Here is a 101,573-nt window from a genome sequence, read left to right on the forward strand (position 1 = left end):
GCTCTGTCCGGCGCATCTCTCATTGCCCTTCCTCTGGGATTCCCGCACTGCCACGTTGAATTTGCCCTTGTTTTCACCGCCTGCTCCTTGCTGCGTTTTAACCTCTCCTCCTCCCCCCTTCTCCGCATTTGTTTTCCTCTGCGTGCCGTTCTCTTGCGATATAAACCTCGGCAATTCCAAGTTGCGGGCCAAACTTCCCTGCCCCGCCGGCAGGCCGGGGGATTCGGCCAGGCCTTGCAGCGAGGAGGCAGGTTGGCAGGAGCTGGGGCGCAGCGCACCCCTTGGGTTGCTGGCCACCTCCTTGCAGAGCACCAGCGCCTTGGGGAGCTCCCCCCTTCAACAGGTAGACGTTGGGAGCAGCCAGCCTTGCTCTGCTCATCCTCCTGCGCTGGAAGGATGGCGGGGGCTGCCGCGGTGCTGCGAGGCCGGGGTTTGGCGGAGGGCCCCGGGGCATCGCATCGCGTCGCATCGCATCGCTTGGGGTGGCGGCCCCAACCCGGGGCAGGGAGGGCGGCAGCGACCCGTCCCCGCCGCCCGCGCCGCGGGGAGGGCTGCTCCGCACAAAGCGGGTGGGTAAACCCTCCTCCGGGGCGCGGGGAGGAGGAGGAGGAGGAAGGCGGGGGGATGCTGCTTCCCTCCCTCCCTCTCTCTCTCGCTCTCTCCCCTCCCTCCCTCCCTCGCCGCGGCCGGAGGAGCGCGCAGGCGGCGGCTGGCAGCCCCGGCCGGGCGGCACGGCGGGCTCGGGGGCGCGCAGCCCCGCGGAGCGCTGCGGAGCGGAGCGGGCTCCGGCCGCCCCCCGCTGGGGCAGCCGGCGCGGCGGTGAGTGCGTGCGGGGCGCGGCGGCGGTTCGCGTCCCTGCTCCCCCGGGGTCTCCGCTCTCCGCTCCGCGCCTCCCCGGCAGCTGCGCCGAGCGGCAAATAACCGCCCCGCCGGGGGCTGGGGCTGGGGCTGGGGGGGGGCGCGGGGGGGCAGTGCGGACCCCCCCGGCCGGGGATGGGGCTCCCGGGTGCTGCGCCGCCCCCCGGCTATTGTCCACGGGCCGGTGAACAATAGGGGGAGCAGCGGCCCCGCGGGGGAAGGGGGGGTCTGCTCTGCTCGCTTCCCCCGGGCAGGGGGGCTCGGGAGGGCGGCCGCGGCGTCGGAGCATCTCCGCTCCCGCAGCAACTCCGGAGCGTGTTGCTCCGGAGCAGAGCGGCCGCCCGAGCCGTGCCGGGGTCCCCCCCCCCCCGCTGGGGACCCCCGGGGCTGCAGCCCGCCCGCCTGGCAGTGCTGGCTGGAGAGCGGGGAGAGGTGTAAGCGGCTGCGATGGAAGATGTCTGGAGGAGGACAATAGTGAGCCCCGTTCCTAGGGCCGGACGGTGAATGCAGCGGAAGGGCTGAGCAGGGAGAACGGTGTAGTAAAGCAAAGTCAAATTTCCCCCTGAATCCTGCAGCCAGGCCTAATGGGCACTGATGCTGTGTCGGGGTGGGGAGGAAAGGGGGGAGGGGAAAAGGAGTTTTGGGGGCTGCAGTCTCTGAGGCTGGCATGGGAGGAAAGGGAAAAGAGCTCCAGATCTTTCCTCCTCCCCCCCCAGAGTTACTAGGACTGAGATATGGATCATTAAAAAGAAGTAGCGTAATGCAATTAAGCGTTAGACAGTCCCCACTGCAACACTTATCCATTGTTCCTCGCTCAGCCTTCCGCCACAACAATTCTCGTCTGGACAAGAGAAGTATAATTGAACAAATAGTTCATTTCCCTGGCCAATTGCATCCGTATTCTCTCCCCTGAATCTGCTGCTGACTGGCTGCAGACGCAGCAGCGTCCTCAGACAGAAACGGAGAACCGGGATCCTCCGTGAGACTCCCGCTGTTGTGGGCTAGCCGGCCAGAGCAGCTCTGAGCAGCTGCTCACCTGAGTTGTTCTGACGGCAGCAGCAGAGCAGGTTTGCTCCCTCACCTCTTGGTCCTCTTAGCTTCCTTGTGGGGAGTGTGAAGAAGAAAAATAACAGGTGGTGATGCAGGTCCAGCCTACAACTAGAAGACGCTACATGTGGTTCAGGCAAGTCCTCTCCTTTCTGTAGTCCATCGCTTAACTTTCTCTTTACCCTGGAGGATAAAGGATTTCGGGCGGTTTTGAGGTGATGCTGATTTGGTGGAGTTTGCCAGCCTGCCCTTCAGCCTGTGCCTGTGGTGGACGGGTGCCCTGCAGCACGCACACACGCATGCACAGAGGCAGGAGTGCGCGAGCCTGACGTTCCTGCTCTTTTCCGAGAGACCTCTGAGCAGCTGGAGGGGTTGCGGCTGCACCTGGCCCCCTTGGCACATGCTTGGCTGGAGGCTTCGTCCTTTCACCTGGAATCTCCTCCAGGTTCACAGCGTGCAGCAGAGCTCAGCGCGTGGGTATGCACAGATGCATTGTCTGCACTGCTGCGAGACATGCTCAGCACTGGGAGGCTGCTGCTTCTCCTCGCTTCTGGAGCTTCTTATCACAAGTCTGCATCATGCAGCTTTCCTCCTGTTCTTTCTCCTTTCCTCTTTCTTCGTTGTCTGTAGACTGCTGCCTGTCCCACTTCATTCTCAGCTTCTCCTTCATCTTTTCCTGCTTAATCCATTCTTTCACCTCAGTTTCTTTTTCTCGAAGTAAACCTTGCCCTCTTCAGCCTGCTCCTCTCAACACTGGAGAAGCAGCCCAGCCCGTCATCTCAGTAGGAGTATTCCTGCCAACTGTTTACAAAAAGTAGCACAATACCCAGGCTGAACGCTGACATAATTACATACCCAGCCAGAGAGTGTAGTAAATAATCCTGCCTTTCAAGCTTTTGCCCAGTGGTGAGTCTTTTGCCATCTCCTTTGCCCGTGGGCTAAATGTATTATACTTGGCTTGCATTTACTTATATTCTAGAAACACTAAGTCAGCACAGTCAGTGCACAGATATATGGTATCAAAGTGGATGTACGTTGATGTCTTGCACCATATACACTTACTGTGCCTGTATGCATCGTGTGTCTGAATATGCATCATATGGCTCTGCTCCTGGGTTCAGGCTTTGACAGTTGTGCTTGGCAAGTGCGAGGGCTGTCAGGGAAGGAACAACTGCTGAGGCGTGGATATTGTTCCATCGGTGAAGGAAAGATGGCTGGGGGGTGAAGGTCAAGAGTGCCAGCAAAAAGCGCAGGGCTTGGCTAACCATATTTGCATTGGTTAGGGTGCTAGCTAGTTTTCCAAGGATTTGTGTGTACATATGATTGCAGACTGTGGGTATTGTCAGCACGGTTGTATTTCCAGTTGTGCTTGTGAGCCTGAGTCTGTCTGCAGTTGCTTTGATTGTGAGTCAGTCTGTCTGCAGTTGCAGTAGCTGTGAATCAGTGTCTGCCTGTAATTATGTGGGTGAATCAGTGTTGGCTTGTTACACTTTGAGTGCAAACGGTTTCCCATAGCGGTTGTGGGTGTGAATCACTCTACAGTCCCTCTGGATGTGTTTTTGAGTAGAGAGATGCAATACTGGGATTAATTTTGTTTTGATGAGGAAAAACTGTCAAGCAGCTTCTCATTTTGAAAAATTAAAGCTGGGTTGGGAGTTGGGTACAGAGCTTGTTTCTCTGTTACCAGCTTTCTCCAGAAGAGATCCACTTTAAGGCTTGCTCCCAAGATTTCCATGTTGGTCTGAACGTTTAATTTCTTTGCCTTGTTCCTCTGGTTCTGAGCGTTCTTTTCTGCTGGCATCTCTTGCAGAGCTGCAGACAACACATTTGGTAACCCTCACGTGTGCCTCATACCTTATGTGTGTGGCAGATTCATGGGAAGGTTGTTCACGGCTTGTGCAGTGTGTGTGTTTGTGGGGACGAGCCAATGTGTGCCTCTCGGGTAGGTAAGCACAAACATTTTCATGCTTGTGAGTTGAAGACTCTGTGGTTCCTCTGCCATGTGCCTCTTGCTGTGAGCCAGTGCTCTAAGTCGATGGTAAACACTAAGTTTGATTCAGGTAGGCGGAGGTAGTGCTGCCTGTTTCTTGTTCTCCGATGCCTATAAAACACTGTAGTACCTTCTGGCCTTCACCAGCATCTGTACGGCACAAAGCATCGCTAAACTGAGAGGCAAGTCGGAGAAATCCGGAAGCAGAGCACTCCCCTTGGTCCAGGCTGACAAACCCAGCCTTCCCCTGTGCTGGCTGGTGCAGGTAGAGCGTGATGCTGGCAGGGCTGGACGGCTTCCAGTATGCGCCGGCTTGGGTGTCTCTGCCTGCGTTGTGCAGTGTATGCGTGTATCCCAGTTAGCTCATTTCAGAACAAAGGGAAGCAAACAACCAGTAGGACAAGGGTCTTGTGAAACACCACGGTGTCTTATTCCATCATTTCCAGGCTTCCAGATAAACCATGTCTGCTCATCGCTGCCCCTGCCCTCAAAGAAAAAGATAGTTTTATTCCAGGGGACCCTCCTTTTTAGCTGAAGTGATTGAGAACTGAAGCAAAACCTCCCCACAGAGCAGCATGTGCATCGCCTGCATTTATTGCTCCTGCTGCTGCTGCACTGAGCGCTTGCTGGCTGCCCGTCTCTGCAGAGAGAGCTTGGAGCTTTACCTGAAGAAGCACTAGAAGAGGCATAGCAGTGACCACCACAAGGCTGGTGTGCTCACACAGAATTGGGGACGGTTGGGCAGAGCACAGCCCATGCAGTCTGGATGATTTTGGAATTCTTGAGAGGTGGCAGAGGACCTCTCCTGATGCCTGGGACCTGTTTTGCAGAGGCTCCAGTGCAATGAGGAAGGGCTTTAAGGAGCTTCTTGTGCTGTGCAAGTGCACCTGACTTTGGGGGTAAATATGCAGGTGTTGTGAGGTCACCTATAGTGCTGTGCTTGGCTGTGCTACTGTGCAGGTGAGTGGATGTGCTTGGCACCCACCGGGTCTAGATCACCCTCTGCTCCTTGCATGGAAGTGCTCGTATCTGGGCTTTTGTACTGAGGCTGCCTCTACTTTCCAGTCTGTTTTCCAGCTGGCTTCCCAGCATCAGCTCCTCATTGCACAACTCTCCCTGAGATACCTGACTTGGCAAAGATGAGGAGCAGCTGCAGGTCCTGGGGGCTGTGGGCTGAGCGGGAGCTGTAAGTGCTCAGCACTCCTTCAGCTCACACCACTGGTGTAGGTGCATGGCGTGTGGGTGTGCTGACCTAATGACACTGCAGTTACACAGCATCTCTGGGTGCAGTGATGGGACAAACACGTCCTTTGGGCTGCTTCATGAATGCCGCCTGCATCGTGAAACTATTGCTAAGTGAATCAGATTGTTCCCTTGGCTGTGCAGGTTCCAAGGAGGCAGTAATTTGGGAGAGATACTGATGTGACTCTTACAAATGTACCCAGGTGGGTTTATGGGTCTCTTCTGTCTTTACTCCCCCCTTTCTGATGCTTGCAGTCTCCCCCTCTCTGGGCTGCTCTCCCAGATTTTTTTGCAAGCTTTACCTTTCAGTTTCCACCTCCGGAGCTCTATCTGTCTTTCCCTTGTCAGCAGTAAGCCTGTGCTAATCACTCTTTCCTAGGAAGGCATTTCAGAATATTTAATGGTTTCTAGAATAAGGATTTCTGAAAAGATCAGGCTCAGTATGCCAAGTCAGGAGATGCCCAATAACATAGTTACTAGAGTACCTTGCTGATCTGGAAGGTACCAGCACTTTTTTGGTTCCTAAACCCACCTCGGTAGGAGCAGGGACTGGAGCATGTTGCTGTCTTGGGGAGAAAGAAGCTTTTCCAATTCCTCGTTCTAAAACTGCACATCCAACAGGAATGCTGTATTTCTCAGGAGTGTTGTTATGCTACGATGCTCTGGAGATTGGAGGAGTCTGTATGTTTATGATGCCTTTAGGTCTGTGGTTATAAAGAGACCTGCCAAAATCCAGAGTCCCCAGAATTGTAAACTTCAAGTATTGCTGGATTCCAGCTGCAAAGTGTTAGCAGGGCTTCTTAGAAAATCTGCATTTGATTCAGCTGTGGAGGTTACCAGCAACTGCAGAATTAGTGATGAATGCATTTGCTAACTGTGCCATTAAGAAATAAGCAATGGACAGATGGAGGAAGGAAGTGCAGAGCTGCTTTGAACACACACCACCCTTATAGGCTCCATCTTGCATAGGCATAGATGAGAACCAGAAGCTATAGGGTGATGTTCTTTAACTTGTGTGCAAGAGGGGTCAGTCTAAGGAGTTGTACCACTCTTTTCTGAGCTTAGAAATCTTTGCATTCTGCTTTTTTCTTCATGGATACCGTGCAGTTTCCTTTGAGCAAGACCCAGTAAGAGATTTTGGGGTTTTTTTTCTTCTTTGAGACTATTACCATTCAATTAACATTCCTGAACCCTCACTCGGTTACATGCAGTTAAATGCATGTTGCCTGCATCCTCCCTCCCCTTCCCAGAGGATCAGGGATCCCTGCAAGTATTCAGATCAAGACGTAGACTGTTTCAGAGCCTTCCTGAGTGGGAAGTGACAGCTGAATAGCATTTTGTTTAAGCGCCTTCTGCAAGGACAGCACCAGTTCGGGCTGGAGGAGCCCCAGTGTTACTTTTCCTGAGGCACACTCGTGGGTGTTTCCATTGCTTTCCTTTGCTCAAGATGGTGCTGCGCACCGAGGGACCCCTTCCTGCCTGGCCTGCCGCGAGCAGTAACTGCTATGGGACAGGTAGTCCTCTCCACGAGCAACTCTTTTGTGCTAAAATCTGAGGAGCTGTTACTGCGCTGTTGAAACCAGGACTGGTTTTACAAGCCTGCCAGGCCAGAAACCTTGTTATTAGAGAGACTTTGTGGCCAGTAGCTATTGGGCTTATAAAGCACTTGCACTGGCTGAGATTTTGTGCATCCCTGTGGTTGGTGCTGAGCCTGGACTAGGAAGAGCCCCAGGAAAGGGGAGAGGTGATGCTGAGTGCTGTTGTACCATGAGGACCACACTAGGCTCTGGCTACGGGGAGCTTTGGAAGATCCTTTAAACTGTATGAAGGGTAAAACCTCCTCCTCTGCAAAAGCGACCTTGCATCCTCCAGAGACATGTTTCCTGCCCGGCAATAGGGTGATGAGCACCAGTGCTGGAAGGGGTTGTTCCTTCTGCTGCTCCCCTAGCACTGCCTGGCCAGCCCTGGCTCAATGTCACAAGGCTACCAGGGTTCATCACCAACAGTTAAAGCCCCTGTGTTAATCAGGAATGTCAACCACAATCCTCAGGACCAGGTCTGCTTCTGAATTCATCTGTAAGTGTAAAGGAGCCAAAGAACAAGGAAAATGCCGCGCAGCCTCTTCTATCCAGCTCCCCAGGAAAAATATGATACAAGAACCAAAGGAAAGTGGTAGAAAACAGTGCCAAGCTATTTTCCATGCTGTGTTGTCCTTCATGAGTCTGCAAGTGCAGCCACAGCAAACCAGCTATCCATGTTCTCTCACACCCCATTTTGAGGGCATTCTCTGTGCCAGCAAACTGAGCCATGGCTGACAAAGTAATCACCTGGGCAAGTAGTGAGAACAGATTTTTCTCCCAGTGCAGGTATACAGAACTGGTTCTGATGCTTGAGATGAGACTTCAGCACAAATTTAACTTTATTCAAGCAGCCCTGTTGTCCTTGGCTAGCACCTTCCTCGACAGAACTACCCAAAGTAGAAAATTAGACCTTCATCTCCACATGATATTGAAGGAAAACTGTATGAACAAGGTTTGGTGGAAATGCGGTTGTTAAGAGCTTCTTGGCACAGACAGGCGTGTCTTACATACACCTACCATGGATGGTCTATGTGCTTCTGGCTTTTGTCACTGTTCTTGACCCTAACTCTTTCTGAATTACCTTGCTGCCCCATTTTCTGGTCCTCTTTTCTTTAGCTGCTCTGTCCTACCTTTGGTGTGTAATCTCCCCAGCCCATGGTCTCACCAAATCTAACAGAGATGGTCCAAAATGATCTAGAGGAGTCAACAGTTCCTGCAGAGCCAGGAGGCACCTGCTGCAAAACCAAAGGGTCCTCGTTTGTGTGGATATCCCTGGTCAAAAACCGCTGGCAGTGCAAATTCTGCCAAAACAAACCATTTATTGAAATCAGCAGCTGAATGGGAAAATGTTGATTTCAATGAAATTTTTCAATGGTGGTGTGGGGAGGGGAAAGGGAAGCCAGCAATGTTTTTTTTGCTTTTGGCCAGTGTTTGAAATTGCCTTAGGAAAAAAAATATCAATTAAATCCTATTGTATAATATGCAAGTTTAAGTGAAATGAAAGGGAAAAGTTGAAAAGAAATCTGTTGAGGAGCTGCTAATTGAAGGAGTTTGGGATTTGTCTTGTAAGAAACAAACATTTTAGCTGTCCTTATTGTGATTTGGAATGAGTCTCCCTTAACTGTTGGAATTTCCCACAGAACAGATGTTCAGCCTCTTAATTTGTGCTTCATCAGCAAATACTTGAATTTCCAAGACTGCGTGTCCCTTCTCAGCTGGAGGGTAGCAGGCGCCAGAGGAGCCATCCCAAATCAGGGCTTGTCTCACCAGAGGTGTAGGTGTGCCTACGCCAGAAGGCTCCTGCAGCCTGCTGTAAGCCTGTGCTCCTTTGGTGTGATGGCTGCGCTTCCCTAGGTAACATCCTGATTAAATAAGGCCCGAGCACACTGGCAAGTGCTCGCATGCACAAAATTAATCCATGCATTGATATTTGCAAGGGTTTTAAATGAGTGATGGGAAAGAAGATAAAGGTAACATGTCTGAAGTATGCTCTATGCAAGGCAATGCTAGGGCCCAACACTGGGTTTTTTTCCCCTGTGCCTGCCATGAGTGAGTATCTTGCCAGAACAAAAGCTGAGGTGAGTGGATAAGGACTTGTAGTGTCTGACTCTTACCTTCTGCCTGTATGGCAGCTCATGTCCTCCTAGAGCTGTACTGAGCTAAAAAGCAAGGATTAGGCACAGCATCCAGAAGACTGTAGGGCTGAAGTGTTGTGAGGCAACCAAGGGTAGCTAAATGCAGAATTGTGGCATAACACACGACCCAGCCTGGCCTTGTGCCCCTTCTCCTCTTCCAGTCATCTGTGGCAGGGGTAGCCAGATACACCTCGCTGCACATACATGATATACATGATCTCCATGTGTTTCCATCCTGCTTGGCTGAGCTCCCTGCTCTCTCTGCATGGGATTTCTGTTGGCAGTTCCCGTCTCCCATGTCCATGTGCAGAAACCCCTGCTCCTTAGTAGCACTTGCATAGCTCACCCTTCCCCTTCATCCTGGGGCACCCTCCGCTAGCTGAGAAATGCCATTCAGGTGTTGGGGTTTGGCTTTCAACGCAGCATCTCCTTCCGTGCTAGAAGAAGCTGCCTGAGGCTCTGCAATGTCGGTGCTTGAGCAGGGAAATCCAGAGGCCAGATGAGGCTGGCAACAACATCTTGCCCTGGTTTCTGCAGGCTGTGATTGAAGTGAGCCTTCATGTACGGCTTTGGGGGCTCACACTGGCCGGTTGTGTCTGGCTGCTGTGGTGCTGAGCCTCTGCTAAGTTGATTCCCATGTGTGCCAGACATGAGGTGTCGTGTTGGGGAGACATCACGACAAGCTGTATTTATACAGGCTGTTGCTTGGCAGTGCTGTTCCAAGGTGCATCAACATAATGAGATACATAAAAGGGGAAGGCAGTTAAATGTGCAATAACATCACAATAAAGGTAAAACTGAGCATTAATGAAAAATCTGAACACACTAAGTGCAGTACAGTTGAACACTCCCACTACCTTGGGCCTCAGTGCCCAAACTTAATAATAATTTCTGGCAGTGTCATTACCAGAATTAAATGAGGGCCTAACTGTCCAGAAAAAGATGTTTGGAAAAAATGGGTCTTGAGACTTTGCAAGTGGTTCTGCTGTGTGGGTGTCCCCAGGGCAGCACAGGTAGCAGGGGAGCTGGAAACCACTGCAAGGGGAGGGCGGTGGCTGAGAGTACAGGGTGAGGAGGAGGAGGAAGCGATGAGTGGAAGAAGAACCAGTGTGGTCATTTTGGGAGTGGAGCTATGCACTTGCTGCCAGCTGCTGAAGCACCTGGGGAGCTGCTGGATGTGCTGTGAAGATGGGGTGAGGGTTTGTATGTGTATGTACACGCTTGGCTCTGACCCCATGCTGCAACTTCCCCAGGGCCAGCAGTGCTGCAGGGGATGCTGCTGCCTTTGGTCCCTGGGGGGGTCTCTGGACTTCAAATACAGGACCCCAGAAATACTGACTGCTGGGAAAAACTGAACTAAGTGGATTGCTTTCCTCCTGGTAAATAAAATCTCTTTTCTCTTCTCTCCTTCCCCTCTGTGCCCACCCTGGCAGGTTTTGGAGGCTTGCTTGCCGGTCGCCACGTGCTGACGCCATGGCGCTGAGGCTCCCAGGAACGGGGTCACTCTCTCTCATTAGCCTTGGAGTCCTAGTCCTGGTTTTGGCTCTCCCTGCTGATGCTGGGTAAGGTGGTGAGCGCTGAGGCTGTTGGCCAAGGCTGCAGTCCTCTTGCTGTGCTTAAATATCCCAGGGCCAGTACCTGTGTGAAGTAGTCCAGGGCAAAGCACTAAAAAGTGTCTCTGCTGTGTTTGACCCTCCCCTTGTCCCCGTCCCCATGCCCTTCACCCGGGGACTGTTCAGTCCCTCGTGGCTGAACTGACTTATTACATTAGCATTATTTGAGGTGCTCTCACTAAGGACAGTTGTCAGCATTTTTGCAACAAAACCAATTTTCAGATTTGGCTTCTGCACAATTCACTCTGGGCAAGGACTTGGCTTGGATGAGTTTTAACCTGGAAGAGAGACTCCCCCCCCTTTAATTTTTTAATACTCTTTTAAAGAAAAGAAAATGAAACTGCTTCGGCTGTTTGGCTGTTTATGGTGCAACGACCCATGAGCAGCACACCTGATCTGCTGCAGCGTGGGGAGGGGGGGCTCTGGCCAGCCCTGGCTGGGCACGCTGCTTGCCCTCTGCCTGGGTTGGTGTCCCTGGGCGTGCAGGCTCCGGCTGTCCTGGCACAGAGAGCGCTGCCAGCAGCCTCGCCTTCCCAGCCTCTGGGAGCCGTCGGGAGAAGACGAAAGCCTGTTAGTCCGTGACAGGCTCTGCATCGCTCCTCTGCATCCCACCGGAGCCTCTGCTGAGGCTTGGTGCGCTCAGAGAGCCCTTCGAGGAAAGGAGGCAGAGACTCCCCCAGCACAGCCTGCCAGCCGTGGGGAGGGAGGAGCTCTGTGCAGAGGGAGAGAAATGCAAATAATACATGACTTCTATAAAAAATTTAGAAAAGCCTTTAGAGTGCCAGGTACGGACGCTGAAATGCTGTCTGCTGAGTTACAAGTCCAGCAGCGATCAAGGATTTTCATGCATGAAGAAATGTCAATGCTGCCACTCCTACTTCACCCACGCACCCCTCTATGTGCAGCCGTTCGCCCAGCTGCACGCTCCTACCCTGTCCTGCCCAGGCCGCTTCACCTGCTTGGACCTAACTTTGCATAAGCAAATGCGTCCTGAGCATGCCCTGACGTATAGGTGTTGACCCTCGTATCGATGTACGGCTGCCTGCCTGCCTAGGCACAGGCAGCCCCGGGGCACTGGCCTCTCGCCTTCCCCTCCAGCCCGCTGGGGCTGGGTCCCTGTCCCCAGGCCGGCTGCGGGGGGGGTATCAGCAGCCCCTGTGCCCGCAGCCCTGCCTCTGCCTTCCCCACCGCTGCCCTTCTGCTTCCCATCACATATTCACTGATGCTGCTGCCGCTGCTCCCTCACCGCCTGCCGTGCGGATATTGCTCTGGTCCACGGGAGGATTTGTTTCCTAAACTGCGTACGAGGGGACCCTTGTTCGCAGCTTAGTGAGCCGATGTGGCAGCCAGCTCTCCAGAGAGCATGTGCACAGGGGTGGGTGGCGAGGTAATGACTTTTCCTCCAGCCTATCCTAATTAAATTTGCTGTAAACCTCTGTCTTCCCTGCCTAAAGCTTTTAATTATTTTAAAACGATGATCCCCATACCTCTTTGCAGTTCCTTAGAGTTGTTCACTGGGGCTTTGAGAGAGATAAATGAGACCTGGTTTTACACCTTGCTAAAGGGGAGCTTTAGCTTTATGTTAAGGTTAGGTGAGCCAGCCCAGACCTTGGCTGGACTGGGGAATTAGCCCAAATCAGGTGCCAGGCAGAGGTGCTACTGGCTGTCCCTTGCCCGCACCTTTCCCTCTCCCTGCCTGTGCCGCTCTTTGCCCGGCGCCTCCTGAGTGACTCCCACACTGCTCACATTGAAGTCGAAACCTCAAATGTCAGGCTAAGTAAAATGGCTTTGAAATTTGTAAACTCATTTTTCCCATCACTGCTGAGCCTCCGCCAGGAGTTCCTTCACAAAAATCGGTCCTCTTGCTCTTTATATTATGGGTAATTTTTAAAGATAGCTTATAAAACATTAATGAATGAGCTTTCATGAGCATGCTAGCTATTCATAAGTTATAGATGGTTATATACCCATCAGCAGACACTGGTACAGATTGCTTTTAACCATGACATCTATTGAAAGCTGGTACAATTGAAACCTCACTAATTACAGTAGGCATTTGTTAAATTCCTCAAAATTCTACTTACCTGCAGGGAGTTCAGCTATTCCAAATATTTCAAGTCCAGCTGAAAAGCCAAACCCACTGTTTTGATTCGAATGGGAAGTCTTGAAGGCTGTGTGATGCAGTTTGTAATATCAGCGGTGTTTTGATGTTTCACATCTGACAGGTTGCATTACAGCTGGAACGGGTGTTTTCTCGACCATGCCTCACCCCCCCATACCCTATGGGAACTGCAGTTTAAGCACTTTATTACCTTTGTTGGGCTCTTATCGGCTGAGCTTCCTGGCTTGACCACTTCTCCCATGATAGCAGGTATTGGTTTGCTAAAAACCAGAGGCCAAGTGGCCTTGTGAGAGGTGGGTACGATCCCTGGAGAGGCAAACCTCAAGCACTTGAAATGCAATTTCCCGGAGTGTTTGGTCATTGATGCCGACGCAAATTAATGTCAAAATTGCCCAAAATGGAATATTTCAATTAGCTGCAGCACACTGAATAGTATTGATTCAGCCTGACTCTAAAAATACCCATACCCTGCTCTCAATTTTTCCTCTTTTGCTAGAAAATACTTTTTGCTCTTCTTTTATCTTACAGAAGCTGGGTTTTCTGTTGGGAGAACATTTTGATAGAAAACTCCAAGCCAGTTCTGCTACTTGCCACCCTACTGACCCTTCACAGAATATTTACAAATGGACCAGTTATGTCAGGGGCAACTAGTCTAACCAAATGGGATGCAGCAGGATTAAGCTTTGAACTCCTTAAATTATATTCCCCTTTCTGGTTTTTTTTTTTTCTTCCCCAGTTACTTCCTGATGCATGCTTAAACCATTGGCTGCACACATCAACTGCAGCAAGAGAAAATGAGGCTGGGGAGGCAAAGGAAAGGGGAGGAAATGTTAGAAAACAACAATTTAGGGGCTTCTCTTCCCCCAGCTGCGGGGAGTGGGACCCTGCTTCAGAGTGTCATAGGTGCCCTTCCTGGTAATTGAACCCATCTCTTGCAGCACCAGTGTCTCTCTAGTTTGCTGCATTTGTGGTCTTCATCTGGGCAGTGCTCCCCAGGCACTTATCTCTCTGGTTAGGGGCTGATTTGCCCGTGGGGACTGCCCCACTCCCGAGGGGCTCCTGGATGAGGATCCCTCCGCTCCAGCAGCCTTTTCTCCCCTTGCCTGGCTGGGCTTCCTCAGCCATCCCACTGCCTGTCTGTGCCTCTTAATCTTTTTTTGGCCTCATTGGTGTCTCTCTTATTTCCTCTTCCATCTTCCTTGCAATCTCTGCATCTCTATAGATTTTTCTTTTGGTTTTCTGTTACTTAATCTTCTGTCTTTCCATTTGTTTTGGTCCTAACAGCTATTTCTGCTGGGGAAAGCTGTGCTTGGAGCCACAGCACCAGAGTACTCTGTGTTGTCTGAAATCTCTTTTAGAGACAGCCAGTGTAAGAAGGATTCACAGGCTCCTTTTCTGTTGATTGAAAGGGAGACTGTCATGGTTGCAAAATGCAAATGTATTATTTGAGCCCCTTGGGCTTGCAAAGCTGCATTGAAGATTTTGTTTGGTGAAATGAGCTTTGTTTGAGAAATTTACTACTTATTTTATTCCACCTGGGGCAGAAAATGCCCCGAGGAAATAATCTTATTTGGGGGCTTCCAGGCTTCTTGCGTTGAGCAGAGATAGGAACGTGAAAACTCATTTGGTTTTATAAACAGGGAAAGTTCAACAAACCGTAGAAATGGTTCATGAAGAGTTTTAATGATGGACTCAGGCTTCAAGCCTGCTTTACTGAATTCCTACTTTTCTTCCTTCCCTCTTCCCAGGAGCAGATAACTTGGAAATGGCTCAATATGGTAAATAACTGGCATCACTTCTTCAATGCTGCCTAAAAGGAGATACTGGCACTTGAGTAACGGAGGTTCCCACAGCCTCTGTTCATAAAATGCCCTTTCTTAGGGGCAGGCAAGGCATGCTGGGGCAAGCGAAGGCTTCCTGAAAAAACAAGGCTCCTAAACCGCTACCCATGGTGCCACTGGCCCTGAGCATGGAAAAGTGGGGAGGGGACAGCGGGGATGCCTCAGCTTCCATGGTGAGGGCTGCGGTGGCAGAGGCCAGAGGAGAGTTGATCGAGATGCCCTGTGGGGAGTCGGGCAAGCACATCACCTTACCAACAGGCGTGCCCCATCCTGCAATTCAGGGCCCACTGCAGCACAGGCTGGAGCATGAACCAACATCCCTTCATTTCCAGTAACTGTTCAGGGCATGTAAAGAGTAGGTTTCTCTTCTGATGATGTTTTTTCCTCTTTCTTCCCATGCGCCAGGCTTTCTCAGAAGCATGTTTCAGATGTCGTCGATGACAGCAAAGATAACATCACCATTTTCACCCGCATCCTGGACAGGCTGTTGGATGGATACGACAACCGCCTGAGGCCCGGACTTGGAGGTTAGTTGGGTGGAGAGGTGATGTTTTCCACAGCTGTGTAGTTTTAGAAATGAGAGGCTGCACAGATGACTTTTTAATAATTGTGGTGCTGTTGGAAGGAGAAGCTGGTTCAGTACCAGAGACAGTCTGCTGCTGGTTTCCCCATTCTGAGTCTGTGCTATCTTGTTGTTTGATATTTTGTGAGATGAGAGGTGCAAGTCTCTGACTGCTGTTGTCTTCTATGACATTACACTGATAGGCCTGTAGATGGAGCAAATATGATTAAACTTATTTCTGCTACTTTTATAGGAATTACCATTTCAGAAATGATGATACTACCAGTTTGCAAGACCTTCAACTTGTGTTGGTGTTGCTTTTTAGTCCATGGGCTTTCCTATAGAGCCTCTATCTTGACATCTCAGTTATTTCCTATGTAGCTGTCACCTGGCAAGCTCTTCTCTGTGTGCCGGTCTGGGCACCAGGCAGTCAGCCAGGCTCTGCTGTCTCCTGAGCTGCTTTTAACACCACTGCCATTACAGCTACTGCTGCTGAGTTTCTCTCCAAGCACCTACAGATGTTTAAGGTGCTTTAGAAAGCAAAACCATGGTAGTCACCTTCCCTCCCAATGCTTATGGCATACATTTAGCATGATGTAAGGAGGCAGAAGCAACGGGGACATGTGTGGGGAAGACAGACGTGAGGTTTCTTGGTGAGACGAGGGAGACATGAGCCTGCGTGGTTTCTTGGTGCGTTGTTGCCAAGGGGCATTGCTGTGGCAGAGAAAATGACCCCTCTCAGGTGCCAGCGACTGTGTGCCACAGGGGCCACCAAGGGTCACTCCTGCTCGGCTGCAAAGCTGTGCTGCTGGACCATGATTCCCACCCAAAGCTGGAGTCACCGTATGTTGCCCCATTCCCTGAAGGTCCTGCTGCCAAAGGAGGTTGGGAACAAGCTTTCTGAGCTCTCGCGTGCTGATGGGGGCTCCAGTGATACAGTGCTAGCCTGGAATTGCACCCTCTGTTCCTCAGAGCAGCCTTGTCGTCTCTTCCCAGCTCCATGTCCACCTCTGTGCCATGGCCCTCTGCCCTGCACCTGTCCAGGAGTATTTTGATCCCAAGCAGAGATCATGCAAAATCTGGGGAAGAAGGGTTTCTCCAGTGAGCATCCTCACCTCCAATGGGCTGCCATGCTGCAGGACCCAGGCAGGAAAGGGTTACTGTGTCTGCATAAGCCATCCATCAGTTTTATTGCTTTTGTTGCTTGTTTCTTTCCCCCAGAATTAACTGCGTTCCCACTAATAGCTTTGCTTCCTCAAGTCTCCCCGATGGCTGTATTGATTTAACTGAAACGAGCTCTGAAAGGGGACTGAGGGGGCATTTATGTTCACCGTAGGCTCGGTTGCAGACAACCCCGTGCAAAGTATTAACAAGAGGACTCCCAGGAGCCCCTTGCTGGGGAAGTTAAAACCTTTCTTGGAACATCTCTGCTCTTTTGCTTTAGATCCTTTAATAACGTGCTTAACATAATAAATTGCCTTTGCCTGAACCAGACATTGCATGTTTAAAGACTGCTTTCACCTCTGATTTCCCCTCATGGAGCACTCTTGCAGACCCAGATGGGAGGTTTTGAAAAGGGCTACAGGTTTTGGGGGCTCCTGGCTGCCAATGAGTTGTCCTCAGTGTGTGTGTGTATAGTGCAGCCTGGTGAGCCAGGTTCTCTCCACTTTTAGAGGGACTTGTTTTCCCCAAGTCTAGGCTTTTATTCCTTGGAGTTGTATCAGGGCTGCTATCAGGAAGAGCATGAGAAGGAAAGACCTTTCCCACTGCTGCTGGTGGCCAGAGAAGCAGAAATGGTCCTGCTGCAGACTCCAGACTTAGGGGTTAATCAAATGGCCTGGGGTGATAATCAGCAAGAGATGGGCTCCTGCTGTCCAATGTTATGTGAGATCTGTGAAAGGGATTGCTTTGCTTCACATTAGCAGCTGTGCTGCTGGGTGATTCAGTGACTTACAAGGTACATTGGTTTTCCTGTGAGACAGCACTGAACAGTCCCTGTAGACCCAGCATTGTCTCTCTCCGTTTCCCTCGGGAATATCTTGCACTTGCTTTTCTGAAGATGTCAGGCAAAAGCATCTATTAGCACCATGTGGTCCTGCTTTAGTGTCCATGGAAAGGGAAGACGTGGTGGTATTGTGCCCACGCACAGGCTAATGGAACGATGGACCGGCCTAAATTGTGGGTAACCAGGAAGCAGGACACACAGGTTCCCTTCCTGGCCTTGGTTTCCCTGCTCTGTATGAGGCAGATCCCCCTGAAAACACTGGGTTGGGATACGAAGGGCTGAGCGGGGTGCAGGGCTGCAGCACTCCCGGGGCTGCACGGTGCTGCATGTGCCCGAGTGTCTGTCCCCCATGTTTGGCAGAGCCGTTTCCTTGTGCGCCGGGAACCGAGCAATGTTTGTTTAGGCTTTGGGAAAAGACACTGTGTAATCAACAGAGTGTTGATGTGGCGACTTCTCCCCTCAAGATAGCCTCTTTGTATTTATTTTCTTATCCCCTCTGTTTTCACCATCTGCTGCCACCCACTCTAATAGCTCCCATGCCAGAGCTCCTCTTCCTACCAGGATGCTGCAGACACAAACTGAAGCAAACCAGTGCTGAGGCTGCTCGGCAGTGCCCGGTACTGCAGAGCCAGGCTCCGGGCGAGGGTGGTCCTGTGCCTTGCTGCTGCTCCCGTGCCCAGGAGGCAGCTCAGGACATCCTCTCTGGCGAGGGGTCCTTGCAGTCGTGATGGCAAGTAGAGGTTTGCGAGCATGCTCTAGGCTAGCTTAGAAGAGGAAAGCTGTGGGAGGAAGGTGGCTGTCAGACCCCTCCTTCTGCAGCAATGCCCCGTAGCACTGGGGACACGGCCGTTGGTGTCACAGAGAAGTCTTCTGTGGCTGGCAGGAGGTTACTCCCTCTTTCTGCCAGGTGAGCTGAGGCTGGCTTGCTCTTAGGGACAGAGCTGAGTCTTTTGTTTGGCCCCATGACCACTGAAATACAGTCTGGGCTTGAGGAAGGGGTAGCTGTATAAACAGATCATGTTTTAGGACTCAGAGTGGTTGAGGAGAGGAAAGAACTGTCAGCAGATAACCTGTGTTTCCCCTGAGAAAACACAGGGCAGATTGGTTATCAAGTCAGAAGAGGAACAGAAATGGACCCTGAAGGGATGGAGACATCTGTTGTCATGGCCAACCTTGTAGGCTAAGAAAATCTCCCACCGAGAGAGTTCCTGTGGACAGTACTGGTCTCCACTCCTGGTCTGGAGCTGTGCAATCATGCAGATCCTCTGCCCAGCCCTGCAAGGGCTGTGATGAGGGGCATCTATTTATAGTTCTCAAATTCTCTTTGCTGCGGCTCCCTGCAGACCTGGCATGCAGAGAGGCCTGTTTTGAACCCGGAGCTTGCCTTGCTTGCAAGAGTCAGAGAGAGGAGATGTGGCCAGGAGAAAGAGGTAGAAGTGGCTGACAAAGGGAGAGACATCATGTACCCAAAAAGAAGGGATGCTCAAGGAGTGGGATGTGAGCAATGGGACCATCAGTGATCCTCCAAGAATGACTGATGCACAAAATACCCTGTATATCCTTGTGCTGCTTACTGTGAAGAATGATTGAAGTTCTGCAATCCTTACATGGACAGTGTGATGCCCAGCACAGTTACCATGTTGTTTGAGTTTCAGTGATGGTCCCTGTGCAGCTGTACCTCCTGCAGCCTTATTTCCTAACTGATGAAGTTTGGGTCCGTTGTGCTGCAACCAAAACACAACCATCTTGTGAATCCCTGGGGAGGTGCAGGAGGGGAGGTTTCCAGACTTGCCCCAGCCTTTTACTGCCTTACAGCCTCGAGAATCCTTTTAACATGCTTTGGCAATACAATGCTATCAGGGAACACTTGCTGCTCAGGGAGGAGGTGCATGGGGCCTTTCCGTAGCTGTTTGCAAAACAGGGTAAGGATTTCTTCCAGCTCAGCCAGAGACTGCTTCATGGGGGCCAGGGGTGTGTCTGAGGTGCTATTTGGTGTGAGGATGAGGAACCCAGAGGGCATCTGGAGCAGTGGTGGACAAAGTCTCTGTATTGGGTGGTCAGGGGAAGCCTGCGCTCCAGAAGAATGTTGGCCTTTTCCACGGGATGCCAAGGAGGAAAAGATTCTGCCTCAAGGAAGAGAAGGAGAGAGCAGCCTGTTCAATTTTCTAAAAGATGGGCTGTAAACTTTCTAGATAAGCCAGTTTCTCCAACTGCAATTAAAAAGTAATTTGTACCATGTTAAGCAGCTAGGCTAGGATCAATCGGTGTTATCCCTCCCGGATGCAGCATCGCTTACAAGGTAACTCACAATCTTTCCTTAAAGCTTCTACCACGTGTCTCTGGAGTCCCTAAATGGCTGACTCAGCCCCACTGAGGGAGCAGTGGCTGGCAAGCACCCTGCCGGTCTGTGTCTGCACGACGTGTTTCTGGACAGTTGAGGGTTAGGAGCCTACTGAAGTTTTCAGAGCAGGGGGTTTACTGGGACCAGCAAATGCAGGCAACTCGATTAAAGTAATGCAATTCCCTAGGCAGAACAAGTGACTTGGCCCCTTTGGTTTCTTCTTCCTTGGGGACAGGCCATGGCCGCCCAATCCTTGTCCTCAGGGTTTGCAGCAAGTGGGTCCCATCCAGGCAGAGGGGAAGCCCCAGTTTGTACCTTCACAACTGGGTATGTCTGCAGAGTGAAAGCAACCCAGGGTTGTGGCTGCCTCCTCTTCCTCATCTCCACTGGGTAGCTCTTTGTGGCTTGGTGTTAGCATCTCCCTGCCTGTGTTGGGCTCAGTGCAGACGCCCTTGGGCTCAAGCACGTTTTGGTGAGGTCAGGCTCTGCTGCTCGCAATAGGACTCAAATCAGGGATGCCCAACATGGGCCTACGGTGCCTTTTATCTGGCCTTACTATGTCAGCTCTGCCCTGCTAACAGTTTTGATCTATAGTCACCTGTTAATATTTATCCTGCTGATGTATTCCCTTTATTCTTTTGTAAGTGAAGCATACTTCTGCTGGAGTTTTTGTTGTCTCTTCTTTCTGCGGTGCAGTGTTTCTTCCTGCTTTTTTAATGATGGTGTAGTTGGCAGGAAGGCTTCTGTGCAAGCGAGAAACATCTGTATCCCTGTCTCGCCACCTGTATTTCACTGATGCAAATGCTGATGGCCAAGAGGATTTGGACTTAGGTTCAGAGCAGCTCCTTTTAGGTTGAGACGTTCCTGTGAGATGCTTGGTGTGTTACACCTCAGTGCATCTGTCATTTTGTCCTGACCTCCTGCAGGTAAGGGCTTGTCTGTCATTATGTGAGCATTAAGGCAGAGGGGCTGAAATAGTCAGAATAATTAAATTATAGAATTACCTTCTCTCAAAAGTACAGTGCTCTTCAAGCTGAAACAGTGAGGGCTTATCTACCTGGCAAGATCCAAGAAGAAATCTGTTTGCAGTGAGAGTAACTTATAATAGTAGTAGAAATTGTTAAATTGTCCAGGTTGAAGTTTAGAGAACCTTTATTTCCTAAAATCTGGATGAAATGTTGAAATTGTCCTTTTTTTCTGCGGATAGGTTGCAAAACCCTGGGGAAGGGACCCTTGCAAGCTCTTGGGGTGCCTGTAAAGTCCCAGCATGCAGCAGCCCAACTTTCAGGTGCTCGGTGGTGGACAGAGCGGTGGAGGCAAGTCTGTTCTTGGTCCCTTGGCAGGAGCATTGGGTACTGCCTGTTGCTGTGGGGACACCTGCGTGCTGGTGGCAGAGTCCTGCTGCAGTATGTCCCACTCCCCATTGCAGCAGAGCTGGTCCTCAGGTGCCCAGGGAGGCCAGACTCAGTCTGGCCTTGAGCTCTTCTGCAGGTTTTCTCACCTGTGCGTGCTGAAGCTGCCTGCAGCTTGTCGTAAACATTATCTAGATCTACTGTTTGTGCAAGAGAAACATTAGATGACAAACTCAGTGGTCCTTTGTGGTTTGTTATGATTTCCAGGGTTTCAGGACTGTGTTTAATCTGTATTTCTGTCTTAATGTTCCACCTCTCCCAACTTCTCATCTCTTCTCTCTGATCTGACTTCATGCTTTGTATTGATTACTCCAGGGAGGAATTTGATCCTTTCTTAGAAAAAATCCATGTCTTATCTCAGATTTTTGTCTTTGTCTGAGATTCCTTGATGAGTTTTAATTTGAAGCTGAGGCATTGCCTGAACAGCGTTTTCTCCTATTTACCTTTCTGGGCAACAGGGACCCTGCTCTGTCTCATCAAACTTCTGAAGTTAAGATCTATGAACAAATTAAAAAAAGGTTGTCTTCCCTTTGGGTGCAGCTCTCCAAAGGCAGCTTTGCCATGGATTTGCACAGCCCCGATGCTCTCCTCTCTCATGCAGAAATCCCAGTTGTGCTGCTGTTTAAACCCATGGCGTACAGGGAGAGGGAGCTCTGTGTGAAAAGGCATGCACACATCAGAAGGCAAGTGAGGAATACGGGCTTGACAGCTATGCCTAAGGGTGAAAGTCTTCTCTTAAATAACTTATGAATTTGCTTAGGGCAACAAGCCTGTATCAAAGCTTCAGGGATATCACAAACACTCCGTAGGGGTCAGAAACCCATTGTGAAAAGAGATTCATAGCTTTTTGTGTGAAACGGCACTTGGGCTTCAGGTCAGCACTGGGTCCTTTGGGGGCATCTCGCAGCTGCCTGTGCCTCTGCAGCGCCGTGGGAGGGAGTGGACCACCACGGCGGGTCCCTGCCCAGCCGCCCTCTCCGTGGGGCAGTCGTGTGGCCAAAGTCGATGACCTGTGATGAGGCTGTCCTTGGGCAGCGCGTTCCTGGGCTCTCCAGAGGGGCCACAACCAAGTCCCCAGGCTGCCGAGGTTGTAGAGGGGAAGGTGTTTCTCATGCTACTTTGGATGCCTTTTTTTAGATGGTGCCTTCATTTGCTGCTTGTGGTTCCAATGAGGAGTCTGCCCCAAGCTGCTAACCCCTCCATATATCTGCGCATGTAGGCAAGAAGTAAGATTTTTCCCAAAGGTTGAGAAATTTTTCTAGGAAAGTGAATCCATTTGCAGGAATTTTTATGCCAGTGATATGTACTGGAGTAACAGCTCAGAGCTTCAATGCTACATCAGACACCTGCAGTAAACCAGTGTGAATGTTAGGTAGCTGATCCCTGCCTAAGGGGAAGCTGGTGGGTGCGTGTTGGAGACAGTATGACACAATTTGTTTATAATGACTTTGGAAGGGGGGAGCTGATGTTTAAGTGTGTTGAACATGTGTTAGATGGTTTTAAGAACATTAGTAGATGATGTTAGAGATGGCTATAAACTGCTTGCAAGGATGTCTTTATTGATCTGTTGGACTATGGCAGCTACTCATTTATTAGAATTTCCACTCGTTTAGTCCCATGTAAAGGATTTATAATGTGTCTCTGATATGGATTGTGAAATAAGATTTTTTTTATTAGGTATTATAAAGTTTAAAAACAACTTTAATTGGTTTATTCTGGGAAGCTGGTGGTGAAACAACTGGTCAAATATTGAGGAAAGAGCAGTTATTTTATTTGTTGAGCTAGAGGATAAAATGTTTGCAGCAGTTTGTGTGCGTATACAGAGGCACTGATTATGTCTGATGAGGCAAAGTCATTGATCGTGTTGGTGGTGAATTTCAGCCCAGTTCCATCTGGAAGAAGCAATCAAATCACATCTACCTGGGCCCCCTGAGGTGGGGGGATTAATGCTGCTGATTCAGACCTGTTAGCTTGTTAATGCCGTTTCATTTATTTAAAGGTTATTGTTTGATTGAATAAGAATATTGGAGTGTTCATGAGGCTCTGGAAGATGCATGGGGCTTTGGGGAGTGAGTTGCTGCAAGACTATGAGGCTAAACTGTGCAGGGTCCCTTAACCAAATACTGTTAAAAGTCAGAGTGAAATTCTCACCCTGTTGCAGTAAATGGCAGAACTCTCACTGACTCTGGTGGGGCAGGAATTTTGTGTAATTATTTCTTTGTCTATGTGTACTGCCCTGTAGCTTACTTTAAAAATCTGCCTCTGAAGGACATACAGCTAATGTTTTTTAAAAAAAATGTCTTTGTGGAGTACTGGCAATTGTAAGCATAGAGTATAGCCTAGAGAGAGTTTTTAATCTGCATTTTGCATTGTGAGAAAAGGACACCCCGTTCACTTTACCTTCTGGAAGAACATAATTCAAACCAAAGTGATGAGAACAACAGGCATGGAAAAAGCTTTTCATTTGTTTGTTGTTTTTTTTTTTTTTCCCCAAACCTACTGGAAAATCCTATTGATGACAAGTTCAGACTGAATCAGTGGATGAAATGATTCATGACTGGAGCGAAATAAATTGTGTCTGAAAATTCAAGACACTATTTCAACCTTGCAAAAGTCATTTTAGATGCCTCTTTTTTGGAAGGATCAGTTCTGATACAAGAAGCTTTGTCAATGAAAGGATCTGATGACCATAAAAAAAAAGCCACACAAAAAACCACAGCAATTTGCAAAGGGGAAGGTTACAGAGGCTCTGCACAAGGCTTACTGCACCCATCTGAATTCTTGTCGAGGAAGTTGTTTGTATCCATACAGGCCAGATCAGATTTTTTGCAGTCCTGCATTCCTACTTACTCACTTGAAGACATGTCTTCTGGAGAGCTGTGAATGTCATTTTAGCCAGTTAAGGCCACTGTCCTGCAAAAAATGAAGGTGCAAACTCTTCTTTCCACAAGTTGTGTTTTCTGTAAAGGGTCTATGCACATGTGGGAATTGAATTACAGGCTTTTGTGCTTGAAAGATTCCCTTTGGAGAGATGCACCTGGTCTCGCCTGAGAATTTGAAAAAGCCTTTTCCTAGAAAAGGGCCCTGTCTGCTTGCATGAGGAAGGGTTAAAGAACAAAAGCATGAAATCTCCTTTCTTGTTTCCTGATCAATCTAGCCATCATTATGAGAGAAGCTTTCTGATAGCTTCTCTTTGTCATGTAATGTTAATACCATTAAGTCCACTTTGGCAAGGAAAGCGACGTATAATTAATTTGCAAATCAGGAAAGTGGATGTGATTTTTATACAAAAGAGAAGGTCTTTAACTGCAGAAGGCATTGTGTGGGCATGGCTGTGCTGCAGATGGGACCTCTCCTTTCCCGCAGGGCGGGGGTCCCTCCTCGAGCATTCCCCTCAGAGTGGTGATGTTGGGACCCTGAGGTCCCAGGCTGGGTTGGTTCCCCCATGTGCCCCACTCTGTGCACACACCTTCAGTGGGTCCCAGTTTGCTGGCAGCCAGAAAAGGGACTGAATCTTACAAATAACAGGGGAACCAGGTGGAGCAAGGGTTTGCTTAGGAGTATGCAAGTGCCTCTGAATACCTGTGGAGCACGTTGGTTGAGCCAGGTGAAAATATCTTTAAGCCTCTGCCTCCGTCCACTTTCTTTTTTTTTCAAGCCTTAGCTCTATTAGAATTATTGTTATTTTGATGCAGAACGCATTAAAAAGGGAAAAAGAAAAAAATCCAAACCCTATCCGGACTGATTTGTTCCCAGAAAGATGTTTAATTTTGTATGTATAATTGAAAGGGGCTAAATATAGCTGTATTAATATTTATGGGCCTTATGTTGGAGTCAATACAAGAGTTGCTGTTCAAGGCAATTAAGCTTTACCTTTTCACATCTAGGATTTCAGCGTTTGGAGATGACAGTAGTTGTGTGACCTGCATCCAAGAGAGAAAAAACTAAAAGCATGCCATTATCTGTCGAATATGATACCCTGTATTTAATGCTGTTTGCTGACAGGCAGTTTGTCTCCAGCAAGGGTGATCTCTCAGAAGCAGGACTGCTATCTTAATAGGGTGGACATCGGAGAAATCGGTAGGCTCAGAGGCTTGCAGGAGAACTCTCCCTGCAGCCAGGGCTGTGTTTTGGGAGGAACTGTGACTAGACTATCTCATGGGATCAGAAAGTGGGCATTGCCCACCTCTGCTGCATCGGTACCTGCTGGGGGACGAGGGGAAAATGATTATGGTGGCAGTTCATGGACTCCATTTATCTTCATACTGCCTCCACCCTGGAGCTGGGGCATAGGAAACGCGACCCTCAGTAGCTCATGCGCAGAAGTGCCCAGGGCAGGGAGGGCTGCTCGCGCCCTGTTCCTGGGCTCGGGCTATCTGTGTGTGTCGGCGGGGCTAGTCACAGCCTTCATGTCATTAAAGCACAGGGAAAGCAAATCCTGTCCAGAGATCTGAGCCGCTCTAGGGAGAGTGTGCACGGGGAATTAGGTCGAGGCTGTAATGATGAAAACAAGTCAGTTTGCGTTAATAACAAAGGCAAAATGATGATGCGCTTGATTTCTAAAGCGCTGCCTTTCAAGAGAAAGGGTATCGCTAGGATAACACGACAAGAGTCCTGGCAGTGGTTGAATTGCCTTGCATTGCCGCTTTTTGGAAGCTGCAGCTCTTCACTGCTCCAGTTAACAAAGAAGCTGTTAGACGCTGTAAAATCTCTCACTGATAAGGACTGTCTGAATCCTGCCTTTCTACTAAATTTGATCAACGTGTCAGATTTTTCTTTTCTTCCATCTGGACTCTAATAACTGCCTTTGAGAAGGAGGACTGCAGTACGGAGCCTTGGTCACGGCTGCTCTGCAGCCTCCTTGGGGAATGAGGGGTTAACCTGCCCTCCCCGGGGCTGATGCTCACAGCCAGGGCTGCAGATGGATGTTGTCTCAGTGAGGGTGAGCTTGGCGCTCATCCCTTCTCCTAAGACTCATGCGCCCCACAAATTTTGAAGCTTTGTGTGGGTGTGTTTCGGTTCTTTCACTGGTGCGTTGTATATTTTGGTAGCTGGAAGCCTTTTAACCCCCTTCAGTAAGCATCAGGGGAATGCGTTTTCTGATGGCTTTCATTAGCTTTTGCTGTTGGAGCACAATAGCTGCTTAAACAGGGAGGGAAAAGCAGAAATCAAATGGCACACCCACAGAGGTAGAAATGGTGGCCACGCTCTTAGTGGTTGGAAATGAGTTTTCAGCTCCAAATGGCCCTTCTGAATTCAGCCTTGGCTCTGGGGATTCGCACCAGGTGACGCTGACCCCAGCAGACTGGTATTTCCTATTATGGATGACAATATCCTTGCCAAAAGGTGTTGGCTTGATAGCAAAGGATTGTTCCTTGGTGTGCCTGAGAGCGAGCCAGCGCAGGGCTGAGTCCCACCTCATCTCTATTCCTGAACAAGGGCAAGGAAAGCTATATATTAAGGAACAAGGAAATTGCACCAGTTAAATTTAAAAAACTCATTTAGCTAAAGCAGCACAAGCCCCCATGAATATTTATCTGATGTTACGGAAGCATGTGGACTCCCACCTACTTTATTAAATTGATTTTCAATAAAAATGCCAGTGGAGGACGTTTGATTAATGGCTGGTGGGACGGTACAATTAATGTGAAGTCTGGAGTCAGCAAGAAGTGTCCCCTGAGCCCATGTGTCCCTGCTGGAGGCTGGGCTAAGAAAATATTTCTAAACTTCTCTGAGGTACAACAGCAACGTTTATCCGTGTGGTTTCCACGATGGGGTGAACAGGAGCTGCTGTTTTGCTGCTGTTTGGCTGGTGCATGGTTTTGCTGAGGGCTGATGTCCTGACCTTGAAGCCGATGTGTGGCTTTTGCTCCCAGTGCTCTGCCTTTTCTTCTGCTTTTCACACCCCTCTGAGCAGGCTGCGCCTGAGAATTAAGCACAGCAACGAGCTTCAGCGATCATGTCAGGTTTGAGTGAGGCTCCCTGGGCCTTTGCATTTAAACATGCCTGGGATTAGCTCCATCAGCCTCTGGATCCGCTCAGCTCCTACCAATTTACCTGCTTGGATTTGTCTCCTGAAGGAAGGCAATTCAAAGCTGCAATGTTACAGCTCTATTAGAGAGCTGTAGCGTGGTTTCCCACCGGGACCCCCGCCAGGGCTGGTGCCGCCTCTTTCTGATGAGCTGTCGGGAGCTCGGGTGGGAGATGCTGAGCGGGATGCAAGTGAGGGTCGTGGGCGCTGCGGTACCCAGGGAGCCTGGAGATCCCCGCGGGGTGAGGGGGCCTCCCAGCCCCTGGAGGGCAGTGGGGCTGGGGGCTGCCTGCACAGCCTGAAATAGGAACTTTCCCCGGGGGTCTTGTGAAAAATCTTTGGAAGCTGCTGTGGGTGGGATGTTGCATCTCACTTTCTCTGCAGGGGGTTTCTGAGCCAGAGGCGTGGGTTTTTCGGGTGTGATGGTTAGGCGAGGACTGCACGGGAGCAGAGGCGGGTGGCGTGCCTCGGTGTGGCAGGGAAGGCAGTGTGTTAGGCAGGGAGGAGGGTCTGTCTCAGCATCCCTCAGCTCCACACCCGTGGAGCCCAGAGAGGTACTGCAAACGCTGTGAACCGCTGCAACGGGGGTGCCCGAGAGGCACCAGATAACCAAGACCTGGGGCACGAATCCTTCCCCCAGCCAGTGTGGGAGCCCCGTGCACAGGCTCCTGCACTGGGGAGCAGGATCAGTGCTCTGATGTGCTCACAGCTTCCCGGAGGGCACGCGGTGCCCAGCAGGCTACGGCCAGATGGCATAGGGAGAGCAGCCGGGGGCAGAGATGGTGCAGATGCTCCTCATGCTGCCCTCCGAGGCTGAGAGGCTCTTGTAGTGGTCTCTATTTTGCAGTACTTTGGGTTTTCCTCTGCATGCAAATGTATAATGAGGACCGTGATGGCTCCAGGCAGTGCCCGTGCCAGCAGGCAGCGGACGGGTGCAGATACTTTCAGTGTGTGCTGAATTGTTTGGGCACTCCCCTGCTGCGCTTGCATTATCAGGGAGCTGGGCCAAGACTGGGCATGGGGGAGAGTGATGGGAACAGAAAGGAGTAAAAAAAAAAACAAAAAAAAACGGAGCAGGTGCTGGCTATTATGTGTGAAGCAGAAAAAGAGGAGAGTTCTGGTTGAAAACAGAAGCTGAGAAAAGGCAGATTGGCAGCCAGCATATTTCTGGAGACAGCTTTCTCCTCTGTAGGCTGTGAGTCGCCTAAGAAATGTGTCAATAAAGCACACTCACAGGCACTGTCTCTAATAAATATATATTTAAGAGAGACATTTCTTCAAAACTTCTGCTAGGACATGTCTAATTCTGAAGGGATGGCATGAAAAATGACATCTCCAGTGGAAGCAGAGAGTTGCCATGGGAACTGGAACGCTCTGAATGCACATTGCTAAAACAAGAAAACATTCTCCCCAGCAAAGGAAATTAAAAATTACATCTGGAGGCATCTGCCCTCTGCTTGTCTGTGATGGGAGTATCGGAGTATTATGCAGCATATCGTAATTCGTGTAGTGGGTAGAACTGAAAATGCGATATTTGTTGCTGAATTTTTGTGAGTAACTGTGATAAAAAGCCTTCCTGTGTGCGGGACAGACAACGCTGGTGTCTGAACAGTGCTGGGGAGGGGAAGATTTAGAGCCATAAGGGAATTTCCTTTACAAGGGTTTTGCTTACTTGGGGATAAAACAACATCCTGAGTGCACAAATAAGCCCATCTCACTGAGTGTGGATCACCTTGCTACTCCTGGGGTTTGCTGGCCCCATTTGCTGGCCAGGGACTTCCCTGGGAGGCACGGTGGTGGAGGGGCACGGTGTGTGTCTGGGGTTTTATCTTGCACTTTGGAGACTCTCTATTTCTGCTTCCAAGTCTTGGACAGCAAACACAGGAGGAGTTATTTCTGCGTGGCAGAGGTGGACTCGCAATCCGTGCTGTCTAATGCATTTCTTGGTGCGTTGGCAGCAGTGTGTGCAGAGGTAACACAGGGAGCTAGGTGAGCCCAGGCAGCGAGGAGAGCTTGCCGTACTGTACAACAGGACTCCAGCATTAGAGGAAATGCTAAATTGACCAGCACAAGGCAATGTGAATTAAATAAGTTTATTTGTACGATGTATTGGCATTGCTGCAAACTAAATGAGCAGTGGCCATGCAGCCCGAGACCCGTGCATGACGGGGGAGAGACAGCTCAGTGGAGACCTTGGCTCCGCGCACAGCTCAGCAGTCACACAGGCAAAGACCATGTTGGGGTGCATAAGGAAGGGAAAGCATTTGTCTGCATTGCCCTGGGGGTGGTGGTGAAGGATGCCAGAAGCGTCACCGGAGGCACACTGTCGTAGGAGATGATTAAGTTCTTCTGCTGAAGGAAATGCTAGCCAGGAGCTAACGGATAAGGGAACCAGAGTGCAAATGACTGTGTTGCTCCCTGCCATGGTTTTCTTGTATCTTCGTCTCACTACCTGGCATTGGCCTCAGGGGACAGGCTTGAGAATTAAATGGGCTCTTCCTCTCAGCTATACAGCAAGCCACAGGAGCCACTTTCTTTTTCTTTTTTTTCTTTTTTGCACACTACAGTCGGTCATGCGGTCTGGCAATCCTCAGCCTGCAGAGCAACCTGGAACAAAATATAGCCAGAGGCATGGGAAGGCAGCGCTGGGGCTAAAAGGCAGATGGGGAAACTTAGGCAACAGCAGAACTGCATTGCATGCTCAGTGCCATAGTGCAGATTAGCACCAATGGTGGGGTTGGAGCTCAGAGCTCAGCCTGCAAACCTCACGCACTTGGTTGAGACATCTTGTTTATTCTTTCCCCCTCTGCAATGACATAAAATTAATGCAATGCAGTGTGTTTCTCATTTGATTTTTCTTGCATTTCTCTGCTTGCTTTCTGGCTTTCCAATCTTTCCAGTTGTTTTCTATGTACCAATGATTACCAGGTTAGCAACAGCAGTTTTGTATTGCACCCTTGTGCTTATCTTTTTCCTGGGGATCTGCCTTGAGCTCTGATGAATTACAGAGCTCAGTAGTTGCTTTCCAAATGCTAAGGATTTTACTGGCACTGATCTGACGTTTTTGCAGCTCCTCTTCAAGCATGTGAGTGGCCTGTTGGGAGGTGATGATTTCTGTTGAAGAAAGACTTGCTGCAAATGAGTTAACAAAAGGTTCAGTGTTTTTAGGAAAGGGAGTAAGCGATAATCTGCTGGGGCCAGTCTGCAAGCTCCCTGATGGAGAAGCTTCAGAGGTGCACCATGTCCACACGGCTTCTGGATAAGCCTGGTCTAATGACTGACTCTCCCAGCCAAGTTATACATGTGTGAGGGGATACAGCAAAGGCAGCGGCTCAGTGGCTGCTTTGTTCTGGTGCCTTATCCCTCCCGTGTATGTGCAACTTTAGCCACAGTACTGGGGCACAGGACCTGCTGCAGTCTTTCCTTGAGGGTGCTGTTCACCAAAATTCCTTGATGTGGTCAACAAGAACATCATCACTGACCCCTAAAGAGGGAAATTAACTGAAGGTGAAGTCAGGAAGGCAGGCCCAAAATGAAACACAGGTGTTTTGCTGGTAACATGGAGAGGTTTGCCTAATGCTGAAGTACCAGTCTGGTATCTTTACCCTCATCTCATTGCTCCCTCCGGTGTGTACAGCTATGTAGGCACCCTGCAGGACTGTGGTCAGCAAAATTCTCTTGGCTTTGGTTTCGTTAGGGCCACAGCCACGTGTACCAGCTGGCAACACGGTGTTGTCTGAATGCTCTTCCCCTGTCCACTGGGACTGGCAGGGATTCCCTTCCCCGAGCACCTCTGGCTTAGCCATCAAGGACAGACTTTAATACTGAATATGTTAAATTATGCATGCTAATTTATATTCACACATTTTCTCATTGTATTTATAATATATAACAAACATGTTTATGTAGCATCTCTCTTCTGTTACCACAGGGTCTCAAAGCACTGTAGAACCTCTAAAAGCAAGCTCATACATACATATTCCTCCTCTGTCTTCATAGCATCTGAGGGTGTCCTAAGTCCTTAAAATAGTAACTACAGTAGCTTTGTTCATTCTGTCTTTTCTGTCTGTAGCAAAAATAGCGCCACTAATTTGTAGTCTCTGTTTGTAGTCTGTATGTGTGAGAATGAGGGGTGTGTGTAAAGCCTCCATGACTGCACATCCTCTAGCAGTTGCTGCTTCTGACTTTCTCTTCTATCTGACTCTCTCTTCTATTCCGACTGGACTTAATGTTTATCAATAACTTGCACCACACCCTGATTCTAACCTCTGTATGTGTATTTTATGTCACTTAATGCAGTAATAAGTATATGTGCATGCCTGCATGGGGCAATGAGGGAAAGCTAAGTTAAACTACATGAGCCAAATGCATAGTTCTGTTGAGTCTTGCGGTAGTTTTTTGCCTGGGCTCCTAATGGAGTAAGGCTTATCACATCTTTTTTTCTGCCTTTTGTCTTCTAAAAACTTTTGAGCCTGTTGGCTGATCTAAACAAAACCTGACAGGAAGGTAGATATCTCAGGGATTTTAAGTTCCTGCAAGAGTTGTGGAATTATGCAGCTGAGTGGAAAAAGACCTGAAGTAGAGAGAGGTAACTGGATGGGATCAACTGGTGTTAGGCATCTGAAGAACAAGCAGGAAAAGCTGATCTGTGGGAAAGCAGGGTTTGTTGGCTCCACTAATGGTACAGCAGCATCTCTCCTAGGCTGTTCTGCTGGATAGAGCTCTAACCTGCATCCCCCACTCTTGGTAAATGTGAGAAAATGCCTTTCTCCAGCGTGGGAGGGTGTGAAATCCCTATAGCATCTTCTGCAGCAACACGTGGACTTACTCACTGCGCCAGGAATGCCTAGAGCCCCCTTATCCATTGCGTGTTGAGATAAAGAGGCAGTGTAGCATGCTCTGTGCAGGGAGTTCAGACCAGAAAACTGGGCTACCCTGTGCCATTATTCACATGGAAGTGCTAGGGAGGGAGTGCAGTTTCTCACCCAGAAGGGACAAGCAGATGCCCTGTGTGCCACTCAGATCTGTGCTGGGACACTGGCTGCCCGCTCACTTGGAAGCAAGGAGGAATAAGATGTGCCTGACTCCTCTGCTTTCAGCAGTAGTTATGCCTTGATCCAAACTCCATAGCCAACATGTTACGTAGGCATGGAGAGAGCTGAGACCTGGGTCAGAGCCATGAGCGTGTGTATAGCGCATTTGGAGACTGCTTAGGGATTTCTCTTCCAAGAACTGAGCTGATCTTCCCTACATAACCCAAGGAGTTTTTGCCCTGGGTGGCTTGTGCCCCAGGGATCACCTAGGAATTAGACATCCATCTAGGCATTACAGTGTGCCATAAATCCTAGACAAGCCATGCTCAAGTGGTAACTGGGTCACTTCATGGTCCTGCATCTGGTTCCTGCAGAGGACACTGGATGCAGCCATGTTACAAAGCTGCGTATTGCGGCATGCTGTGTGAGACAGGGAATAAATCTCTTCATTGCATCAGCTCTCCCCTGGCCCTGCTAAGAAAGAGAGCCAGGGCAGCAGGCCGTCTCTTTGAGGGATTTGACAGGCATCATCTCACTTCATCTGGGCTGAAAAATTAAGTACATGTAATTGTAGACCATGCTGATGTCTCTCATCATGTGTGAGTGGTTTCGTTGTCGGCTGTCTCTTGAGAGAGCCCCTGAAATTCTTTTGAACTTCTTCCTACCCCTATGCTGAAATATCCAAGTTGGGGGGAGAAAGGAGGAAGAGCACAGCTGAAAGTGTTACCACACGTGTATCTGTGTTTACAGATTTGATGACTTCTCTCTAGTCTGGCTGGAGGACATGCAGTTGTAGACACTGATGTGCCATCACACCAGAGAGAAGGTAGTGATTAATCACCGTGGCTCACGGAGCAGCAACTTGGGAACTGTCTGTACAGCAAACACTGGCAGTCTCAGGGGATTCGAGCAGCAGCGGTGGGTGATAAGCCAACCCCTGTGAAAAGATGCCTTGGCACCCCAGGATGGGAGGGACAGGCTTGATGCTTTCATGGAGAGCAGCAGACAGCCTTGTTTCCTGTGTAAATGTGATGCCTTTTTGATCATAACTCTGCAGAATTCACTGGGAGTGTAACTGAGGGGGTCAGATCTGTTATACAGACTGAGTTATTTCAGCTTTACGAGTGAGACAGGGTGACCACTTCTGGAAGCAAGCAAATAGCCGAGCAAAACTGCATTAGACAAATAGTTCATGACACATAGGCACAGCTAGATACAGATCTGATCCAAAGGTCTCGTTGGCAATCCCCTGCAGGCTTTTACTCACCCCTGCTTTTGTTGAGATAAGACATTTGTTTCGGACATTTATATTGTTTCTTTCCTTACTGTGTGGTTTATTTTGCAGAGTACAAATTTCCCAGTGCTCAGTCCTTGGCTGACCCCACTTTGCAGTGGATGAGCATCCCGTCATCTTTAACCATGTTGTCCCAGGTGGGAGCATGAGGCTAAGGCCAGCCTTCATCCACGGGACCCTGGTCGTCATCTTCATCTCTATGCTCACTAGAGAGAGGCAGATGCCATCAGAGGCAGTCAGGTCTGGGTGGGCTGACTGATGTCTGGGATTACCCTCCCACCATAGACAAAATGGGGCCAAGGGGGTCTCTGTTGTGTCTTGATGCTTCTGCCCAAGTGAGTTTTTCTGGAGATGTGTTGGTGGTTTAGGTAGTTCAGGGAATTAAACCTGATGCCGCTCTTAGCTCTGTCTGGCCTGCGCAGGACTGGGACAGCTGCCAGCCCTCCTGGTGACACTCTTGGCCATTTGGCATTGACTTCTGTAGGCTGTGTGGTGTGCTACCAAAAGCCTTTGATTCTTACTGATTTCAACTGTTTCAATTCTATGTAATTCTATATACAGAGGTGGCTACAATTTATTCCTATGTAAGGAAGGCTGCTGACAGGACTGAGACACCCTATGTATGTTCTGGGTTATTCTTCTTTGAAGAACACGTGCATGCTGCCATCCACTTTTGGGAAAGATGCTCAGGCTGAACTCATCAAACCTGGGTAAATGTCTGCAATATGAGACTTGGCTTTTGCTTGTGAACAAGTAACTTCGTATTCAAGGATGCTGAAGCACTAAGACAGCCAAGCAACATCTGAAAATATGTATTTTTACTTTGGGACTGGGAGTTTGAAGAGGTTGACTGTGACCTCTCTATGTGTTTTCTGAGATCCCCAAGTCAAAATGAATTGAGGAGAGAGAAGGAGCGGTGCTGAGAGCCGCCCAGATCTCTCTGCGCTCCAGCTCTGCTCTCCCTTTTGGAGATGCTGGAGGAAATGCCAGTACCTTCTCCATTTTTTGCCATCTCTGTTCCCCAGCCTTCCCCTCCTGACCCATGCATAGCCTCTGCTCCCAGGATACTTGGTGTGAAAGCATCCCAGGTGCAGTAGGGATGTTTGTGGTCCTGACATTAGCAATAGCTCATGCTGCTTTGTGGCCTTTGGGTGGCATGAGTTCTGTCAGTCTATGTCCTTGGAGTCAGCTTTATCCCCTGGCTGGGCTGGACAAGCCTAGGAGGCATTAACAGCACTGCAGTGATGTTCACTGAAATGTTTCCTTCTGTGCTGCTATTCCTGAGCTCCCTAGCAAAAAAATGCAAGAAAAGCATCTCTAATGTCTGTGGGAGAGTCTTGCTGGCCCTGCAGCAGGAGAGCAGCACTGAAGGCTACATCAGGGGTTTCTTGTGTGTGGTTGGTGATGTAGAAGATGTCATGTCTCCATTCCTGCAGCTCTTGCAAGGGAGGTTGTGGTAAGAGGCAAGATTGCCCTCTCCTCTGTGCTCTCCCAGTACTGGCACAGCAGTCCCAAGGGCAAACACACAGAGAGAGTACCCTGTGCCACACCACCCAGAGATGTGCCCCTCCTTCTTCAATGCCTCTCTTCTTACTGAAAGGAGACACAACTCGGCTCCTACTTCCCAAAACAAGGCAGCACCACAGGTTAAAAGGCCATCTGAAAAACCAAGGTACGAACTGGCAAAGGCAGCAGTCCTGTTGTGATGGGACTGATGCTGTCAGTGAGAGGAGGCACCCAAGGATGGAGTTCTGGCTGGGGGCTGCAGCGTGCTGGCTCTGAAGGCAAGGGCTGCCCTGGGTTGTGGTGTGGCTTGGCTCCAGCGGGCTCCTGGGGCTTGTAGCAAAGGTCATGGAAGCCTCTTTTTTTCCAGAGGCTAAAATTGGAAGGAAAATTAAATCCCCCCACTGAGAGGCTGAGAAAACAAAGAATGCAACAGCCAAAAAGCTTCTGTGTGCAGCTGCAAAAATTACCTTCTGCTGCTTATTAATTAGCATGGCAAGGATTTGGGAGAAGGCATGAGGTGGAAGCCGGTAGTACAAACCAACTTCTTGTGTTTCCCTTCCTGGGGATGCTGGGTTAGCTGTAAAGCACCATCCTGTCCAGTGTGCTTACTTTGGGTTACATAACGTGGGGAAGAGCTACGCAGCATCCCCTCTCTCTTTGTGGTGACACTGTCCTCACCGCAGGCTGGTGGAAGTCCTTCCCAAAGGATTTTGTGTATTTGAGTGGACACTGGACAGGTCCTTGGAAGAGGATCACTGAATAAGGGGACCTCATCAAGCTGAGAAACTCTTGAGCTGAGGCTAAATGCAGTCTAGGAGGGTGTTAAGGGGCATTATCAGCTTGTTACTGCACTTTTTAGGTTGTGACCATGGTTGGAGAAGGGATATTGGGCTGGCTGGATTCCAGAGCAGTTCATAGGGAGCCCAGTGCAGAAGCATCTACCTCCAGGAGCTGGGCTGGAGCAATCTGAGGGTTTGTACCCCTGGGTGCAGAAGAGCTTGAATAGCACTGCCCTGCTTTCTAGTCTCAGCCATGCCATTACACACAGAAACACCAGTACAGACAGGCTTGTCACCTCCGAGCTCCTTTAGGTCCCAGCACTGCCACGTGGAGCACAGCCTCGAGGAGGTCCCAATTCCCTCGCTCATCCAGCTTATCTCTGAGATAAGGCTGTGCAGCCTCCCTGACGTCAGCACAGCAGCCAGGAATCCCCTGCACGAAGCCGCAGTGGCTTCGCCCCTGTTTTAATAGTGCACATCATTTGGGAGCCTCCAGCGCTTGGATGCAGGCACATCATTTCTGCTAGCTTGCGGCATAGCCTCTGGGAACCCCCGCCTGGGAAACGTGACTGTGTTCAGCACATCCGCAAACCTCAAGAGCTGAAACACAACCGTCCGAGTCGATTATATTACGGCTGAGATTCTTAAATAAACAGCACTTGATGAGTGCAGCGGGATGTTTAATAAGAGCCTCCTCAGCCCCCTGTGCCCCCCGCCTCCTATAATCACTTGTAGAGGCAGCCCTACAATCTACAGCCGGCGAGGGGAGAGGCAGCGAGGCAGCATAATTTGTATTCCAGCTCTGCTACTGCTCCTAGTGCTTCCAAGAAGCAAGTAAAAATAGCACTCCGTCATTTTGTAAATAATAGCTATCTCCTCACAGGCCCAGGGAGTCACGAGCACTTAAAAGGGAGATTGCGGGAAGGGAGGGAAGTCTACCTTGAGCCAGGGCCAGGAAGATGGGACATGGGGACTCGGAGGAGGGGACAGGGGAGGACGGGTGAAATGGAAACCCTGAAGCACGTTAGCAGCAGCTGCTGCTGCTTTACACCTTCTGCACGCACAAGGGAAGCAACCGACCCTGCTGGTGTGGGGCTCAGGGCGGCAGGATCCGACCCTCCACACAGAGCTAATAGGGATGTTTATTGCCTGCACAAGCAGCTAGATCTGGCGCAGCAAATTCTTGGAGAAGGAGCAGGGTAGCTTTTAAAGAGCAGGCAGGTGTAGGGAGTGCCATGGTAACACTGTGGGAAGGGATGTTATAGCTTTTGTTTTACATTTGCATTGCAGATCTGCCCAGCTGTGGGGGATTTCTGCAGGCGGGAGCAAGGCAGCATTGGCTGGCAGGCAGGGACGGGGCTTTGTACCATGTGGGAGAAGGGGCAGCTCTGATCGGCCTGCAGCACCTTGTTCCTGCTCACACACTTGCTCCAGATGGTTTTAGAAACACAGTTGTGCTGAAGCTTGGGAATAAGCTGAGCCTATAAATGGGAAAAGCCCCCAGACAAGGGAATCGGCCTCAAACAAATGGCTTGGCAACATGGCGTGCCACTTGGGTCTCTAAATTCTGCCCATGTTCAAACGTTGAACCTGAAAATCTCTTGCTCTTCTAATTTCGTGACTGCTTCAGGGTCTTTTTTTGCTTTTCCGGTCCCCAGGTGGCAGCAGCTTGGGGCATGGTGAGGCTCAGCAATGTGGCTGGAGGGTGCTTGTGCAGCCTGCCAAGAGCAATACTGAGCCCTCCGCTGGGCAGTGGTGCACCAGCCCACGCCGTTCCCTAGGGCTCTGGGCTCTGGTCCTTGCTCCGCTCTGGCTTCCTACCTGAACCAAGTCTTTCTTTTTTTTTTTCCCCAATTATAAAACAGGACTGGCAGCATCCACCTGCCACCCCAGCAGGCTTGAAGGCTCAACTCACTTGTACATGTAAAAAACCCTTTGAGTCACAGGGAAGGATGGTGCTAGAAAAGGAAAAATGCCATGTAATGTTCTGCAACAGGTCTAGGGAAAGTGCCTAACCCTCTGCAGTACAGTCCTTAATTATTAAATCTTTGGTGAGAACTGGGCAAGACAGCCAAGCTGCAGCATGAGCATGTCTGTGGATTGAGAAGGAGATAAGGATTTCCCTGCCATGTCTCTGAGCGGAGGCAGGAGATGCTCCTCTCTCAGCTTTCTCTTGCTGCAAAAGTAGATGCAGTTTCTTCTTGTTCAGGCTCAGGGTGGGTAGGTGTGAGGGTAAGGAGAGGGGAGGCTGGCTGAGTAGCTCCTGATTTCTCTGGAGGAGAAGGTGTCACCATCACAGAGCTGATGAGCTCCGGCAGAGCTGCAAGCAGTGCGGATGCTCTTGGGCTGTAGGATCATGAAGGAAGCGAATCTCTGAGGCTGGAGCTCACTCTGTTCCGCTGGTGTATTACTTATCTCTGGATTGCCCAGCTCCGCTGAAATCCCTGCTTGCGTAGCAATGATTTAAGTTCAGAAATCCCTCCGGATCCCAGTCAAATCCTGCCCTTAGGAGCACACATTAACAGGGAAAGTTCAGTCTGGCATTTGCCCGGAAAGGTGCAGGGAGTCCATTTTTCTAAGTGCTGGCGGACATCAATAAGCCAGTGACCGAGCCAGGCCCCCCAGCTTGTCCCTGCACTGGGCGCTGCCTTGCAGGCACAAAGGGGTCCCACCGAGTTCAGCGGGTTTGCATGGCCTGGCCCGGGGGGGTACCTCTGCGGTCTGGAAATGGGGGATCCTCTTCAGACCGAGGCTGTAATTAATTATTAATATTAATACATTAATGGTATTTGTTAATGCCATTATCTTTGATTGGATTTGTCAGTAGGTTGAAGGGGTGGGAAGCTCTGGAGCTCTGTGACAGCCAGGTTACAACACGTTAAGGACATAAAGGCTCACATAAAGATAGCAGGATCATATCAAAAGGTGTCCAAAACTAGTTCTGCCTTTTTACCTCCTCATCACTTCCTGAATCCCTTCCCTTGTACTTGGACCCCAAGGATCACATTGTAAAGCATGGGTGCTTTCATGGACCCCTGTCCCTCTGCCCCCTCAGGTGCAGGGGACAATTTATTCTGCACCTCACAAGGACTGGCTTCACTGGCCATGCGCAGCCATGGATCCTGATTTGATAACCACGGCTGTAAATTATTATCTTGGGCACACTGAATGCCAAGAAGGGAGGAGGGGAAGGAAGAGAGAGTTTGTGTTTTCTCTAAAACATAATTAGCTTTCTCTCGCTGCATGTGTTAGCAGAAAGAGCCTCGCTTCACTAAATGTTCTTCTCTGCTGTGTATCTCATTTGAGGACTTGTTTGGCGGAAGACAGAGAGAATACCCTGAGTGTTTAAGTCTTACAGAAGTAACTCATTTTGTTCAGGATGATGTCTTGTTGGCTTCTGGGTGTTTCAGAAAGTGTACCGCATACATATTTCTCTTTAACCTTCTTTTTATCGCATCAAGACAAGATCAAGGGTTACTTATATAGCACAATAATATCAGCCACAGGCTGTGTCAGAAGCTTTCCAGCCATAATAAGAAAGACATGTATACGTATATTTTAGCCATTAAGGAGAAAACCCTGCCAGAATGCATTATCTTATTTTTGGATACAAAACTTTGAATCACAAAACTAAGCTTCATAGTACTGCAAAATAACTGTCAGGGGACAGAAGGATTTCCATAACTGAATTGAGCAATGGGCCATCCAGGCTACTTGCAAAGCTGCTGCAGTGGCCGAAATGAGGCACTATGCATAAAATATGAACTCTTCTTTGGGGCTCTAAATTGGTTCTTTCATTGGGAAGGCAGCTCTGAGCCAGCTAATGCCATACAAAAAGAGCACAATGGCATGTTCTATCCCTGAAGTGGTGAGGATTTATGGTAACGTAGTGCTAAACTCAAGGCACCTCACCCATCATTTTTTCAGTACAACCCAGTGGGCAGAGCGTAGGACCATGAATCTGGCAAATCACTATGCCTTGATTTCCCTGCAAAATGGGACAGCAGCAGAGATTTCAATTAGGAAACATGCCGAAATCGTAATGAAGTCAAGAATGAGAGCTGTATGTGCTGTTTGGCACATGTGCTTGTGGCTGTGTTCTGCAAAGCACTTCAGTTTATCTTTACCTGAAGGCATGCAATTAAGATTGCCCCTGGGTTTTAGCACTCGGGACAGGAACTGGGGCTCTGTGGTTCCGCTGGGGCAGTGAGGCTGCTGTTCAGCATCCACGAGGGTGTCGCAGCCTGGGATGCAGGGGAGCGTGTGATGCAGACGAGCAGCAGCTTTGCAAGAGCAGCCTCTCACCAGGAGCGAGGCACTTAGGAGAACAGCAAACACAATGGCAGTAAAAGGCAATCGGAATATTGATTCTTTTTACATACAGATAAGCCTGAAGCTGTAACAAACCCAGGGTTTCCTAAAACTGGTGGAACATTGCTAGGCTGTTTATCAGGCTGGGAGACACAAAGGGATTTCAGATTAAAAGGAGTTTCAAAGCATCAGGGCTTACCTCTGTACCGAAAACGTGTGGATCTGTACCACATTATGTATCGTGTAGCTGCATACATTTCATAAATACACATTGTCTGGCTGTGTGGGACATATTCATCCTTGGTGTAAGTGTGGAAAGTAGCAGAACTACATCAGAGATTAATCTGACCAGTTACGAGTGATAAAATCGGCCATTGTTCAGGGCACAGCAGAGAGCACGATGCCGGCTTGCTGAGGGCTCACCAGGGAGGCGCCTGGCAGAAAAAACCACCGCATAACAAACCCCAAACCCTTCCCTATACAAGCAAATTCAGTTCTCTAATTGCTTTTTTTCCCCTTTTTTTTTGTCCCAGACAGCGTAACTGAAGTCAAGACCGACATTTACGTGACAAGTTTTGGCCCTGTCTCGGACACAGATATGGTAGGTGCCACTGCTCATTGCCTCCTGGGGAGGGATGGCTTCTCCTGCAGCCGCAGCGGACATGTCTCACCCTCGTCCCTCAACAGCCTGGGCAAAAGCAGGATTTTCCTAAATGACAAGAACATGAGCAAGCATCCCAGCTGCCTGCCCGGGCACTGGTGGGCCTCATCATCTTCTTGCAAGCCAGGGGGAGCTTGGTGTGGGTGGTAGACAGGGATTGTTTCTCAGGTGTGTTCGGGCTTTTAGAAACCAATTGATAATGCAACCTTGAAGGGTCGATGCCTTTGCACCACTCAAGCACACTGCAGGCTTTAGGGTCTTTTTCCTTCTTGCAAGTGCAACCTAATGAAATGGGGAGGTCTGCCCATGGGACCAAGACCTGTACATGCTCCACCCATTACATGCCTTGACAAACACCTTCACTGTAGCCAGCTTTCCTTGACCTGACTGTGCGTGGAGGAAGGAGGGTGCTTCCTGGGAAGAGGGGAGGATGCCAGAATCTGGCCTCTTTTGGTGGCAGTGCCAGAAGACGATGGTTCACCATCAAACTGTCCTTAGTGCTTGAACCAGAAGGGAGGCAAAAGAGAAAAAAGAAAAAGAGTGAGCTGATTGCAATATTTTGTCATGTTCAGGGAAAATTATTAATGAAAAGGCCTGAGGTCTGAGTTTAGGCTTGTATTCCCACAACAGTTTGTCTTCTAATTAAAACAGGACTGTGGAGCATAATTAATAGTGAGCTTTCTCAACAGCATTTCTTGCAGCTCATATTCCACACGCATCCAGGCGCACAGAGAAGCGTTGGCTGTTCATGGTTGCTCAAAATTTTGAGGATGCCACATGAGGACAGTCACGCATTCAGGACTGAGACCCTCCTGCACGTCCAGTCCCAGAGGTGACCTGGTGCTGGCACAGCCCAGGCCAGCAGTGGGCAGTCCTGGCCTTGGAGGGAGCCCACTTCGGGAGAGGGAGCAGGCATTGCTCTCATCAGCTAGGTTAGGCAGGAGTAATGTCCTGCGGTTCTCGTGGCCCCTCTGGAGCTGGGAGGGTTTCATTTTCTGTGTTGACATAGCCATGAAGATCTCTTCAGCTGCCCCACTGACAGCCCCGTGCTAGCAAGCGGAGGAGTTGGGGGAGAATAAAATCTGTGTTTCATTGAGGTGCTAGCCCCATCACGCAACCCCATCCTGCTTTGGAAAGACCATTCCATTCCAGGGTTAGAAGTTAACCTGATGTCAGCGTGGCCAAGAGTATTAATCTCATCTGAGTTCTCTCTCTATCTCACTTGCTTTCCTACAGCAGCGGAGACCCATAATATATTCAGCAATCTTAGCCCTTGGGGAGTATCTGATAATTACTTCCAAGGTGGAGCATATTTGATTAAGGGAGTGTGTATAATGAACTGTGAAGAAGAAATATGAGGTATTGAAAAGAGGAAGGTATTCTCTGCAATATGATTTGACAAAATGAATTTAAAATTAGGAAGACAGTTAAAGAATAATAAATTATTTCCCCTTTGCGTGCTTTAGTTCCATGTGTTTTACAAATGCATAGCGAATGTGTTTTAGTGTGCCGTTCTGGTACTAAATGCACTCAGAAACATGAGAGAGAGAGAAACCCCATCTCCTTGGGAAGCGTGGGGAGAGCCTGCTCTTCTGTGGTGGTTCCTTTCATCTCAGGAGTGGGGAAGTCCCTCCTTCCCCGCTTGCATCTGCCTGGTGATCTCGCTCCCGTCCCTCCCACAGCCATTACTCATTGCAATGGAAAGCCGCTCCTGTGCATCTTGATGCAGACAGAGACTGTAATTATGATGATGGAGGAGAGGCAGGTAAAGCTGCTGTGGAGAGCGGAGGAGAGCAGCTGGTTACAAAGCGTGGAGGAGGACATGTAGACCTTTTCTCTGAGATGCTCCAAGGGACTTCTAATCTCTCTTTCAGTGTGGTTTGGAAAGTAGAGCCTGATAGGACCTGACATATGCCTGAATCTTCAGTAGTGAGCTTTTGCAGCTTTGCCTCAGTCCCCAGGAAATTGAAGGGAAAAAAAAAAGTTTAAGGGAGTTTTGTGCTTTGGCGGATAGACTATGGAGACAGACTCAGTCTTGATGTTTTCGGCCACTTCTATAAGGTGGAGAAGAGCATAATGTAGAATTAAGTGTCCTGATTGAAAGGGGCGACTTGGGAATGATGCTCTCACAGAAAGAACTATAGAAAAGAGGGGAAGACTCTGAACATGATTTCTCCTTTCTTTGGGAATGATTCCTTAGCATAAAAGAAGAGAAACAGGGCCTGGGAAGTTGTTACAAAAGTTTTGCTGCTTTGTTTTTTTAGTAGAAATAGGGAGTTCTGAATAAGATAGCTCTTCTCCTGATAAGGACTTTTCCCAAACCTACCTCCTGGGACTGCACACAGGCTCATTCCTTTTTTTTTTTCCCTTTACTGAGCTTAAAACCACAAAGTGAAGGTAGCTTCCATGAAGGGGCAGAATATCTTGTACAGGGCAGAGCCTGTGGGAATGTAGGATCTTCTCTTTCCTTCCCCCAGCCAGGCTCCAGAAACTTCACATTTGAGCTGGAGTGGCTCTGTGGCCAGGGAGCAGGGATGAATTTCTTTACCAAGATGCTTTCATTCAGCTGCCATCTGCTGCAAAACCTGTAGGAATTTCTACGACCTATAGGAAACTGATGTGCAGCAGCTTTTAAATGCTTCTGAGAAGAGCTGCAGGAAAGAAATCACTCACAATGATAAGTTTAGTTGGTCCTGCAGCCTCCAGGAACCCGTAAATAAAGACTATGAGTCTGCAATGGCAGGGGAAGAACAGCTGGGACAGACAGATTTTCCAAAGCCCCTGCCTCTCTCTGAAAGCCATGTGAGCTAATGAGATCCTTCCTTAGGAAGAGGAGGTGTGTGTCGTAGAGGTGAGCAGTGGTGCAGCTCATGCTGAGGGGCTGAAGAATTTCCCACAAGTGACATGGACCCTCAGAGGACATGGGGTGGCTCAGGTCACAGGGAACAGCAGTCCCTTATGCCAGGCACCGGGCAATTTGATTTAATTTTGCCTTGGGGTGGCCGTGGAGCTGTAGCGCCTTTGCTGCTTGGTCAAGTGGTTTCCGAGGCTGCACGCACCGAGCAAGGAGCTGGCCCTGGCTGCAGGGTTTCAGAGACGTGACTTCTAATTGCCCCAACTGGAATTTGGCCTAGGAAATGGGTTCCTACACTAGTGGAAAGAAAAAAAAAAGGAGAAAAAAAGGGAAAAAATAGGAAAAAGAAGAAAAAAGAAAAGAATGTCACAGGAACTTGTAATGCAAGTTTGTGAGGTCCTTGATTCAGTGCTTTTCCAGAGGTGGCCTAGGGAACAAAATAACATTAAGACAATGTCATGAAACTCTATTTCTTTTTTTTTTCTTTATGAGCAGGGGTATAATTACCAGTATCCTGGCCAAATTCCATCTCCAGGAACTTTTATTTTTGCCTTTTAAAATTCCTGTGTAGCTGCGCATAATGGTTCCCTGCCCTGAAACATCTGGATAAAGGTGGTGGTGTAGCAGGACTACCCCAGAACTGGCCACTGGCCACTGTAGGCTGTATTGCAGCTTGTGTGCAGTGGTCAGACAGATTGAAATGCAAATTTTGGCATCATATGTAAGTCATTATAAAAAATGTGGTAAATGCCCTCTATCCTCCACAGATTTCTCGACTGCTGTTAATCCCCACTTCTTGTTGCATCACGCTTCATGTCAACCAAGGTGTGCCAAAACACAGTATGCTCAATGACAGAAGATATTTACCATTTCTTGAAGCGGCTTGTTTGCAATGAAGAGCTGAGTAAAACAAGACTTATTTTTCTCTTCTTTCTCCACAAAGGAATACACTATTGATGTCTTTTTCCGGCAATCCTGGAGAGATGAAAGGCTGAAATTTGACGGTCCCATGAAAATACTTCCCCTGAACAACCTGCTGGCCAGTAAGATCTGGACTCCTGATACCTTCTTCCACAACGGGAAGAAATCTGTTGCCCATAACATGACAACACCCAACAAGCTGCTGCGCCTGGTGGACAATGGCACCCTCCTGTACACTATGAGGTAAGTTTGGGTCTCCTGGGCCAGGGTCTTCCAGGTCCCTATACACAGGCAGGCAAGGATGGGACCTCAAGGTATGTTACAGCAGGGTTTGTGTAGACTTCCACTGACTGTTAGCACATTTGAGTCTTATCCTGCTGCTTTCCCTGCTATCCTTGTTTCCTACCTATGTAGCATCACTGATCCTCAACTTAAGCACATTTTTACAGGTAGCTTTTTTCTCATCATTCCTGTTGATTTTTTTCTTTTATGTGATGAGGTAGAAGTGTTGGGATCTATAGTTTGTGGAGTTGGTGTGCCACCCGACTTATTTTTGTTCCTGATCTCTGATGGGTTATGAAGTCAGGTTTCCAGTATTGGTAGGGGAATACTGGGATAGGAGAATTTGTTATTCTCCAGCAGCTTGAGAACAGATCTAAATTTGTTCAACATGTTACACTGGAGCTGTTTGAAACTTCTAATGAGCCCAAGCTTGCTTGTGAGAACAATGGGGTTTCTTTTCCTACTTCATGGAATCAAACATCCAAATCCGTGTAATCATTAGGAAAAAAAAATCACCAGCTTATTAAAAACTGTGCTTTGGAGGTGCCAGGTTTGGAGAGGCCATTGGAAGTTCTCAGTTTAACCCAGCCCTGGTTGTCCCCAGCTGAGCTCGCAGCATGAGACCCCAGGCAGTGATACCACCTGTGCAACCCCACTGTGAGGTCCAGCAACTGGGGCCTTCCTTCTAAAACATGAGTTGCTGTTGGGGAACCATGCTTTGGCAGTCATCTTCTCTGGATTTCTCAAGAACAGCCCTGGTACATACATTTATCACTAAGATGCAACAGGTGGAGAGCATGAAGAGAAATGCCTTTGGGTTAATTGTATGTTTGTTCCGGAACTATTCAGATATTCCTGTATGCTTGTAAGCTATTCACCCACATAAATAATGTTTGCCACCTGGGGCTGATCTACTAATTTGCCTTCTGAGGTAAACGGGCTTATAAATGAAACAACAAGCTACTCATAGATGCACAAGAAAGGTGTTAAGTTGATTTGTGAAAGGTGTAAATCTTTGCTTTCAAAAATTATTTTCTCTGCCTCCATCTTCAAGCTGATCCTAACTAATAACAGGCTTCATAGTGGATTCTGTGTGCTGAGATGCTGCACTTTCACCTCTGTTTTTTGAGGACCAGACAGAATTTCATCTCTTCATGGTTAAGCTGGCTGTGAATCTACATAGTGTCAGCAAGTTTTACAGCCTACATTGATAAACAATGCTCTGCTTTTGTGCAGCAGTTCTCAAATATGAGCTAATCCTGCCAGTGCCCTGGGGGTTTAGGTCTCCACACATCAGTGATCTCACGTTACTGAGGCAGATGGGGTAAATGAAGGGAGAAGCCCAACTTGGCTTAAGGGCTGGGTTCTGCTCCCAGCTCTCTGACCCGCATGTGGATGACTAACACTCCCCCCCCCCCCCCCCCGTTTGTATCATTGTCTGACTGTAAAGTATTATAGGAGCTACTGGCATAAGACAGCAAAAAAAGGACTCAATTTCAGGGCTTTTATATCATTTCACTTCTTCTTTATTCAGCAAACAGCCATTAGCTTCAGCAAGTTTTGTGTGACTGAGAAAGTATTGGATTTACTTTTCCGTTTAGGGCTGGGCAGGTGCCAGGATGGCAGCATCACGAGGCTCTTGGGAATGATCTTCTTGAAGAAAATGGAGTCATGGGACTTTTTAAATAAATTCAACACATCCTTCAGTTTAGCTGTCTCCCAAAGAAGCGGGGAATGAATGACAGTCTGGACCTCCCTTTGCGTGTGCCCCTGCCCCCCTTAAATGTACCTCTAAGGCTTTGTAAGAAGTGAAGAGCCCACTCAGAGATACCCAAAGGTCGAGGGTTGGATGTGAGGCCCTTTGTCACGTGTTGTATTGCACAGTACCAGGAGCTGTAGTGCATGGAGATCTTTTCCTTACCCAGCACAGACTGCTGCTGTGCAGATGTGTGTGAAGCTGTCCTGGTGAGGCTCTGGGCAGTATTGGACCAGCCTGGTGCTGGAGACGTGGTTAGAGCTGGCCAGATGGCCACCTGGAAAGCACTGCCCACTGCCCGGGACAGTGTGTCAGGGGTGAAGCAGAGCTCCTCTGGGTTTGCAGTTCAACACATCAAGGATGGGATGTCTGTCCTGGTGCATCTGATGATTGCCCTTCTCACTGCTGCTGAAAGAAATGTCTGCTCAGGGCCACAGAAGGTCTTTTGAGTGAGGCTCAGAAAGGATAATGCAAGGGCACAGACTGCATGGTCCAGGACTGTGCTTCAGGCTGAGGCTTAGACACCAAGTCCTACCTGGCTCTGCCACTCATAGGCACACACACCTCAATTCCCCTGTAAAATGATGATGATGGTATTACCCTCCCTTGTTAAGTGCTTTGAAACCTCCTCCCAGGAAAGGGCTGGAAGGAGACTCATGTTTTATGTCCAAGTGACACATTCACTGTTGTCCCCCCCGCACAGGGGGGGGACATGTGTCCTTCTCAAAGGAAGGAGCAGGACCATGAAGCCAATCTCAGCCCCACAGAGCTGACATCCAGCAAAGTGCACATCCCAAAGAGGCACGTTCTGTCCTACTGACTAGGGAGTGGGTTTGGACCTCCACCAGATTTCCCCTGGACTGGCAGGACTGCCCAGGTGATCCCTTGCAGGCTCCGTCTAGACTGGTAGATTGCCATGCAGTTTGACTCCTGAGACATATCCTACTCCTTTACCTTGTACCAGCCAATATCCTTGAGGGATCAGTTCTGCTGATGTGCAATTAGGGGCATGTCTCTTGCTATTTATCCTGCTGTGAAAGCCAACTTCTCTTAGTCAAGGCTTACATTTATAGATGAAGTTGCTCTGGTGGAACAGCAACTCTGACACATGCATCCAGCAAAATTACACCTGTGTGACAATATTTATAGCTCCTGGAGAGAGCCTCTTTATCACTGACCTGAGCTTCAACAAGTCGCACGACAGCTGTAGCTGAGCGTCCAGAGATTTCCTTTAGTCGCAGCACAGCCTCCTCATGGGTCAGCGCAACATCACAGTGCAAACATCTGATCACTGACTCAGGCCTTAGCACCTGCATGACAAGATGGCCTTTGCGACCGCAGCACAAAATTGCATTTCTCTATTCACCTCCTTCTGGCTACTGAGGAAGGGACAGGATTACTGATCCCTCTGCCTCTTCCCTGCTACTCTGGATACCTTAGAGGGCATGGGGAACACAGTTTTATTATGTAGCCCTGCCTCTGCAGGCTTGTTTGTGGAGCCCCTACAAGATCCAAGTAGTTCACAAAAGCCCAGCTAGGGCCTCAAAGCTCTGGTGTCAGACCTGAGTACAACAAACTGGGAATTGTGCATGGATTTACATAAGGTACAGACGAAAACTCAACTGCTACAGCAATCTCTGGATGTACTCTCTGGCTCGAATTGTGTGGGGCACATAGATAATGTTCTGGTTCTTCCTGTCCTTGAAGCATATGGAAATAGTGAAAGCTTAATGCTGTGCCGATGGGATTCAACTTTGTGAATCCAGGCTTTAAAGAGCTCTCCTCCTCTTCACAGGGACTGTCAGAACGGCATGTTGAGGCTTTGTGGTTATTGTCAGAGTGGTTCCCAGTCAATATGTGCTCAAGTTATGCACTTAAAGGATGTTTTCTTTAATGCTAGGCTGACGCATTCAGCTGCATGCCCAAACACTTTGCCTCAAGGACCTATATTGCTAAAGACAATGGAAAGTCCTTAGCGGCAGTGCATGAGCATGTGGGAAGGAGGGTCAGTGAACCCTTGGGTGAGGCAGAGGCAGAACAGGAGGAAGAGCTGAGTACAAAGGCACCCAGGACACATGCAGTCCTACCAGGGCAGTTGAACCCCAGATAACAAGTCTTGTACCTAATGGGGCATGCTCAGGGGTTTGACCTTCCCAGGCTGCTTTTTGAAATCACAGAGCTTCACAATGTCTCTTCCAGCAAAGGCTTTGTGTTGTCTTTACTGCCTGTTTTTTTTAACCCCTGGGCAACTTCTGGGAGCTGTAGGCTGGAGCTTGCAGAACCCTTCCACACGATGGAGGTGCAACCATCATTCTCCTTTCTGCAAGAGCAGCAGCTGGGACATGCCAGCACCAGCTCCTCTGGGTAGTATGGACTGGAAACTATTTGACTGCATCCCATGTCAGGGATGATCCTAGACAACAGCATAAATGGACCCAAGCAGATCAAAGCTAGACTGCTAAACATGCAAGCAGATGAATAGATGAGGTGAGGTTTGCACAGCCTGCTTTTCCCTGCCTTACAGATTCCAGAATGGATCCAAAGGTAGAAATCATGTTTTCCAGGCTTAGTTTTGTGAAGGCAGAGTTTTGTAAGGAAGCTGTCCCAGGAGGGAGAAATCTTCAGAGATCACCTTATCTTGCTGCATTTCTGCCATCATGGGCTGAAATCTCCAGGGGCTGGGAGAAGATGCAAAGTGAATTCAGTGCTTTCAGATCCAGCACAAGGATCCTAGAAGCAATTTGGCTTTCAAGCTCAAACCCCAGCAATTAAACCTAACCTAGATTCTCACACAGCCTAAACCGTAAACACTATTCAGCCTGACTGTGGTTATTAATGAATCTCCTAGAGGAGAAATCAGGACAAAACTCAGGCAATATCCCTGGCATAAACAAAGTTGGTTCTGCTGTGCAGGGTGCTGTCATGTTTTTGTACCACACATGCACCAAGGGATTATTACATTTGCGTCCCAGAAATTGGACTGAGACTCTCGCTCATCCTGCAGCACGACGCAGGTAACGACAGGGGCTCTAATGACACATCAAAGGCTTCGCTAAGCTCCTGGTAACCATGAGAACGAAGCTGAAGTGGTTTGTTGTACCGTCAGCCCTGGGAGAGGTATGTTTAGCCTGATTCACGCTTCTTGCCATTGTGTTGAGCAGTTCAAAGGACTTCCCATGACTTTAAAGAGAAAAACATGGTTTCTCTCCTGGATGTTCCACTTTTGGTGCCATTGTGCCAGCAAAGTGAAAAGAAAACACGAGGAGTTTGGGGTTTGATTTCAAGACAGTTCTGCGTAAGTTATTGCTAGCGCCTGGGACAGATGAGCCAAAGGATACAACAGCTGGATTATGTGATTGCTGGCAGCTTGGCTATTTTTCACATGCTGTTTAGGCTTTATAATGACATTTCAGGGCTCAGATGTCTGGACCTGAACAGGGCATTGGAGCAATGAAGCAAACCTCTGTGGCTAGCTGGCCACAAGCTCCCTTGCACATGGTAAGGGGCAAAGATGAGAATCAGATGAAGATGAGATGAACAGGCTCTTTTACCCAAATGCTGCAGAGGCAGTGGTAATTGTCTGGGAAGCGAGATACATTCCTCTTAGTTTGACATTTTGACGTTTCATTAGGCAAAGCATATGGTGCTGAGGAGTCCTTTGCCGGCAACAGGAGGTGGCAGGGAAGGCCAGCGGCGGGGGGGTTGGAGCGGAAGGGGAATGTGGGCACTCTCCTGAGCGGTGATTGATTCCACAGCTTACCTAAATACCTCTGCTAATTAGCACTCTGAAAGATGAGCGTGTGCAAGAGAGGCTGCAGGAGGGGGGTGAAAGATGGCCGAGGGATGCGGGGGGGGGCAGCGGGGTGAGCAGCAGTGCATGCACTCTGGTTGTGGGGAGGGCCTCTTGGGGAGCCAGCACACCCCGGCATGTGCAGGGGCAAAGCAAAGAAGTTTCAGGCAAGGGAGAACACCTGGAAGTGGGAATGCCTGTATTGCTTCCCCCTTCGGCAGGGAAACTGACTGCCTTCATGTGTTATCTGTGAACATGCTGACTTCTGGCTGGCTGAAGTTGCTGAACCAGACTCATCTCGCTGGAATGATATGGCATTTTCTTTTTTATTTAATTTCAGGAGACATAAAAGCTCCTTCATTTGTATGTGGAGAAGTGGCAGGTTAGGTTGCTTTTTCAGTGGTTTGTTGATGGATTTACTGTGGTGGTGTTTACTGGCTCAGCTAATAAAACACTTTAGATTTAAAGTGTGACTGCTGCATTCCCACACATCTATGGAGTCATCCAGCATCTGTATAAAGTTGTCTCCTTCCCTTGACAACACTTGCTCTTGTTGGCCATGGTCTGGAGAGGGCAGGAGGGTATGGCCAAAGCCAGCTTGTGCCCAGCTGGTCTCTGCTGCCACCCTGGCCCCCTCTGAGGCTCTTTCTGGCTGCTCTAAATGGCACTCAACCACCGGAACCACGATCTGCAGTCTTTTGAGTTGTTCAGCCTTATTCATAGTAGCTGTTGATCACAGCCAAGACTTGCAAACAGTACAGTGGATGAAAAAGGCCTTTCTGTTTTTTTGGAGGAGTTCAGGATACATCAGAAGGAAAGCACTGATCAGAGGAGAGGTCCTTTGGAAAAGCTGACTTTGGGAACACCCAGCTAAGAGCCTTTTGGAATAATAAAGTAATTAGTGAAGCCAACGAAGGAATAGGAAGGTAAAAAGGAAAAGTCTTGTGTGGCGTGCTGAGGGAGACAGGGGAAATGCATCAACATTTCTTTTACACAAGTGACAGTGACAAATATTAGAAGCAAAAAGTCCACTGCAGTTGGAAAGGACACAGAAAGAATTGAATGGTAAGATCCGTGAGGACATGCTTGTAAAGCTTGTCAACCATGAAGCACCCCAAGTGAATTTTGAAGAAAGCATCACAAAAGAAACAGAACAGGAGGAGCAAGGCTGTTGAGTCCACACCTTGCTGCCAGGTTTTCACACCTGCTTCTTGAAATCCTAATCTTCATCAAGATTACAAAAGAGAGGCATCAGAGCAAATGGGGAATTTGTTCATGGTGGCCTTTGAGTGTCCAGAAGAAAATCATTCCAACGATGTGCTTGTAGGCTTGTCAAAATCACTGTTGGTCTTTCCATTGACTTCAGTGAACCTTGGTTGAAGTCCTAAAAATCAGGCCTTCTTCTCTCTTGTGTAGAACATTCAGTTCAGGTGTGAAGAAGAGATCAGCAAGTCAGAAAGAGTGATTTGTTTCCAAGGAAGTTACATTGGCCACACAGTCGTTCTCGGATTGGCTGAGAAAGCCAAGCTGGGGCCAGACATAATGCAAGCAGGACAGTCATCACCACCTCTTTGTCAGTAGAATGATTACTACAGGACATACACATGGATTCAGAAAGGATTGGCAGACTCATTGCAGAAAAGGTCCTTGGTCTCTGGTGCACTCAGTCGCCTGGATACAGCCTCTGAATCATGGAAGCTGTAAGCCATGGGCTGCTGGGAGACAACAGCAAGGTGTGGTTTGCTCTGAATTCCCCCAGGTTTTGTACTTCTCTGTCAGTATCCACTGGCCTGCTCTACTGGAGGTGGAGTCAGCCTACATAGATCCAATAAACCTGCTGTGATTAACCTGGCCAGAGTACGGAGCGTTGCATCAGCCACAGGGCTGGGCTGTGAGTCCTTGGGACCCAACAGTGAATGGTGACTCAACAGCCAGCCCCTCAGGGCTTCAGTGCAAGTAGTCCCCATGGGCCGTACAGGGACCATGTCCTGCTGATGCTGAATAGCTAAGAGCTGTTTATCAGGACCAGACCTGTCCTGATTGTGGGAATTGCTTTTATAGGGTATTTTTCCCTCTGTGGGGTAGCTCCTGGGGCACAGTGGGGCAGATGTGCCCAGTGGAGACAGGACAGTGGTACCCGGCACTGAAAAATAGCAGAAATGCATATGTGCTGCTGTTGCGTTAAGGAGCAGGGAGGTTCCACTGAAGCACTGTGGGGCAGTGTTCAGAAGGTCTGCAGGAAACTCACCGCTTTCCTTTCCTAGCCCATACAAGAGTAAGCCGTAGGCTTCCCCATGGTGCAATCTGCTCTGCAGCACTGTGACCCCAGTGACTGTTGCAAAGGCGTCGCGTGCTTCATCTCCCAGACATTCCCAAAGGCTGGGTTAACTGCAATTTAAACCCCTGCCGTGGGTGCTGCAGGGGCTCCGGGTCACACAGGAGGCTTTTGGCCACCCAGCCCTGCCCCATCGAAGTTACAGCAGCTTCCACCTCTGCTCCTCCGCTTCTTCGTTTAACGCCTCAGCCTGTCTCTCGCGGGCATGACACCTTTTCTAGATCCTCTAGAAGAAGCAGATGAGGCTGGATGTGGGTCTGAAATCGCGAGGTTCATTTCCTCACCTAGCAGAGCAAAATTCACAGCCAGCGGAGGGCTTCCAGCGCAGCTGGGCCCGCTCTCGCAGCCGAAACGGAGCAGCTGTGCAGGACTTCACTGCTGCTGTGTCCCTCGCTTGCGCTGGTGTCCTCCTGTCACAGCACCATCTGCCGCCTGCAGCCACCGTCGCTGCAGCCCCGGCGACAGCCTGCCAGCTCCAAACCGTGGTGATTCTGCTTTGTTTCCCCCACAGGGGGGTTTAGAGTGATTTGTGAACTGCTTGGTTTTGTCCACCAAATATTTTATGCCAAGTTTAAAAAACAGTCGTGTCCCCGTCCCCCCCCCCCCTTTTTTTTTTTTGTAGAATCATTTAAGGTTTGTCCACCTGAAAGAAAAAACCTTTATTTTTCTTTTCTTTTCTTTCTTTTTTTTTTCTTCTTTGCTTTTAGCAAACAAAATCTGAACCCTTTATTTTTTTCAGGGTTTGTTTTGCATTTGACTAAGGCTCGATATTTTCTATGAAGAATAACTTAACGTTTTTCCAGCTGAAAGAAAATATCTCAACGGAAGCTTTCCACTGTGCTTATTGACCTGAGTTTTCCACAAGCCACCTTCAGCCTTAGGTCTGTGACTTGCCCTTTGCATCCACCTGTTGCTCCTGTCATGGTTTATTTGTTACTTTGCCAAGCCATCAGAAGTGGGTCCTTTTTTTCTCTGGAAATGGTTCTTCAGAGAAGATTGTATTAGACGTCTCCTGGGAAGCTGTCTGTCCTGGCTCCCCCTCCTAGGCTGCAGGCTTTGCAGTACTTCAGGAAGGAACACGAGCTTAGAGCTACCTTTTTTAGAGCCTTTTATAACAGATGCTTTTATGCCTGGCCCCATGTTCTGCAGCACACTGCTTTTACGGTTGTGCCTCCCTCACAAAACTGCTTCCTGATGAGGTATCCTACTGGGATTTGGTGGATGCGTAAAACGCACTAGTTGTCCTGCACCCCCCCAGACAGCCTCAGGACATGCAGTTCTGCGTCACCTCACAGCATCCTCTGCAGTGCCACCAGAGAGGGAAGAGCTGAGGGAGGTGGGGTGAGGTGCCCCCCAGGCACAGGGGTTTGTCGTACCCTGGTGCAGCACCTGCGACTTCAGGGCTCTGACTGACTTTGTTCAGCAAGCCCAGTAGTGCTGCATCTTCCTGACTGAACAATCTGCCAGCCCTTGACTCCTTCCAGACCACCGCGAAGATCAAGCCGTGTTCCCTGGAAGCCCTTTCCCTCTGCTTTCCAGCATGGTCCATGAGATGTCCCCTGGCCCCAGGCATTAATAAGCTCTTTATGTACAGTGCATAAGCAAACAGAAGTCCTGGGCTTTAGCAGATTTTCTGATTGCACTGAGTGGATAAAGATGAACTCAGTCAATAGGGTTGAGTTTATACAATGGGAAAGGTTGCCAGATCTGTGTGCCTGCTGTTCTCTCCACAGCTGATGGCCTTCTGCCCAGAGGCCCAGAGGTTAGTGACCACATTGAGGCCTTTGTCACCTTTGATGGGTGCAGGGCAAAGATGCCGTGGCAGAAGGGCCAGGTGGGAGCCTCTGCAGCCATGTGTTTCTGATCGCTCCCTGTGTTTTGTCTTGTAGGCTAACGATTCATGCAGAGTGCCCCATGCACCTGGAGGACTTCCCAATGGATGTGCATGCTTGCCCGCTGAAATTTGGGAGCTGTAAGTACCCTGATCATCCTCTGCAAGGAGGTGGGTACAGAGCTAAAGAACAGTCCTTTGTGTGGCTAGTGTTTTCCAGTATTTTAGTAACAGTGTTATTAATTATTGCTAATGATAATGTGACCAAAAATTTGTTTCTGGTATCTTATACATGCAATTCCTACCATCATCAGAAATTTCTGAGGTTATTTCAAGATTTGCAGGAAGGCAGATTACTCCACATCCAATTGCTTATGATGTTTTTTTGGTGAGGAAAAGAGATTAATGTTCATATTTCTGCTGGAACATCCTTTGGGGTTCTTCTTGGTATTTTTACTGATTTGGCCTCTGAATGATGAGAGTTTTGACACAAACAGCTCAGAGAGCTCCCCGTGATTAACATTAGTATGGCTTTTACTAAAGCACCCATCCACATAGCATCTGAGCTCACCTCTCCTGCATTGGAGTAGGATTAAACTAGCGTTTGTACCAAAAAGCCGTTGACAGCTGGAAGCTGCTCATTTTCAAGAAGCTTAAAGTGGGTCAGATTTACAAGTAGAAGGACAATGCCAGGGCGAGACACATGCTGTTCAAAGGGTAGCCAAATTTGCCTCAGTGACCACCTTCCAGTGATCCCCACAACCTGAATGGCTCATCAGTGGCCTCCTGTCCCTCTGCTACCATGGCAGCCACCCGAAGAGGGAAGGCAGAGAGCCTGCAGGAGAAGTAAGGGCATCAGGCATTTCAAATAGCTTCAGCTGCCCACCTGCATCATTCCTTGGACCAAGTGCAGTGAAGGTGATAGCTTTACCTATCGCCATGCTCCCTAGAAGATGGATGTACACAGCAGAGAACAACTGTTTCTAAGCCAGTCATAGGACATTTGTACAGCAGCTGTCTGAGACTAGGCTAGCAGAAGATGTTGCTGAAGTTACCAGCTCTGCTAAATGTCAGAGAGCTGTCCCTGTTTGGATTGGACTAGACTGCATTGAAAGCGAGGCATTGAGCAGAACTGAAACAGCTTCATGGCATTAAATATGTTCCAAGCATCCATACCATGCCTACGTGACACCAGATACGCTTCTGTCCACACAACCAGATATGTAGACAACTGCATTTTCAGGGATGATGGCAATGAAACTGTGGGCAAGTTTCCTTTGTAGACTGAGAGTGGTGGTGGGTGAACCATGACTGCTGGAGCAGAAGGTGCTGCCCATCAAGGTGGAAGAGCATTGGCAGAGCTGTACAAAGCTAAACCTGAAGGAGGATTGAGGTCTCCAGAAGCATGTTGAGAGCTGGAAGTAGGGGCTGGAAAAACAGAGTGTTGCATATTGGGTGAGAGGTGCCAGCCTGCATCAGAAGTGCTTAGGCAGCACGCTGGCATGCTGAGAAACATTGGCTGATCATCAAAACCACTCCCCCCACTTTGCACAGTGCCTACTTAGTATTTAATAGGTTTGCCAAAACCTACAGTGCAGGGATAACAATGGTTGTTTCAAAAAGATCAGAGAAATCTGATTGTTTCAGGACACAATCTTCCACAAAGCAGGAGCTGAGACATTTCTGTAGCAGACCTGAGCCACTGCTTGACCTGACCCCAGCCAATTAATGTCTTAATAGGAGAAGCTGGTGGTAAAAATGAATTAAAAACTTGTTTTAGTGAACTTTGTTCTTGCCTAAAAAACCAGTGCAGAATGGGTATGGACAGGAAACTTGGGCATTATGGGGAGAAGTATCTCCTAGTAGAGCCTGGAGAGACTCAATTTCTGGATACGATAGGACTGGCAAAAGCAAGAGCATGCAGGCACTGTTGGGAAAGGGAGTGGCTATGAGGACAAGCAGGAGTTTGGTCACAAAGGCTTGTGAAGGTGATGGTGACTGTGTGTGTCAGAGAGAGGTGTTTGCACATGGGGAGTTGGGCAGGTGGGATAGAGAGGGGAACTTGCAAGCTCCTGGAAGGATGCCCTGGCCCTGAGCCCAGTGCTACCCCATGCAGCAGTCCAGCAACACTTGCCTGCTGTTTCTCTTGCAATGTGCGGGCAGGCTTTTCTCAGCACTGACCTCCCTCGCTGCCTGGTGGATTGGCCTGGAGGCTGGCAAACACAGGGTCATGCAGGGGAAAAAGCATCTTGGTGGGAGGGCACACTACCTCCAAAGTTGAGAGGCTTGGAGAGGGTTGCTTCTGAGTGAGAGTAAAGATTTTTAACTTTTTCTCCTTAACCTAAAATTCAACCTCATTTGTGTTTAGCCTTTCTCGCCAGCTGCTACCAGCATGACTCTCCTGGTCCCTGGCATGGCAGGACTGTGGCTGTCCTGCTGCCCCAGCAGCCTGCTGGTCTGGACACCTTCCTATCTTGTCTCTGCTTGGAGCCAGCCCTTGCAGAGTCAGCACGTCAAGGGGACAGCATGTCTCTCAATGACAGTGCTCTGCCCCCTCTTCCAGCTCCCTTCTGAAAACCCCAGCTCCCGTTTGTTCATTTGATTTAACAGTTGCTGAACTGCCTCGGTCTCTGGCCATGCTTCACTGTGCTCAGCCATGTGGCTCTGAGGAATGCACAGCAGGGATTAATTTGGCTACAGGCTAATTTTGGTATATTTTAGGTCAGTCAGAAGCACAAACCTCATTCTTCTTTCTCCTCCGCAGATGCCTACACAAAGACGGAGGTGATCTACACCTGGACACTGGGGAAGGATAAATCAGTGGAAGTAGCGAAGGGTGGATCTCGCCTGAACCAGTATGACCTGCTGGGCCATGTTGTTGGGACAGAGATGGTTCGATCCAGCACAGGTACTTGTGGGACCACAATGCGATGCGTGGGCTGAGCACACTGTCAGACAAGATGGACCCATGGGCTTTGAATGCCACAATTTGGCATAATTATAGAGGTAGTACCTGTGGGCGGTGAGCACCACAGTACTTCCCAAGCCACGTGCAGTTGGAGAATATGGCTGGGGACATCTGGAGCAGTCACCAAGAGGCAGTAAAGGGTTTAGCTTTTAGTGGTTTCCACTTAAAGAGCCTTATCGCCCATAACCTAGAAAACTGATTTCAAGCATCTAAAAATGATCTATTGTGTGGAAAATTTGCCCCACCTTGCCCAGCTGGTTCTTGGTAGTGTGGGTTCATTTGTCTTGGATCCCTTTCCAGTCTCTCAGGAGAGCATTGCGGGCAGGGGAGGTAAATGCAACATAATGTTCAGCGTGATTTTCACTGCATCTGCTTACACAAATATTATCATAGCTAGTAGAAGATTATCCCAAACAAATGTTTCCTCTGATTAATGACCAATATTAATCATCTTTCTCTCCCATCTGCTGCTCCTCCCTTCCCCTCTGAATCCAGGTACTGATAGCTTCTGTTATCTCATGTGTGTCTCTCATCTTTCTTTTTCTCTTTTCTATTTTTTTTTCTTCTGTATGCACCAGTAGTTCTCTCATTTGAGGATATTTCCTCTCTGGTGCACTTGATTTTAATAGTGTCTGTCTGTAACAACTCATATCACCTCCCTTGGGGAAATGTGGGGAGTCCAGGGAACTAAATGTCATAATATCTGACCCATCTCTCTACTTAAGTTGTAGTAAAATGTACAGATGAATAACCTGAAGTGGCACGAAAGCTGCTAAAGGCTCCTGTGTGTAATGATTTAGCAGAGCCACGCTCACAACAAAAAGGCACAATAATCCAACAAAATATCCAAAGCTTTGAGTGGAGGAATAGGGCATTGAGGAAAAATAGGGACAGCTGCTTCTTTGGTTTACAGCCCAGACCTTTAACAACAGAACTTGCCCTGATTTTTGAGATGGTTACCGTGAGGAAAGGCGGAATATTTTCAGGATTGTCAGAGATAATAAAATCCTCTGTCCTGAATCCTACTGAAGCATTGTTAGGGTCTCTCTAGGCTTAAGGGATCTTACCCACAACGTGGCTCCCTGGGCTGGAGCAGAAAAAGGATGGGAGCTGGGTCGGGAGAGATCCCCAGAGGCATCTTGTGCCTGGGGTGAAACAGGGAAAGCCTATTGCCCAGTTATCTATTGGCATTGATTTGCCTTTGTCCCACAACCGTTTTGTAGTGAATTAAAGAAGTCTCCAGAGAAGTGTTTTGAAAGGACAAATGCTATGTGGAAGTCACCCAGGCTACACTGGGGCACATGCCTGGTATGGCACAGCAGTTGTGTGTACGTGTGCAGGACGTGCAAAGTCAGTGCTGACAGTGTGCTGCAGCATGCATCCCTCCTTCCCACGGCTGTTAGGGTGGTCTACAGTACTGTAAGATACCAGGGTATGCCAGCCAGTAACAATATGACACCCATGCTGCAATTTCATCTAAGAACTTGAAAGTTTGTTCAGGACAGATCTTTGGTGGTTTAGAGGTGGATTGGTGGTCAGCGGGCCCCACCCTCGAAAGCACAGGCGGCTCAGCATCTCTAACTGGCTGTCTCTGCAGGGGAGTACGTCGTCATGACCACACACTTCCACCTCAAGCGGAAGATTGGGTACTTTGTGATCCAGACCTACCTACCTTGCATTATGACGGTCATCCTGTCCCAGGTCTCCTTCTGGCTTAACAGGGAGTCCGTTCCTGCCCGAACAGTTTTTGGTGAGTCTGGGAGCCTGGGGGCGTCCTCTCAGGTTGGGGGAGAAAGGCACCACAAAGGACGGGAAATAGACTGAGCATCAGAGCTGGTCTTCTCCAGGTCTTGACCGGCATCAGTGAAGCTGCTGGCCATTTACCAGCATAGCTCTCAGCGTGCCCCTGCTTCCCAGTGCCCCTGCTTCCACTGAATCACTGCAAAAGTACTTCTGTCCATGTTTCTGCTACAAGCCAAGCCATAAATTTTAACAGTAATCAAGATATTGATCATCTAATTATATGCATTTGGCAGTGTCTGCTTATCTATATTGGCTTTTGAGTTGAGGAGAGCACAGGTACATGGGGAGGCATTTAAAGCTCTACCTTTGAAATTGCTAATGTGCCCCTGGTCAGAGCTCCACATAACAAGTTCCTGGGCTGAGACAGTATAACTGCATGGTAAATATATTGTTATTATTTTCTTCAGCTCATTTCAGGTCCTCTCTCCGAGGCAAAGTGTCAGGCTGGCATTGCACATATATTAATAGCTTTTACAAACTTTTAATAACAGAATTGCTTTGTGCTTTCCTGCCAAGACCTTTAGTTCAGGATCTACACACACATGCTCACAGACCAGGTGTGATGCTGCAGGATTGTATTTCCTGGAAATAACAGTGCCCAGCAGATACTGCTTAATAGTGAGTATATTGGACAAAAGTCACGAAGCAGAGTGGGGATATATGGTACCACCTGCTCGTGTTTTTGAATAAGACAGAAGGTGGTCTGGTTTCAAAGATCATGAAGCATTTTCTCTGTAGCAAGAGTCATTATAGAAATACTCCCACAAACCCAACAAGGCTGATGTCCTCCTTTCTGGACCCTCTCCACAGGTCTTGACCTTGTTCCCGTGCTGTGGACTGGAACAGGATGTGGGGAGGGTCACAGGTGGTTCTGCACCCTCCTAAATGAACTAGAAGGGAATCATTATGGGGTTTGTGTTTACTGGGGCTTGTGAAATGTAGGTCATGAACAAGCTTTAAAATTTACAGTTGACCTCAGCTTCTTCCCGTTAGCACAAGGTTGCCTTCCTGTCCCTGGTGAGGCAAATCCTACAGTGATCCCCAGGACGGAGTGCAGCTGCGGGGAGCTGGGCAGTTAGTATGACCAAACTGGTTTGCACCATCCAGACTGCAAGACCTGCATTGAACTGTGATAACAGTGAAGAAGAGAGGCTACGGCCCCTTGGCACCCACTTTTTGGTGTTTTCACCCAACAGAATGGAAAAGGGGAGGCTCAGGCAGAAACCACGTGGAAAATAGGACCAGCTCAGGCATATAGAGAGTCATTAATGAACTTTCCTCACTCATCTATCTGTGAATCATTTGCAACTAAACCCCACAGAGTGCACAGCCGGACCCCATGTCTGTCCATGACCCAGGTGGGCTATTACATCTGCATCGGTTCTGGAGTACCTCTGCACTCCTGACACTGGGGGCGAGCCCTTCTCTGAGGATATTTGATTCCCTCCTATGTTATCCTGAGATTTGCAATTAGACAGGTTTCCTCGAGTAACAGCTCAGACTGAGCAGGAAAGAGCTGACTGAAAAATTAAAACCTACCTTTGTGAAAAATGTCTTTGCTCCCAAATTGCCTTGCTTTCCTATTAAGAAAATAATGAGAACTCCAATTTTTTATTCTTTTTTGCCCCTCAGAGCATATTGTCAACAATATTATTGAAACTCTTCAATTACCAGGAGAATGGCTTAAGGGAAGTGAAAATTAGTCAATATTTTTATAATGTTTTTAATGCATTTTTAATTGAAGAGCACATTATTGGGGAAAATGGATAGCAATGGTTGCTTGTTTTAAGGAAAAAAAGCTTTAAAAGGCATTTTGCAACAGATCATTTTTTTAAGATATATCATTGTGACACTCATTCTGGCAGCTTGGGCCACTGACGGGTGCCTGGTTGTGCCGACAGGACCCAGGATCTCAGATGTCCATCCGTGCGGGTCACAAGACACTATTTCCAAAATGTTGAGAGAACCACATTGGATAAGTGGCCAGTTTCTGGTCCTCCGTGAAGTTCCCAACCATCTGGCTGTCCTTTTTACTGTTATTTTATTATTTGTCTTTTATTGCAAAAGCAACCAGAGACTTCTCCATGGCATATTCTACATGAGGGAGCTGGGTCTAGCATCATGCAACTTACCCTACTAGCAGACAAGGAATTGAATCCAGGTGCCTACCTATGAGCTAGGACTCTTTTATAGCGAGCAGAGATCTAGTTGATGGAGTTCGGGCAAGATTAATTTCATCCTAATGCAGATGTTTGCCATTGATTATATGAATTGGAGATATTCAAAACTGAACCAGAGAAGGCCCTGAGCAACCTGAAGTTGGCCCTGATTTGAGCAGGGGTTGGACAAACTGACTTCCTTTCCAACCTGGACTGTTTTGTTACTCTATGAGTTGCACCACAGACTTGTGTTAGGTAAGGCTTCCCTAATTACAGCAGGAATGTGGGCCACATGGCTTAGAGCATGGCTTCTAAATTTACATGATGGAAATGCCAAGTGCAGTTTGAGGAGAAACTGGGTGGGTACGAGTGTATGGTCTCACACCATCCTTGTCTCCTGCTGTGTTTCCATAGGTGTCACCACCGTCCTCACCATGACCACACTAAGCATCAGCGCAAGAAACTCGTTACCTAAAGTGGCGTACGCGACGGCCATGGACTGGTTCATAGCCGTCTGTTACGCCTTTGTGTTTTCTGCGCTGATCGAATTTGCCACTGTCAACTACTTCACCAAGCGCAGCTGGGCTTGGGATGGCAAGAAGGTGCTGGAAGCCCAAGAGATGAAGGTCAGCCCTGTGGCCAAGGCTGGGGGGGAGCGGGTGGTGAAGAAACACTGCACGAGAGAGCTGCGCTGGGGCCAGGAGTGGGTAACATGCAGCCCCGCAGCACTCCAGGAGGCTGGATGCTACTTACTGGGGTCCTCAGCTCAGGTATCAACTGGAGTGGTTCTTGAGGGTCGAGGGAGGAAGGGCTTGGAGGGCTGGCCACCGTGCTTAGCTGGAGAAAAACACCCAGGCCTGACTGCTCACTTTTCCTTCCGTTCTTCTGCACGACCATTTGCCGGTGGAAACATGAATGCGTGCATGTTTTGGTTGTGCTCCGCCAGTGGTCTCCTCTCCTTTCTTCTCCCTCCAACCCATAAATGCCACGGTCCATGTTGCTAGCATGCCACACAAACCCAAGTAGGCCATGGGATGCTAGCCTCACCAATGGAGATGGTCCTACTGCGCTGTGTCCCCTGTGGCTGGTATCCCCGACTGTAGGTCTCCCCTGGCATGGGCAAGCATGGTGCAGTGATGGGAAGGTCTAATGCTTGTGCTGTTGCCCGCAGCTGCCGGCAGCTGCTGCTTTGTAAGCTCGGGCAAAGAGGGTGGGTGGGAAGCAAGCAATCAGAAACGGCAACTGGCAGTAAATTAGTGCCTGGCATCACCCACGTTTTCCCTTCTCACTCGGGATCAGCCTCTCTGGCAGCTTCCTTCCTGACAGCCACCGCTACCCCTGCTCGTGCCCCCTCCCTCCTAACTGATTTAATCTCGGCTGTGCAGAGAAATAGCTTACTGTAGCATGCTGCTCCTTGTTTATATTTATTGAATCAATTTGAAAATCAGCTTTGTCCTTGTTCTTGGTTCTGGAGCCTTTATATTTTTCTCCTTTGCATTTTAATGTGTTGTTTAAAATTGTTGTGGGGCTGTATGCAAATACCTGGCAGAATTGCAGTAACTTTTGGGAAGACAACAGCCAGTCATCTCTCTGGTATGGAGGTCAAAGCAGGAGAACAGAGGCCTTATGAAGAACCACAGCCGTCACTGGGTGTTGAATGCCTCTCTCTTGTGTTTCTTGGACTCTCTCTATCTGTTTGCTTTTGCAGCTGTGGTCTAAGCAACGGACTCACGGCAGAAAGGCTCCAGAGGAGGCCAGTTGATGGTCTTCCACGTCCATCGTGAACAATAACGCTAATCTGGCCTCTAGAGATGAGAGAAGCCTTTCCCGGGTCATTGGCATGAGCGAAGGATCAGAACAGGTCCTCAAAGCAACCACGTCCCTTTCAGGGACAGGAAAATCAGCACAAAATCAGGATTCACTGACTTTGCTCAGCCTTGAGCAATTATGTGAACTGGGCACAGCCAAAAAAGCAGCAAAGGCTCAAAAGCTTCTATTTGTCACAGAAGAAGCACACTCCTTAACTTAATTCATTGACCCAGCACTGCAAGACTAACAGTGCTGAAACAATAGGGTAAGAGCAGGCAGAATGTTTGTGCACATGGTAATCAAACAAGAAAACAAAGCAGGACCAGGAATGTTTCAGAGGGAGTGCTCTTTGCGAGTTTGCTGCTATTGGTATTATGCTGGAGAATCAGGAAGGACTCCAAATTTGGAGATGTTTTTTCAAGCTAACCCTAATCTTTATCTTAGAAGGCTAACCCACTCCCATTGTCTGCAGCTCAGAGAGCTCCCTGAAGAGTAGTGGGCTTCCAGGGAGCTTGGGAATACGATGTGTCACCATATTTGCTTTTCATCTTTATTCCATTGAATATTTCCAAGCAGTGAATTTGCTACGCAATGAAGGTGCCTCATTGGCTCAGTTTCAGCCTTTAATTAGCTCTTCTTGAAACAATTGACAAGCCAGGTGGTGGAAACCACAAAAGAAAGAGGAGGCAAAAGAATAACTATTGGCATTTTAAAGTGTTTGTATCAGGAGTAAAACTACCAGTGACAAGCCCAGGCTGAGCCCTGGTCTCTGAAGAGCCTTCCCCCCAGCCAAAAAGAATGCTTTTTATTGATGTGATGGCAAGGATCCTCACTCCAGGTTCGATTGTTTCATTGCATGAACATGAAAAAAAAAATCAATAAGCATCAGCCCTTCCCTCACCTCAAATGTAGGCAGCAGCAATGCTTCCCATCCCATTTGAAAGAAATCACTACCTTGCAAAAGCTGCTGGTTGGTGACAGGCACTCCCAGCATGTTCACTCTCTCAGGGCTGGTTCCATTCTGTCCTTCTCCCCTTCAGCCAACCCACCGGTTTAGATGGGAACAACGCATTTTTTCTGGTAGAATCTAACATGATGGGCTGATCTTGGTGAATTGCTGATCTCTGCATCATAAATGATCATGATAATGTTCTGTCTATAGCCACAGCTGGGTTGTGGTTCTAGCTGGGAGCTACTCTGCACATTCTCTGCAGTTCTCCTCTAACGAAAGGCAGGCAGATATCACCATAGATGTTACCAAAAAGTCCCTTTAACACGCACTCTGGTAAGATTTGACTAATGCTTCTTGGACCCAAATATTTTTCAAGCCTTTCCTGCCTGCCACCAGTAATCGCTAATTGTGGATGAAGGATTTCCTCTCCTTTTGTATGGCAGAGTGGCTGCAACCAACCTAGAGGTGCAGATCAAATTGGAGAGAGGTATCTGGATCCAGTGTGGAAAACTCGTTAGTAAAGATGATTTAAAAAAAAACATCATCAGGAGGAAGGTGGGAGATGACAGTAGTTGGGGAGGAGTGAGAGGCCAAAGAGATTGAAAGATGCGTGGTTTCAGTAGCCAGCAAAGCTCTCTATCTCCAGCATCCTCAAAATATCTTGTTAAAAGGATCCACTTCAGGACAGAAGGGCTGTGTCTGAACAGAATGAGATCCATTCATCCATCCATCCATCCCAACCATAAGGATGACCATCTCTGGAGCCAACAAGGTCACTTTCTGAGCAGCTGTTACAGTGAGGATCCAGAGAGACAACCATTAATGGTGACTTTGCCACTGGGAAACTCATGAAGTCTGCAAGGATGACATTTACCAGGGAGTTCCCTGCAAAGAAGTGTTGTCTGTTCCTCAGGATGGAAGATGCTTTGGATCTTTGGAAGACGCTTACTTAAACCCACTTCTGCCTGCAATGCCATGTCTATGCATAAAATCTGGTTTAGCTCTGTATCTGTGCTGTGTGACATTGCTCTGAAATCCTGGGTGGCAAGAATCAACAAAAACAATACAAGTAGCTGCAGTCAGACACATGAAAACAAGGAAAGACACAGTTTGGATGGAGGAATAGTCCTGGATCTTTATCCTTCTCATCCTTAAGACAATAATCCTGTTGTGCGTGGTGAGAAGGTTAGGTCCAGGCTTTTTATATACTTTTCACAGGTCTTTTCACTAAGAGAAAGTCACCAAAAAGCATCCTCCAAACTTCTCTTGGTATGATCATCATGGTTTTCTTTCTTGTATTTTGGAAGTGACGGGGATGCTCACCATTTGCACTGGGTGCCTTTTCCACTGACTAAAGCCTAGCTTTTTGTCCAACTCACTCTTCAGCAATTCTAAAGTTTGCCCAGGTCACTTGGGAATCATTCTTCTTTCTCCTTTGTTTCTTTCCATTTGTGGCATCTTTGTTTCAATCCCCTCCTTGCCAACAGAGAGGAACTAGAACCAGCCTTGACAGGCCACCCTTTTCCACCAGTTTGAAGTCTTACAGACTCATGGGGTGGTTCAGACCCATCTTTTTTTTCTGCCTCACTATGGTAAATATGTTTTTGCTGGGACTTTCCCTTGCTGACCATGCTCTGCAGCCCATGTGTCCTTTGTCCTACTGCACTTGCAATCACCTGTAGCTCTTCATAGCACTGCAAGTGATTTATGTTCTCAGCATCTTCACTAGAGTCCATGTATCATTCGACAACATTTCACTGTCTTGCTCTCAACACTATCTGCGTGGTGTATTGGGCTGATTATTGACTCCATCCAACCTCTGAGTCTGTCTGGTGATCCAGGGAGCATAAGGTCATTGGGCTCAGTCCCACGTAATCTGAATGAAGAGATGGGAGGGATGAGTGATGCCAAAGGCTACACCAGTGGCTGACAGTAACCTGGCATTGACGTAGCCTGCTTGTTAATGCCAGATTGCATTGTTTGGAGTCTTTGCCTCTGCTCAGGGTACAGGCATCTCAGTGTAAAACACTTTGCGGTCTTCTGATAGGATCAAGTCTCTGGCATGCTGCTGAGGCGAACTTTGGCTGGCATGAGGAAGGAGTGACATGTTTGCTGGAACAGCAACTGCAGTTGTTGGGCTTTGAATTATAGGATACAAGTATGTCAGAAACTAGAGCTGCTTGGAGATCATTAAAGTGACTTTTCTGTAGAATGGCAAGTGGCAGATACCTTGCATTTCTCAAGTACTGAAGATATTAGTGATGGTGACCTTCAGAGTGGCCTGTCAGAGGGATAGTGCTTCCAACCCAAATTTCTAGCCGAGGAGCAGGTGCAGAGAACTGTATCTCCAGCAGATCATAGGCAGAACCAGTAGTTCCCATAATTTAGACGTTCAGCCATTAGCTCCTCAACAGAAAGGCTTGAAGACAAGAATATTTAACAAAAATGCTGTTATTTTCCAGTATGTGTGTTGTGGAAGAACTTGTCCGACTGCAATATCCAGGGAACATATTTATCTCTAGACCAGCTTTTACAGCTTTTCCCTCAGGAGAGCAGCGCAGGGGCAGCTTTGTGCAGAGGTTCAGTCTCCCTGTGCCCAAACAGGGCCGTAAATGCAGGAATTGCTTTGCAACATAGATGTTTTAAATGGGACAAGTTTTCAAAGCAAATGTGGGGTTGCCTGCTGTTTTTCTACTCTTTCCTTCTGTTTCAGTAGGTCGTGGAACTCCTCACAGATAAAGGTGCAGGGGGAAGGCTGGGGGCTACTTTGCAGCTGACAGCAATAAGCACATTTTGCTTTGTTTGATTGTCAAAATCTTGCCCGAAACACTTACTTGTAAAGCACAAGCCAGTAAACTTCAGGCTGAACCATTTCTTCTGACATCTCAGGAGCAGAGCACATCCAGATCACACACATGTGCCTTGGTGTAGGCGGTGTGTGCTCTAGGTGCTTCCCAAAGGCTACCCAGGCTCCCAGCTCTGACCAGGGCAGAAGACTCCATAGGCAGCTGGAAAAAGGCCCTGGCTGTAGGCTCCCAAGCCTCTGCAGTACCTGAACAGCTTCATCTGAGGTCCAGAGAAGCCCAAGTTGATGCTGGGGGGCTCTGGATCACACTAATAGGAGCAGTAGCTTGCTATCACCATCCACAGCATTCATATTTGCCTGACTTTACTCTGTTTCAGCCTGCTGTTTTCAGATGCCTTTGGCCAGGCAAGACGAATCCACTTTCCAAGCTCTGGGGCAGAAAAGCTAGCCAGGTTGAAAATGTCATGTCACTTGTAGTCATCTTATTCCTGTAACAAATAACACAGCTGATGAGTACTAAAATAATCACAGTGCACTTCAAATTACATTCTGTGAACAACAATCTGTTTTTCATTTCATTACTGATTATTAATTATTTTATTACCTCCTGTAGCTCTGTTAATAAGTAATCATACTTAAGCATATTTAAATGTTTTAGAAGGTGAAACATCTTTAGTCCTTTATTTGCTTCTTGTCAGCTCCTTAGCAGGAAAAGTTCACCTGCTGTGCAGGGGGTACAAGTTAACATGGCTCTAATGATTGCAGAAATCAGTTGCTCAGTTAATCGTTAAAGATCATAACACCCACTCCCATAAAAGACTATGAATATGGTCTGATCAGTGGTTTAATCTGATCTGGAGTCTGAAGACATTTAGACCTCCTTCTAACAGCAAGTTAATTTCTGTAATTGCTGGCATTATTACGAGGCTGCAGGCCTGGCTATGATGTTATTGGAGGGGGGTTTAAAGATTGCACAGAGGTCTGCTTTTAGTGTCCCTCTGAAAATCACTGTGGAAAATTATTTCCTAAGATACCCAGAAATATCCATGGTGATTGTGGACACATTTAAACTGGAAGTACAGTATGAAAGCTAAAGCCCTTGGAGTATCTCTGCAGAGCAGACTGGACGAATGTGGCCTTTGCAGCTCCCAGTGCTACCCAGCAATGCTGTCTGCTACCAGTTCCCAGGCTAGGGTAGGGAGATGTACAGGTCCTGCTGGCTGCACACTCTCCCCTTCTCCTGACGATCACTTTGTACATAGTTCCCTCACATGTACATGCAAGACCGTGTGAAGCACCCCTGGGAAATGCCCAGATGAGCCTTACCTTGTGTTTCAATTGCTTTTGAATAGAAAATGAGATCCAAAGTCACACCTCATTCTGAGTTTAGGTATTAGATTCCCACCATGAGTCATTGCTGTATCTAATGCTGGCTCTTCTGTAATTACAGTGGACACCTCATGGAGTACATGAGTGCTGGGATGTGTAGGATGCCTGATGTTTGCATATGAATAGATTTCATTCAGTGGGCTTCTCCTGGTAGACCTGGATTGCTTTATATGATATGGTCTATGGTGCAGCTGGTCTCAGGCCCCTGACAGCAACAGGAAGATCCCCAGAGTGGGGGTAACACCTATCATGACTTCCTAGCTCCGTCTTCCCGTCCACTCATCTTCATTAACATCTGAACTGTCTTCAGCATCTTCCATCATCCTTCAGTACATCGTGTCTGTCACGTAAGTGCCTCTTTTGCCATTTGCTATGCAAGCTCTCCTTCCTTCCCCATGGACAGCATGGCTAGTCCTGAAATCCACGGCTAGTGCAAATGCCTTCTATCTGTTCTGTATCTTACCTGGGTGGGTCATGAGGTGCTCTAAAGGGTCCCAGAGAAATTTTGGACATTGTGATGTTAAATTGTGAGGTATTCCTGTGAGGTATTCGGGGCACTGAGGCAGTGTATGATATGGCCTTGTAATATGGTACAAAAATACTGCAATGCTGTCACCCACATTCTTAAAGCCCCACTAGCTTTCTACTACTACAAAAAAACCCACTATAATCCTCTGTGATGTATCCTCCTCTCACCTGACCCAGGAAGCAGGCCAGCAAAGCAGAAGATCAAACTCTTCCTCCAGGATGACCACATGGGGTGTCATTCTTTTCTAGACACTACACTCCTGCATCGTCTCTCCATGGCTGAACCTTACATGCAACAGAAAACACTGCCCAGTTGAGAGAGAAAACAAGGAGTCTGTATAGTCTGAGCCTGCATTCACTTACACTAACCTGGTGATACGCGACATAGACCTGGCAGCCCTCAGCCAATCAAGGAGTCACCCGTCTGGGGCAGCTACTACTCAAGCGCAGCTGCACACACCTTTTTATACAACTACTCTGATCTAAGGGGCTGCAAGGAGGCTACAAACCCAGCTAGTGGCTTCAGTTACTTGACTTGCAGCAGGACCTAGCTGCCAGGCCAGGACCTCTTTGTGCTACGTGCTGCATGCCAGGCTTACACGGAGTAGCTGGTCCACCCTAGTCCAGCACGTCCTTATGCTCCAGCAGCCCTCAAGTGGCAGATGTCATGGGTTCTGGCCATCTTCTCACCACATCTTCCTTCCCTTCCACAATGCCTTCTTGGTCTCTTGCTCCTCACACCCTTTTCCATCTTCTCATCTGGGCAAGCAGGTAAACTCAGAGGACAAAATGTTCTCCATGCAATTCTACAGTCACTTCACCTCAATTATGTTTTTTTCTTCCACCTTCCCTAGAAAAAAGAGCCAGTGGCACTAGCGAAGAAAACCAACAACACCTACAACATTGTTGGCACCACATATGCCCTCAACATTACCAAGGACCCTGGCCTGCCCACCATCTCCAAGAGTGCTGCTGCCACTGCTACTGCCACCAACGTACCCCCCAAGATGCCCCGCATAGAGGAGAAGCTCCCAGAGAGTAAGAAGACATACAACAGCGTCAGCAAGGTAGACAAGATGTCCCGCATCGTCTTTCCAGTCCTCTTTGCCATTTTCAACTTAGTCTACTGGGCCACATACGTAAACAGGGAGTCAGCTATCAAGGGAATGATCCCCAAACAATAAAACCGGTCACACAAACCTTCCATCAGTGAGCACCATCCAGGCAGGAATTCTCCAGGGCTTTCTTCTTTCCTGTTTTGTTTAATTATTATTGTTCATTTGATATTATTATTATTAGATCGTTCTTTTATAATGTAAACAAAACTGTGATTTTAATTTAATCCCGTATACTTTAGTTTCATTTTACTTTGTCTCTGATGACGAAAGGAAAAAAAAAAAAGGATCATAACAAGTTGTGCCTCTAACATTGTGAGTCTGATGTCCCCCATCTGTCCAAGTCACCCTGTGCTTCCATTTCTCCTCCTCTACCTCCTGCCGTTCCCATGGTCTGCATGCCACTGCCATTCCACGCTCCACTCTGCTGGGGGCTGCTGCTGCAGTCCACCGCCCTCCTCCTCTTCTGCGATGGACTGCCCTAGCATGGTGGATGCTCCTGGTGGCCTGGGCTCAAGGATCTGGAGGCCGCCAGAGTCAGTCTGTCAGCTGGGCTGCTCTTCAGTGCCTGGCACTTCGTGCTAGGTGGTAGTCCCCAGGCTGTGGATGCAGGTGAGCTGGTCCACTGAGGGAGCAGTGCAGTGTGGGCCAGCTTGTAGCCCAATGCCTGCTGGGGGCAAACCCACCATTGCTGTGGTCCATGGAGCCATTGCAGTGGTGGAACAGGGTGACAGCATCTTGTAGGTATGTACAGGGCTTCTTCCTTTCTGTCTTCACCAAACCCAGCTGCTGGTTTCCTCCATGCCTCTCCCCAGACAAGAACTGGTGAGAAGGGTCTTGTCTGTCTGCCATCCTGCACTCCTGGGGCAATTCATGTTAGATGGTGGGGTGGCTCCTACCAGAGAAATAATTTTTTCCAGGGTCAGTCAGGAAGTGAAGACAGGAGCTTTATAATGCCTTGGAGGAGATAGTAGCTGTGAGGCTGCACGCATTCAGCATCAGGACTGGAAGCCGTAGAGTTTGTGTCCAGATGGGTGGTTTATCACTTTCTCTTGGCCCAATCCACTTATCCTTCTTGGCATCTCCTCTCTGTCCCCGCCCCTTCTTCCAGCTCCCCATTCATCTTCCTTTGGCTACTCAGCAGCCCTCTGTAGTATCTCACTGCTCGCGGGTGGATTTAGGCAAAGAAGCCCCTACCTCTCAGGTTATCCACACTGACAGGGAGGAGCACAGCCCAGGGGAGTCCAGCTCATGGTGCATCCCTGCTCCGGTGCACCAGAGCAGCAGTGATGTTGGTTCAGGCCAGCTCAGGTGCACGCTGTTTCCTGTGGGACACACTGGGGCCACCTGTGGGGGTGAGTCAGGGGACAGCCGGTCCCCAAGTACCTCCCTGCCCCTGCTGAACAGATGCAGCTGAGCATCCTCAGCACCATGGGAGAACAGCAGAAGGCACTCTTCAAAACAGCAGGGTGATACTGCTGTCCCGGAGAGCCATGTGAGTCAGGTGCCATCCCACAAAGCCATTGAGATAAGACCCAACTCTAACACCTGCATGCTCTTCCAAGGAAGGTCCTCCAGTGCCTTGGAGAGAGGCTTTTTCTCCCTTCCTGGCCAGCACAGTCAAGGACCCAAACCAGTGGTCGTCCCCTTCCCAGCAGCAGCACAAGATGGTGGCATCCAGTCATCTGTCCCCACTCCCTGGTGCCCAGACCCACGGACACACTGTCCTGCCACAAGGAAGGACATCCTGTGCCTGGTGAGTTCTCATCCCTAGGCTGTGGGCAGCACTGATCCTGCCAGCAGCCCTGCTCCCAGGGTGGGATGCACCCCCTCTTTCCTGGCCCCCCTGAGCTGCCCTCAGCACATTTTGGGTGCATGCAGACAGGCCGAAGCCCCAGCACCCCCAAGGTGATGTCTTCAGTATTGCTTTGAGCCGCTGTGCCGAGTTCAGTTTACCCCTGCCCACGCAGGAGCAGGGCTGAGCACAAGGCACAGGATTTGCCCCACCTGGAATATCCATGGGGATGGCAGGACAGAGCATGGAAGACCAGGGCACTTTGTCCTGCAGCGTGGGTGACACTGGTGCGTGTCCTGCCCATCCCTAGCCAATCTTGCTGGCTCAACAGCAGTGCTGTCGCTCCCCCTGCCTACAGCTGCGGTGAGGAGAGGAGCCCTGAGGCATTTAGCTCAGCCCCCAGTGTGTTCAGTCCACAAGTGCGTCCACGCCAACAGCCAGCATCAGGCAAGAGGTGGCAACCTCCCCGCCCAAGCCGATGCTAAGGAAACCAGCTCGCTCCCCATCCTCCCCCACAGCATCCGCACCCCAAACTGGCCATGACATTTCTACAGTGCCTTTCATCATCGAGGGCTCCCTGCTGGGTGGTGAGGAGGGGAAAGCCCAGGAGCTCTCCCTCTTTGTGCCCAGCATCGGGTTGTAGGAGCAGAGGGAGAGTGCACCATCCCCAGCCCTTCTGCTGGGCAGGGGGGACATCCCGGCTGCTTTTGCACCTGGGGCACCCGGTTCCTCCTGGCACTGGCCTCCTGCTGCTGCTGCTGCAGCCACCCCGCTCCGACAGCCTGGCCGCCCCAGCGCTGCCCTGCCGTGGCCCCGTACCCCTCGCCACTGAGGTTCCTGTGCTCCCTCCATGCGAGCACCGTCCCCTCCAGCAGCGAGTGCCATTGCTGCCACCCTTCTGCTCCCCGGGCTTTCCGGTGGGAAGTGCTACGCTAACCAGCCGTGAGGCTGTTTGTTTTGGAAACTACTTGGATGTCATTTTCTTAAATAAGCTAGATGAAGTGTATCTCATAAAACATTCATGTCACTATAATACTCAGGCCTAAGTGAATGGAATAGAAACCCTATAAAAAGCAAAACAAACACAATAAAATGGTAACAAAGAGTATATTGTGTTTACTAATGGAATTACATCAAAGGCAAGTTTAAATACAGGATCCAGTGACTTAGCTGACTTGAGCTGGCCTCGGCATAGAGGTGGTCTCGTCTGCAAGCCTGGGCATTCCCCAAAATTCCCTCTACCCCGAGGGCCACGTCCTACTGCACATTGCCTTGCTACGTGTTCCTGTGTCTGTTGATGCCTGCTTCACAGAGCTCTCTGTAAACTGTCAGGTCTTACCATTAGCTTCTTGGCAGCCCGAGCACCTGCAGGCTCTGCCTTTGTTGCCTGCCCAGGGCACAGTGCAGCAGGGTGATGTCAAGGTGCTGGGGCTGGACCTCTCTGCGGTGCCAGGGACAGCATTGGGGCAGCATCTGAGCCTCCTGCGGGTGATCCGACCTGTCTCGCTGAACTGTTGGGGTGAATCTCCTGCCAGTCTCTTCCCCCAGTCCTTTCCTCCCTGCAACGCCGACACTCTTGTCCCTCCCCAGGACACAACCCACCGATCTGGCTTGTCGGTGACACCCGTCTGCTGGCTCATCTTTGCTCTTCCTGACTCCAAAAACTTTGCTCTCTGCCTGATAAAAGGCTCCCTTCCTGGATCTGTGTTAGCACGCCTTGAAAGCCAAGTCTATTCCCACCGAAGCCTGGCACTGGCTTCAAGTCTTTTTGCCAGCTGGAAGCAGAAATACCGGCATCCTTTGGTTAAAGACAACAAACCAAACAGGATTTGTAGTTTGGCTTCCAAACAGGGAAGCATTTTGGGAAGATAGTTATAAATAAGTGGTTTAACATCTCCTGCCAGCAGACATCACAGAGAAGATAATGTTCTTTTTTTTTAAAATCTGTCAGCAGCTCAAATTGGGACGTTTCCTTCCCAGCTAACACCAGGCTGCTGATGGGGGCTTCATCTAAGGGCACGCCGGGCCAGAGCTAACCTAGCATCAGTTACTGGGGTTTACTGCTTGCTGTGATAGTATCTAAGGGCTCCATTTTTATAATTGTTCCTGTATAGGAATAGATCTGTACATGGCCATTGATAATCTAATCCACAGTTGTGCACGGAGTGGGCACTTCATTTTGCTGTGAACCTCAGTACTCCAATATTTCTTTTCTTTTGGCAAGGCCCAAAGCCTCCCTGACTTGATGAGCATCTCCCAGGCAGGAATTAGAAGTCTTTGAGGGTGATAAAAATGATCTGTTCAGTCTATGCTCCCGTTTTGTAGCTTGCACCACCTGGGACACAAACAGTGCAGTCCAAGCCTGCAGTTGCAATTCTCCTGAAAATGTCAGACGGACATTTTGGTGCTGGCAGCTTGCCTCTTCCCTCCTCTGAAACTGCACATGGGCAAAAGCAGTGTGGCTTTCAGGAGCTCTGTGCCCCGGGGAGGCAGGGGACGGTTCGGCTGAGGCCCTCTGAGCGGGCAGGGGAGGCAGCACATGGCGGCTGTAAGCGCCGTGTTAGTGCTGTGACATTTCTGCAGGGTGACATGAGAAGGATGGGGGAGAAGTGGTCCCTCGGTGCCACCTGTTCTTCTAAAGGGCTGATGGAGTTATCCCCATACAATACCTCGAAGCTTCTTGAACATCACCGAGCAGGACTGTGACACCTGAGACAGAGCTTCCCAGTTCTCCTCCATGCACCAAGCTCAACATAAGCAAAACTGGCTTCACCGCTCCCTAGGTTTCACAGATAAGTGCTGTGGCCAACACAGCTCACCCCTGTCCTGATCCTCGCCAGCTCGGTGGCACTGGCAGTGTCCTGGTTTGTTTGCTGTAGGACATCTCCTGTGCAAGCAGACCCCAATGCTTGCTGTTCCCAGACACAAGCCATGCATGCAAACAAGGTCGCGACCAGCCTGTTTCTGCAAGCCTGTCCTATGGACACAAGGTCTATTCATTTCTCATCTGCTGCCTTGATTTCTTCTGTCCATATCTTGGATTCCTTTCAGCCATCCCTTGGGGGGATTAAGGGCTGCATCACGTAGCAGGAAGGGGTTTCTCTTGCTCCAGATCACCTCACATTGGAAGACCCTCTGTTCTGCTAAGAACCTCTCTGAGACCATCAGAAACCTAGAGCTGTTGCCTGTCCTGGAGGGTGCTGTAGAAACAGCCTCTTTGCAGTTCTCTTTGCAGCTGCTGGAGGAACAGAGCAGTTAAACACACACTGCTGTTAAAGGAAGGATCACGGTCAAAGGTGAGTGGCTATTGAGGACAGGTACCGCACTCTGCCAGGGCATGCCATGAGCAGGAGAGGACCAGGCAGCTCCCAATAGGTTCACCTGGGAAACGGTTTGACAGGGATGTGCTAGTGTCCCCCCTTCCACATGCTTGGTCCTGGGGGTGGTGGAGAGCCGTTGTGGGGCTGAACCGTCACAGCATCATGCCATCCCTCGCTCCAGGCCCTCTTCCCAAATTGTATGCCTCTCAGGGGCCACACTTTAACCCACCTGATCAAATATCTGTGTGGATTTTGCAGACTGGAGAGAAACAACATTTCCCTGACTCCTTGGTGGCTGTTGGGGGTGGGGAGGGCTCAGCCAGGATGACGGGCACATTCATGAAAACATAAATGCTCTGTTAATGTCACAGTAGGGAGAAAAAAAAACCCCAAACAATTCACCAATCCTCTCTCCATATCAAGCTAAACTACTCCTGAAGGCATTTTTGGCAAGATGCCACAACACGGATGAGACTGATGGCTTCCAGGTATAAATACTTACTGTTTGACCTTGTTATTGTTCAGTCAGCCAAAGGATTTTACAGATATATATATATATATATGCATATGTGCATGTGTATACTTACGCTCACAACCTCTTTATACCTAAAAGTCAAACCTCCTTCTCTTTGAAAGAGAAAATGGCCACTTTCAATTACTTTACTTCCCTCTCATTCTCTTTGCTAAATCTTCTGGAAAGAGGTGCATCCCTCTCCGCTGGTCCTTATATGGCTTTGGGAGGCACAGGGAACAAAGGGAGCAAGGGAGCCCACACTGGGCTCTTGGTGCAGGCTTGCTGCCTGGACCAAGGTCACTGCTGGCAGTACTGCCCAGCTCCTTTCAGGAAAACTTAGTCCCAGATGTCATAACTTCTCCAACACAGCCCTTGTCCTGTCCGGGACACTAGGATGTTCCCAGGAAGGCAAGCGTGGCTTTTCAACAGCTGAATACCATAAGCAATTAGTCCTCACCCCATAGCAACAACCAGGGAATGTGTAGCTGAGCATTGCAAAGGGTTGTGAGGTCTCCACCCTGAGCCTGCTTCAGGAGGGAGCACAAAACCTGGTGGGATCCATTCCAGCTGTCCCTGGTCAGAGAAACACCGCAGGTAGGGGCTGCACCTCAGCTTGGGCTGTTCTGCAAAGCAAAGGGAAGTAAAGTGGTGGCCCTTGGCCACTGCTTGCTGCTCATCCAGGTGGGATGTGCTGGTCCGTGACTATGCGCTAATTGTGGGAGGGGTCAGCAAAAGCATAGGCCTTTGCTGCCGCTGTGTCCTGGACCCACACCTGATCTCACCTCAGCACACGCAGGACCAAAGACAGATGCTGGGCAGCCTGTGAGCAGTGGGGTCATGGCAAGTCAGCGGTGTGCAGCCCCTAGCATGGTGCCCAGCATCAGCTCCCTTAATGTCACCCCTTTGTCTGCCCCTGTCTTAGGAGAAACGTTTAGGCAGTGATCCTGCAACTGCACTCATAGCTCCTATATATTCCCTCCTCTGCCGCTGGAGAAAGGTTCTTGCGGTCAGCGGCAATTGCCGCCTGTGCCTTGTGGTGTCCCAGCCATGAGAATGAAGGATGTCACCACACATAAGCAAACAAAGCCTGTTCTCTTTCTGGGTGTATGCCTGCCTCCCACCATGGGAATCTGTGCTGCTTTAAACAGCAGAGAGCCTTAGGCTTGGATTAGTCCTAATGTTTGACCTGTCATCCTTCACCACAAGCGGGGTTATGCTGGTTTTTGCTCATGAAGCTCTAGGACAAAATATGATGTTCTAGCTACTCTTTCCTATTCCCCACTGTCCTGGTCCCCACCAGTGCAGATCTCTTCTGCACACAGCTTTAACAATCCCATCTGCCTAGAGAGGGAAGCCTGGTCCCAGGTTTGCTACGTGAGCCAGGATGTTCCCACAGTCTTCGAAGGCTCTTGGCTCTTCTCTGCACTGCTGCTTGAAGGTCCTGTCAACTTGATAAGTCCATTGGCTCATGTTACACTGCTAGCAGCTCTGTTTCCCCTGAAAAGTCTGTCAATTCCTCCTATTTTTTTGCAGGGCACCCAGCAAATGTAACGGCAATCATACATTGAATGATTTGATTTTTGCAACCACAAAAAGTAGGGGCAGAGTTGGGAAACCTGAGTCATTGCCACATTGCCTTTGCCAGGTTGTCTTTAGAGTTGAAGGGCTCTTCTCGGTTGTCAGAAGGGAGTTTCTCAGCCCACCAAATCTAGTCAGGTGGCCACAAGTATCCCTTCATCAACTAGATTTTCACTGTTGACTGACTTGGGGATAGCCACAGGCAAATGTCCTATCTGAAGGTGAGGGCACCTGCTGCTTCTTTAGCTGCAGCCCTGGTGCCCAGGCTAGGGAAAGTTGCATTAGCATCACTCTAGGGCAGCCCATCATGGGAAAGAGCACACTGCAAAAAATCGCCAGAGAATACGCTCATTTTCACTCCCTCAGGTTCAATCTGTGCCCCAGTATGTCTTCTGCTTTGTTTTCCATCTTGTGAGACTCTTCACTATGAGAAAGAATCTAGCCGGCAGCAGTTTAATGCATGACAATCCTGTTATTACAGCTGTAAATAATTAACAACTAGAAAAAATGCATTTTTAAATTTTTTTGTTGACTTTATTTTCTCTATTGACTAGCTGGTATCCACTCTCTTAAGGGATTTCTCATGGAAACTGTGACCTTTCTTCTCTCTCTCTCTCTCTGATTTGTGTTTCAAATGCTTTTTGGTGCAATGTTCAATGCCTGTTTGTATTTTTGAATTGTATTTTTCAACCTTTGCCGGAAAAAAAATTTTGCCCATTCTAATTGGCAGGATTTTGAGTCCTGCAATTTTTTTCAGCTTTTAGCTTTTTCAATAAGTTAAAGCAACAGAAAAATGTCTCAAAAAAATTACAATGAAGTTCTGAAGAGAGATTAGAAAACATCAGAAACAAGAACTACATAAATAAGATCAGCAAGCTGAGTGGAGGAGGAGGACTCTCTGACCACCTACTAACCTCCTGATCTAACACACAAGGCGGGACTAGACCTCTTCACTGAATTAAATCACTCCGCTTTTCCACTCTACCCACTCTCTCGAACTCCAATCAAAACAAATAAAAATTCATATTTTAAAAAAATCTGTGTCATTGTTTTTTCTATGGTCTGTTTCTCAAAGCCAAATGATGTTGACATACAAAGTGATGGGGAGCCTGGGGAGACAGTCCTCTGGGCTTCAGGCTACCTGCACATCTGGGGAGTTTGTCCCAGTGATGAGCAGACAAGTTACCCATGAAGAAATAGATATTTGGGGGGGAAATAAAAGAGCTTGAAAATATTCCATAGTTCCCATCATGTCGTGTGTAAAATGTTTTCCCTTCCGATGGCAGGGGAGTGGAGGGCACAAGGTATGTTCAAGGCAAATTGGCTGGGGAGTTTGGGAACCAACTCAAAGATGGGATGGTGGTGGTGTGATGGGTGGGCAAGAAGGAGACCCTGAGGTGTGCTCTTTCCCTGCAGTGTGTGGCCCATGGTTAGACTTTGATTTTCCAGTAGAGCTCTTCGGCATTTTTCTAGGTACAACATGAATCGAGCTTTCTGCTGCTCTAGGGGCAAGCAGAAGAGGCCTTGGCCAAGACACTGGTTTATCCAACCCACCAGATACACTTCTCCAGCTGAACCATGCCTTAAAGAGACGCTGGTGGGGAGGACATGGAGTCCCTTAGCCCAAATGTCTTTGGCCATGTGGTAAATCGAATGTGTGCCAAGGAAATGTTGTGGGCAGTTCAACCCACCCTGCTGTACTGTTCAGCTGTTACAATGACCTTCACTGTCACTTCAGTCCACTCAAACAGTTTCCAGGCATGACTTGGGATTTACCATGGTGCAGAGACCTTTGCTGCAGGGAGTTTTGATTGTGGCTACCCTGGTTTGGGAGATTTAATAGCACATAGCTGGCCATGCCACATCACTTGGACAGTATGACATGTCTCCAGGTGACTGTGTGGTCTGCTGGCAAGAAAGTTCAACGTGTAGGGGATTCATTTGGACACTTCATTGCATCTCCTTGGATGCATGAGAAGTCATATTTAGCAACTAATAGAAAAAATTTCTCACTGGGTAGGAAGATCTGAAATGAAATAAATCTCTTCAAATGCAAAAGCAGAAGAAAAATCACCTGCAAGAAATGCTGAAGTTCTTCCTATTGCACTTAAGTTTGAAACATCCTATGTTCCCCTGTATTTTTTTTCTGCATTTTTGGCTACTTTTTAGTTAAAAATATTGATGATTTACCCAAATCACACATATTCAGTGAGGACTTTTCCCCCCCTCAATTACCACTGGGAAATAGCAGAAGCAGCAAATAACCAGTGACATCATCAGTTGTTTTCCATGCCTGAAGAAGGAACAAAATGCCCTCCTCCCTTCCCCGGATTCCCTGAGCACCATCTGGATGCTGCACCAGGGACTTGCTGGCGGGACAGTATCTCCAAACATATTGCAACCTTGAACAAAAAAGTTATGCATTTGAATTTGCTGCATTCAGCTGAATCCTCCTTCTTGCTCAGAGTTTCGGATGACAGAAGAGGCTTGGGAGCGCCGGGGCTCGCAGCTGCTGTGGCAGATGGATAGTTACCATGGGTCTTAGCAGTACAGGCTGCATACTTATGTCTTCCTGAGGAAGGAGCGTAGCTTGTGACCTCAGCAATAGCAGGCAAGGAAGGAGCCCACCACTGTTTTAAACCATAAAAGCTGGAAGCTGAAGTTTTCACCCCTTTCCCCGCTCACACCCCCCCACACACCGCGTGAGTCCTTCTTCAATCAAAACTGCACAGGGTTGGTCCCAGCCTGAAAAGATCTTCCTGACTCAGAAGACAAAAATAAACAGCGATGTGAAAAGCTTCCCTGCATTATCACTTCTCTATTTGAACCTGGAACAAGGGCCCTGAAGAGGAACAGAGTGTAATTGCAGTGTCCACAGAAAAGAAATACTAATGAAAACAGGCAGAGCCAGGAGAATTGGCGGAGAAGAGGCATAGCTGAGCAAGTATTTATTACCCCGGCACTTAGTGCTCAGGCTGACAGGTGTCTTAGGAATGCAATAGCTGTGTTTTATTATTAGGTGCTTATACTACAGCAGTGCTTGGGGAGAGGAACCATTGATGTGTAGCTACTGAGGTGCCAGATGTTGGGGAGCAGATAAATGTGTCCCCTATGCCAGGCAGTAACGTGGCCGGCAGGGATGACTCAGCCCCATGAAGGAAAGGGTCCCTTGGGGCGCAGTGGTCATCTTCTGCCTTCAAAGGGTGGCTGTTCCAGAAACCTCTTCTGCAAACCACCTCCTCATGAAGTGGGGTGAGTGCCCTAAAGCCAGCCCTAAGCTAGCCTTCATGCATTTGGGTGGTATGATCAGAAACCCCAGCATCAAGGTAGGGTTCCCTCTGTGGAAGGAACTCTCTTCTCTGGTTCCTTCACCCTATAAGATGAGCAGGTCCAACGCTGCAAAACTCCTGTTCGTGGGGCTCTTCCCAGGACCATTGCCATGTTGTCTGCCTTGTAAGCAAATAGTGTTTTCTTCTGCAAAGCGCAATTCCTCCTGACCAAACTCATCCATCAGCAGCTTGTCAGCAGGAACATGGTTTGAGGCTTTGCGGTTGCCCCACTCCACAGAGAACACCCTCGCTTGGCAGATTTGTGGCTTGCTGGGATTCATTCTCCCTTATACTTTCACACGTCGGCAGGCTTCAGGCTGCAGGGACCTCATGGGGGATCCCAGGCTTTGCTGCCACAAGACATGCTCACTGCAATCAGAGGTGGGAAAAAGTGGCTGTGACGCTCCTTCTGCCCCCACTACCTTCCCTTATCATGCTCGGCAGATGGGTGATGTGTTAACAGCAGCCAGAGCAGCAAAGGGGGTGCTTCCCAGTATGGACACGCTCAGCTCCTTCTGCGGATCCTCAGTGTCCTTCCTGGGGATGAAGATGTCCCCTTCTCCTCCACCCCTAAGCAGGCAGCAAGCGATGGACTGTGGAGGGAACTGGGCGACGTGCCTGGAGCGGTGGGTGTGGGTGCCAACCACAGCAAAGCTCCTTCACCCCACAGCAGCAGGGAATGCCTCCCTGAGCCCCGTGGTCAGCAGAAGCAGGAGAAGGAGCCTGCTCCAGCCCTGCTCTGACCCCAGGGCAGGGGAGGCATCTCTGGTGTGGGAACTGCAGGGCTCCTTGCGTCTCATTCTTGGACAACCCTGCAGTGTTGCCAACAAAGCGGGTGTCTACCCCGTGTACTGCCGTGGTCCCTGCTCCAGGGGAGGAGTACTGCAGGTGGGATTCAGGTCTCCCTTTACACCCCACCCCGGGGCTGCAATGGGTGTTTTGCAGTGGGGGGTATGGAAGACACAGCCATAGGGCACTTGGGTGGGACAGAGGAGTCAGCCAGCCCGGGGATGGCAGGGACCCTGGGCTGAACAGGGCTGCGCCACCCCCATCCCTGTGGCCTCCCTTTTGGCTAGCAGAGAGAAAATGTGTCCAAAAACCAGCACCGGCTGATTTACTTCAGAAGGGGAGAGGTGTAGGAGCTAGCTGAGCATTGGGCATTTTATAAAAGCACTTTGGGATCCCTGATAAATAGCAATCTAGGAATTGACAGCAGTGGTTTCAGCAGAGGTGGCATTGCGGCCATGATAGGCAAAAGACATAAATGAAGCAAGGCTGGTAGAAAAAAGCAATATTCTTTTATTACACAGATAGGACAGCTGGGGAAAAGAAGCCAAGCTTTCAGGCCTACAAACTCTCCCTCAGATGTGGTGCCGTAAACTTTGGGCTTAGGCCTGGGAGGGACTGGTCTGGGCTACCTTCCTTAATGAGGCAATCAGAAAGCAAAGGCTCCTAGCTCCTATGCAGAGTAGCAAGTTGCTTATAAGGGGGAAGGTTCTTCTTGGACTTTTGTGAAGACTGGGAGAGAATAGGAGACAAAATAGTATTGCTGAGTTTATTCAGAGAAAGAAAGAAAAGCATGCAGTGATCTTCATTTAAAAAAAAAAAAAGAGACAAAAATGCATATAATACAGACAGAAACCTTCTCTAAAGCCAATGCACAATTTTTTTTAGTACATGCAGGTTTTACCCTTGCTCAAGAAGCCTAGGAACAGTAAGTCTCTGGTCTGACCCCAGCTCAGCTACACATCAGCCGAGGCCTGTGCTGGAAATGACCATAACTCATCAGCCCATCTCCTGGCATTCGAGGCATGCTGTTTAGGCTCCTCTTACAATTTCTCTTTGCTGTTGAGAGTCTTTAAATATGTGTGCCAGACTGTAATCCCCAGTTTGACTGTAAAGCTAGCCTTTGCTTTCACACTGCCTTATGATACCCAGCTTAAATGATAAGGAGTAGCGAGACAGGGTTGATAAGGAGGATTTATTATGCTTGAATGACCATCTATAGCAACTTATTGCTGAGTGACTCCCTCTCCCTCCTCTGGAGAACAGCTGCTTCCAGAATACACTCATTTTCAAGTGTGAACCCTCAATCAACTAGGATTGGAGGACCTCATGCACATCCTCAGTGGGAGGAGGGGGTTGCATTCACCTGACCATGGTTATAAAGGGAAGCATCTCTAAGCAACTGGCTTGTGAGGGCCCTGGCCCAGAAGATATGTGGAGGTTGATTTGCAGGTGGTCCTGAGCAGGGGAAGCCCTGAGGTGGGGGTCTGTCATCACATGGCGGTGTTGTGATGTCCTGGGTAAGGAGCAGAGATGTGCAGAATTCCTTACCTTGGGGTAAGGATGCTCCTGGTGCTGGGGGAAGGAGCCCTGGGTGCACCATGCAATGGCCATGGGGAGCTCAAGGTGGTGAGAAGCTGCATTTCACCCAAGGCAGAAACTCTTCTCCCTCTTCAGGTTTCCATGTAGACAGCATAATGCAAACCAGCTTCCTGGGAGTGTGCTGGGAGTCAGCATCCCCCCTGGGAACGCTAGTGGCTATGTGCTGGGATGTGCAGGCAACTGTGCCACTTCCCAGGGTAGAAATCAAGTCCAACTTGTAACAGGGTAGAGCTGGACTACTTCTGTAGCCCTGCAGGGGCATTGGGAGGAGGTCAGCCTTTTTGGTTTGGTTTTTAAAGAATTATTGCTGGGGAGTTGGGTGACATTTTTCTTTCTTTGCTAAGTTTAGAATGTAATTGTTATGCTGCCTGTTTGGGCTTTTTGTAGTCCTGCTGTCTGGGGATCTCATTTGCGTAATTTTGTTGGGTCCTGGCTAATAATGATGTCATGTAAAAACAATTCATTCTGCTGGACTGAGAGTGGGCTTTGTTGTCATGGTAACCTTTGATTCAGAGACTTGCAGGAAGGAGACAGGTAAGTGCTTGAAATTGCCATATTTCAGCATGGTTTCAAATGCCTCGGAAGTCTGAGGCCCATTTTCCATAAATGAAATCTCAAGTCTTGTTGAAGTACTTTGTAAACAAAATTCATTTATTGCCTGAAGAAAATGGAGTGGAATTTAGTTGAAGAAAATACTTTTAGAAAAACTAAGGTTTCGTGAAGCACTCTACAAAATAATGGGATGTGCTAGTGCTGCTTTGCTCCCCACAACTCAGCCCTACAGAGAAGAAATCCTTTCCCAGCAAGGGGACATAGTCCAATGACCCTCAGGGCTAGCCCAGTAAGGAGACCTATGTGCTGGGAGGGTATGAAGAGGGACAGAAGCAGGTCTGATGGGAGCAATCTTTAATTAGTTTAAAATGTGTCCCCCACAAGTGTGCTGTGTTTTACCCCGTCTGAGTCAATGAGCCTCTCTGTTCCCAAAATTTGGGTCAATGTGTACCACATTAGTCAAAATACTCTGGAAGCCAAGATATTCACTCAGAGCTAGATATCTACACGCTTATTCGGAGATCTGATTATGAATGCTTGTGGCTTCTCTGAAAATCAAACTGGGATGATGTTAGCCCCTCTGGATATGAGTTAGTCTGAACTGGGGTTGTAGGGAGACATTTCCTGCTGGAGAGCCCTGGGCTTCTGAAGAGAGATTGCCATTTTGGAGATGCTGTGTAAAATCAGCAAAAGACTGTATAGTGCTGACTTCCTTTCAAAGTGAAAATCAGCCTGAACCCAAAGGCACGCCACCACAGAAGGCAAAAGTCAACATTTGGCATCTGAATCCAGCCAACACTCTGGTCAGGGGTCTTTTTGATTCTGCAGCCTTCTAAATATTCTCCAAGGGGACATCCAAGGATCTGTGAGTGAAGTTGTTTGGCCAGACCATAGTGTGAAAGGAGAACCTGGTGCATCACTGTTACCAGGATCTGGGTTGCAGTGTTTATCCAAACCCTGTTTGGCATAACTTACACTGCTCTGAAATGTTGTGTCTCTTTCTTTGCCTGGAATAGGGTGGCCATCTGGGGGAACTTTCCTCCAAAGCTAAAAGCATCCCTTGGCACTTTAACTGTTGCATAGAAAATATCATTTTCTTCAAGGCATGTGGGAAAGGAAGTTGTTTCAGCTCAGCTGCAACTGGTGGTTTGGGGAGGAGGGGGATAATGAGATGAAACCCGGGTGGTCCTGTAGAAATCAACTGCCCGGGTGTCAGCTTGTTGAGCCCCACAAGTGCTGCAGGAAGCAGAGGCACCGTGTGGAGACTATTTAGGACATGGCTCAAGCAAAGTGGTCTCTGGGGCCTGGAGCACAGGCTGGAGAGGACTGTAGCTGGTGCAGGGACTGTGGCAGAGCTGGAACTGTCTTGTGCCTGTTCGGGGTCCTGCTCCAGCCCAACAGATGTTCGAAGCAGCTCCTGTGAATTGCACCAGCCGTGGCAGGGTGAAAGCAGGTTCTCATGGCGGACTGGAGCATGCTGGTGAGGAGGGAACTCTGGGGGCATGTAACCCCAGGGAAGAGCAGCAAACTGGGTCTGTGCTTCTTGGGCTCACAAGGAGCTTATCCCTGGTGTATATGGGAAGTGCCTGAAATAGAAGCATTTTGGAAATAGCAAAAAAGGAGTGTTTCCAAAGGACTCCAACCCTTCTCCCTGTGATTTGCTCAACCCTTCAGAGTGTTTGTTGCTTTTTTTTGGTGGCGGAGGCTATTCAGGGAATTTGACCTGAATTTTTGCATCACTTTGGATGCCTAGAAATTGCATTTATTTAAAGCAAATAAGTCACCTGCTGAAAAAATATTGCCCAGCTATGTGAAGGAGGAGAGGCGGGTATTCCTAAAATTAACCCAACATTAGTGCAAGTGTTTGGGCTCACAGTCTGCAGGTACAGAAGAGCTGCTATACTGGGAGAGCCCAAAGCCTTGTCTAAACAGTGTCTGATTTCTGATAGCAGTCAAATAGCAGATGCTTCCTATAATCTTAGGCTCTGTTGGACTCTCATGCATCTTGTAGAGCTTCACCAGGGTATTCTCCCAGCCTCCAGCAATCTGTGGCTCAGGGGCGTGCCTGTAAAAGCCACATCCTTATGTTTAATTATGTTATCCCTATGTTAAGGAGGCTGAGGGGCGACCTCATTCCTCTCTACAGCTTCCTGAGGAGGGGAAGTAGAGAGGAAGGTGCTGATCTCTTCTCCCTGGTACCCAGTGATAGGATGTGTGGAAATGGTTTTTGGAAACGGCATTTCTTTCCTGAGAGGGTGGTCAAACACTGGAACAGGCTTCCTAGAGAGGTAGTCGATGCCCCAAGCCTGTCAGTGTTTAAGAGGCATTTGGACAATGCCCTTAATAATTTGCTTTAACTTTTGGTCACCCCTGACTTGGTCAGGGAGTTGGACTAATTGATTGTTGTAGGTCCCTTCCAACTGAAAATATTCTAAAAACTTTTGATGGATTGTTGTTGTTCTGTGAGTTGGTCCAGCTGCTCCTTAAACTCATATCAACTGTGTCCACAACATCCTGCAGAAAGGAGTTTCGAGGTTTAATTGTGGTATAAAGAACCCCTTCATTTAGGTTTGGAGGCTATGATTTCCCCCTTTCACTTGATGTCTCCTTGTGTGCTTGCATTAGAAGAGAAGATGAACCCTTGACCCCTGTCCATCCTCTGCCTGCCTCACACAATTATACACTTGAACTTTATGCACTATATCCCATCTTAAGTATCTCAGTTGTGACGCTGGGGGCTAAGGGAGCCAAGGGGTCTGCATAGCCAGTGATCTGGCTGGGACAAGCTGTGCTGACTGGCAGATGAAGGTGCAGTGTGTTTCCTTCTGCCTATGTCTCTGAGTACAGCAGTTCCTGAGCAAAAGCTGAGTGCTGGGGAGCTGCAGCATGGTGTACGTGTGGCCAGTGTCCAAAGAGGCAGGGTTAATGTAATACCGGTCCAGTGCTATTCAGCTGCATGCCTGCTGCTTGTTGCCTGACTCAGGACTTTTTGGAATGCCTTTGGTGATGTTTCGTCTAAGCAGAGCCTCCAAGTTCCTGCGCTCATGTGCCAGGATCTCCCTGTGGCCACTGGGATGTGCAGTGCTCCTGCAGCAGCACACCAGAGGATGGTTTCTAGGACAGCATTTCAAAAACTGGGTTCACATTAGCCTGGGAAACCCCAGAACATGCTAGGACTTCTCACGTGGCATACAGGCACGGTTCCATTGCTTCCCCGCTGCCTGAAAGGGCTGCAGCTCTCAAATAGCCTTGCCCAGGTTGTGGTATTCACACTGGTTGTGCAAAGTGGCTTCCCAGCCAAAATTTCAGTAGCAGCAGTCAACTGTAGCCTTCCCCTCTGGGGAGTGGTCACCTCTCCCCTTGGTCTTACAGGCTGCAGAGTCACAACCAGTTGCACTTGAGGGCTCCCCACCTCCTGGAAGGAGGTACGGAAGAGCAGAGCCTGTTTTGCAAAGCGCTACGTTTTGCAGGAGCTGATTGAATGAGTATTGTCGTGCTGCAGCTCTTTCCTCTGTTTGCAGCATTTGAGGTAAATGAGGCTTATGTAAATGGGGGACAGATGAGAGCAATGTGGGGACAGTGGAGGTGCTGTCTCCGAGCCACCCTCCGCAGCACTGGCAGTGGCCCTCTGCCCTGACCCGTTTCCCTGCTGTTCTGGCTCGAGCTGCTAATGATGCTGTCACAGTTCTGACAAGGCACCTCCATCCCCATCAGCACCCCTTAGTAGTTCTGACCCGCTCTTCACCCTTGCTCTGCTCAGCAGGGGCATTTCAGGCTTAGGCTGAAGGCCTTCTGTGGTTTTGCTCCCAGCTGCTGATTGCCAGTCATGCCCAACAATAGCAGGGAGTTTTAATGATGTAGATAAATATTTCTTGAGAGCACAGAGTTCACTTTATTAGTGATCAGAACAGATTTTCAGGGACAAAACATGGATTTAGAGCTTAATCCCTGGCTCCTGCTGTGTTGCAAGCACTCTAAAACCTTTGTGGACACCAAGGCCATTTTGGAGTTTCAAAGTTAAACAATTCCTCTCTCCCTCTCCTTGTAAACACCAGGAGGATTGGAGAATCAAAGCCTTGGCTGTGAATATATTCTGGTTCTTAGGTGCCTCCCTGCCTTGAACCTGCTTGTGTGGCGTGACTCCAAACCTTCCTAGCTTATTTCCTGTGCTCAGGGCTAGAGCTGGTCAGAGAAGTCCCAAACAATCACAATCCCCCTGATGCACGGATATGTTGCAAACAAAAGGGACAGTGAATTTTAGCATAAATAAACATTAATTTGGTTTTTTGAAACTTTTCATTTATTTGCCATCTGTGATTCTTCTGATTGAAAAAAAAATCATCCCATCATCCAATCAAAGATAGGAAAGGACTAGCTGGGGCTTCACTGGCTGACCCTGTGGCACAGAGATCACCTTGCAGACAGATGAACCCAATGGTTAACCTGTGCCTGACAGGCTGAAAATCAAAAGTGCTGGGCAAAGAGTTAAAAATTTGCTAGGGTGAATTCAACTGATGCAGACAGACTGCAGTGCAGAGTTAATGTCCCTTTTAGAAGTGGGGGTTCAGATCAGTGAAGCCCTTGCTTTGAATTACTTTCCTGGCCACCCCTAAACTTCTGGAAATACCCTCCAAATGGAGTAATATGATGCTTGGGAAGAGAGAGGGGAAACACAAAAGGTAACCAATAAAGTAATCTGCAAGGGAAAAAAAAAAAAAAATCAGTGGACAAAAGGCTTTGCTTTGCCAGCAGTTGAACCATTCAGCCAGCCACAATAGCATGCTCCCTTCCCATTCTTTGCACCCCAGCCCTGTGCATTTGTGGTGGTTATCTTGCCTGGACCAGATTGGTGTTGAAAAACAACAACCCAGGTAGCTTTGATTTTCCTTGTGTGCACAGTCAAAGGGAAGGGGTCATCTGCCCCTCAGTGTCTGGTTTGTCATTGTCCTCGCTCTGCTTTATTCCCTCCGCACTGTGGCATGGAACAAAGACTTGAATTATGGCAGAAGATGAACAATTAGCCACTGAGGCATGTCGTGGGGGAGAGCAAAGGGGTCACCACTTCGAGGGCTTGAGCGCTCAGAGTTTTGGGAAGGTTTGGGCTTGCTGCGGAGCTGGTCCTCCGGAGGGGAAGCAGAAGGAGAGAAATGCAGAGAAAAGCCAGGAGTGGTGGCAGCTGCTGCCATCAGCTGTCCTGTGACTGGCTACCTAGATAAGGTAGCCTGACAGCGGTCAAAGTCTTTTTTGGCTCCGCTTCTCCATCCTGAGCTGGTGTGGGAAGCAATTCCCAGCCCTGCCAAGGGAGAGGGGGGAGCAAGAGCCTGGGAAAGCAAAGAGACAATAGGACAATGGCCACTCATGAGAGATGACTTGCTGAAACATGCAGGGTCCTCCTGGAAAGGAAGGAATCATCCGTATACCTGCCCCTTCCCTTAGTATCTCCTCTGGGCAGCCACTGGGAGATGGGACAAGAGGCACAGTGAGGACTTGGCTTTACCTACTGTGGCTTCTAAAATGTGCTATTACTGTGCAGATCTCCTTCCATATGTACTTGGAAAGAAAATTTCTAACAAGGACAGTGGTTGATGATAGCAGCACGGTGTTCCTCAGTGCAAAGGGCACATGCTAAAGATAAGGATTATTTCTTCCATTACACAGCTGGGGAGCTGAGCACTGAGAAATCCCCTGCAGGCTCCAACCAAGACAGCTTCAGAGCTGCAAACAGCCCTAGACCATAATATTTTTCAATGGATGATGCTTTTTCACACGATGGGAGGAGTGTCTGGCAATCTCTAGGGCACTGAGATGATGGGCAATAGCAGTGTGGATGGGCGAGGAGAAACAAAGACCCACAGAGTCAAATTGCTGCTGGAAAAAATGCCCTGAGGGTGAAAAGCTAGAAAAGGGAATAACCCTAGCATAGCACTACCATTAATTCCATGTTTATCAGATGTAATGGGAGGTTGGGTGGTGTATAGGTTTCCCTTCTGTGCTATTGTCCCCAGAGCACTCCCTTTATCCTTTAGTCCAGGCTTGGAGGAAAGCTTTTACTCCCCCAAAATCAGACTTTGCAGCAATGGAAAATGAGATCATGACTCCCTTGCTGGCAGAGTGGTGTGAAACAATGGCGATATAAAAAAACCAGTAATGTCTTTAGAAAAGAAAGGCCTGGTCTTGCTTGGCAGGTGTAACGTATTTTTCCTAGCAGAGGGAGCAAGAAACTGCAGCTGGAATCTCCAGGTGGTTCCCAAGGTACTACTGTGACATTTCAATGATCTAATTCCCCTCAAAGGTGGCATTTTCACTTGTTCCCCTGACCTATCGCTGTACATTTGCTGTGAAACAAACTATCTGCTATCAGCCCTGACATCTCAGGCTCAGAGGAAAAAAAAAAAAAAAGGCTGTGATACTAATGCAATGAATGGACTCTTCACCCTGGTAATCCTTGTGAGGATGTAGCTGGCCGTCTTCCCCATGTGCTGTAGGGCCACAGGCTTTTCGGGAGCACATCAGCGTAATGCCATTCACCTTTGCAGCTCCCACTGGCAGAGGCTGTAACTCAGGGTACACCTGTGTGATGTTTCCTGGCCCATTTACACTCTCTTCTTGCACAGATAAAGGCAATGTTCATGCTGGCAAGACCCTTTTTTGGCTCTGTAGTGAGGCTCTGCCCTGTTCAGCGTAGTTGCACCAGGCTGGTGTTGTTTGTAATAGGCATGGCTTGGATGAGATGACCTGCAGAGGATGTGGCTTGCAGGATACCCTGCCCCACAGCTAGGCTCTGGTTTCCATTCTCTGGAGATAAACTAGTTCACGCTGGTGTAAAATGCATGCAATGAATAACACAACTACAGCAAAATAGTTTATGTAAAGGACTGATGTGGGAGAAGTTTCATAAGAGGTTTCATACCTCAAAAAGGCCTTTTGTCAAAAATAGAAGCATTTTCTCTAAGAAAAAAATATCAAGTTTCTTGCACAGTCTTACTGTCATGCTAGTGCTGTTCCTAGCTGCCATGGAGACCCTCTTTTCTCCCAGAGCGAGAGAGGCTGTTACGGTCCTTTTCTGAGCAGGACAGAAAGCAGAAGCAGCCCTTTCAGGAGTGACTGGGCTGAGGACATGGGCTGCTGCCCACTGGGGCAACTGGCCCTACAGCAAAGCCCATTGGGAGCTGAGCTCTTTGTCTGAGAGGTTTTGCAGGGGCAGGCTGGCTAGGGGGCATGAACAGGGGCTGCTGAGCAAGCCTGTCTGGTAGGAAACAGAAAACCCGGGGACAGGTGAGCTGCTGATGTGACCTGCAAGGGAGCAGAGATGGGAAAGCTGGCTGGGAAACAGTGTGCAGGGAAACATCCACCTCCACCTTGAGACTGGGTCAAACAAAAGCAGCTCAGCGCGTGTGCTGCTAAACCTGCAGGTAAACACTGGCGGCCAGCACCAATATTTTTTCTTCCTCTGGGAAGGAAACAGGGATACAGCAAAATCCCAAAGAGGCAAGACACCGGTGCTCCTGCTCCAAAGGGGCAGGGCAGTGCCAGGGAGAATCAAGGCAGAGAAACCAGGCCATGGAAATCAATGCAAATGACTTTGATCGCAGAGTTTCAAGCCCATTTGCTCTGTAGGAAGCACGGCTGTCAGCAGGGATAGGCAGTGAGAGGGGTGGGATCTCACAGCTTGCAAGATGAAATGGAGAATGTGGCAGATGCTATTTTTTTCTAGCTTCAGTGGGCCCTTAGCAAGAAGCCCTTAGCATCACTTCAATAGCCCAAAGGGGGATGATTTCAAGCGCCAGCCCCATACCCCTACATTTCTGTTGGTGTAAGTGGCAGCAGGATGGGCAGCGTCGGTACCATGCCTGCACAGATATGGGGCCCAGCCAATGACGGACACCAGATGGGACTGATGATGGTGAGCCAGCGGGGCCCTGACGAAGGACCTCTCCCTGGGGCACAGGGAGGCTTGGTGCACCAGAGACCTGCGGGGATGCCCTCGGAGCCACCTGGCGAAGCAGCAGAGCCCCTCCATGAGCAACAGCCAGCAGCGTGGGAAGGGAGACTGCTACCTACAAGCGGGTTCTGTGCCCTGCAAACCACCCCTGGGGAGTGCTCACGTGGGGAAGAGCTCCAGTTGTGTCAGTCATCTTTTCTAGGCATATTTAAAAAGAAATTCCTTTGGGGCAGGGGCTCTGTTTTCATTCAGAGCTGCACATGATGGGATGTGTGCCTCTGTTCTAGTTTGAGTGCCACTGTTGTTGCAGGTTAATTATCGTTAGTAATTAATCATCAACACTCACAGAAAGGCATTTCCCTGCTCGTCAGGAGCTGCACTGAGCATCAACAGCCTTTTTCCCCTGCAAACGCAGCTCCGGTTTGGCCCAGGGACTCCTCTGGCCCCAGCAGCTGCCTCAGAGCCTGGCAGACCTTTGGAAGGTGGTTGGGGGGAGTCTCGGTTGTCCTGCCTGGTGGCCTTTCTTTTTAAAAAATAAAATTTAAATACAGCTAGCTAAAATCTCTCCATGCTCATGTGAAGCTTTGCGCAGGGTCTCCTAGACTAAGTCTTGTCGACTTTTTCCTTCTTTTAATCAGTTTCTGATGCAGTGAGGCAGCTGGAACAAATCCGGTGATACGTCCAGTGGTAACACATCACTTTTCAAAGATGTAGCTGAAAAAAACTAGTAACTGTAGTCATTGCTTTTGCTCTACTTAAAAAATAAAAAAATAAGAGAAGGAAGGTGGTGTCAGGATGTTTCTGCTAGGGCCACCCTGGGGAAGGAGAGACCCCGGGAGACCTGCTGGCGTCAGGGTCACGCAGAATTTGGCACGGCCATGAGCCTTCTCTCCTGGCAGGAGCCACTTCCAGCACTGGCCTCCCCGCAGCGCTTTGGGGTTGTTTTTTTTCTCACAGATCCAGCCGCCAGATCCTAAAACGGGTCAGGCATATGGGATCATGGCATGAGCAAATTCAGCTGGCTCAATTTCAAGTTTATAAGGAACTCAGTTGCCTTTTTATCTTTTTTTTTCAACTCAAACCAAATCCCAAACATAAATTATGGGAACCAGGCGCTTCCTGGCGCCTGCAGCTGCTCAGCAAAATTGACTTTTCCATCAGCGCTGCCGCTCGTAGCGCAAACCTGGCAGCTGAGCGCCGGACCCAGTTGGAGCCCTGCTTTTCGATTCAACAAAAGTTCAGCCAACTTGGAGCATTTCAGACTCAGCGAATTATTTTCTGACAAAAATGTTGGTTTATTGGGAAATTTCCGGCTGGCTCTAATTGGGACAGCTGTTAAGGCGGCAGTTTTCACAAGAACTAAAAGTCGCTTTCAGATGAGTACAGCTCTTAAAACGGCTGCTGCTTTGATAGCTGCTCGTTGCCTTTCTTGTCTGATTATTGAGCTTAGCATCTCCCTGCAAGCTTAAAAAAAAATCCACTTTGCCTGTCTCATCTTTCCCTTCTCTTTACCAAATATCTTATGCCCCTCCTCCTCCTTGAAGGAGACTCTGTCAGTTCAAATTTGACCCTAAATTTGAGCTTTGCAAAAATTAACGTGTATAGCATTTCAGATTAAGAGAATTTATGTTTGTTGTTTTTTTTTTTTCTTTCCCCCAAGCTTCCCAGGGGTCACAAACACTGTCAAAAAGTCAAAGCAAACATTTGCCTTGTTGCTTTAACATGGGAGATCCTGCCAAGAAAATTAACGGGGCCTATCTCCACAAAGGGAACAAACTCATCTAATTCTGATGGTGATACTGAGAGATGTGCAGCTTGCTAGCTTTCTGTAATGACTTGTTTTTTAATTTAATTGTTTTGGCTTTCTAATTCCACATACATTTTTGCCACCAAAGCAAGGCAGTTGAATAAAGCACACGAAGGTTCCTAAATAGCTCATACACTCCCAGAGTCTATGAGCTGGAAATTTTATATCCTTGGGGAGCTGGGATCTGTAAGGGCTTGATGAAAGCCCTTGATAGAACAATATTATGAGTCTTACTCTTATCTGCTGGGAATTCTCACCAAACCCGCCTTGCTCTCCACGTGGCAATGGGAAGACCTGGAGCTCCAGAAGCCCCTGGCATGTCCTGGCTTTGTAGTTCTTGCAGAAAGGATGAGAGCAGAGATGTGATGTCCCTGGCTACAGCCCAATAGTCTGGGGTGGTGGCAGCTGCTCGTGCTTGGGAACAGCACAGTGTCCCCTTCTCAGCCAGGGATGCGCTGCTGCTGGGCTTCCCACAGGAGCAGGGCCAGGCTGTCCGTTCCCCCTGCTCTGCCCTTGGCCATTTCGCTGCTTAGGGGTCTTAATTTCTGCTGGAGTTTTACCACCGGTGGTCACTGTTTCTCTCACAAAGCTGACCCCATGCCGTATACCTGATCGCTGCTGAGTTGCTTGAACAAAACTGGCCTAGTGTTGCTTGAACATCCCCTTGTGCCGGCTCCGGCTGTGCACGCTGAGAGTGCGCACGGGGCTGGGGCTGCAGCGAGGGTGGCTCTCCAGGGAATACACATGGCAGATATGGAAATTGCTCTGGAGCAGAGTGAGGAATGGATTAAATTTGGTTCAGATTGAATCAAAACATTTTTTTTTTTTAATATGGCTTTCCAGTGAAACAGGAAAAATGAAAAAAATTAATCTTGACATCTCAGTGTGGTGTTCAAACCAAAACAGTGGTTCTTTTTCTCCCCTTTTTATTTAAAGAAAGTTGAGTTTTAAATGAACAATGGTGTGCTGAAGTGGAAAAACTTGAAGCATTTAATTTAGAAAATGGATCGATGAAACATTTTGGCATTGTTAAGCAAAACATTTTATTTCAAAACAGGTTGAAAAAAGTGCTTTGATTGCAGCTGTTTTTTTTTCTTGGATTGTGGTTTTGTTTTTCTTCTTGCTTAAACTAATTGCCAAATTCTGCCTAAATTTGCCTATTGTTTAGATGCCTCAGGACTCTGTTGTGCACCAGATTTGCAGTTCATTTAAAATGAAAAATCTTTGACTGCAAATCACACATATACAAGGAGCTAACGGGAGACCCCTGACTTTTGGGTCCTGATGTGTGGTTTTCTGCAGCTTGTGCTGGGAATGGCTACCTGACAGCAGGGCATCCCGTAATTCCTCTATAGGCAATGCCCTGTGGAGTGCAGTTTTGCTCCTGTTCATAAACAGGCTGCTAGAAAACCATGCGATGCCAGCGCTGTCCCTCTGGGCTCTGTGCTAGTGCCTCTGCTGCTGCGTGGCCCATCCTCATGGGAAAATTGCCCAGCAGCCTCCCTAGGGTACCCAGCCCTCCCCAGGCGGGGGGGGGTGTGCTTCTGCAGGACTCTGGGACCTACGGAATACATACAATGCCTCGCACCCAGCTGTCAACCATAGTCCTACCCCTGGGTGGCAGAGGGAAGGAATTTAAATAAAGAGGAGTGAAGTTTATATTTAGAGCCGGAGGATGCTCCTTCATCAGATTACACCAGTTTTAAGTAGGTCAGGCGGGAGACCCAAGATATCAGAGTCCCCTTCAAAGGCATCCGTCCGTCACTTATTATTCCAGGCATTTCCCTTTCGCTCTGCCTTCCTTTCACAGCCCCAGCCCTTTGTTGCTGCTCCTGGGCTGCGCTGGCTCTCGCCGTGCTTCCCAACACTTGCTCCTTTCATTGCCTTTCCCGGCCCTCATCCCCCCCCAGGTCTGGTACAGCGGTGGGGACAGCAGTGGCCTCAGCTGTGTCATTAAGCCAGGGGTGCTCAGGGCCACTGTTCTGGGGTGCAGCCCAGCAGCTGGAGGCCAGAGGGGAGGCTGCATGCGTGGGGCGCTCCTCGTGGCACCATGGCCCCTCATGTCTGGGTTTTTAACCTGAACACAAATGGGTTTAGGTGAAAGTAAGCAATGATAGCAATGAACACATCCAAAATGCAAAAGAATTCCCCAAACCTCCCCATTTAACCCTTTTATTCTGTGGAAATAATTGTCTGCCCTGATCAGCCTGAGACCACCTGCCAGCTCTCCCCAGCAGCATTGCCATCCAGGCACCCTTTCCAGCCATCTTCCCCTGTAATCAGTCCTAATAATAAAGGCTCTGGACACTTACAGGACCCTTCCTGCGTGTTCCCAGGCTGCCTCACAAACAAATGCACAGTGAGGAGGAGAACAGTTTATGGGTTCTTGTTGCACGGCTCTGAAATGCAACCCTGTCGCCTTCATTACCCAGAAAGACTTAAATCCTCTCTCCTTCAGCGTGGACAGGTCTGACATGGGTGAGGGGATTGGTATGGAGCAGACCCCAAGGCTGATCCTCCAGCAAAGCACTTCAGTGTGCATTAAGTCATTTTTTTCCCAGCTGACTGGGGTTATTTGAGTGCTTGTGATTAGGGGCTTTGTAGGGTCGCAGCAGGAATCTTGCACCTGGGAGGAGCGCGGCTTTGCCGCTGATGGGAAGGAACCTGCAGGCAGGCTGGGCAGGTCAACAGTGCTTCGTGCCGGCCTCTGAGTGGGTCCAGCGCAGGCTGTGCTGGGGCCAGGGATGCTCCAGACCTGTCTGTCGGCTTTGCTGACATGTTCCCACGCCAAAATCACCAGCAAGTAATACCCACTTGTTTTTATTGAGCCATTTTCTTTGCTTGCTCTCAGCCTATTACATTTTCCAACTCTCGGTGGAATTTTTATTTTTTTTTTAAACTCAAGGCCTCCTTCGAGCTGATCACAAGGGAACGCTGAGTGCTTGTTTTTTAATATTCTGACAGGTGCTATTTTGCTATTTGCTTGTGATGATTCAGGACATTTGCATCTCTTTGTCCTTAATTAAAAAGCACTTCACCCTTGCTGCAGGGGTATGGCAGATTTCTCTTGATCTATTCATTTTGGGGGACTTTTAATCAACATATCCACTCTATCCATGCGGGTGCATTTCTGACAGGGGGGTGAAGCTTAGCGCAGTGTGGAGAGCTGTGTGGGTGTAATTATGGCTTGCTCTTTTTTTCTTTTTTTTTTTTGGTGAATTTGACTGCTGTTGAAAGGCATTTTTTAACAGCCTCCTAGAAGACAGGAGTCCCCTGTCCACCAAAGACATGGGCAACGACAAAGGCAAAATTTGCTGCAAAACCTGAAGCTGGCAGAGCTGCCTGGGGAGTCGGTGCTTTGCCTCCCCACTGCAGGCTCTAGCCGAGAGCCTGCAGACAGGCTGCTCCCACTTTGCGGGAGCCCCATTAGATCCCACCCTGCTTGCACAGACGTGGTCTGGTTCAGCTTATCTACATCTCTGCACCGTGACCCCTTCTGCGAACACCCTGGGGCTGGGCACATCCCTCTGCAGTGTGCGGGACAAAGGTGTGCGTGCTCGGTGTGCTGCATTGGGGTGCATTTGGAATATGCCAGGGATGATCCCTGGTCTCTTCCACACACATGCACTTTTTGCAAGGTGAAAGGGCAGCACCTTTCATAGCAGGGCCTTATTTAATGGCAACGCATGTTGCCTTGGGCTGTTAGGGAGGCTAAAAGTATCTGTGAGCTGAGGAAGGGATTCAGCAGCAGCTCGGCGGGCAGTGACAAGTACATAGTCTGGAAGCAGCTTTTGCTGCAGGAACCCCCAGGCCTCAGGGGAGGATACAAGGAGAGGGGAGACCCGTCCACGCATGTCCCTCATGCAAGGGTGAGAGGGTGCTAGCACAAGGCTGTCTGCAAGGATGCTGCAAGGCAATGGGATGTGGGAGGGGTGAGGCAGCCCCAGGCAAGGTGGTGGGAGCAAGGTGCCGCGCTGCCCTGGCTCCTTGCCCTGAGAGCCTGGGATGATGGGCAGCAAACACCCTGCCTGGATGTAGGCAGAGGCCATCTACCGGAGGCAACTCCTTCCATTTGTCCCAGAAGAGGCTGTTTCTTTGCAGCTCTTTCCACCTGGCTGGAACCTGCTCGCAGGTGGGGCAGTGGGAAGGGACCGCAGACCCGCCTGGGGGTCTCACCCAGGGAAAAGCATCTAGCCCCTCATGTGCCACTGCTCTGGCTGGTCCCCAGCCCGGTGGGGAAACGGGAATTGGGCTTTGCCTCAGGGACCTGACCCTACCAGCCAGCAGGGGAAGGTGTCAAGCCCTAGGTACTGAGATCCCATAACTGCTTTCTGATATTCCAACTTTAACTCTTCTGTCCCCTCCCACAAAACACCAGACTAAAAAACAGCTCCAGCAAGGCTCCCGCTGCTGTTCTCAGTGTTTATCTGTTCCGCTTTTCCAGGCCAGGGTGTGCAGGCTCATGGGAACCTTTGAAGATTATTTCTCTTCAGTTTTTTAAAGAAACTTCAGCCTCCTCTTGAATCTTTTTATTTTACCTCCTTTCAACGCATCAGCCCTATTTCTCTGAGACTTAACAGCAATGAACAAGATTAAGATTGGAGCTTAGTGAGTATTAGGAGAAGATCTCTCATTCCTGATGTGCTGGCACTTAGCAGATCCTAGTGCCAGCATCTCCCTTTTGGAGAGGTGCTGCGTGTGCAGGCATTTCTGCTCCGATGACTTTGGGAGCACAGAAGCTGGAGGGCACCGAGCGTGAAAGCCGCAGCTCACAGTGTCAGCTTCTTTGCACTTGTGCTGCCACTGATTGCTTTCAGCAACCGGAGGGGCCGGGATGGAGGGGGAGAAAACCAAGGGTGAGGGGCATGGTGGATGCTGGGCACTGTGGCATTGGCTGCATTGGCCAGTTGGGGTCTGGATTTCCACCCTATGAGGTGTGAGGACTATTCGGTTGGAAAGTAAAATCCCAAAGAGTACTCCTCGTACCTGAGTGGGGCTCGCCATGCCCGGCAGCCTCAGCAGCGCAGCCCGAGCTCATGCGCAGCGCAGGGTTGATCTAGGTCAGTGTTTCACAGGAGATCCTGGAGCTGAGGAAGAGAGCAATGCTGGCATTTCTCCATGTACCCTTGCGGGCATGGGCTGAGGAGCATCACAGGTGCTCACAAGGGTGTGGAGGTGGAAAGGGTGTAAATGGCAGTGCCAGCAGTGGAGAGCAGCTGGCTGCTGGATGGAGTCTGGACTGGGAGAGCAGCCCTGCTCTGCCACTGTCTCAGGGGGAACCCTGGCGGCATGACCATGGGGGGCTCTCAGGGCTGCTCTGGGGGCCAACTGTCCTGCTGTGTCCCATCTGGGCCAAGAGTAGATGGAAGGAGAGGCTGTCCCATTGCTTCCCCCCATCTGGGAGTGGGTAATAGCAGCACAGAGGGTGCTCTCTTCCTCCTGAGTGAATGTTGCTTTGGGCCAGGGGTGGAAGAGGGGCTGCTGAGGGGCTCCAGGCAAGGAGCAGGCGCTGCCCCTGCCCTGAGCAGGCGTGTGCTGGGGACCCCACATGCCAGATGGGCAAAGTGCATCGAGGTGTGCCAAGCCCGTTCTCAGCTGGTCATCTCCCCAGTGAGCTCTCGCTAATGCAGCCCTGTTGGGGTGACACGGTGCACCACGATCCCAAGCACGGCCTCCCTAAAACACAACAAAAAGCAGCCCCTCCAAAATGTGTCCCTTGAGTTCAGGCACTTGAGCGAGAAGGGCATTTCTCTCTTGCTGGGGGAGACACCAGAGCTCCGCAAAGAAGGAAAATAAAGAGGCCCTGAAAATGCCTAGTAGGTCCCAAGAAGGAAAGAGGTGTCTGAATATGGGCTCGCTGCAGGGATCTGTCCCAGGGCTTCAGAGTCCGTCCCGTAACAGAGAGCAAAGCAACACAGCTTGTGTGAGCCCAGATCACCTGGTACATGCCACAGGAGGGACTCCGTTCTGCCTCGGCTCTGGGAGGAAAGCGTCTTTCACTGGTTTCTCCACTTGCCAACTGCCCTGCGTTATCCTCAGGCTGACAAAATGTCAAACTGCCAGGCAAACCACAGAGCCAAGGCAAGAGGGAAAGCAGAGTGCAGGACCCAGACCAGATGCTGGAAACAGCTGTAATTGCAACAGCTAAACTCAGCCACAGATGAGCAGTTGATATTATTTACTGGTGTATAAACATTCCCAAACCAGTGTAGAGAGAAGTCATTGAAATCCCCGCATCTCTGAACAGAAATGCCTAAGGGTATTAACAATAAAAGGCAACTGTGCCTCCTCTCTCTCTCTCTCTCAAATCCTGCCAGGGAGGCCAGTGGGTGATGATGTGCACTCAGCTGTGCCTTCAGAGCTGTGGTATGGAAAGGGTCAGGCCAGGCAGGGTTACTGCTGGCCAGGTCCATCCATGGGTTTTTGGTCATAAGCACCATCTTCTGCATGTGTAGGCTCTGCTCTGAATCCCAGCGTGTCCTCTGGAGAGTCCCAAGCTCAGGTTTTTCCCAGATATTGAGCCACCCTAGGTGGAATAACTGTGTGAAATACAGTTTGCATCCCAATGACAGTTTTTGTTGCCCCCGTGACCTTCCTGGCTCCTTTTCCCCTACCCTGAACTATTGTGGCATGGGTTGACAAGGAGCTAGTGTGTGTCCATCCAGAGGCAGATGTATTTCTACAGTGAAGGGAAGCAGCTGCTCCTGTTCCTGCAGCTGCATGTCCCCAAAGTTTGTGTCAGCAGTTGCACAGTATTTAAAATATGGATGTACTGCCTGTGAGTTATTCTGGGGGCGACATGCCAAACTACCAGCTCATGGTACTGTACTAGACGTACGACATCAGATGTATGGATGGATGGCATAGCTGTGAAGTCCATTTGAAAAAGTATTGAAATATCTGGTGCTCAATTTGCTGAGATTTTTCCCTTTTTTGTCAAATGCTGCCAATTCTCTTCCCCTCCTCACTCTTTCCCATGTACATTTTCTCTTTTCACATATTCATCCCTAGCAGGAACGTAACATGTTAAGCCCCGACCTGGGGAGAGCGTCCGAAGAGCAGAACCATAAAAGTGCAGGAAATATAGCATCTTTCCCATCCCCAGGATGACAGCGAGAACCATTCTGACACCCAGGATCAGATCACCTATCAGTTCGGTGATCTCTTCCCACTAAGCAACTAATTTTGAAGAGGGATTGTCCACAGCGGAAGGAATGTGGAGACTCTTTCATGCCTGGCCTGACATAGCAGCAGAGGATGAAAGTAAAGCTCTCGCTCCTGTCAACGCTCTTGTCACCCTCTGGGACAGCTTGCACCAGCAGCTCTTGCTACGGCCTGGGCTGTCCTCCCACACCCTTCATTCTCCTTGGAAAACATTCATGTTCACATTTGTTCAGGCTCCAAACACATTTTTTTAATCTGTCAGCACTGCAAGTTCACTCCAGAACCTAAAAACCAAACTGTGTCCTGTCTGCTTCATATATCATCTCTGTCCATAATGGTGGGAAGCCAGAGCCCAGCTGGAGTGGTTATTGGTGTCGTGTGAGCCCAGATGCAGCATCTGCTGCTGTGCCCGGTCTGCCTGGTGAGCCTGAAAAAGACAAAACCTTGGCTATGTTGAACAAATGCCCTGGTAGAGTAAACAAATGTTTCCACCATGCAGGATGTGCCCCGACTTGGAGAAAAAGATTGAGGCTTATACAGGGTTTTTCATCCTCCAAGTTTTCCAAAGGGATGCTGTAACCAGCTTCTCCTCAGATGTCCTTCACTGCTCTTGTCCCAGGCGTATCAGCATACTCAGCCTCACGGATGCTGCTGTAGGAGACTCGCAGCCTGACCAGCCTCTGCCTTCTGCCAGAGCCCACAGCTCTGGGCACGAGGAGGAGATTCATGGGCAGTCAGCGTGGGAACCTGTGTTGCTCCCGGAGGATGCACTGGCTAAGTAACAACACGAGCCCCGGTTCGTTACCAGGAGGAGAGTGAGTATCAAGGACAGTGCTCTAACTGTGCTCTATCCTCAGACGGATGACGTGGAGCAGTGACAGGAGGAGGGGAAGGCAAATTCACCTCTATGCAGCCCTTCAGAGCTGCCTGCTGCACGGCCCTGTCAGTAGCTGCCTGCAAATACCCTGGCAGCTCCTTGTCCTGGCGTCCCCAGCTCTGTCAGCAGTGCTCTCAAGCCTGACCTGTTCCTGCAAAGCCCTGTGCGATCTGTCTCTGCCCGGGGTCCTCCAGTCCAGCTGTGAGTTCCCTTGCTCCTCCACCCTTGCAAGGTATCTGAGGAGGATTTTGCAAATGCCAAGAGCCTGAGTTTTCCCAGAAACGAGCTCCTAAATACCTTGGGTTAATACTTGTCTCCACTTGTATCTATTTTCCCTCAGTACAGCACTCCTGACGTAGCCCAGAAGAAAAGCAGTCTCCTTGGAGAGAGACATTCCTTGTCTTTGGCATTGCCTGAGGCAAGGAGTGACCAGCCCCTTGCACAAGGAAGAGGAGGGCAGAGCATTGCCTCCTGCCTTCACCTGCTGTTCCAGCCTGCAGTCATAAACACCACCCACCAACGCGGGAGCAGGCAGCACAGATACCATGACTGACACTGCAAAGGAGCTTTTGAGAGAGCACAGCAGGATTCAGAAAGGGTTGCAGATGTGCCCAGACTCATACAGGACTTTCTGGCTATGGGGCGT

At 49.1% G+C, this 101,573-nt stretch overlaps 1 protein-coding gene across 2 annotated transcripts; it reads left to right on the plus strand.

The window, feature by feature from the left end:
* Nucleotides 1-687: 687 nt before the first annotated feature.
* GABRA3 (gamma-aminobutyric acid type A receptor subunit alpha3) lies at nt 688-77,905 on the plus strand. Of its 2 annotated transcripts, none has more exons than XM_052813754.1 (10): nt 688-819; nt 10,286-10,414; nt 14,834-14,955; nt 40,236-40,303; nt 44,161-44,381; nt 54,191-54,273; nt 56,897-57,040; nt 58,698-58,850; nt 61,477-61,688; nt 69,401-77,905. In XM_052813754.1, exons 2-10 carry the CDS (start codon nt 10,326-10,328, stop codon nt 69,728-69,730), a joined length of 1,422 nt encoding a protein of 473 aa, XP_052669714.1. In that variant the 5' UTR covers nt 688-819; nt 10,286-10,325; the 3' UTR covers nt 69,731-77,905. The 2 variants fall into 2 exon arrangements, with proteins under 2 accessions (XP_052669714.1, XP_052669713.1); XM_052813753.1 differs by lacking the exon at nt 69,401-77,905 and adding an exon at nt 68,080-68,365 and having other exon boundaries at nt 706-819.
* Nucleotides 77,906-101,573: the final 23,668 nt, after the last annotated feature.

Source organism: Harpia harpyja, chromosome 18 (assembly GCF_026419915.1).
Source record: "Harpia harpyja isolate bHarHar1 chromosome 18, bHarHar1 primary haplotype, whole genome shotgun sequence".
NCBI lineage: Eukaryota > Metazoa > Chordata > Aves > Accipitriformes > Accipitridae > Harpia > Harpia harpyja.

Coding starts and splice junctions, on each gene's coding strand:
- GABRA3 (XM_052813754.1), top strand. CDS start 10,326: ATGGCGCTGAGGCTCCCAGGAACGGGGTCACTCTCTCTCATTAGCCTT. Junction 14,956..40,235: donor CCTGAGGCCCGGACTTGGAG/GTTAGTTGGGTG, acceptor TTTTTGTCCCAG/ACAGCGTAACTGAAGTCAAG. Junction 54,274..56,896: donor CCCGCTGAAATTTGGGAGCT/GTAAGTACCCTG, acceptor TCTCCTCCGCAG/ATGCCTACACAAAGACGGAG.